This window comes from Cryptomeria japonica, chromosome 11 (genome assembly GCF_030272615.1).
Source record: "Cryptomeria japonica chromosome 11, Sugi_1.0, whole genome shotgun sequence".
Lineage (NCBI taxonomy): Eukaryota > Viridiplantae > Streptophyta > Pinopsida > Cupressales > Cupressaceae > Cryptomeria > Cryptomeria japonica.
The window spans coordinates 591188456-591332634 of NC_081415.1; the positions used below are offsets into that span (position 1 = coordinate 591188456).

The following is a 144179-nucleotide window of genomic DNA, read 5'->3' on the forward strand; positions in this document are numbered from 1 at the left end:
ATACAACTTTCGCCAAGTTTTTACACCTTGTTCAAGGGAGGGTTTTCTTGAAGTTTTCCTTGTTAGTGTAAATAAAGTCATTGTCAAACTAGTTAGCTAATCACCTTTCTAGTTAGTGACCTATTCCACTTGGCTTAAATTTACTTAGGCTTTTTCATGCTTTTGTCTCACCTCATGTGTTTGAGAGGTGCCCTTGCTTTGTGAGACACCTATTACATTTGTATATGACAATTTCTCACACACTTGTCAAGTGATCTTACAAGTGTTCCAGCTTTGGAGAGTTGCTCATAGTTTGAGTCTTACCTTACTATCTCATCTACCTTGCATATATGTGCAAGGTTGATCATTGCATTTTACACTCTTCATTTGTATATAATAGGCATACCATTTTGATCATTTTTGTTCATGTGTGGAAGGTTATCAATTTGCACTCTTGGCTAACTCCAACAATTACATCAATCTTGCACCCACTTTGCCCAAGGATAAAAAAATAAATTGTCTCCTTGCATCCTTGTTATTCTCATCAAAGATGAAAAAAAATTGTCCTTGCATTTGATTGGAGTTCTGGTCGGCTCATTTCGATTCTCCATGTCAAGATTCCTAGTATAATTTATTGAGAGCTATGTTAGTTTTATACACGTCTTCATTGATTTCTTTGTCCATTGAGTCTCCTTGTGCCATTACTTTGGCATGGCAAGCAGAATCCTAAAAGAAAGCTAAGGTGCGAAAAACGCTTCCTTACACTAATCTAGTGGGGGAGATAGTGCAAAAAAAAAATTTATAAATCTTCTATACATAATCAGAAACACATTCACAAGTAGATAATAAGCATGCATAAAGATAAACACAATGAACATGACATATTGTGGGGGAAACCCATTTGGGTGAAAAAATCCACAATCCAAAAGCACAGTACTTTTTATTCCAGTAAACAAACTCTTAGAATATAATGTCATAACTTAGCTTCTTCAACAAGAGTCTACAACAAACAACCCACAATTTAGATTAATTTTGCTAGCATAACGCTTCACCTGCAATACACAATATATGATTAATACTCTCCAAGGCTACCTTTTATAGAGAAATACAACTCAAGAGGAAGCTTCTAGATGAAGTTACAAAATGGGGTTGTGCAAAACATTTGGCCATGTTTTTCGGTAGCCAAAAAGTATGCAAATGACACATGTACACCTCCAAATGACTCCCCATTCAAACCTCCTAAGTTGGGCACCCAAAATTTACTATTTTGTGGTATGACACATGCTCTTACACATCTTACAACCATCATAACTTACAACACTTACAGTTGTAAGAAAATCTGTCATAAATGGCTAATATTATCTTATTCTCTTACAACTCGTCATATTCTAACTTGGGCACCCACCTTCTCCATGCAAAAGGTATCTCCTACACTTGTCCAATATGTCATAGAATCTTACATAGGTTGACAGTTGTCAAGCTCCTCAAAGTGGGATGCCTACCACCACATGTGCAGCATATGTGTCATACAGTCATTGGCAAGTAGGATGCCACCAAGCCTATGGATCCCACTAGATGACTAGACATTTGTAGGCAAATAATAAATAAATAAATCCAAAATCAATGTTAGGATTTGCAAAGGTTGAGACATCTCAATCCCAACATTCTCCCACTTGTCGAAAACCTTTCAAAAAGCCCATAGATCAATTACAAGGAGACGAGAGGCCCATAGAACTGGAAAACCATCTAAACTTCTCTATGCTCATTGGTTTTGTCAATACATCTACAACATTCGTCAAAGTGTCAACCTTCTCCAATTTTACCTTCCCATTCTCTACCATATCTCAACCAAAATGAAATTGAACATCAATATGCTTTGTTCTAGCATGGAAAGTCAGATTCTTTGCTAAGAAAATTGCACTCTGACTGTCACAATAGATAGTAATCAATCCTACATCAAATCCAATATCTGAACACAACTATCTAAGCCAAATGGATTTCTAACAAGCATGAGTAGCTGCCATATACTCTGCTTTTGTCATGGACAAAACGACTACAGCTTATTGCTTACTCATCTAACTAATAGCAACACCATTCATGGTGAAGACATAATCACTAGTGGATCTTTTGTTTTCAATGTCTCCTGCCCAATCTAAAGCCACATATCCACAAATACTCACAAAATGTTGAGGTCCTTGAAAGTACCCCTCAAATATCTGAACACTTGCTTAATTGCATCCTAATGCACTCGTCCAGGATTAGCCATATATCAGCTCATGACTCCCACTGCTTGGGCAATGACTGTTCTTGTACAGACCATAGCATACATGACACTACCAATTGCACTCGCCTATGGTACACTAGCCATGTCCTCCACCTCAAAAGGAGATTTTGGACAATCCTCCACAGATAATTTCATTCCCAATGCAACATGAACTATCATGGATCTACAAGTTGTCATGCTGAAATTCGCATACTTACTTTGGCATAACCAAAGCTTTCTATTAGATCTATCTCTTTTGATCTCCATCCCCAAAATGTACCTAGTTGCACCTAAAGCTTTCATCTCAAACTGTGATGACAATTGAGACTTCAACTCAAAAATCAAATATACATTCCCAAACAATAACACATCATCCACATATAATGTAATAATGAGAATGCAACCATTATCAATTTTGAAGTAAACATAATGATTGGATTTAGACTTCTGAAATCCCAAACTCAACACACAGGTATCAAACTTTTGGTACCACATCCTCAAAGATTGTTTCAAACCATACAAAGACTTTTTCAACTTGCAAACCAAATTTTCTTTACCTTTCACTACGAAATGCTTTGGTTGTGACATATAAATCTCTTCCTCCAAATCACCATGAAGGAATGTTGTCCTCACATCCATTTGCTCAATTTTCCAATCATGAACTATAGCAAGTGATAATAAAAACCGAATGGATGTTAGCTTCGCAACATGAGAGAAAATCTCACCTTAATCTTTTCCCTCAACCAAGGAATACCCCTTCGCGACCAACCGTGCTTTATGCTTCTCAACACTGTCATCGTGGCCTAACTTTTTCTTAAACACCCATTTTCATCCCACAAGCAAAGGTGCTAGATCCCAAATATTGGTCTTCTTCAAAGATGTCATCTCATCATCCATGGCTTCCATCCAAGAATATGCACCACGCATACCCATAGCCTCTCTAATAGTCTTAGGCTCATCAATGCTAGCAATCAAAGAAAAAATACAACTAGAATCTAACAATGAATACCCATATCTATCAGGCTTTCGCCTATCAGTAGACCTCCTCAAGGGTTGAGGTTGAGGTTCTTCATCTTCTTCTGAACTTTCAGCGCTGCGAAAGCTCTCCTCATCATCAGGTCCACCAAGAACTCGTAGTTCTTTTTTTCTCATGGGTAGAAGGAATCTGAACTACCTCTTATTTTGTTTCTCCTCTTCCTCTAGTTGCAGCTCAATAGTGGAAGGTTTCATCTCTCTAAACATAACACTTCTGCTATAGAGAACCTTCTCTGTCATTGGATCCCAAATCTTGTACCATTTTACACTAACACCATAGCCAATAAAGATACACTTCACTATCTTGTTCTCCAACTTAGACCTCTTTTCACTCGGAACATGAGCATAAGCTTCACGACCAAATACTCTAAGATGTCTCATTGAGGGATTCTTTCCTGACCACACCTCCATAAGTGTCTTATCAACAAGTGTTGATGTAGGAGATCTGTTTACCAGATAGCAAGCAGTGGCTATTGCTTCAACCCAAAACGTTTGCTCAAGGATACTCCTAGCTCTCTCCATCAATGTCCCTATAGCATCGTAAATTGTACACCTTTATTAGTGTGTCCAATTTCACACTCTCCTAGCACCTATTTTAGTCTTTCCCTTTCCTCTATGCATTATAGGACCTTCATTGTTTTAAATTAATATTATGGGTCTTATTCCACTATATTACATCATCACACTCTTATTTGGGCTCTTAATTTTAGGTGTTCCCTTTATTATTTTAATCTTGATTTAATCCTAATCTAATCTTAGGTCCTAATTTCAACTCTCAAAGGATATTTCACATATCTACACATCTTAGTTTGTGTCACCGTGCTAGATTTACCATTAGAATCATGATAGCTCACATCCCTAGAAATTGGAAAAAAGTTGGTCAAAACAAGTAGCATACTACCTGGTCCCGAACTTTTTTCCCTGAATTTCGGGAGCTTAATTGAGCAGTCTTATTCTATTCAAATCTAGCTCCGTGCAAAAATATATCAATTCTAAGTCGGCCTAAAGGTGATTTTAATTATGAAATCCCTATATAAGTCATCCCTCTCAATTCATTTTCATAATCTAATCATATGCTAATATTATCATCAATTCAAGAGCAAATTCATTCTTCATCAAGAGCAAATCTGAGTCAAGATATCTTCATATTATGTTTCAATTATGATTGCATGATGTATTTTATGTGATTTATCATGTTATTGCAATCAACACATGGATGACTTATCCTAAAATCATTGCATCGCCTATTGAAGGTATAATCATTTACATTCAAGCATTTTCAGCCTTGCCCCCAAAAGGAAAGATTTTGCAATTTAGTTCAAGTTCAATTTCTATTTCAATTAGGGTTAATTCCAAACTCAGGATTTGACCAAAGGCAAACCCCTATTCACAACACAATTTTCCTTCTTTTGGTGTGCAGGTGACAAATTTGGGAGTTGTGAAGGCAAAAAAGGATGAAGCAAAACAAACAAAATTGGCTTTTGTAGAACTTCCAAAGACCTCTGAGGACTAGGGCGCAACAGGAGGACAAGGGCGAATTTGGAGGACTAGGGCAAGTCCTAGGAATTTTTTTGGTCACTAGTGTACTTAGTATCTCTTGCCATTTCCAAAAAGACCCAACTTGCCTATGTTTGCAGTTGAAGGAACGAGACGCCCTACTACCTAGCCCTGACATTTTTTCCCGAATTTTTAGGTATAGGTTTTTATCCTCTTCTACTTTCCAAATCTCAGTTTACAACTCTGTTTGACTTCTACAACATTTTGTTTTCATCATTTTACTTCAATTTCTCAAATACTTGCCCTAGATTCAATTATACAATTTCAATTGCATTTTCAACTTAAACAAAAAGGGAAATAGGACCTCAATTAGCATTCAACCCTCATCTTAATAGAATTGAGGTTGGATCTATTGAGTTCATCATCTTTTAAATGTAATGTTTGTGAAGGTTAGGTCATTTCCTAGTTTACAAAAGCATAACTTGTGAAACCATAATTTTCCATCCATTACAGTCTCATTCATCCTCTCTACAACTACATTCTATTGAGGGGTGTATGGAGTTATCTTATGCTTTTCAAACCCATGGTCCTTACAGAACCTATCAAAATCGATCGAGCAAAAGTCACCACAATTGTCAGTCCTCAAACACTTAATCTTTCTACTAGCTTGATTCTCAACAAGAGCCTTAAACTCCTTAAACTAACTAAAGACTTCAAATTTAGTGCTAAGAAAATAAACAAATGTCCTTCTACTGTAGTCATCAATGAATGAAACGAAATACATATATTTTGAAATCGAAGGAACATTAATATGACAATGTATCAAGTCCAACAACCCAGAACATTTGTGAGAACTAGAGTATAAACTGAAAATGATTTTGTTTATCATAGATGCATAGTTCACAAAAATCAAACTCAAGATTACAATCATCAAGCCCCTCTACGAGTAATTTATTTTAAGGCTTTTGAGACCCTTCCAACCAATGTGACCAAGTTTTTAGTGCCATAACATTGTCTTCTTTGATAGGAGTTTCATCTCCAAAGCATTGGCACCCTTAGGTACTTAGAAAGCACGAGCATCAGATGTAGAAGCAACAGTTGTTTTCATAGCTCAATCTGATGGTGAGGATGAAGAATCTAGAGTCCACATAAGCATTATTACATTGTACAATGCATGCATCCAACTTATACAAGGTGCCTATTCGAACACCCTTAGCAAGCGCCATAGAACGTCTAGTCATCTTGCAACCACCTTGTGAGAAAACAACATGCATGCACACATCACTCAACTTACTTATAGAGAGTAGATTCCATGCCCAAGATGTGCATTACACCATCGACCCCCTTCTCTTTGTCATCAAGGAATCCAATCTTGAGTCTTCCACAACCAACAACTTTCAAATGAGAGTCATCATCGAGTCACACCTTCCGACCATCATATTCTTCATACTTTGAAAACCAACCTCAATGTGAGGTCATGTGAAAAGATACAAGCGTATCTATCAACCACACATCTTTTGATGCATGTGTTGCTAAGGCTATGACAAATGTTGCACCATCATCTTAAGAGGATTTATCTGAATCTGAATCGGAGGGTCTCTTCTTCTTTTTCTCCTCCTTACATTCTTTACAGAAATGACTGGTTTTACCATAGTTCCAACACTTTGCCTTGGACTTTCCCATAGACTTAGATTTGCCACAAGATTTGGATCTGTCTCTTTCGTCTTTCTTGTCCTTTTTGCCTTTCTCTTTCGATCTACCATGAACCACGAGAGCTTCCTTAGCTAACTCATAAACCTTCCTTCCCATCTCTTTAGAAAGTAACGATGCTACCACCTCATCCATCTTGAACTTGGTGGTTGTACTCCTAATAGCCATAACAAGGTGGATCCATGAGTCAGGCAAAAAACAAAAGCATGCAACGATCCTCCTCGATCTTGTCACCAACAGAACCCAATTGAGCAATGATCATATTATATGCATTGAGATGATCAACAACGGATCCTCCATCTTGAAAGAATGCATCTTTCTCAAAAAAAACTTGTTTACCAAGGATTTAACCTAATATTAAACATCTCCAAGCTACTTCCAAAGATCTTTTGCAATCTTCTCTTCAAGAATACATCTTTCTCAGAAAAAGCTTGTTTACCAGGGTTTAACCTAACAAACATCTACAAGCTTCTTCCAAAGATCTTTTGCAGTCTTCTCTTCATGAACATTCAATAGAACGTAGTCTGCTAAACAAAGCATTATGAGGCCCTTAGCTTTTTGATCCATTGTACCCCAAACATCTTGCATTGTGATCTAAGGTTTTGTTCCAAATATTATAGCATGCAAATCTCTATCCATGAGCATATCTCCCATTTTTAATTTCCAAAGTTCAAAGTTGCTGCCATTAAACTTCTCAATATCAACTTTTGCGGATGTGCTTGGCATCTTCTTCCTGCAACAAGATTTTGAAAATAATCTACAAAAGCTCCCACTTAAACTGAGATTAGTACAGAAAACCCGCTACCCAACAATGGAACCAAAACTGGCCAAGTTCTGATACAAACTGAAAAGAAGCTAAGGTGCAGAAAACGCTTCCCAACTCTAATCTAGTGGGAGAGAGTGCAAATTTTCTTTACAAATCTTCAATTACAAAATCAGAAACACATTCACAAGTAGATAATAAGCATGCATAAAGTTAAACACAATGAATACAAAATGTATCATGGGAAAAACCCTTTCAGGTGGAAAAACCCCAAACTCCAAAAACACAATACTTTGTATTATAGTAAACAAACACTTACAATACAATATCAGCACTTAGCTTCTTCAACAAGAGCCTACAACTAACAACCCACAATTTGGATTAATTCCGGTAGCATAACACTTCACCTACAATAAACAATAAGTAACTAATACTCAACAAGGCTAACTTTTATAGAGAAATACAACTTAAGAGGAAACTTCTTGATGAAGTTACAAGATGGGGTCGTGCAAAGCATTTGGCCCTATTTTTTGGCCACCAAAAAGCATGCAAATGACACATGTACACCTCCAAATTACTTCACATTCAAACCTCCTAAGTTGGGCACCCAAAATTTACTAATTCGAGGTATGACAGATGCTCTTATGCATCCCATCATAACTTACAACACTTACAACTGTAAGAGAATCTGTTATAAATGACTAAATATTATCTTATTCTCTTACAACTCATCATAACCCAAGTTGGGCACCCACCTTCTCCATGCAAAAGGTATCTCCTGCCACTTGTCCAATATGTCATAGAATTTGTCATAGGTTGTTGTCGAGTTCATCAAAATCGGATGCCTTGTTGGAATAGTTATCATTGTTGTCAAAGATAAGATGTTAAAATACATTGTCGGAAAGAGTGTCACTGATGTCAAACGTTCATAATGCAAAGATTGATAGACACAAAAAGAAATGTTATATGTAATCTCCACGAGCATGCTCACATAATGCTTAACTAAGAGTCATTTCCCCTTCAACCAAGTACATACTCTATATGAAGAATATGCAACCTGCCATGAAACTTTTGATACAAAGAGTGTGCAGCAAACTTATTGTGGCATATGAACTATTCATATGCATAATCTATCGTGAGAGATATATGATAATAAAGTATAGGAGTAATTTCAATTCATTCAGAAGTTAAAGATGATGAGAAATGCAGTGTTTAATTGTAAAGGAGACAGACAAATCTGAAAAAATAATCAAGTATGGCGACTTCATGTGTAGTGGTCATTACTTATATACGATGTAATATACTGAAGCAGTACTCTCTCCCCCATATCATGTATCTTCACTAGCATGACATAAAACGGTGTTATAGGATAAAGCAACAAATGTATGCCAAGATTGCCACAATTAGACGAAAGTGCTACATGGTTGGTCCAGCGATTGGCAACAAAGATATTGATCAGCAACTCAAATGACAGAAGCAAAATGGTTACTGAATTATAGCCAAACAAATTGATTGTGATTCTATTAATAAGATATATAGGTAATTTATTAAGATGAATAGACATCAAAATCAATGACTTGATGATATTGGGCAGCGACTAATATAAAGGTGGTGTAAGCTTCATAAGAAACAACAGTAAATAAAAAGGTACATTCCAAGATTGAATGAAATGGCAGCGTTGGAAATTAAAAGACAACAATAACAATTATTAAGGCAAATACACTTGCCATTCTTACTTGGCACTCGTGGGTTGGGCTCTTCAGTTCTCATACTCATTAGCGTGAAGTATAGAGAAGGATGTAGATAGGACGATGATAGCGATCTATTTAAAGAAACATTTCACCAAAAATAGTGACTACATTTCTGGCAACAATCATGTTTAAGAAAAGTATCAAAAGCAACGACTATCAGCAACTATATTAAAAGTCAATGTTAAGATTTCAAGTGGTGCAAGACTAAAACAATCGACTTCCAAAATAGCCGTTGCAGGCATAATACAGACAGTGGAAGAGGAAACTGTAGAGACAGAGAAAGGGCGGCGATCAAGATAGTTTCTTTTAATGCAACAATTAATAATTTCAGATTAAGCCGATCACTCAAGTGATCAATGCAGCGATCTGTTTACAAAGACAACGATGATTCTTTAAAGTAGAATTAAACATGAATTCAGCGATTTCATTAATTCTCAAAGGTAGTGATTATTAATAGTATACAATGACTTGTTATGAAGAGAAGTGGGTTGGTCAAAAGACCACGATGCATGAAAAGTGTACATCACCGGTTTCTAATGACGAGGTATGAATAATTAGTTATGATTGTTAATAATCTTCAAATAGCTGCAGGTTGATAAGAGGAGGTGTCCTTTCAATAATTAAAAGGTATGTCACTTCGATGACATATATACATAAATTGAATGTTAAAGAGAATGTGTGTATGAAACATGTGTGGACTGTGTTGTGTGTGGAACATGTGTGGAATGTTAAAGAGAAGGTTGCAGATAGCTATGAGAAGACTTTAAGCAGAAATAAAGAAAGAGAAATATGAAATGTAATTCTGATTTATTCTAGAAAGAAGTATGTGTAATCTATGAAAAAAATATGAGCAGATTTGTGAAGAAAAATATTGATATACTTAAGTGAAAGAATTAAGAAAGATATTGAGAAGGATTGGATCAGATTTATCAAAGACAAGTGTGTATGACAGTAATCAGAATTGGAAGGAAGATTGATATTTGATTGTGGATCGGATTTGTGTTTAGAGCAGAGTTGTGAAAGGAAGTCATAATCAGACTTGTGAGGAAGGGAGAACAATATCCTCTGTCGAAGAATTCGTAGGTTGGTGCCTATCAAATAAGAGATTGGTATTTCTTGTTGAGTTGGTGCTCAATTGTGGAGTTGGTACTTCCAGTGGGTTGGTGCCTACAAATTCAGAAGTGGGAGTTGGTGCTTCCAGTGGGTTGGTGCTCACAAACAAACTTAGGGGTTGGTACCTACAAACACTGTAAAAGAAGAACTATATAAAAGCATTAATTTGCCATGGTTTTCTCCCATTTGGGTTTTTATGTAAATCATTGTGTTATTGTCTTCTTATGTGCATGATTGTTGAGAGTTAGTGCATAATGCTATCATTATTGATGAAGTTTAAATTGGTAAAATTTATTGTTATACTGATTCACCCCCCCTCTCAGTATAACTATGTACTCTTCATGCCTACCTCCACATGTGCAACATATGTGTCATACAATCATCGCCAAGTAGAATTCCACCAAGCCTATGGGTCCTACTAGATGACTAGATATTTGTAGGCAAATAATAAATAAATAAATGCAAAATCAATGTCGAGTTCAAACTGAGTATTTGTTTTCTTTGATTCTCATGTAGGTATTGTTGATGGTGTATTTTGTACACGACCAAACACAGAATAAAATACCTAAACGTACCTTATCCTCTCTTGAATAAAGCCTCCTAATGCTGAAGATGTCGCGAAAAGGATCAATCGGGATGACTTCAAGGTTCTTTGTTGTAGGATCTCTACGTGTGGATAAGCACCAGTGATCGTTGTATATGCTATTTCTTCAAGGGGTTTTACGTACTTTCAGAGAAAGCTTGTCCACGTTTTCTTTCCAAATGCAGGAACAGGATTTTCCTAACACTAACGGATTTTTCAAAAAATGTCAAAAGATAAGGGTTTCTAAAAAGGAATACTTGAACTAATCCTAAGAATGACTCAATGAAGACTGGACTTGATAAGATTCTACCAATTTCAGTTTCGCCAAGAAATTACAACTCTACTGGAATTGATGCAATTTTCTAAGGGGGTTCAATAGTTTTTCAAATCATCAAGGATATAGATACTATCATGGACATACATATCAATACTTCCAAGAATGATTGAATTCTTAATCAATCTCAAGGTTTCCAGTTGACCACACAAGGCGTCCTTACAATCAGTATGACGCTAGTGGTTTGGAATATGAATCTTATCAAAGATCAAGCACAACACTTCGTCCTCCAAACTTAAAACTTAAATGCTATTTCAACTGAGAGTGATTCAAGAAAATAAACAATCATAAAGATAGCCACAAGTATTGCAATAAAACACCATAACTTCAATATTTTATTGATATCATAACCAAATGGACAACAATTGTTCAAAATTCTTTCTTCACTACTCAATCTTGCTACAACAATAACTTTCTAACTTTCTTCTCTTTAAGCTCTCTCTCTCTTCTCTAATTTTTCTAACTTTTTAAAATGAAATGATTGAGGGTATATATAGCATCCTCAAATACAATGAATGGCCCGGATCAAAAGAAGATCGACGGCTGAGATTTTGACACCTAAACCCTAACTAGGGTTTGTTACAAAAAAGTCCCCATTTAGATAAACATCACTAATCCATAGCCAATAAAGAATTGGCATAAATACCAAGGAGACATAGACCAATAGGAATTAAGCTACCACATCATCCTATAACAACTTTTCATCTAGAATTTTTTTCCCTTTCCTATGCTCTTTCTTAGCATATTCAATGAATCTGGACACAATTCCCTCAATCTCAGCAATGGGAATCTCAAAAAGATTCTTCATTCGTTCTTCCAGGTGAAGGACTTGATCAAAAGCAGCGAGAAGAGTTGTCTCCCATCCAGGTTCAAGTTCTTTGATCTTCTCAATCAGGAACATAGTAGTGTACATTTGATCTCGTTGCTTATCTGTGATGATGTTCTCCTCTTTGCAAAAGATGACCTTGATTCTATCCTCCAACTCTTGGATGTCCACATCTGTCTTGATCTCGATCCGCCTGTCAAGAATGGTACACAACACCTCAAACACCTTGTCTTGAATTGGATGAATGATACCTTCAACTCGGCTGCATCTGGTGTTGACGTCTTCAAAAAGGACCTCCTTCATCTGGAACAGAGTTGACCACTGTAGGAGGTTATGGGTTCCTCCATCCATCTTTTCTTGTGCCAGAATCCGTCTTGGTGTTTCTCTTATCACTTGTAAGACAGGAATGATAACATCTCTAGTGTGAGTGAATGCAGCTACAGTTATCATTAGATTATGGATAATCTCAAGGACCTGGATAGCTCAATGAACTGTCTTCATCATTCTTGTTGCAAATTCAACGGCTACCGTGTGGGATTTATCAATCCAAGAACTCACAAGTTGAACCAAGCTCTTCACCCTTTCTGCCTCACCTACTGATTCAAGAGGGAGTGATTGTAAAGGGGACACTGTTGGATCCTAACGTCTCAAGGTTTGATTAAGATGACTAAAATAGTTCCTCCAAGCACTGACCTCCTTCTCAAGCTTCTTATTCTTTTCCATTTCTTCTTTAAGTTTGTCTTTAAGTGCTTCAAATGAATCAGTTGCTTCTTCCATCGCTTGCTCGGAGGTAAGTGGACCAAGCTCAAATGTTTCTAAGTCATACTCTTCCTCAAGAATCTCATCCTCATATTTGTCCACCACTAGTGTAGCTACCTGCACTTTCCTGGATCCTGTCTCATCTCTAATTACCTTAGACATCTTTGTGGCCTTCTTCTTCTCCATTACCTCATGAGAATTTCCTATAAGGCTTTCCAAGTCAAACACATCTTCTTCCTCTTCAACCACAACTACCCTCGTCAGTCTTTCTTTCAGCCAATCAGGAATGGCAAATCTTGTTTCCCTCGCTTGTATTTTTTTAGGTAGTGGCATATCTTCCCGGAGTGGAGATGTTGCTTCATCATCATTCTTTTCTTCGTGTTGCTCATTAGCACCAACTTGGGGAGATTGACTTGATGAATGCTGAGGTGTCCGTCCTTTCTCTTGTTTATCATTCTGTACCATGGATTCCATAGACTCATCAATTTCATATACTATCTGCCTCTGATCTTCTCCTTGACTTGCTTCCTTTTCATGTCTAGAAGACATGCTTGGTGGGTGATCAGGATTTGCTTTCTGCTTCTTCTTGGAAGGTTCTCTCTTCTCAGGTCCTTCTTTCCCCTTTGAGCCTTTGGAATGAGAAGTATTCTCACTCACACTTGCTTCTCCTTCTTCTGGTCTTGCCTCTAAAGTGAATGTCATAGGTACATTCTGCCCCTTCAACTTTTAATGTTGTACATCCACCCATCTGCGAGTGCAAGATAAAACAGGAGCCATCAAAGCTCTCAAGTCTAAAACCTCGGGCTCATTCCAATCTATCTTCACTTCTTTGTCTTCTTTCTCATAGGACGACTGGAGATATCTACCATTATCCTGGGCTTGATCGGCTACTCTATAAACTTTGCATTTCCTGATGAGATCTAAGGGTAGCCTGGAATGCATCTTTCTTTTGACCTCTAAATCACCTGGGAGATTCATCCAAAAGTCCTCCACCTGAAACTCATGCTTGTACTTTCTACCGACTGTCTCCTCCATATAACCATGAGGGTCAAAATTCTCTCGCGAGGCAAAGGATGTGAATGAGTATAAAGATAATTCCTTCTCTGCATCTTCCGCGGCTTGACTATTAGGACACACCGCAACTGAGTTCCCTAGTATGATGGGCACGGGAATCCCATTTCCATGCTTGTGTCTGGATGCCTTCGCATAAGCTGCCAATCGTCTAGTCACCTCAAGTAGTACTATCCTGTCTGTTGGATATCTTGGCAACATGTAAGGAGGTGAAGGACACCCATGAACTCTGATGTATGTGAACTTTTGAAACTGGATGAACCATGCGCCATACTTCTTCACAAGCTCTTGTGCATCCAGAGACAGTCGATTGTGAATTCCTCCTTGCAATATCCTGGTAATGTTCATCGTGAAGGTGTCATTGACTAACTTGTAATCACTTCTAGGCGGATGATGCAGATGAGCATAAGAATCACAAACTCTTATTTCTCCGGGTCCTCTTCCAATCACTCCTCTGTGAGGGAGCCCTGCATACTCGAAACTCCTGATCAAGGCATATATAACATATGAGCTCATGTGGAATGATTTGGTGGGTCTTAGCCTTCTCAACTGCACGTCCAGACAATTGTTAGTGATTCTGGCCCAATGAAGCATTCCTTTTCCTTGGACTATCACTTGTATGAAGAAGAACATCCACTTTTCGAAGAAGAAGGCTTGAAAAGCACCTGTAACTCGATTGAGCAAAGTTATCAAGTCTCTGTATTCCTCTTGGAAGTCAATCATATGTGGTGTATTGGGAATCTTGTTCAGGTGAGGCCGACTTTTGAGCAACCAATTCTTATTGATGAAGTTAAAACAGGACTCAGGATCATCTTCATAGATCGACCTTGCTCCTTCTAGGCTTTTGTAGATCATGTCTTTATGGTCCGGAAGATGAAGAGCTTCGCTTGTAGCTTCCTCTAAAAGGCAGGCTAAGATGTTCCGGTCTTTGGTTACGATCGTCCTTGATTGTGAGTCATAGTGGCAGGCACACTCGATCATCAACTCATAACACTTGATTGCGGGAGGGAAACCTGCCGCCTTGATGATGCCACTCTCGATTATCTTCCTTGCAATAGGTGATGGCTTGCCAATGTAGGGGACCTCTCGAAACTTCTTCACATTGAAGTTTCCTAAGTTGGTGTCTCTGATATTATTCCACTTGGGACACGATCCTGGTCTCCAATTCGTTGCTCCTCTGATCTTCCTTGATGAGGGCCTGCTGACTGGTAGATCCTCCAGCTTTGGGGGTCGTCATTTGATGCCTACACAAAAATTTTAAATTAGTCTTTAAGCATCATACCTTAAAGTATAGAATTTAAGACCTTTCAAAGGGAATGATTCTAAAACATTAGTTTGAACATGACATGATAAATCCAGAAATTCTAAATTTTCAAATTAATTATGAATGAAAATTGGATTTTCAAGACTTAGACCTTTTTAAAAAATGCTATGAAAATCAAAACAAATCTTGAATAAGAGCTTCAAACAATTTGATTCTTCATACCTTCTCCTTTGAAAGCCTAACTATGAACCTTGAGAAATGAAGAAAGAAGATCAGACTTTGCTGGATAAGGATTGAATTGTGGTCTTCTTTTGGATGAACTACACCTCAATTTAGCCTTCAAAAGAAGTTTGCCTTCCACTAACTTCTCAAAATCTGGAAATTCGCCTTCAAACACCTTCAAGATCTGGAAATTATCCTCCAACTTGCTAAGAAATTCGCCTCCAATCTGCTAGATTTTGCTCCTCCAATCTGCCTCTCAAAATCGCATTTAAAACAATGAATGAATGATTTGCATTTTCAAACAATACTCCTCTCTTATATAGGGCACTCACCCTAATTAACTATGAGGCCGACCTAGTTTTTTAGCAATAAAACAAATAAAATTCCTTTTAGGAAGAGGCCGACTTGCTTGTAAAAGCAAGTAAATGCATTTTGAGCGCTCACCTATATTTTTTAAATTTTAAAATTGATTTTAAGGCCTCCAAGGTGGATTTTATATTTATATTAAGGCTTCAAAAATTAATTAATTCAATTGTAATGGCCTTAATTCATGCGAATTTAATTTAGACTCGCCAAATGTCTTGAATTTGGTTAATTTAGTGAAAATTGAGGAACGGCAAGGTTTGATTAAGGCTTAATGAAGGCTCTTTGCTTCTTAGGCACTGAAATATCCGAAGTGATGAAGGCCTAAATTATTTCAAGACTTGTTTGAATTCTCATCTAAGCTAGCTTGCTTCATGAATCAAAATCTTCACAACCTAGGTTTGCCATCACAATTTTGCATTTTGCCTTCAACTTAGCCTAAACAAGGTGAATAATAGGTTTTTTTAAGAATTTCGCCCTGGACCCTTTGCAAGGGTCAGGAGCGATTTTTCAAATTAAGTCCTGAATACCTTGTTTATCATTTCCAAAAACTCCCAGAGGGCGAGCTTATGCTTGTTTTGACCTAATCAAAGTCTTGCATTTCAAACTTTTATCATTTCACATGAGGAAATTAGGTGAAAATGTAAATTTCGCCCTGGACCCTTTGGAAGGGTCAAGAGCGATTTTTGCTTATTAGGTCAAAATTCACCTTAATTTGATCGTTGACCTCCTCCAAGGCAATCTCCGGGGTTCATTTCTCTCCATCACTGGGTTAGCTCATCAAACTTTGAAGGAAATATTGCATTTTTGGGAATTTTGCTCTGGACACTCTGGAAGGATCAAGAGCAAAATTCTCTCCTGAGCTCAAAATTCTCACTTTTGAATGTCCACAACCTTTTCAAGGTATTCCAAATGGCATCTTTTACTGTAGCCCAGGCTTAGTCTCACTCAAATTTGGAAGAAAAAGGTGAATTTAGGGTTTATCACCCTAGACCCTCTAGAAGGGCTAGGAGCAATTTTTCTTGTTTAGGCTTACTCCTTCATCATTTTGTCTTGAATCCACCCCTCAAGGCTAGGCAATGGTCTTCTTCATTCACTCCATCCAGGCTTGGTTAGTTCCTGCAAGGTAAAATAGGGGATTTTGAGATTTTCTCCCTGGACCCTCTAGAAGGATCAGGAGCGAAAATCCTTCTCTGGCCTAGAATCATCATTTTTGGAACAAACATCCACTCAAAGGTGGTCTCAAGGGCAATTTCTTAGCTTGGTTTAGCCTTGTCTTAGCACAAACTTGAAAGGAATGCACTGGTTTTGGATTTTTCGCTCTGGACCCTTTGGAAGGGTCAGGAGCGATTTTTAGGTTTAAGAGCAATTCCTTCATCCTTTCATCTTCAAATCATTTTCAAGGTATAGAACATCACGCCTCACTCCCATCCAAGTCATGAATAGCAAAATCTTGTCTTGAATTTGCAAGAAAAAAGGAGAATTTGGAAATTTCGCTCTGGACATTCTGGAAGGGTGAGGAGCGAATTTCCCTCTTGGCTTCAAAATTTTCATTCTTAGCAATCCAATTCCATTTCAAGGCAATTCAAAAGTCCTCTCAAACCCATGTCTAAGCTTGGTCTAGTCCAATCTTTGGAAGAAAAGATAGGTTTTAGGATTTTCGCCCTGGACCCTCTGGAAGGGTCAGGACCAAAAATGATGCTCTAGGCTTAATTGCTTCCTCTTGACAATTTCAATCATCTTCAAAAGGCAAAACACACTTCCTCAAACCCACTCAAGCCATAAAAACTAAAAAGTTGCTCTGACCTTGCAAGGAAATAGGTGTTTTTAGGAATTTCGCTCTGGACCCTCTGGACGGGTCAGGAGCGAAGTTCACCATTTGGCTCAATTCCTTCACTTTTCGATGATTTCTTGCAATCTCAATTCACTCCCAAGGGTAATTCTTCCTATGTTTGACCTTATCCCATACTTGGCTTAGCAAAATTTGATATCAAAAGGTGATTTTGAGGAAATTCGCTCTGGACCCTCTGGAAGGGTCAGGAGCGAAATTTGCAATCATGACCAAAAATCTTCATTTTTTCACTTAAAAACTTCTTTGCCAAGTGGGATTTCATGTTTCATCATGTTAGGATTAAGGTTTCATACCCAAGGAAGGCTAAAAAATGTGTTTATAAGGAATTTCGCTCTGGACCCTTTGGAAGGGTCAGGAGCAAAATTGCCTTTCCTGGCCAGAATCCTTCATTTTCTTCACTTTTAAACATGCCCAAGGTGTTCAACATGCTCATTCTTCCTTTCACCATGCCTTTGACACTTCAATTTGACCAAACTGAGCAAGAAATGTCTCCTATAGAGTTTTTCGCCTTGGACCCTCTAGAAGGGTCAGGAGCGAAAATTAGGTTTTAGGCTTATTCCATGATCCTTTCAAGTTGAATTCACCTCTCAAAGGAAGAAAACACTATTACTCTCTCATCCATGCCATAAAAACCAAAACTTGACTTGACTTTGCAAGAAAATAGGTGATTGAAGAATTTTCGCCCTGGACCCTCTGGAAGGGTCAAGAGCGAAAATTCTCCTTTTGGGCAAAATCCTTCATTTTTTCAATTTGGAACTTCTTCAGGAGGCAAAAACAAGCTATTCTTCTTCCATTCATGTCAAAAACTTGACCACCTTCATTGCAAAATAAGAGCCTTTTGGGAATTTCGCCCTGGACCCTTTGGAAGGGTCAAGAGCGAAATTTCCCTTCTTGTCCAAAATTTTTCATTTACAAGCTTCCAAATCCTCAAAGGTATCAAATGGTGTCCAATCTTCATTCCAAGAGACCCTGCACATCACAATTTAACCAAAGTTAGTGAAAAATAAGCTCTAATAAGATTTTCGCCCTGGACCCTCTGGAAGGGTTAGGAGCGAAATCTCCATTCCAGGCCAAATTGCTCAGTCTTCACGTTTCAGGCCATCTCACAAAGCAAAGTTAGATCATTTTCTAGGCTAGGAACAAGATTGCAAGTCTATCAAAAGCAAGAAAATAGTCTTTAGGATGAAATTCGCTCTGGACCCTTTGGAGGGGTCAAGAGCGAAATTCCTCTTTCAGGCATCATCTTGCTCTTCAAAAATCAATCAAATCCCTCTCCAGGCAAGAACACATCAATTCACCTCCAAACGTGCCCTAGAAAGCATCACTTAGTCAAAATGAAGAGAAAAAGAGGTTCACAATGATTTTCGCCCTGGACCCTCTGAAAGGGTTAGGAGCGATTTTGACATTTCCAGGCTAGATGTTACCTTGATTCGCTTCATCCTCCATCAAACTTAATCAAACCAACTCCTTTTCTTCACTAGCTCTACTCAACTAACTTGGACAGGGAAACAAACAGGACCCTGACAAGAAAAACTCTCTTTCTATCTAGACCTGACCTGAGACCTATTCTCCCTGTTCCTTGATCTAAGCAATCTTGACTCTCCTGAAAGGCATGCTTCATTCTGGCAATCTTGAGGCTTCAGGCAGACGACTAACAACCTCCCTAAACAAGACTAGACTTAGCTTGAAAGAAACCCTAAAAAGAGCTTCCAAGGTTTAGCCCTAATCTAGCCAGCCCAGGCAGACCACTCACTCACTCAAAACCCTAAAAGCAGAGAGAAAAACAAGCAAAGAGAAAGCAAAACCTAAGGCAAAAAGAGGGGGTCCCCATTCTAATTGGGGCAATGTGTGAAATGGTCACAACAGGTATGCATATATATTCTTTTTTCATTCAAAATGTAAATAGGGGGGTTGAAATTGTGCTGGAAATACTTGTGCCTTTTCAATCCCTTCAACGTATTGATTGCCACTTCATAGTTTATCCCATTAATTATGAGGATTTCAACAAGAAATTATTGCCTGTATGAAATAGGAAGCACGTTTATTATTTTCATAGTTTTCTGCCACTGTACTGGTGGCCAAAACAGTGATTTTTTGTCTCCGATGAACCTTGGAGTTTTTCAAGCTTTGAGTTTTCAAAGCTTTCTCAACTCCCCCTCCAACCGCTTTCTTCAAATGATAAATTACTATTATTGGAGCTAAGATTGGACATACATAAAAACAATTGCATAAAATTGGCGCACCATGATATAGTTAGTTTGTTATAATAAATGTTGGTTGAGGTGCAAACCTGTCTATTTTAGATACATTATATACAATTTACAAAGATGTCTTATTTTGAAGTTCTTTCATTTTTCAGATTTATTAATGCATGAAAATTTGTGCCATACTGTAATTGAACAGTCATAATGACTATACAGTGGTGGTTGACTTCTATAGGATTATTCCTCATTGGTACTGGGTTCATCCAAACAATCCTTTTGGTGCTACAAATTGTATTTTTATTTTTATGAATTTCCTTTACTAAAGATACTCTCAGATTTGTAAACTTCCACCTCTATTTTCATTCATATTCTTGATAGGAAATTGGAGGCTTAGGACAACCTCTTAAGTATGCTTATCACCAAAAGATTTGCAGATTTGGATCCTCCTTGTTATCCTAGTCATCAGAAAAGAGGGGAAGGATAAGAGCTACATATTAACTAACCTAAATCTAGTTTCATAAGCATTGGGTAGCATTAATCATATGGTTTACAGCCTTAAGAAAAGTTTTGATGAATACCAAATTTTATATCCCAGTTAAGGGTTCCACTAAAAGGATTAACCACAGCATTTCCACATAAAGATGATATTATTTCATAGGGCCCTTGAGTGTAACTGTAAGAATGTCTTGCAAGAAAAAAGACACCAATCCATCACATTATCACTTTTACAGTTGCTTTTTCTAGTAAATTATTTCATAACTCAATCTGTTTGGAAATATAAAGTGCTCTTGAATTCTACAAAAGTAAAACAATGAACTGACTAAACTTTTCCTCTACGACATATTGCAATTAAGAGATGCTAATTAGGAGATACTAAGCACCAAGGATGCTACTATTAAAAGGTGCTAATTAGGGGATACTAAGCATCAAGGAAGTTACTAGACATTGCAAATATTCAGATGTAAAAACTACATGTATTTTGGTCTTTCTGCACAATTTAATGAGACATTTTTATCAGCAATATGACAAATAATATAATTAAGTCTTTAGAGTGCACAAAATTTTGATCACTGTTCATTTTCTGATACCACTTTCAGGGTGCAGAGACTATAAAAGATGTGCCCAACATATTACCAAAGATGTATTGGACTTCATTGGTTTGAGCTCTTGCATCATGAAATCTAGTTATCACATGGGTTTTCCCTTTTCTCTTATGCTATGTTATTGCAATGTCCCCACTTTGAAATATAATTTAATAATAAATAATAATAATAAAATTAAAATATAAGAGTAAAAATAAAAATTAAATTAAAATATAAAAGAATATAATTAAAATTTGATTAAAGTTAATGAATGGTCAAAAGGCATGAAATGATAAGTTGTGACTCCCCCAAATATGAGGTATAAAAGGGAGAGGAGAACTCATTTGAAAGGGGGATAATTTGGGAATCAGAAGTGCAGATCTGATTGTGAAAGGTTGTGTCCCTTTCAAAGGGCAGAAATAATGAAGAGTTGCACTCTTTCAAAGGGTGCTAATGGTGAAAGGGTGTGTCTCTTGCCAAAGGGCATACATGATGAAGAGGTGTGACCTCTCCTTCACATTGAGAGATATAAAGGAAAGGAATCAAAAACATCCAGTGACATCACCATGTATCAGATCAGATCAGAACCGTTATTAAGTTACAGGCAGTAACATCCTTGTTCTTGGTGAGATCAAAATAAGGAGTTGCGATCTCTCATAGAGAGATGGGCATATCTTGTAAGGGTGTAACCCTTCGGAGGGAACATGTATAAAGCTTGAGGATCAATCCAATAGGAAGGGATTACGGCATTCATTTTTGGCCATTTGAATCAGAATCAACAAATCCCAGCAGCAGCGAGTCAAAGACAATATTCATTCCCAGCTGATATACAGATTTATATTTGCTTCATTTCCAGAAGATCAAATCAAGGAGGGTATTTGACACATTCACCATAAGTACTCATTCATAAGCCTTCATTCCAGCCAAAGGAAGATACAGAATTCAGGAGGCACGTGAGCAGATCGAATTCTTCAAGCAAGCAGAGAAACATGACAAGGGAGACAGTAAACATCCATTGATCAGCAAGATATCTGATCAGATCAGAGCTCAGCCCTGGTATTTCAGGAGAAGGATTTCCATTGATCAGCAGGTGTTTACAACTACCAGCAATTGAGGATTGACTTAAAGGTCATTCTTAGTGAATGATAAGATTAGATCAAGGACATTCTCAGTGAATGTGGAGCCTTGATCAGGGACATTCTCAGTGAATGTAGGGATTGGATTAAGGACATTCTTAGTGAATGTTAAGATTCCTAGAAAGGAGTTAAGGAAGAGATTTTATATCTCTGAAGGATTATTCAACAAGGAGCAGAACCAGAAGAGGGGACATTACAGTTATGACTCTATTATAAAACAATATGCAAACAAACATCAAACTAGAGATGAAGGTATGGGGGAGCAGAGCAAAAAGATGTCCAGGCAAACTCCTTAATGCAACATTCCTAAGATCAATAATAAACACTTATACATGCACAAAAACAATAATAGAGAAACAATATTACAGGCTAACAATTACAGGACATTTTGAACATTTAAATAACTGCTAATCTTTTCAGGATTCCTCATTCAATACAAAGTGGCTGTATATCTGGAAAATATAAAATTTTCATCAAGTTCACTAATCCACCCTAGTCATAATAATTAATACAAATTGTATGTGAGATATGATGAAACCAATGCAATATTAGCAACTTACAGTTCAGTGTGTCTTGTTTCAATAGGGGCTTGACTTCCCTTGTCCCTATACTTGTCAAAATACACTTCTGCAATTGCAGTATGTAGAGCTGCTCCAACAGGAAGTACAGCTTCATCCAAAAAGAAGAATGGAGAATGTACCGAATGAGTTGAACCTATATCTTGGTTTCTTATACCAACACTAAACATTACACCCGGTATAATCTGTTGATAGAATGAAAAGTCTTCACCTGCCATTATTTGTGGTGCAGTCTTTACATTGCTTAAACCAAGCAAGGTTGCACCAACTTCTTTTACATGATTGTGCAAAATTTCGTCATTATCCACAGCGGGGTACATGGGCACATGTTCAAAATAATCTACAAAAGCGTTGCATCTGTGTACAACAGCTTGGCTTTCGATTACCTACAAGCAATCCGCAAGAAGTTTTATTTCCTGAACCAAGGCAAAAAATTTCAATTGTTGACTTTCAATGGATGATGAGAAGAGTAGGAACTGACCTCTCTGACTCTTTTCTTAAGATTAGTGAGTCCTTTAGTAGTCAAGCTTCGCAAGGATCCTCCAATTTTGGCTTTATGAGGTATAACATTATGTCCCTCTCCACCATTAATAAACCCAATTGAGATAACCTTATTTACAGACAATTGAATGAGCTTTCCTCTTTCCTTAATGTGGTAAAGAAAGCATCTATTTATGCAGAAAAAATACCAACCTAGCAATATAGAATGCTGCATAGCTGATTAAAAACATGTTGTGCTTATTGCTTATGAAGATGAACTTACAAATACCCCATGTTAGTTTTCTAGGAATTAATGACATTGGAGTTGCTGGTAAAGTTGGTATTCTCTTAAATCTTATCTGTCTTATGAATGCTTTCTTACCAAGAGTTGTGCTATAGTTCCAAGAAAGAATTAATTGCTACCAAACAAAGTTTTTAGAAAAAATTTATGAATCAACAACCTTACCAAATTCTGGATTGTGTGTTATTGTGGAGGCATCGGATTATATTTGAGGATTTACTCGTGGTTTGTAACAGTTACCTCAAAGTAAGTCATGCTGCAGCAGAATGCCCAAGCAACAAACACTCACGGCCTGTTTGGAGAAAAAAAGATCACGCAATTCCTTCTCAACTTCCTGTTAAAGAGGTTAGCAGGACCACTCAGAAGAGTTACTATAGGAGGTCTGTCAGGAGAAAGAAATAGCAGATGGAGGTGTTGAGGAATCCCAATTGCTCCCGGCCCTTCAAATGTTATGCACTATGCAGGGTTCACCCAGTTCAAGTAAAGAAAGGAGGAGGATGGAATAGAGAGAGACGCTTAGCCCTTTGCTCCTTTGTGCCTCAAGGGAGGCTATTAAAGCTGGGAGTCCAGCCAAGAAAGAAACTTGTTGTACGGATCAAACTTGAATGGACACTGATACAGATACAGATACAGCCGTTTTTTAAGACCCCCAATATGGATACAGCTGGATATGACATTCATAAAAAAATACACACATATATTTAACACAATTCTAAGTTTAATTAGAGGAGATTTTCATTACTTTAAAAGCAATATAGACACATAATTGCTACATTAATAATTATAAGTTGATATAACAATTTACACTATAAAAAAAAATATACAAACCAAGATCTATAATTAAATTAACAATATTGTCAATAAAATAAAATAAAACAAAATCTAAATATAAATTTAAAAACTTACATCTAAATATATTAAAAATTTAAGATTTAAATATAAAGAACTAAACAAAAAATAATAATCTAAACTTGATAAATATAAAAAATTCACTTTCAACATTAATTTTTTAAATCTTAATTAAAAATTAAAAACTATAGCCATATAGGTAAGTATAAATTAAAATACTATTAAATTTTTTATTTAAATATTAATATTTAATAAAGATAACATTTAAATATGTATTAATAATTTTTATTTATATTTAAAAAATAGTTTTTAAAAAATTCTAATGTTTAAACAACATAATATAAATATAAAATTATAAACAAATATATTTTTTAAATTTGTAAAAATTAAAACACAAAAAAATAGTAGAGTTGGGTTGGAAGAAGACACAGAAAAATGGGTTGCTGAAATAGAAAAACATTTCATTTGTCTTTCTCATTTGTTGCAAGTTTTATACATATCAAAAAATATTTTAAAAATCATATGATTGAAGTTTTTAAAATTTAGGAAGATATATGTCAATTTTTTAAAAAATTGGATCACACAATATCTGGCATAGTTAGAAAATTAGAGTTTTATGGGCCCGCATGGGTATGATATCCAACCTGTATTCGTGTTGTATCATACCCATATCCATATCGGATACGGGGATACACACACCTAGGAAGTGGTGGGAATGTATCTAGCTACTTTGGTAAGGATCCATTGGAAGGGGTTGTTCAATGATCCTTGGTACATTTTGGTTTCAAACCACCTTGATATGATAGGTTTTCATTGGTCCATGGGCTATATGCCCTTTGTTTCTTGAGTTTAGCCCCTTAGGTAGTGGTATTAATGGCTCGCTGAAATTTTGTAGTCCTTTTGCTGCTTGTCCCATGTTGCTTCTCCTTGATATCAGTTGCACTTCATTGACCCATCTTTCTTGCTTTGTATAGAAGGGTTAGGGCCCTCTCAAAAGCCCTGACTTTTACACTCGATCAAAAAAACAAACTTCCCAAATGCTGATCCACATATACAAGCAATATTTGCATACTAAAAGTACTAATATAAGAAAAACCAAGTACTAAATTCATAGCAAGAAAAGAACAACAAACTATTGCATGAACGAATTTTAGCTTATAGACTTATATCCCTTGCTATTGACTCTCATTGGTTATGATTAAACAGCTGTGAAGATCTTAAAGTTTGTCGAAGGCTTTCCTCTTGCAAGCAAAATCTATATTTTATGACCTAACATTGTTGGTAATACAAATTGATTGATTCTCTAGAATTCAAAAACATACATACACACATGCACACATACATACATACATATATACATACATACATATCCATACATATATATACGCATACTATCGCCTTTGCCTTTGTCAGACATGTTTTCCTTGAGGCTTTCTTGCCAGAAATTTCAAAAGTTTCATAACCTTTGTTGGCCCTGACTAAGTTATCAAAATTCCACTAAATCTAGACAAAGTCATTCCGCACTTTTAACATCTTTTCTTTTATCTTGGCTTTCTTCATTGATTTCACAACCATCATTGGGACCCGACAAGGTACTCACACCTTGTCAAGTCCCAACAAAGTTTCAAAGACAAAACCATAGAACGACGCTTAAGGAGAAAAAGACTTAAAAACTTTGAAGTGCAAGGTTTTAACAGCCTTAAGACATATTTGGAAACCTTATCAGAGATTGACGGGGTTGTGAGAATCTTGTCGATTCCCAATGATGGTCCTCTCCGAAGAGAGGGACGAAACGAAAGCTGAGTCAGATCCTGAACAAAATTTATGTGTTGTATAAATAATCAAGAAAGCCAGGATTAAAAAAAGATGTTAAGTGCAGAATGAGTATTGGGATTTAATGGAGTTTTAATAATGTAGTTAGGGGCCAACAAAGGTTATGAAACTTTTCAAGTTCCACCAAGAAAATGATGAGCACGCGATTATACTAAGAGCGGAGGGGAGGATAGGGGGCGAAACAATATAATACAATTCTTTACTTTTTCAAACTTAATACCATAAGCATATCGATTGCACAATATCATTCACATAAGATACAACAATTACACAACACGAGAAGACAAGATCTAGATTGAAAGCCTTGCGAGAGAAAACCACGGCAAAATATTTGCTTATATAAGCTTGTCTTACAAACTTCCTAGGCATCAACCTATAAGACACACCAATCCCGTTAATTCGTAGGCACCCACCCACAGCTCAGCACCAAGTTAGCAAGAGACGCCAATCCCTCCTTTAGGAAGCACCAACTTCCGAATTCTTCAATGGATGATCATGAAACTGTCTTCACAAAATCTCTAAGTAGATATACTTTCCTTCACAAATCTGCTTGTAGGTGATCCAACTGTTATCATACAAATGCTCTTCTTCACAAATCTACTTGATGATTATGCAATGCATTCCTCCACAAATCTGAATGCAATGCTTTCACATATATTTCTGCCATAGACTCCTCTTTTAAGTCTCGCATATACTCTTCTTTACAAACCTTCTATAGATCTCTTCTTTAAAAAAATTATTTATAAATCTGCTATATATCCTCTTTTAAATCTGCAAAAACACCTCTTTTAGATCTGCCATAAATCTGTCTTTTATAATCTTCTTATAAATCTCCTCACAATCTGCTCATAACTACTTTATGAATCTGCTCACAAATCCTCCATAAATCTGCTCGAGTATGTCTCATAAATCTGCTCCAATATGCTTAAAAACAAATCTGAAATACTCTTCATATTTCTCTACTTTAGGACTGCTCTAGATCTGCTCTTATTCAAATTAAATTCATTTGATTGCTTATTGTTTCACCCTCTTCGATGTATATCTTACATAATGCCCCTTCATCCAAGAGCCCCTCTGGAGAGGTCGATCCAAAAAGAAAATAATAATATTTATTTAATTTAAATCTTCCTTGCAAACTGGGCACCAACTATGGGTCAGCCAACATGATATAGATTTAAATGAACCTTTGTCTAGGTCGGCCAACATTGATGAAGATTTCAATGAATTTTTGTCTAGGTCAGTCCATAATTTAATTTATTGTAATTCCTTTATAATAAATTGACAAGACTAGGAGGTTTCACCATTTAGAAAAGTGGCCTAATTAATATTATTTTAATCTCCCATAAGAAATAAAGACTTTGCTGCAATAGCTCCTAGTTGATCAGCATGTGCATAGAAAGAATACTATTTCATGGGTCCGCCCATTAATGATCTGATTTTTGCATTTTGTCTGATCCAATCTGCACTTATGTCTTCTCAAATGATGCTATAATGTCTGCTCCAAATCAAATATAAAGTTTGCACAAGGTCTGCTATGAAATATTTGACATCAATGACAATAATCCTCTCGCCTTTGACATCAATAATAAAATGTCCAACAATCTCCCCCTTTGTCATTGATGTCAACCTCACGCAAAGATAACCTATAAATATGGTATAATGTTTTGCATGTCTCTAACTCTCCCGCTTTGACATCAATGGCAAAGGGATGTTCAAGTACTATCACAAAGAGAACTCCCCCTATCTGCAATACTTCCTCTTGACATCAACATCATTTTCATTTTTCAACAACTCTCCCCTTCCTGAAATCAATGTTAATGAGATGCATATTACCTTTATATAGAATATGCATCAACTGATCTAACTTTGAATTGTCTTCTCCACGGAAATTGTAAGATATTGCAATCGTTTGCTCGCCCGAATGCATGCTTCTCCCTCACCTCAAATTTGTGCATGAAGTGCATTTTGCACAATCATAGATTCTTACTTCTCAAAATCATGCTCTTGCTTCCTTCTCCATACTTTTGTAAACTTTCCCTTTTGTTTGTTCTGTTGATACATAATAGCTTCGGTAAGATAAATGATCGAATGGGAGATAAATGAAGTCTCCCATTCAATCATCTATCTCATCGATCAATAAATTCAGATCTCACTGATTATTCCTTTATCTATAATTGCTCTCCTTATTCTGTTACAGCATTTATCAATTACGTTACTCATGCAAACTGATTGAGTGCAAACTATTAAACTAATAAACCGATAATGATCGGGTCTTATTTTAACCCTCCCAATTCATTATCGGGTTACCACTTTAATAGCCACCGAATTTACAATGATCAGGCTTAATGCATTCCACCGACTAACTAATGTTATTTGGGTAAATTAATTGATAACCGACTAACTAATGTTATCGGGTTTAAACCGATTAATAGTGCCACCGATTACCATCGGATTAGTTTTATTTATTACCGAAATGATATCAGTTCATTTGCATATGTGATGACACCAATTAAGCAATCGGTTATGGAGGGACACGACCAAGGGGTATCTTGGTCGGTCATGTCCAAAGGACATGATCGATCAAGGTACCACTTGATCGGTCCCCTCCATGATATATATACACCAATAAAATGTTGTGGAGAGAACATAGAAAACATTAATGCTGTCTCTCCACCTGCAACAAAGAAAAGAAATCAGATTTATTATATTGTGAAATAACTTATGCTTGAAAGGAAAATTACTTTGAATATAACTTGCACCTTGAATTGAAAATTGAAATACATTTACATGGTATCAGAGCTATAGTTAAATCGAACCTGAGGCTATTCAATTTTGTGGAAAATTCAAGACAAGCATATATCCAACATCACATTTCTCCAAATGGCCAGCACTATTAGATTCAAAGATAGACTCGGAGGAGGCGATGGCTTTTCAACATGGAAGTTCAGAATTAAGATGATTCTAAGAGAAAATAAAGTTGAATCATTTGTAAAAGCTGAAACTACAGAACCTGAGACTGAACTTGACAAAGCAACTTGGATAGAGGGAAATGAAAAAGCCATCAAAATCATAGTTGATGGGGTGAGGGATAATATTACGCCCATCATAAGGAAACATGAAACAGCCTACAACATGTTCAAAGCACTTGAAGATGCATTTGAGATATCCAATGCAAGTAGAACCTTGGCTTTAAAGAGAGAAATAAATCATATAGCTATGATCAAAGGGGAGTCAGTCAATGCCTACTTCATGCGGATATCAGCCCTAAGGGATGAGCTAGCAACCCTTGGATATGAGATCCAAAGCAAAGAATTAACACTCATTGCTCTAGATGGGTTGCCTAGTATATGGGAAACATTCGTCCAAGGCATTAGTGCAAGGGCTAAATTTCAAAAGTTTGAAAGGTTAAGGGTAGACTGTCTCCAAGAAGAATCAAGGTTAAATAAGAAAGGGATCAAACAAAAGAATATAGATGAAGATCTTCAAGTCCTAAATACAAACTCTAATAAGAAAAGCAAGCAGAAACAATTTAAGAAGAGGAAAGGTCGTCATGGAAAGAACACCTCCAAGAAGGATCTTTCACATATTCAATGTTACAGGTGTGACAAATTCGGACACTATTGCCAAATGTTTGGAAAGAACCAAACAACAAGCCACATTTGCCAAAGCAGGAAAATCTAAAAGGGAAGACGACTCTGAGAAGTATGTACTCTACTTAGCACTTACAAACCAAACATCAAACAAAGTAAACTCCTAGGTGATCGATAGTGGCTCATCCAGACACATTACAGGGTTTAGAGAAGTGCTAGACTCCATGATAGAGGAGAATGATGAGGAAGTGACTATCGGAGATGACTCCATACATCCAATTAGAGGAGTTGGAACTTGCACCATCAAGCTGAAGTTAGGCATATCATTGCAACTTAAAGAAGTACTATATGTCCCGGGCATCAAGAGAAATCTAGTCTCTATATCAGCACTAGAGGATAATGGGTATAGAGTGACCTTCATGGACAACAAAGTGTTGGCTTGGCCAAGGAATTCATCTATCAAGAAAGCTAAAACCATTGGTCAAAGACAAGGCTACTTGTATGAGTTGTGCACAGAGCCCAACCTAGCCCTAATCCATGAAGCTACAGATGTTAATGAAATTTGGCATAGAAGACTAGGTCACCTGAATTTTAGAGCTTTGTCATCAATGAGAAACCTTGTCACAGGTCTACCTAAGTTAAAGCAATATCATTCAAGGGCATGCAAGGGATGTGCCCTAGGTAAAAATACTAAGGGTGTTTTTCAAAATAGTACTAGGAAAACAAGCAAAGTTTTAGAGTTAGTTCATTCTGATGTTTGTGGACCTATGTCCGTACCTTCTTTAGGGGGATTTTTGTATTATGTAATATTTGTTGATGACTACTCTAGGAAAACTTGGATCTACTTTCTGAAATGTAAAGAATCAGAAGAGATCCTTAATAGGTTTAAGGAATTTAAATCACTCACAGAAAATTACTCAGGAAATAAAATTAAAACCTTAAGAACTGACAATGGGGGGGAATGCACCTCAGATTTGTTTAAGTATTTTTGTAAAAATACTGGGATTAAGAGGGAGCTTACTATACCTTATAACCCTCAAAAAAATGGGGTAGCTAAGAGGAAAAATAGGACAATTGTAGAAGCTGTCAAAGCCATGATTCTTGATCAGAATCTAAATACCAATCTTTGGGCAGAAGCAACCAGCACTGCTGTATATATACAAAATAGATGTCCTCACTCTCATCTTGAAGATAAAACCTCTGACGAAGTCTTTACCAAAACAAAGCCAGATATCAGCCACCTTAGGATATTTGGGTACCCTGTCTATATTCATGTACCTAAGGAGAAAATATTAAAATTAGAGCCTTCTAGAAAAAGGGGAATACTTGTAGGATATATTGAAACCTCCAAGGCCTACAGAATCTATATACCTGGTCAGAGGAATATTGAACTGAGTAGGGATGTAATCTTTGAAGAAGACTTAGCCTTCAAAAGAGCCCAAAGCTCAATAGAACTTGAAGCCTATATCCCTACCCCTAGCATAGATGAAGACCCTGCTCCTGAGCTTCAGAGGGAGAATCTTGAAGAAAATGAAGATGAAACTCAAAACTCACCTAGAGAAAATCTCAAGAAAAGACCACTATGGGCCACCAAAACTGTAGAAGAAGCTCAAAAGTATGTTGCTCCTTCAAGAACCTTCAAAGAAAGCAAAAGGCCTAACAAATTCATTAGCTATGTTGCCCTTATGAATGATCTTTCAAAAGCTGAACCTAACAGTGTAAACATTAAATATGGAAGGATGCCATGTCTGAGGAATATCAGTCCATAATGAAGAATGATGTTTGGGAAATTGTTTCCAGGCCAACTAGAAAATCTGTTGTTTCTTCCAAATGGCTTTTTAAGATCAAACATGTTGCAGATGGCAGTATTGAAAAACACAAGGCCAGATTTGTAGCCAGAGGGTTCTTTCAAAAGGAAGGAATTGATTATGAAGAAACATTTGCACCTGTAGCCAGATACACCTCAGTAAGAGCCGTCTTAGCCATTGCAGCAGCAAAGGGATGCAAAGTTCATCAGATGGATGTTAAGACAGCATTCCTTAATGGTGAGATCTCAGAAGAAGTATACCTAGAGCAACTTGAAGGGTTTGAGATTCATGATGCAGAGTCTCATGTGTGTAGACTCAAGAAAGCTCTCTATGGGCTTAAACAGGCTCCCAAGGCCTGGTATGAAAGAATTGATACTTATCTCTCAAAACTAGGCTTCTCTAAGAATGATGTAGATCCTAATCTCTATTATAAGCAAAACAAAGGTGATATGCTAGTATTGATTTTATATGTTGATGATTTATTAATCACAGGAGAAGATCACTTTATAGATCAATGCACGAAAGATCTTTCTAAAGAATTTGACTTGAAGGACTTGGGACTCCTTCATTACTTCTTAGGCTTGGAAGTATGGCAAAATTCTGATAGCATTATACTAAACCAAGGAAAGTATACCTTGGACATTTTGAAGAGATTTGGAATGATAAACTGCAAACCCATGACCTCTCCAATGGAAAAATAATCTTCATAAACTTAAGGAAGCAGCAGGAGAGCCACAACCCACTGATCCTACTCACTACAGGCAAATAATTGGGTCTCTGATCTATCTGGTAAATACAAGACCAGATATCTGTTATGCAGTTAATGCTTTGAGTCAGTTTATGTGTGAGCCAAAGGAGATACACCTAATAGCAATAAAACACATTATGAAATATCTGCAAGGTACTCTAAACCTTGGTCTCAAATATGAGAGAGTTGATCTAGATCTACACGGATTCACAGACTCAGATTGGGCTGGAAGTGTGACTGACATGAAAAGCACCTCAGGATGATGTTTCAGTTTAGGTTCAGACATGATATCTTGGATCAGCAGAAAGCAGTCTTCAATAGCACAGAGTTCCACTACGGCCGAATACATTGCAGCTTCCATGGCTGCTCGAGAAGTAGTATAGCTCAAGAAGTTGCTTGTAGGATTATTCAATGAACCAATGAAACCTACTGTTATCCATTGTGACAACCAGAGCTGCATAAAACTTTCAGTAAATCCGGTGTTCCATGACAGATCCAAGCACATTGAGATTCCATACCATTATGTGCGAGATATGGTAGATAGGAATGTGATTCAGTTGGAATATATTTGTACAAGAGATCAGACAGCAAATATTCTTACCAAACCACTTTCCAGAGTAAAGGTTGAACACTTCAGAAAAGGCTTGGGTATGATAGAAAGGTAATTTGCTTTGTAATCTGTACTTATATATCAATAAGATGTTTAATGTGTAAACTTCTTTGTCGTGTTAGGACTTTTATGGGTTCAACCCCCTGTGTTCATTTCTAGGAGGTGACAATCTCTCAGATAATGAACACTTGTATATAGACATTATAAGGTGACGATCTTATAATGATCAAACCAATTATCATGTGTGATTTCTGATATGTCATGGATGTGCCATGATTATGATTGTGGTAAAACATTTGGAAAGATGTTAGTGCACATACCACAATGTGGATCAGTTGAGAATTTAATTATTCTCATGTGTTAATCCTTAGTATTGCTTGTTTTGCAATACTAATATCACGTGCTTAGGTGATATCATATCATCACAAAGTGATGAATTTCTTGTATCACGTGTTTAGGTGATACTCCATGTCATGTGCTTAGGTGATATGGTTACTTGTATCATATGTTTTGATGATACTTCATGTCATGTGTTCAGATGATATGAATCCTTGGAGAATGAGATTATAAACTATATAAGGAATACTGGTCATCAAGAAAATGTGATGCTAGACACTTTGTCTGTTATTCATCTTCCCAAGCTAAGAGGGACTGTTGATACATAATGGCTTCGGTAAGATAAATGATTGAATGGGAGATAAATGAAGTCTCCCATTCAATCATCTATCTCATCAATAAATAAATTCAGATCTCACTGATTATAACTTTATCTATAATTGCTCTCCTTATTCTGTTACAGCATTTATCAATTATGTTACTCATGCAAATTGATTGAGTGCAAACTATTAAACCGATAAACCGATAATGATCAGGTCTTATTCTAACCCTCCCGATTCATTATCGGGTTACCACTTTAATAGCCACCGAATTTACAATGATCGGGCTTAATGCATTCCACCAACTAACTAATGTTATCGGGGTAAATTAATTGATAACCGACTAACTAATGTTATCGGGTTTAAACCGATTAATAGTGCCACCGATTACCATCAGATTAGTTATATTAATAACCGAAATGATATCAGTTCATTGCATATGTGATGACACCGATTAAGCAATCGGTTATGGAGGGACACGACCAAGGGGTATCTTGGTCGGTCATGTCCAAAGGACATGATCGATCAAGGTACCACTTGATCGGTCCCCTCCATGATATATATACACCAATAAAATGTTGTGGAGAGAACATAGAAAACATTAATGCTCTCTCTCCACATGCAACAAAGAAAAGAAATCAGATTTATTATATTGTGAAATAACGTATACTTGAAAGGAAAATTACTTTGAATATAACTTGCACCTTGAATTGAAAATTGAAATACATTTACATGTTCATGGTATACTTCTTGCTAGCCCTGGATTGAAAATAAAAATGAAAGAATGGCAAACTGGAAATTGTATTATTTGTTCCTTGTAATCAAAACCTCGTACATCAGGAATAAAACAAGGAGATAAAGAGAAGAATCAGCAATAAACAGTTATAAACTGGTATACAAAACTGCCCAACAGAAAACTAATAAAAACCTAAACTAATATTTATTTATGAACCCGATGATTAGACATAACATCCCCCCCATAATCTGAAAGGGTTAAGCCAAGCATTCCATAGAACTTCTCAAACTTTTCTTTACCCAATACCTTGGTAAGAATATTGGCTAGTTGATCTGCAATAGGACAATATTTGAGGTATATAGTACCACCTTTCACATGATGCCGAATCAAATGAAACTTCATGTTAATGTGTTTGGTGTGATCATGAAAGACTAGATTTTTAGCCATTTTGATAGTAGATTGATTGTCAACAAAGAGTGGTGTTGAAGAAACTTGTGGTGCCTGCAAGTTTGCAAGAATACTGTGAAGCCATAAGATTTCCCGAGTTGCTTCAGAGGTTGCCATATATTCAGCTTCAAAAGAAGAGAGGGCTAGGAATGGTTGCTTTTTAGATTTCAATGAAATGACAACAGACGCAAGATGCATTAGAAAACCAGATGTAGATTTACCATCTTCCAAATCACCTGCATAATCTGAATCGAAATAACCAAGCAAACAAAATTGTTTTGTCTTGGAGTACTGGAGCCCATAGTTTTGAGTACTTTGTAGATATCGAAGAACTCATTTGGCTATGTTGTGACATTTTCACACATCGCCCCATTGCAAATGGGGACCCCCACTTTTTCGCTTGTTAGGGTTGATGTTTTGCTTAGGTTGCCTTGGTTTAGCAGTAGTTTCCTACTAAAATCCAGTTAAAGTGTTGAAAGTCCCTATGGAAATAAAATTTCCACTAAGCAAAATGGCAAAATATGATAAGTTTCAGACTTTACAGTGTGAAAATCATCACAGTCCCGATGGAAGACGTTTTTCCCCCATGAAATTAAGGCATAAAAGTCAGTTGTCCCGATGGAAGGCATTTTTCCAATGAGTTTTGAAGGCATAAATGGACTTTGTCCCAATGGAGCATGATTTTCTGCTGCGTTTTGAGTAAAAAGAAGTGATTTTATGATGAAAATGGTCTCTATCCCGATGAGGTGCATTTTTCCCCTCATGGATAGTGTTTTTTGGGATAATCCCGATGCATTTGGATTCTCCACTAAGGTTGTCCCAATGGAGGTCGTTTTTCCACTCAAGGTGAATGAAGTGTCCCAATGACCCATGTTTTTCCACCAAGCTAGTATTTTATAATATTTATCCCACATTCATTTTGGAGTGGAACAAAATGGGGTAAGAATAAATAAACATGCAAGGACTTGAACAAGTTTATGTGTCCCGATGGAGGTCGATTCTCCACTCAGGATAAAATGATAGAAAATTATCAAATTTATTTGTCCAAATGGGGTTCGGTTTTCCCTTGGAGGATATTCTGATGGAATTTGACAAGTTTTAATGGGATTTTGGGTTTCGATGAAGGGTGAATTTCCACCAGGGGGTATTTTTACATGAAAGGATCAAATTTATTTGTCCAGATGGTCATCGATTTTCCCTTGGAGTGAATTTGGGGATGCAAATGAATTAAGTGATGGAATTAATTTGTCCAGATGAGGGTCGATTTTCCCCTCAAGGTTATAATGTGCAAATTCGGTGAATTTAAATGAAAATTATTTGTCCCAATGAGGTTTGAATTTCTCCAAGTGGCTGAAGATTGAATTCAAGTGAGAGTTTCAAAGTTAATGCGTCCCAATGAAGATCGATTCTCCCCTACCACATATATTTAATGATCAAGCAAATGAAAATGTGCAAAGTGTTGAATCCCAATGCATATCAATTTTCCCTTGTGTCTGGTAAAGAGAAAATTTTAATCCTACATTGGTTGTGTGGTGACTTTTCAAGGTAAAAACATGAATAAAGACACAGCCCAGCCCCTTATATTTTATTATAAAATGACTGAAGGTGCTGAAGGAGCTGATTTAAAGTTCACCATTGCTGGAGTAAGGGGCAATTTTATCCAAGGCATCATTTGCCTCATGGTTGAAGGTTGTTGAGCTGAAAAGAGAGCCACCATGGCTGATAGAAGACTGAAACAACATTTCCAGCCATCATTTATTTGCAAACTTTGTTCCGAGCTCTCATCCTTGTCCCAAGTCGTGGTCATTCCCAATTATCTAGGACCAAAGTCGCATCAAAACACCAAGGGTGTCATCATTGGAGGAGATTGTGAGCATTATAGGGGAGTGACATTTCTGGTCCAGGTTTGAAAGATCATCTCCAGCTATCATTCTCAAACCAAAGACATTTTGCCCAACCATTATCTAAGCCAAAACATGTTCTTTTCAGTCAATTGAGGACGAATTGCACTGAATGTTGGTGTGGTGCCATGATTGACATTGTTCCCAGCCATTGAAGTTGCAGGGGTATATTTAGACTTCCATCAGAACTGGAACATCATAAAGACACTGAAATTATTCATTTTCAGATCTTAGAGGGCATATTCAAACTTGGTGCTCAGAAAAGCAAATCTGAGACAACTTTCCAGCACCTAAATCAACCATTTCCAAGGGTGTCCTCAAACTTTATATTCTTAAATCAAACCTAAGATTGCATCAAACACGCCATTTTTTGAGTTTACAAGGGTGTCTTCAAACTTATTTATTGCAATTAGAATTATCCTAAGTCTGAAAATCAGGTTTTCTGAGGACAAATTTTCCAAATTTTGATCAGATCCTTTGTATTTTCTAGAATTATGTTACATAGTTCCAATTTTTTGATTGAAATCAGAACCAAAGTTAGTTCTGGAAAATTAACAATCAACTTACCCATCAGGAATGAGGACAAAGTGAGGAACATTAGAGTGTCCTGATGGAGTTGAAATTTTCACTCCATCAAATGGTGATCAAATCAACACAAAAATTTCAAGGACAATGAGTCCCGATGAGGGTCGGATTTCCACTTGAGGGCAGAATTTGCAAAGAGAGTGAAGGGGAATATGCCAAATGCTTTGTCCCTATACCTATCGATTCTCCACCAAGGGACAAATCAATTCAAATGAAGATCAATGACAAAGTAGTCCCTATAGGCATCAAATTTCCACCAAGTGAAGAAATGGACCAAGATAATGTGGATGTTTTAGGAACCAATCTGTCCTTATGATGATCGATCTTCCACCAAGGTTGAAATAAAGTTTATCACATTGGTGTTTGATTCAATGTTTGTTTGTTTTGCAGGCTTGCTACAAAGAGGGGAAGCCCAATGATCAAGGCTTGAGATGAAAGAGGATGCAGCTTGCAGGGATACCAGGGGCACAATACTTCGAAGCAACGAATGATGACAAATCAACTCCAAGATGACATGCAAGTGAAATGCAATGTGAATGAGGAAGATCAACATTTCAAGGATTGGACAGGGATTTCAAGATAGAGATTTCAAAGGCTAGGATGCGGACTAGATCAAACACGAAGAAGACTTCACCTTATGGTGAACAAATGATATAAGGCAAGTTCAAAACATAAGTACGAGGGATTTCAAGAGCTACATCAAGAATTCTCAAGGTCCAAGAACATTAAGGAAAAATAGTTCAAGGAATTCCCTAACATAAGGATGAAATGCAAAGTATCACAAGAAATTCCAAACATCATGAAGAATGTTCAAGGCAAATTGATTAAGTCTACAAGGCAAACTGAGATGGCATTCCTGTCACCATTCGTTTAATCAAAGGGGTACCAAGTCAACATTCATTCAAGGATGTGATAAGTGACACATGGTGCTACATCAAATATTGTTTATCTTACCTACCGTCATCTCTCATTGGCCAATGTAATGGTGGTTGTAACAAACCCTAATTAGGGTTTCTATCTTTCAATCTTGGCCATTGATCTTGGATAAATCTGAGCCATTCATTGTAATGAGAAGTATATATAAGGCTCAGTGCTCTCATTTGTAAAGGTTAATAGTTAGCAATAGAAGAGTAGAAGACAATTAGTAGTTAGATCATTAGAAGTTAAAGTAGAGTAGATTAGGACAAGAAGAAATTGTTGCTAAGGCTTGTAAATGAATACTCTTTTCAATGAAGATATGGTGAAATGTGTTGTTCAACAAGTTGCATGGTTTCCAATTCTCATTTGCTTTAATGTTGATTAGATGAATGAAAGGAATTGTGAGTGATTAATGGTGAAATTCGTTTATCCATACCACCAGCTTCTTGCTAATTGTAAGTTTGCCTTGTTTGGTCAACTAGAATTGGAATTGAACTTAACTTCAATTATTGCTCATTCATTGGTATGCATTGTCTTGATGGTATTGATGTTGATGGTAGTATTAAGAACATCTATAAATTTACCTTAGAAGATTGCACTAGCTTTGTGGAGTTGTTCGTTGGTGGTGAAGCAGAGCTTAGTTGAGTTTTACCCAATCATTCATTGTCCCTCACATTCCTAGGAGTAGATAGTGGCGATCCCACAATGCTGGGTTACACTTTTTGGTACATCTTGACTTTTGCTGAATTCATACATTTTTTAGAAAACATAATGATTTAAGCATTGAAAGGTCCCATTTGAAGTAACTAATTGAAAGAATTAGATCAAAGCCTCTGAGATCAAAATCCGTTGGATAGAACCTCTCTACTCTTAAATCATACCTACAATGGAGTCTCCTTTGCACCTATCAAAATGTTGGTAAAAAATAACTTTTACATTAGCTTTTGGTGGGGGTCAAATGAATTCATTTAAAACTTTTGTTTTTTTAAGTATGTAAGTCCTTATTATAAGCTTTCCATATAGTATAATTTTTAAAATATTTAATTTCATTAATATATTTATGTTTTATTTCTTATTAACATAGATTTTTCATCGAACATAAAGGATTGTGTTCCACACATGTGGAAATTTTGAAAAATAAAGAATAAAAATTACAAAAAATATATTTTCCATAGGTATTAATATCTTCATTTCAACACAAAAAGAAGATGTTAATTCAAATGCATACACAAAAAGTTATGCATTACAGAATACACCTTTGTCCAAATTACAATTACTTCAAAAATTAACTAAAAAATATATATGTAACAAAAAACTATGGAAAATTATCCATCCGCTAGATATTGGTGTGACAAATCTATATTTTAAAAATTAGAGTTTCCTTCTTGCTATAAAAACTGTTATGCATTACCAAATAAATGTCACTTTTGAAAAATGCTGATCACTGTAAATATTAAGTTATTAAAAGTTACATAACAATATGACAACTCATTTTTAATTATTTTTAAAAAAAAATATTTCAATTTATATGAAAAATCTCATAAATCAGTGGTTTACTTCATCTTCAAATTCTTAATGGTTTAGCTGCTATAAGTGTTACAAAATAAAGATTTGGTGCGAAATGTTGCTTTCAGTGTCAAGTTTGGCCTAAAAGTGTAACCCAACATTATGGGATCACCCTTAGTCTTAGGAGAGAAAGCATCACAAGATTGCAATATCAAATGATCAAGTTCCAACATTATTCAAACATCCAAGTATTCAACATAAGTCCCCTTGTGATTCCAGCAATATCACATTAACCATTGAGTTTATCCACAAGTCAAGACCTGACATTTTGGAACCTTGGAGTCTTCCAATTGATCACATAGTTTAGCATTTGGGAAGATTTCATTCAAGAGAGGATAAAATACCTTGGTATTTTATTCTGTGTTCGATTGTGCATAAAAAACACATCAACAGGCTGCTAACCAATAAGATTCTCTAGGCTGTTGCATGAATCTGGAAAGAAATGCAACAACAAATGAAATATCTAGACGAGCCATGGTAGCATAAATCAAACTGCCAACAAGTTTCCTGTAGGTAGTTGCATCAACCAATGCTAAAGAATCTATTGATGGGAGTGTAAGATTTTGCTCCATAGGAGTACTAAGAGGTTTGCAATCAGCCATGCCAAACTTATTTAAAAGTTCACCAATATATTTTTATTGGGTGATGAAGATAGAATGAAGTTTTTGAATCACCTCAACACCCAAATAGTAATGAAGATGGCCCAAATCAAACATATCAAATCTTTGCTTCAATTGTTCTTTCACATTTTGAATATTATCCTCATTATTACCAGTGATAAACAAATCATCTACATAAAACAACTAGATAGACAACAATGCTATCAACCATTGTAATAAAAAGAGTTGCAAGAAATGACTTGTCAAGGCTAAACTCTGCCATGAAATGGCATGGAAAAATGTGAAGTCTGCCATGCTATAAATTCAAAACGTCCAAATAATGTTGAAGTCTGCCATGGGAAAAACAAAGAAAATGTCCAACCATTGATGAAGTCCACCATAAATTGGCTGGCCAAAGCTAAAGACCGCCCAGGATTGGCTTGCAAATAGCAAAGTTCGCCATGCCATGTATGGCAAATGGCATAGAAAGTATGAAGCCCGCCTTGACACTTTTTGAAGGGGTAGAAAGTTTGCCATTGATGCAGGAGCATCCCCGGTTTTTGGCAATCTTGCATCAACCAAAAAATATTTCCTTTTTATTTTGCTTTCTGTTTTGCAGTTTCAGCATTTCATTCTGCATTTTCTGGAATTGGCTCACCGAATCTTGAGGAGTTGGATTTTGCTTGAAGACTTGATCATCTACCTTATTCCCAAACTGCGGAGCATTTGGATCATTTTCCGGCAAGTTATCGCTACTGGTTTCTGAGACAGTTTTCTGGTACGGGTTGGTCCTATATGCATTTGTAATCTACCGGGATCTACCGGATCCCTTTCGTAGCTTGCGGAGCCCTAAGCGTTGATTTCGATGTTCCTTGGCGTGTGGTCGACCTTCCCTTTGATCTACATTTCATCCTTTGGATTTTCCGGAGGAATTTCTTTGGCAGAAGCCGACGTTGTTTTTACATGTTAGGTCTTGTTCTTCGGCATTTGATCCCTTTTTGGGCCGACCGATGCCCTTGGATCATATAAATCATTGTAATTGAGCATTAGAATGTAGATAAGTAGAGATAAGTTAAGATATAGAACATAGAAGATCTATCTTAAGATTTGAGGTCTCGGTTGTGACCTGTTCTATAATTAAGCATGTTTTAGCAGGCCAGTGGGCCGGTTTCTGTAACCCGGTTGCTACCAGTTGATTGTAAATAGTTTTCATGACATAATCATTCAATTCTGCATTGCCTCCATCATATCCTTGTGTTTCCGTTGTGTTTACTCTTGCTGACCGGGTTGATCTCTTTGAGGTCCCTCCCAATCGGTGACTGCACCAACCATGAAAAGAGAGAAATTGACATGGCATGAAATACCTAAATTCGCCATGAATTAAGTTTTGCTAGGGTTTGAGGAAAATTTCACTCAACACTTAGAATTAGTTTTCAAAGATTTATCCAACACAGAGAGAAATTTCGTAAACACGTGAAGAATCTAAAAAATTCCTTGCCAACACATGGATGAGATGAGGACAAAGTGTGAAGTGGTGCCAAGAGCAAAATTAGAAACTTTCTTTGAAAGTCTTTTGAGAGGATTAAGTTGCCAATTCAAGGAGGATGAGAAGAGGACTAGGTTCTATGAATCTATGAAAGAATGTAAAGATGCCAAAAAGATCGAACTTCTCAAACTTATATCAATTTCAACTTATCAACGGAGAGTGAAGCTAGCGGATTCAACTTTGAATCGAAGACTGAGGGAGAATCGGAAGGGACTAGCAAAAAAGGGAGGAATAAGGCTAAGAGGGAAAGGATTGTGGTGGACTCAGACATGTCGGAGTCTGATACTGAATCTTTAGAGAAAAAATTTGTTAAAACAAAGAAAGGGAAAGCCACTGGAAAGCAGACTCAGAAGAAGAACACTAAAAAGGGTAACACCAGAGACATCAGCCACATTCTGGTGGATTCTGAAGAGGATGCTAATGAAAACAAGAAGGTTGAGGATAAGGATAAAGAAGGGGAGGTTGACCCGGTAATGGGCAACAATGAGGTTTTGAATACCACAAGTCTGCAGAAGGAGGACAAAGGGGATAAAAGTGATATTGGTGACAATGATACCATAAAAGCTTTCTGTGAGACCATTGCTACCATGGTGAAGGATATCAACAGTCTGAAGACTGATACGAAGGCTATAGCAAGAGTTACTGTTGGTGATAAGCCCCTGGTGGAACATGTTAAAGAACTGGTTGTTGTTCTGCATAATGCGGAAGCTATTGAATGTATGGTGGGTAAAATTATAACTACAGAAAACAAGGTTAATAAGATGGGCAACACCAAGGAAATGGAAAATAAAATGAACAATTTGAGCAGCAGAGTCGATAAGCTGGAACTCAATGTTAAGAAGATAGCCGACCAAAATTTTCAGATCCTCAAAGCTTCGGTAGATAACATGAACATCCTTATCAACAGGTTTGAGAATAAGGTTAAGAAGGATGGTGATAAAGAGCAGCCGAACAAGAAGGGTCATGACATGAGGATTAGAGCTAACACAAAGATCAAGTGCGACATCAAAGGTTGTGAGCTGGAGGAATTAAAGACCTCGGCGAACAACATGAAACAAATGGTTGTTCATGCTGAGGAAATCATGAAAAGCATTTAGCTCTCTGTCTCTGTTTTTGCAGGGTTCCTTGGTCCTCTCTTTTTGTTGTCACTGTGCTTTCCTTTTGTTGTCTGTTTCTGGTTTTTATAGGTTATGTTATGTTAAGTAAGCTGATCCTTTACGGTGGGATCTTTTTGTCTTTTTGAAGTGACCAGGCACTTTTCTTTCTAGTAGTTTTGTTCTCCTGGCTTGTACAAGGTTCGGGTACCTTTCAAATACCTTCTTTTACTTAATCAAAACTTATCAATTTCAACTTGTCATTTTCATTCTCATTCTTTCTCAAGTTTGAAAGTTGAAAAGAACTCTCTCTCCCAAGTTCAATGAGGGAAGATTTTCGAACACAAGAAGTGGATTTTTTGAAGCAAGAAAAGGAATTTCTGAAGTCCAACCCAAGTGATGGTATTTGTCAAGAGGAAACAAAAACAATAAAATAAAAAATGGCTAAGTGTGGAATTTTCCACAAAAAAAGAATCAAATTTTGACTGTTGGAAAGGAAACAGGAAGAATGAAGAGGAATAAGGAGGAAAAGTAAAGAGGAAATGAATTAAATCCTTGTCCAAGGATGGAGTCTGTCCTACTTAGCAAAAGCCAAATTCAGAATTGAAGGCAAATCCATAGGCAAAGTTCGTCCGAGCATGGAGATGGCCAAAATTTGGCTAGGTGTTGAAAGGTCTGCATGAAGGTGTTACAAAATGAAATTGAATAGCCAAAATTTGGCTAGTATGGGAAATACCTCACAGAGAAGATTTCAATTTCCTCCATTGTGGCGAAGGCATAGAGGTATTCTTCTCCAAATTCAGGGCACTTGAAAGAATTTCAAGGCATCAAGAAAGAAAAGTCCTCAAACTTGGTGAAAATATAGGGAAAAAATTTTGGACTTCTTGGGGGATTTCATCTACAATCCCAAACCTATCGAAGCAATCAGGGCAACTTCTTCAAGGATTTCATCTCGTGAGGAATTGGAGACAAGCTCCCAATTAGAATCAGATGGAAACAAGAGGAGTATTCCAAACAAATTCCCATACTTAGACAATTTCTTGACACAAATTGGAGAATTCAGAGAGGAAATCCAAAGGAATAACATCAATCCAGTTCAAGTACAAGGAATTTCAAAACAATCGGGAAAGAAAATTTTAATAACTTCAACTCCAGACATCTGCTCCAAGGGAAGACTTCCAGACCTCAAAGATTCAAATGCAAGTGAGAAGAAGAGATCAAAATCTCGAAAGGAATCCAAGATCAAAGCTAGGAAGAAGCAAGCGCAAAGGACGGAGTCGTCGGCAAGGAAAGATATTCTAAGGCAAGCACATGGAAAAAGAACAAAGTGACCAAGGAGGACATCCAACACGCTAAGGTGGCACCTCATCATCTTCCAACCAATTAAATTGTTCCAAGTCAACATGTCCAGGTTCGATGAACTTAACTTATCCACAAAAGCTTCTAGAAGGCACACTCCACAATGCAACAACCTTCTATTGGTTTATATTTAGCAAGAAGGACAAGTGCCCCCAAATGTATTGTTTTCATTGGTCGAGGGGTAGTTAGTTGTAACAAACCCTAATTAGGGTTTTATTTTGTAATCTCGGTCGATTTGAAATCAATCCTGGCCATTGAATTGTAATTGAGGAGCCTATAAATTGAGCTCGCCCATCATTTGTAAAACATGGGAGCATGTTGCAAAACATGTTGCGATAAGCAAATTGATGTTTACGACTGCCAAAATAATAAGTAATGTATTATTCAAATTGATGGTGATTACTTCTATTATTTGGAGTTTGCGTGGTTCTTATCCCTCATCATAGTTCCATGTATGTTAGATGAATGCAAGATCTAATAAGTATTGATTTATGGTAAATCTTCCACTCATACTTTTGATGAACAAATGATTTTTGTTCATTGTGTAAAGTTAGCCTGAGCTTACTTTGTGGATGCTTAACTTTTGTCTAGATGAATATTGTTCGATTTGATGGTAGTTATTCATGACGTGAAAATCATAAGTACATTCCTTGAAGATTGCACCCACTTTGCATAATTGTCCTTGCGTGGCGAAGCAAAGCGTGGTTATTGGTTTCACCTAGTCAATACCGTCTCTTGAATTCTTAGGAATAGTTTAGAACTTCTAAACCCTTATCTCCTTTTCAATTTCTTTAAGTCTATGATCCAAGACCCAAACGATTGAGCTTCATTGTCTAAACCTTCATTGTGAATTGAACAAGCCAAGCATAAGTCCCTTTGTGTACTACTAGCATATCACAACGCCCATTGAGCTTATCCAGACGTCAAGACCTAACAAAAGAAACCTTGGAATCGCCATATGATCTTCTCGCAATCTTAGCATACGTGGTGATTTTGTTCAAGAGAGGATAGAGTGTCTTTGGACATTTTATTCTGTGTTTAGTGGATAATAAAATGCACACCAACACTACTATTGTGAGCTAGAGTTAATTTTAATTTTATTAAATTAAACAAGATATATTACAATGTCCCCTTATCAAACCAAAGTCAATCCAATGCACTTAAGCCTATTATTTTCATATTTTTGGTAAGCTTATAATTAAGGTAACAGAATTATATTTCAAAATAATAACTTAAGTTTATCCTAGTAACTTTAGGATATAACATTTTAAAGCACAACTTATAAGCTGTTTTAATAAATTGTATCATTAGGGAAGTGGGCCTAGGCCTATTCCTAGACTTCAAGTTAGTCCAATCCAATCCAAGGACAAAACCCCTTGTGGCTGAAAGGTCCAAGGAAAGAAAAACCCTTGAGGTCTTATTGAAATTGGGAATGAAAACTCTTAGATTCTCAATGGGTGATTCTGGCTCAGGGATTATATTGGTGCCGATTACAAAGGTTTACATATTTTAAGAGTCAACATATGAGTCAACAATAAAATTTACAATAAAAATATTAGTACCAATCAACATATGCATCAAATGCCAATGTTACTAACAAAGTTATTTTAAAATCAGGAAAGCAAAACTACAACAGTAAAGTGACATACCTGGCTGTCAAGAGGATCTGTTTCTCGGGAAATGAGTTCCTGCAAACTCAAAATAATATAACATGAAGTAACAATTGGATCTATATTCATGTGTGGAAATGCTGCATGTCCACCTTTACCATCTATTGTTGCTTCAAACCTACATACAGCGGCAAAAAATGGGCCTGCCCTTGAAGAAATAGTGCCAGTTGTCAACGTATTATCAACATGCATTCCAAAAATAGCCTCAGCATCTGCAAGTGTACCTTCATTGGTCATAAGAGCTGCACCTGCTCCCCCTTCTTCTGCAGGTTGGAATATGAGTCTCACAGTACCCTTCAATGTCAGAAAACAATCATTAGAAAGATAAAGCCTGAAAAATAGTGGTAGTAGGAATAAAGAACAAAGTCATAACAAACAAATCAAATAGGAAATCAGTAATCACATCCCAGATATTCACAAACAAGTGTATATTATAATTAGCAATGTTCTATAGATCAGTTTAGTTGAGAATGTGCAATTCTTAATAACCATCCATTTTACCAAGCATGGCGTTTGCAACCAGAATATTATCATAAGGTTCTCAAGATGGGCATAGGGATAGATCACTAAGACATGGAAGAATTGATACTATCTCCTTTATCAGAAACTAACAAGAGAGAAGTATATCATTGAATATATAAAGTTTAGTGGCTTAAAAATGGAATAACATGGGGATGCATACCCAGGATTGGTATACTGTCCTCGATGTCTAAAACATCTCAGGGACAGGGGTATTGTGAAAAGTAATGACACTGAGAATGATTGCCCAGATATTCAACATTGACAATGAAGTGAAAGTCTCCTTAAATAAGAGTTACAAACAATTTATCCAATAAGGATAAGATTGAAAACCAAGAAAAGCAGATGACAACTAAAAGAATAAAGGATATTCCTAAAGTCTATCATAATAACTTAATTGACCATTATAACTAAATATTACAATATTATTCTACTAAGGAGGATGAGGATGAAAAGTCCCTTTGCCATTTCCCCTAGCTCCTAAATTTATTAGGACATCTCCAATCTTTTCTACGTGTTCCAATTAGCTGATGTCCAGGGAGGTGTAGGACATTCCTCAACCATCTCAGGGATGTCTGGACATCCCCAACTGTCAAGATGTGTGTGTGTGTGTGTGTACACACACATATATATATGTATATATGTACATATATATGTTTTTACATATCTATGCGTATATGCGTATATATTCTATATTACGCAAGTAATTGGTAAAAAATTGAATGTATATTAACAATGATTAAACGCTCAATAAATAGGATTACAAAGAATTACAAGATGTAAATGTTATTGCAATTTCCAATTTAATAAACAAGTTATATGCTAGATGGTGTATTTCAGATTTTGGTATTATTACTATGACAATAATATTATCATCTTTCTTATCTGCAGGTATGGAGGATGAACATGTATCAATTTCAATGTAATCCCTTTTCTTTTGAATGATGTATATATAGCAAGGCAGTCACGATCAAGTGGCACCTTGATCGGACATGTCTTTTGGACATGTCCGACCAAGATGTCACTTGGTCGTGACTGTCTACCGATTCACTCGGTGTTTATGCTAACTAATCGGTGCCAATGTAAATGATAACAGGTCGATATAAACACGCCCGATAATGAATCGGTGTCAAAGCAAATAATAACAGATTGATATAAACACACCCGATAATGAATCGGTGTCAAAGCAAACAAGCCCGATAACAAATAGCATTATATATGCTATCGGGTTACTAGCCCGATAGCATTTAGATCGACGCGTAACCCGATAGCATTTAGATCGATGCTTAACTAAGTTAAGCACGTCGTCGATCTAATCCAATATCAATATCATAATCAAGATCAATGTTACAGTCTGATAAACATATTCAGTTCACAAAGCATAAATCAGATAATCTAATAGCATAGATGAGTAAACCAAAACAGAATAGAGGAGATTAACGAGTTAGGAAAGTCTTATCTTGCAGAAGCTACTAATGCATTAACACTCCTTCTTAGCTTTGCAAGATAGATAAAGTAACCTGCATCACATTTCTTTTTCCATAATGTCAGTCTCCAAGAATATATATCATCTATACATATGATATGAAGTATCATCAGGACATAATATACAAATATAAAACATCACTCATAGAGTATCACCTAACCATGTGATATAAAAGATTCATCATTTCATTATGACAAGATATCACCTAAACACGTGATATCAGTATTGCCTAAACACGCAATACTAAGGATAAACATATGAGGATGGTTAGATTCTCATCTTATCCTGGTTGTGATATGTGCACAAACATTTTATACAAATGTTTTATCACAACACCATCATGGCACATCCATGACATACCAGAGATCCAACATGATAACTGGTTTAGAGAATCATAAGATCGTCACCTTATGATGTCTACATACAAGTGTTCATAATCTGAGAGATCGTCACCACTTAGATATGAACACAGGGGGTGAAATTCAGAATGTCTCAACATAACAAAAGAAGTTTACACACTAAACATCTTATTTACAAAGCAGATTACCTTTCTATCATACCTAAACCTTTTCTGAAGTGATCAACCTTCACTCTGGAAAGTGGTTTGGTTAGAATATCTGCAGTCTAATCTCCTATACTAACATTTTCCAATTTGATCACATTTTTGTCCACCATGTCTCGTACATAATGATATGGAATCTCAATATGCTTAGATCTGTCATGAAATACTGGATTTATAGAAAGCTTTATGCAGCTCTAGTTGCCACAGTGGATGACAGTGGGTTTCATGGGTTCACCAAATAGTCCCACAAGCAACTTCCTAAGCCATACTGCCTCTCGAGCAGCCATGGAAGCTGCAATATACTCAGCCTTGGTGGAACTTTGTGCTACAGAAGATTGTTTTCTGCTGATCCAAGAAATCATAGCTAATCCTAAACTGAAGCAACACCTTGAAGTGCTTTTCCTGTCAGTCACACTCCCAACCCAATCTGAGTCTGTAAATCCATGTAGGTCTAGATCGACTTTCTCATATTTGAGACCAAGGTTTAGAGTACCTTGTAAGTATCTCATAATGTGTTTCACTGCAATCAAGTGGATTTCCTTAGGCTCACACATAAACTGACTTAAGGCATTGACTGCATAATAGATATCTGGCCTTGTATTCACCAGATACATCAGAGACCCAATCATCTGTCTGTAGAGAGTAGGGTCAGTGGATTGTGACTCTGCTGATGCTTCCTTAAGTTTATGTAAATTTGTTTCCATGGGAGAGGTCATAGGTCTACAGTTATGCATTCTGAATCTCTTCAAGATGTCCAAGGTATACTTTCCCTGGTTTAGTATAATATTTTCAGAATTTTGCCATATCTCCAAACCTAGGAAGTAATGAAGGAGTCCCAAGTCTTTCATATCAAATTCTTTAGATAAATCTTTCTTACATTGATTTATGAGGTGATCTTCTCATGTGATTAATAAGTCATCAACATATAGAATCAATATTAACATATCACCTTTATTTTGTTTGTAGTAGAGATTTGGATCTGCATCATTTTTAGAGAAGCCTAGTTTAGAGAGATAGGTGTCAATTCTTTCATACTAGGCCCTGGGAGCCTATTTAAGCCCATAGAGAGCTTTCCGGAGTCTGCACACATGAGACTCTACACCCTGAATTTCAAATCCTTCAGGTTGCTCTAGGTAGACTTCTTCTGAGATCTCACCATTAAGAAATGTTGTTTTAACATCCATCAGGTGCACCTTCCACCCCTTTGATGCTGCAATGGCTAGTACTGTTCTTACTGAGGTATATCTGGCCATAGGTGCAAAGGTTTCTTCATAGTCTATTTCTTCCCTTTGAGAGAACCCTCTAGCTACAAATCTGGCCTTGTGCTTTTCAATACTGCCATCTGGAGCATGTTTGATTTTAAAAAGCCATTTTGATGAAACAACTGATTTCTTAGTAGGCCTAGGAACGATCTCCCAAACATCATTCTTCATAATGGACTGATACTCTTCAGACATGGCATCCTTCCATACTTGATGTTTAAGTGCATCTGATACATTGTTTGGTTCAGCTTTAGAGAGATCATTCATAAGAGCAACATAGCTAGTGAATTTATTAGGTCTTTTGCTTTCCCTAAAGGTTCCTGAAGGAGCAGCAAACTTCTGAGCTTCTGCTACAGTCTTGGTGGCCCATAGAGGTCTTTTCTTGAGGTTTTCTCTAGGTAGGATTGGAGTTTCACCTATAATTTCCTCAAGATTCTCCCTCTGAAGCTCAGGAGTAGGATCTTCTTCTATGTTTGGAGTAGGGATATAGATTTCAGGCTCTATTGTACTTAGGGCTCTTTCGAAGGTTAAATCTTCTTCAAAGATTACATCCCTACTAAGTTCAATATTTCTCTGACCATGTATATATATTCTATAGGCCTTGGATGTTTCACTATATCCTACAAGTATTCCTCTTTTTCCATAAGGTTCTAGTTTTAGTCTTTTCTCTTTAGGTACATGTATATAGACATGGACCAGCTAGGACTCGAACCTAGGACCTTCCATACGCTACTGGAGTGCTCTACCACTGAGCTACTGGCCCTTCTTGGACCAGTCCATCGTCAGTCTGGGTGTGGCTTATTTCCAACACCAACACCCCCCCTTAAGCCACACCTCTCGTGTGCTTGGGGCTCCTAGCTTGGACTTGGCTCTGATACCATGGATGAATGTACTCCATCCACTAGGCAACCCATCTAGAGCAATGAGTGTTAACTCTTTGCTTTGATCTCGTAATCCAGAGTTGCTAGTTCTTCTCTTAAAATTGATATCCGCATAAAGTAGGCATTGATTGTCTCCCCCTTGTTCATGGTGATATGATTTATTTCTCGTTTTAATGCCAGAGTTCGACTTGCCTTTGATATCTCAAATGTGCTTTCAAGTGCTTTGAACATTTTATAGGTTGTCTGATGTTTTCTTATGATGGGCATTATGTTGTTTCTTACCCCATCAACTATTATTTTTATGGCCTTTTCATTTCCCTCAATCCATGCTGTTTTGTCAGGTTCATTTTCAGGTTGGTCATTTTTAGTTTGAACAAATAAATCCACTTTGTTCTCTTTTAAGATCATCTGGATTCTAAACTTCCAGGCTAAAAAATCATCGCCACCTCCGAGTCTGTCTTCGAATCTGATAGCGCTGGCCATTGGAGAAATGTGATGTAGTATATAACCTTGTTCTTAAATTATTCACAAAACTGAATAGCCTCAAGTTCGATCAACGTGGCTCTCATACCATGTAAATGTTATTGCAATTTCCAATTTAATGAACAAGTTATATGCTAGATGGTGTATTTCAGATTTTGGTATTATTACTATGACAATAATATTATCATCTTTCTTATCTGCAGGTATGGAGGATGAACATGTATCAATTTCAATGTCATCCCTTTTCTTTTGAATGATGTATATATAGCAAGGCAGTCACGATCAAGTGGCACCTTGATCGGACATGTCTTTTGGACATGTCTGACCAAGATGTCACTTGGTCATGACTGTCTACCGATTCACTCGATGTTTATGCTAACTAATCGGTGCCAATGTAAATGATAACAGATCGATATAAACAGACCCGATAATGAATCGGTGTCAAAGCAAATGATAACAAATCGATATAAACACACCCAATAATGAATCGGTGTCAAAGCAAACAAGCCTGATAACAAATAGCATTATATATGCAATCGGGTTAATACCCCGATAGTATATTAATGCCGATTCATAAATGACTCGACATAAATATGTTGTCGGGTTACTAGCCCGATAGCATTTAGATCGACGTTGACATATGTTAAGTAGGTCGTCGATCTAATCCAATATCAATATCATAATCAAGATCAATGTTACAGTCTGATAAACATATTCAGTTCGGAAAGCATAAATAAGATAATCTAATAGCATACATGAGTAAACCAAAACATAATAGAGGAGATTAACGAGTTAGGAAAGTCTTATCTTGCAAAAGCTACTAATGCATTAACACAAGAGGGAAAGTTTCTAAAAAGAAATTGCCAATAAGAACGAGCAAGATCTTATTAAAATATTTACACTAGGTTTACAATATTGAGCATTAATAATAAAATAATAAAGTATTATTCTAATACCCTCCCTTAATGCTCGATCTATCAACTACACCAATAGACCCCCTGAATTTTACAAACTTATATGGACTGACGGGTTTGATGAAAACATCTGCTGACTGCTCCGAGGTAGGAACATACAGCAACTGAATAGATCCGTCTTCAACCAACTGCCAAATGTAGTGACACTGAAGTTCTATATGTTTGGTTCTTTCATGGAAGACTGGATTCTTGGCAAGTTTGAGAACTCCCTGATTGTTCGAAAACAAGGGAGTCGGACTTGCTTGAGATATTTGCATATCTCCACGCATTCGGCAAAGCCAAACTGCCTCACAAGCTGCCTTAACAGCTCCTCTATACTCTGCTTCTATCGAAGAGAGAGCCACTGCCTGCTGCTTCTTACCAGTCCAGGTGACTGCACCAGAGCCCAAACTGAACACATATCCAGAGGTTGATTTCTTGTCATCAACTCAACCTGCCCAATCTGAATCTGTGAACCCACTGAGTCTAGGATCATCACTCCTAGTGTAAAGAAGTCCATAATCCGAGGTGCCTTTCACATAGCACAGGACACGCTTCGCTGCTACCCAATGATCAGCCCTGGGGGCCGTCATGAAGTGTGAGATGTAGCTCACTGCAAAACTGAGGTCAGGTCTACTAGCAGTGAGATAGATGAGACTGCCCACTAGTTGCCTGAATTGTGTTTCATCTACAAAAGGAGAATCAAACTTGGCTGACAATTTCAGACCAGTCTCCATAGGTGTGGAAGCAGGTTTGCAATCCTGCATTCAAAACCTGTCAAGCAAGCTTCTAGCATACTTAGACTGAGAAAGGAAGATGCTGCTATCAGTCTGCCAAACCTCAACACCCAAACAATAAAGAAGAATTCCTAAATCTGTCATACCAAAAGTGCTGCACAAATCCTATTTGATTTCTGAAACCAAATGTGCTTAATTCCCAATAATGATCAAGTCATCCACATAGACAACAAGAAAGAGAATATCATTACCAGAGTGTTTGATATACAAATTACTGTCTGAAGAACTACGCTGAAAGCCATGAGCAACCAAGTACTGATCAATTTTTATGTACCATGCTCGAGTAGCCTGTTTAAGTCCATACAGTGCTTTCCGGAGTCTACACACTTGCGGTTCTGAACCGACAACCTTGAAACTAGGAGGTTGCATCATGTAGACTTCTTCTTGCAATTCACCATTGAGGAAGGCACTTTTCACGTCCATCTGATGGACTTTCCAACCATACTGAGCTGCAATAGTACTCATCTTGGCAGTAGGAGCAAAAGTCTCCTCATAGTCAATGCCTTCTCGCTGTGTGAATCCTCGAGCAACTAATCTGCCTTATATTTATCTAAGGTACCATCTGCATGATACTTGACCTTATATACCCATTTACAGCTAATGGGTTTCTTCTCTGGAGGAAGATCTGAAAGAACCCAGGTGTGATTCTTCTAAAGACTTCGGAACTCAGCATCCATTGCCTGTTCCCACTCTGGAATCCCTTTGGCCTCTACATATGTTTGAGGCGCATAGATACTATGGATGTTAGCCATAAGAGCAAAATTAACTGTGTTTTGTTGTTTGCCCTTATTTCTGGAAGCTCTACCCTCAATGAGCTCATCAGGACGAAGAGCACTGATGGTCTTAGGCCACCATTTAGGCCGAAGAGTAGATGTGCCAACATCAGGAGCAGGAGTAATAACTAGAAGAGGAAGCGGATCAGGATCAGGAGGAGGAGGAAGATGAGCATCTTCCAGAGGAAACTCAGGTAGTGCATCATCAAATACAGAATTTGCATCATCCCTCCTATCAGGTGAACCAAATGGAAGACAGATACCTAAGTCAGAAGCCTTCAAAGGCTGACCCTCAAAATGCTGTTGAGATGAGGAAAGCTGAAATGGTCCTCGTTCTTCATCAAAGACAACATCACGACTGAAGATAAGACGATCAGAATCTACATCAATCAGTTGGTAAGCCTTATGGTTGTCACTGTACCCTGTAAACATGAGCTTCTGACTCTTGGAATCCAACTTAGCACGCTTGGCATCGGAAATCCACACATAAGCTAAAGAGCTAAAAACTTTCAAAATGGTTGATCCTAGGTTTGCAACCAGACCATGCTTCCTCTGGAGTCTTATTTTTAACAGCATGAGTGGGTGACCTATTAAGAAGATAGACTGTTGTGAACACTGCTTCTGCACAATATTTCTTAGGAACGTTTCTATGTTCCATCATAGACCTAGCCATTTCTGTAATGGTGCGGTTACGACGTTCTACAACGTCGTTTTGCTGAGGGGTGTATGGTGTGGTTAACTGACGTTTTATGCCATGTGTATCACAGAAAGTAGAGAAAGCAGAAGAACAAAACTCCCCCCCATTATCAGACCTAAGAGTAATAATAGAAGAACTAGACTCTTTTTCTACTAAAGCCTTAAATATCTGAAATACAGTAAACACATCTGATTTTTGCTTCAGGAAATACACCCACATTTTACGACTGAAATCATCAACAAAAAGCAAGAAATACCTGCACCCAGTAACAGAAGTAGTATTCATAGGACCACATACATCAGCGTGGACCAACTGCAGTACCTTAGAGGCTCACCATGAGTCACCAATCTTGAACGGTGTCCGGTGCTGCTTCACAGCCTGGCAAGCTTCACAAACGCGATGATTCTAAGTCTGAATATCAGGTAGACCATGTACTAAGTCTTCTCGAACAAGTTGTGCAAGATAATGAATGTTCAGGTGACCATATCGCTGATGCCAGAGACTGCTGATAGATGAAGATTTAGCTGTGAAGGCATGCTCAAGAGAATCACCTGTATTCCCAAGTATATATAGACCATGATCCTCAATGCCAACAGCTACAATAGTGCTAGATGCACGATCAACAATCGAGCACTTATGTGTACTGAAAATGACATCCAGCTGAGGAGAATGTTGCATAATCTGACTGACAGAAAGGAGGTTAAGTTCCATACCAGGAACATAGTACACATTGAGGAATATGAGATTCCTCCCTCCAGACTGTATCTGAACGCTGCCCTTGCCGACAACAGTGTACTCTTCACCACCTCCAAAAATAACTGAATCAGTGTAGGGGGAGAACTCAACAAACCAATCACGCCTGTGAGTGAAATGACGAGAAGCACCAGAATCAATGTACCAAGCAAAAGACTTCACATGATCTGCAGGTCTTTTAGCCATCAAGGCATAAAAGGCAGACTCTTTCTGCTCTGTGTGCTCAGCAACTTTGGCTTTAGGCTGAGACCATCCCTGCTTCAGCTGCTCAGAAGCCAATCTGGTACGGCAATCTTTGATCATATGACCAAATTTGTGACAATAATTGCATTGCACCTTCTTTTTCTTGGAACCATCCTAAGACTAAGAAGAGCCCTTTTGCTGAAAGGACTAGGATGACTGGGATTTGCCATTATCCTTGTGAAAGGATTTGGCAGCAAAGGCATGTTCTGAGGAGGCTAAAGTAGCACCGCTACCAAACTGTTGTTTCTAACGATCCTGCTGCAGAAGTTTGGTGCATAACTCTGGAAATTTCAAATCAACATTAATAGAAGTAATGTTGAGAGTCTCTATAAACTGCTCATACGGTTTTGGTAGACTTTTCCGAGTAATGACTACCATATCCTCTTCCTCCATTTACCAACCAATAGCTTCGAGCTAATCTCAAATGTCCTTAATCTTTGTAAGATGCTCCTGTAAGGACATGTGTTCCTCCATCATAATGGAGAACAGCTGATTCTTCAGAAAAAAGGCTCGACTCTTGTCGGATGTCTCATGCAACTCCTTCAGATGCTTCCAGATTTCTGTAGCTGACTTGCCGGAAGGAATCTGAGGTAGCTAGTCATCTGTAATAGAGAGCTTGAGAAGCATAAGAGCTTCTCGATTACGGTCATTAAACTTGTCCTGGTCAGCTCCAGGTGTTTGAGGACGGGACTCTGTGCCCAAAACAAGATTATCCAGGCAGAGATATTCAAAAATAGTAAGCATGCGCTGCTTCCAAGTGTTATAATTTTTCCCATTAAATCGCTGACTGCCTTCCAACATCAACTTGGTCAATGACGCCATCTTGCACGTTTCCCAATGCACAGAAAACGAAAAAAAATTGAGAAGAGGTGTTGGCACGTAATTCAAAAACTTCAAATCCCAATGCAGAAACAGAGGCAGATGCAAGTACAAACTTCAAAAAAAGTACGGCTGGCACGAATTTCAAGAAAAATATTTCGGCAGACCCAGAAAAATCCAAAGACAAACCAAAAAGCCTTGCAAAAAAACCCAGAAAGAATCTGTTGTTGGAATCTGGATCCACTGGCTCGAAAATCAAGGCACCCAAAAAATTCTGACGACGACCCAGTTGAGATCTCGAAAAACCCACCAAGAAGCTGCAATCGGAAAAAAATCGACTTGATCTGAAGGGTAAAAACCCTAATCGAAAATGCAGATTTCCATCCAAAAATGGCAGAAAAAAATTTGCAGGCGGGAAAAAAATCGCGTCAGCCAAAAAACGCAGGTTGCTAAAGATGGCGACCAGAGGAAAGGTCATCACGCAGAGGTTTGAAGACGCGAAATACAAGAATAAAGACCGCGAGAGGAGAGAAAAAAGAACATGAAATTCGTCACAACACAGCAGGTCGGGCAGACAGAGAAGAATATCGTGATTTTTCAAACACCCTCAATATTCCACACAGATAAAAACTGATTTCCAGAAATCTAAAAAAAAATTCTTTCGAAATTCTTTACTAGAAACAAATCCCCCAGAAAATTTAAAAATCCCGCTCTGATACCATATTACGCAAGTAATTGGTAAAAAATTGAATGTATATTAACAATGAGCAAACGCTCAATAAATAGGATTACAAAGAATTACAAGAGGGCAAGATTCTAAAAACAAACTGCCAATAAGAACGAGCAAGATCTTATTAAGATATTTACACTAAGTTTACAATATTGAGCATTAATAATAAAATAATAAAGTATTATTCTGATATTCTATACATGTATATATGTACATATATGCATATATACATACATATACATATATGTATATATACACATATACGTATACACATACATATATGAATATATACACATACGTATACACATACATATATGAATATATACACATATACGTATACACATACACATATACATAAATGTATATACCCTGATGCCCTCCTATGGAAATATCTATAAAATCAAAATTACACATTCCATGTATGTTACAACTTATAGCTAGCATCCCAATTTTTGCATCGGATTTATTTCTTTTGAAAAAAGAATAGTATTGAAACTAGAACTATTATGAATTTACGAGCTTACAAAATGTGCAAGGCTGCTCTTAGACACCAATCCTTCATCAATAAAGCTATGTGTGGCCCCATTGTCTATAAGAACAATGATGCACTGCCACAACAAGTTTCCATGAACTTTGAGAGTATGCCAAGGTGTTGTTGTTGGTTCCTCCCCTCACTATTTCAGGTTCACTCTCTTCTTCTCTGGTTATTGGCTTTAGCTCTTCTATGTTAGGCTCATCATCGAAGGCAACCTCAATATAATATGGATTTGTCCCTTCCCCATCTTAGCAATTGAAGCACAATGACTTACTTTTCAATTCATTTATGGAATCCTTTGTTTAGAGCAGTAGATGTCTACCCTTCTTTTCTAAAATTACCTTTTGTAGCGTCCTAAAATTGTACCCCTATACAATTTTGACCGCATTTGGGTCTTTGCCTTAGTGTTTGCACTCCTAGGCCTAACTGGGACCTGATTTTGCTCATATCACTCAAGTATGACTGCATGTTTTATTTTTGCATCAACTAGGCACCTTGTCCTAGCCCTGAATTGGGGTAGGACCAAAGTGTCACGCGAGACCAGGGCGCCACGCTTTGGTCCTCCCTAATTGGGCCCCTTTTAAAACCCATTTTGCTATTTCAAGTTTGAGTGGGAATACCAGCCCCGTGTCGGCTCCTGTTGGAAAATTAGCAATTTTTTTGACGGGCAAGAATAAAAGGAGCCTTTCCCCTCTCATTTGGATATACAAGGGCATAATATACACACACACACAAGCATTCATTCAAGCATTCAAGCAGTTGAGCAAGTAAGCAGTCTTCCTTCAAGCCTTGGAGCAGCAACAATGTCAACATTCAAGCATTGAAGTGGAGATTTACATCCTATTTTATCAAAGACTCCATGAAACCCTAATCCCGTGTGGAGACAAACAAAACTTCACAAGGAGGTATAACATTTGGTTTTCAGTCATTATTCAGCATCTCCCTCAAAAGGACAAATCTTCATTTACAACAATTCAATTATCATTTATCTCTATTTTATGGTTAATTCCAAAACCAGGGTTTGACTTAGGCAAGCCCCTATTCCCAACCTATTTCCCTTTCTCTGTGCGGGAAACAAGTATGGAGTTGTAATCTTCAGACTTGGCATTATTTGCAGAGATGAAGCAACCCCTTTTGGTGTATGAAAAGTTTGGAGGACCAAGGCAAATTTTGCTACGGTCCCAACATTTTTGGAGCTTTTTCGGGGATTAAGTCCGAATCTGCTTATATTTCTCAAATCCAGGTGTGTGTCTCAGTTCCGCATTTGTAGCTCACTGTTTTCGTGTTTTTACCTTCATTTTCAGCACTTTACCCTAGTTTCAGCAATTTAACTCACAAAAGAGGGTAAACAAATCCACCCCTTGAATCCAATCAGTATTTTCAATCCTTATCATTGCTGGTTTGTGACTAAATCTATTGGATTCAACCCTCTTTTGAATGTAATAGGTCACTAAGCAAAAATTAGCAGTTTTCATCTTTCTTGTGGTGGAAACCCTAATTTTTCACCCATTACACCTTTGTTTTTTATTGAAAGGAGGTCCTCTAGGAATGAATTTGTTCCTTGGCACTAAAGATTATAGATCAAAGCCCTTCATGATTACATCCTAAAGTGTTATTGGATAAAAGGTTCTCACTAAGCTCTGGAGAGGTTCAACTAACCCTTCGATGAAAAAAACTGTGTTGATGCATGTTTCGTGACACTCGCCAACACAAAATAAAATACCAAGTATTATATCCTCTCTTGAACAAGGAAACCTCATATGCTAAACAATGTGATCAAATAAGGCAACCCCAAGGTCTACAATGTAAACAATGTGACTTTATGATGGATAGACTGAGTGAAAATATGTGATTTGCTGGAAATCACAAAGGGACTTACGCTTTGCTGGAATTGGAATACTCAACTGACTTGAACTTCAAATAAAAGATAAAAGGAAAAGGTTTTAGAGAAATCTAAGTTGGCACCTAACAATGAACGAAATGATTGTTGACTTAGTGAAACCAAACCAAGCTTTGCTTCGCTCTGAGGAAACAACTACACAAAGATGGTGCAATCTCCAAAAGGTACGCAAATGATTTTAATATCAATTATTCACATCAACACCATGAACAATGAGTATAGAGCGATTGAAATTAAGCTTTTAATATGAGTTCAAACTAACCATACACTGCAATTTCCAATCAACAAATTCCAAATGGTATGAACATATAGGCTTCACCATTAATCAACAATAAGATCTTGCATTCAACTAATCAACTCCATGTAAAGAACTCTAAAACTTGAGAAGTAGAAACCATGCAACATGTTGAAACTCACACAAAGATCCACCATATCTTCAATGGAAATCATGTATTTATTTCAACATAGTATTGGCAACAATCTATAGTCTCCTCCTATTGCTACTTCTACTTGCTACTACTCTATTAACCTTTACAAATGAGAAGAACAAGCCTTATATAGACTTTTTGATTACAAATGAAGAGTCCAAATTGATTTGAAATCAATGACCAAGATACTTAAGGGAAACCCTAAAGTAAGGTAGTTATAACAACCACCACTTTACATTTAATATTACCCAATGAGAAAATTACAAATTTGTGAGTTCATATCCTTTTGAGGAAAAGGACCAATGATAATTAATATATAGCCCCAATGGCAATTTTCAAGGAATAAATGATGACACGTCATTCAATGCACCCACATGTCCACTTGTCCTCTTTGTGGGATGAGCCAGGTTCAATGAATCTGGACAAATTAACCTTAAATTATTTGATTGGTTGATGATGAACAAGTGCCACCTTAGCTTGCACATCTTGTAAACTTTCTCCTTCATCACAAAGAAGTCTTTGCATCCCTAACAATATCTCTTGATACTCAACATTATCCGGTCTTTTGAGTGATTGTGATGCTTCATATTCCCAAATTGCATCATCTCCATGAATGCTCTTCATCTTCATTGCAATCCTTCCTCTTCACATTTTGGTGAGCATGTCCTCGATGTTCATTTTGGAATTCTTCTCCTTGAACGATATCTTGCCTTGATCATGTTCGGAATCCTTGGGCTTCATTGTGCATTTCATCTTCACCTCCATAGTAATCCTTCATGATGTATTGGATATCATCTTCATCTTCTTGTAGGGTTCTTCTTTATTAAAAATTAAGTTCATCCTCTTTCGCATTTCATCCTCATCATTCGCCATCTTCTTCTTGATATGTCGGATGTTCTTGACCTTGATCTTGGTTTTCCAAGGAAAATCCAAGGTCGGTGTAGAATCTTCCTAGCTATCCTCTTGAATGTCTTGATATCTTTCTCATGTTGTGAAGTCAGTCTCCTTGTTTCATACGCTTCCTTTGAACTTCAACAACTCGAGCTAGTCCTCTTTCATGTAGTTGAATCCTTTCTCATGGTCTTGATTCCATGCAATCATACCTGAAAGATATTAAATACCTTGGATCAAGATTATAGATGAAACCCTAAGTAAGCAAAATGCAAGAAATCCATGCTAAAATGAGAGTGCAAGACCTTGCATTATTAAATCATATTGAAGAACCTAAGAGATGTTGAAAGACAATACTGTAAAATGGATTATAGCCTAAAACAACATCAATAATTCACAAAAATCATTTCACAAAACCCTTCAAAAATCTGAAAATGATCCTTAATCTTCAATTTATGGATATGATGTCTCAAATCTTGAAATGTTGGTGCTTGAAAATTCTGGAAATACATGATTTCAGGTTTGATTTACCCTCATATCCACTGGAATTCATCTGCTTGTGACTAAATTCACCTTGTGATCTGATTGACTTTGCCTCCTTTAGGACTTGGGCCTGATTTTTCTTGAAAAAAGTCCTTTAATTTGCTGGCCTCTAGGTCTGGTTTTGCTTCATTTTGATTGGAATTCGCACTGTATCTCTGCTCCTTAGGTCTGCCTTCAATGCATAAATTCGCTCATAAGCCTGATATGATGGATCTCCTCCTTAATTTGTTTTGGATGTGTTTTTTGGATTGTGGAAATGAAGCCTTCTTATCCATACATATAAACACCTCTCACTTGGCGTTACAATTCATGATGAAGGCCAACCTATGCAAAAAAATCATTTGCAATTTGTAATTTCTTCACCCTTATCAGGTCAGCTAGCTTCATTTTGCATGTTTCACCTTTAAAATTTCAAATTTATTTCTTTATCTAAGTCGGCTGTCTTTGTTTGAATTGAAGTTGAATGGTATATATAAGGTGAAGTGCTCACCTTGGAATTCACACCTCAAGCCCTCATCTCCAATTGGAAATTCAACTTAGGTCTGCACCTTTGGCAAGATTCTACCCTTCATGCAGATTTAAGGTCGGAATTTTAGGTTGTTCTTGCACTCTTGAACAGAATTTTGAGTTGTGAATTTGAAGTGTGCAAGCACAAACCTAGGAATTCTTTCTTTCACCCTATCTCAAGTTCAGAATTCCACACTTTACTCTTTCATTTCTCTTCTCCTTTAAGTCTGCCTTCATCATAACTTCATTCCCTTCACATGTTTTGATCACTTGGCAAGCCGACCTAGGTAAGAATATGTGTGCATTACAATTTTGAACCAAGTCAACCAGCCTCACTTGTTCCACTCTAGGCATAGGGATACCATATAAATGAGAACCCCCAATCGAAGATTTCAAGACATCAAGAACAACAATCCTCTCTTAATTTCAGAGATCTTGGGTAGTGAAGAACAGAACTCAACCCTATTTCAGAATTTTCAGGTGGTATGGAACAGAACTCCTACACTAATTCAGAATTTCCAAGTGGTGAAGAACTGAATTTCCATCAATTTTGGAATTTTGGTTCAAGTGATCAAGAACAGGATTTGCATTCTAAGTGTTCATTTGTTTGACACCTAAAAATTTCACACAAAGGGGTATTGAATAGAATTTTAGAGGAATGAAGAACTCTTCAAAGCAAAAATCTAAGTTGTTCAAAGACAAAATATCCCCCCCTTGCTGAAATTCCAAGGGTGAATGCACTCAGGAATGCACTCAGGAATCCTTCCCCTTGGGCAGAAATTCCATGTGTGAAGGAACAAAACACTCATTGTAGGGCGGAATTTTCATCTGTGTAAGAACAAAGCACCCAAGTGCTGAGTGGTGATTTGCCCAGTGCAAGAACTCAAGGACACCATGCAAGTGGAAAATTAGACTGTGAAAGAACTCGTAATGTCCCCACTTTGAAATACAATTTAATGGTAAATGATAATAATTAAATTTAAATTAATATATAAAGAATATAATTAGATATAATTAAGTTAATGAATGGTCAAAGATCTGAAATGAAAAGTTGTGACTCCCTCAAACATGAGATATAAAAGGGAGAAGAGAACCTCATTTGAGGGAGATAATTTGGGGGAATCAGAGGGGCAGATCTAATTTAAATAAAAAGTGCAGATCTGATTGTGAAAAGAAGTGTCCCTTTCAAAGGGGCAGAAATAATTAAGAGTTGCACTCGTTCAAAGGGTGCTGATGGTGAAAGGGTGTGCCTCTTGCCAAAGGGCATACATGATGAAGAGGTGTGACCCCTCCCTCACATTGAGAGATATAAAGGAAAGGAATCCAAGCATCTAGTGAGATCACCATCAATCAGATTAGATCAGGAACTGTTATTAAGTTACAGGCAGTGACATATTTGTTCTTGGTTGGAGATATGCTTAATATGTATGCTTAATATATGAAGCCTGATAATGTTTTTATGCAGAATTCAGTAGTAATATTAATATAGACTACAATATGTATGACAGTCATACTTAATTTCATATATATCCATAACACATGAATCAGTTGGAGAGAAATAGACTGCGCTCAGAATTATATCAATGTCACAGGCAGATCAGACTTAAAGACATAGACCTTCAGAAAGCCACACCGAAACTGACTGATTGCTTATAATAGCATCTGGGTATGATTACCAGTGAATTCCTTATGCAGATAGAAAACACATACAAATAGATTAATATGCAGATATATATATAGAAGGATGATCTACACTTTGATCTGAATGAGAAAAGAATTAAAAGGGAGAATACTTTAGCAGAACAGAAGACAATAAAGGGACCAGCAAATTGTTTTCCCTTAAAGAAGATAAAGGCGCCCTCTCTCTAATCCTTCATTATCAATTGAGAATAGTAATCTAGGGCAAGATTTAGGGCAATCCCAAAAGGGGACATTACAAGTGGTATCAGAGCATGATCTTGCCAGCCTGTAGGGTAAGGATAAATCGATTATGCATTCTAATCAATGAGAAGGGATATATTAACTAAGTCCAAAATATGGCAACAACTAAATGACAATGGCAAGACAATATGAGATTGTTAAACATACGTGTATTTTGCGAAGACGACAATCAAGTATATAATATATACACTAGATTAAGCGAGAATATTATGGAGATCTAAGGTGAAGTATATGACGAGTTGGTAACAGACTTTTGAGAAAAGATTGTGGATACTTTATGACAATCTTATGATTAGATTATGGAAAACTTTATAGCAGATCTGTGGAAGAGATTTATTGTGAATTATGGAATAATAATTGGCCCAAGAGATGGTTTCGGTCCTGATTGGACACTCCTGCTTCTTGTGGATAAAGTGAATGCTGATGTGTAGCTAGGTCAGATCCTTCTAGGGCCAACCTAGTACACTTGATGGCTAAATGGCCTGTCGGCCTTAGCCATATTGTTGATTCATTTTTTATATTCAAACCCTTGTTTGGGTCTGGCCCTAATTGGGCTTCTCATGTAACTTGTAATTGTATTGGGCAAGACCTATATGTAACTTGTAATTAATAGGTCTGATCCTATTCTTGGTGCCAAAACAATAAGGCTGACTTGAGGCCTATTGGGAGGCATTAATACATATATATATGAGTTGATTTGTAATCATTCAATATTATTCACAATCAGCGAAATACTTCTGCATATTGATCAGCTATCTACTCCAGATATTCAAGCCTTGAGGTCAGTGAATTCACTTGGATAATCCTCCAAGATCAGCAAACTCCTGTTTAGGATTGGTGGACATCATACAAGGTTGGTGAATTATCATAAAAGATTGGTGAACATCATATGAGGCTGGCGAACTTTGTTTAGGGCTGGCGAACTTGTCTACTGTGACAGCAAATTCACCTAGGGCTCTTCAAGGTCTGTGAATTCATCTACAGCTGGCGAATTCTCTTACAAAGACAGCAAACTACACCTAAGGTCTAGCGAACTCAGTCTCAAGGGCAGCGAACCTGTAGATCACCTTCAGATCTTGCATATAGTCTACAGTAGACTCTTCAGATAAGTTTGTTAAAAGTTAAGTTCAGTTTATTGCTTCATGTGTGAAGCTAATTGTAAATGTAATACTGATTTCTGAGTGAATACAATTAAGGATCTGTTGTTGGGTTTTTCACCTCCAAGAGGGAGGTTTTCCCAAGGTACTGCTGTGTAATGTGTGTTTCATTTATTGTTTTCTGCTTACTGTTACCAGTCTGATCATAAAATTAACAGTGAATTGGCCCAAGAGATGATTCTGGTCCTAGTTGGACGCTCTTGCCTCTTGTAGATAAAGTGAATTGGCCCAAGAGATGGTTCTGGTCCTAAGTGGACACTCCTACCTCTTGTGGATTGGTTACTCTGAGAAATGGTTCTGGTCATGGTTGGACGCTCCTGCCTCTTGTGGCTAAAATGATAGATTAATTGACTCAAGGGATGGATCTGGTCCTACTTGGACGTTCCCACCTTTTGTGCACTAAGTAAACTATGTCTACATGTGTATGCTTGTATCTGAATATATCCATGTGTCTACTTTGTGTATACTTCGTGTTTTCAAGTGTATGCTCCGTGTTTTATGTGTATACTGTGTGTTGGCCATATCTACTACATGAATATTTATGATTACTGATTTCTATCATTGTGAATTCTATTTTTTGTTGACCTACAAAGATGAGTTTATTCAGGAAAAAATATTGCGATTAAGGTCTTACATATGTGTCATGCTTCTAATCCTCTTCTCAATGAATGAGGATCTTTGTTTGTCTCAAGGAAACAACCAAACACAGTTCTTACAATTACAATTGATGAGAGAGAACTTGTCTTAAGATTACAAATCTTCAGGGGTTAATTAGGAATCCTTGCATTGGGAAAATTTAGTTAAATTGATCATTGCTTGAGGACAAGCAATCTTGAGTGGGGAGGGCTGTAAAGTCCCCAATTTGAAATACAATTTAATAGTAAATAATAATAAAATTATAATTGAAATATATTAGAATATAATTAGATATAATTAAATTAATGAATGGTCAAAGACATGAAATGAAAAGTTGTGACTCCCTCAAACATGAGATATAAAAGGGAGAAGAGAACCTCATTTGAGGGGGATAATTTGGGGGAATCAGAGGGGCAGATCTAATTTAAATAAAAGTGCAGATCTGATTGTGAAAAGTTGTGTCCCTTTCAAAGGGGCAGAAATAATTAAGAGTTGCACTCTTTCAAAGGGTGTTGATGGTGAAAGGGTGTGCCTCTTGCCAAAGGGCATACATGATGAAGAGGTGTGACCCCTCCCTCACATTGAGAGATATAAAGGAAAGGAATCCAAGCATCCAATGAGATCACCATCGATCAGATTAGATCAAAACTGTTATTAAGTTACAAGCAGTAAAATCTTTGTTCTTGGTTGGAAATGTGCTTAATGTGTATGCTTAATATATGAAGCCTGATAATGTTCTTATGCAGAATTCAGTAGTGATATTAATATAGACTACAATATGTATGACAGTCCTACTTAATTTCATATATATCCATAACACATGAATCGGTTGGAGAGAAATAGACAATGCTCAGAATTACATCAATGTCACAAGCGGATCAGACTTAAAGACATAGACCTTCAGAAAGCCACACCGAAACTAACAGATTGCTTATAACAGCATCTGGGTATGATTACCAGCGAATTCCTTATGCAGATAGAAAACACATACAAATAGATTAATATGCAGATATATACAGAAGTTTGATCTACACTCTGATCTGAATAAGAAAAGAATTAAAAGGAAGAATACTTTAGCAAAACAGAAGACAATAAAGGGACTGGCAAACTGTTTTCCCTTAAAGAAGATAAAGGCACCCTCTCTCTAACCCTCCATTATCAATTGAGAATAGTAATCTAGGGCAAGATTTAGAGCAATCCCAAAAGGGGACATTACAAAATTCAAGAACCCAATGCCTACTGGAACTTTCACCTGTGCACAATTTCATGAATGGTTTGAGCAAAGATTTCAATTCAAAATTAAAGCATAAGACCTTTCACCCAACTTGGAACTCTTCATCATTCCTTGACATTTTCTTATACCTTTTCTTGACAACTCTTCTTGACAATTTTTGACAACATTTTGCACTCCTACTCAACCTATGCAAGAATTCATGAATGGTTTGTGCAAAGATTTCAATTCATAATTATAGCATAAGACCTTTCACCCAGCTTGGAACTCTTCATCATTCCTTGACCTTTCCTTACAGCTTTTCTTGACAACTTTTCTATGCCTTGCACTCCTACTCAACCTAAAGATCCCATTCATTGACCTTAGACTCAAAGAATTTCCTGACTTGATCTATCTAATTCCAAGGACAAGGTTTGCACTCTAACTCGTTTCAAGGATTGGTCAATGAACTTTCCCGGACTAACAAGACATTACTACCTCCACCCTAAGGGCTAGAAGATCAAAAACTACTGCGAAGCTAAGGACAACTAACCTAAGAAGCGAAGAAGGTGGTCCCCATTTGCAATGGAGTGTGTGTGTTTTCAACACAACACTATGATTCTCCTATCTAGAACATCTTGTACAGTGACTCCTAACACTCACGTGGTCTTCTACTGATCTATAATGTTTCAATTGGGCTAGCTCTCTAAAATTAATTTTTGGATCCTTCCTTTTCAATCTATTCGATAAATTGTTTCGAAACTCTTCTAAGGTGGTGTAGCATCATAAATTGTAATCGGTCCAATTTACACCTCATGTTTGTGCTATTACTTTAGTGTGTCCTATCTCCATCCCCTCTCTAGGTCCAGTTTGACCCTATTCTCCAACTTTGATGTCATAAACACCCTTTGGTGGGTCCTATCATGGGATACCCTGTTGGCATTACAGTAAGAAAGATTGTTGGTATTTCAATATCAGGAGATTGTTGATATTCAATAAGAATATTGAGAAGGTTGCTGAAGATTATTGATATAACTGAAGAAGGATGATAACTATCTTTATAACATTATTTTGTCATTGATGTCAAGATTTTGATTATCTGATTCAGTATGATGTTGCCATATCTTGAGAAGATTGATTAGAAGAGAATTAAGATGTCGGTAAAAGACATAGAAAGAATGTGATGAATAAAGAGGAGGAATAAGTTATTCAATGGGCAACTATTACCGAGTTAGACAATGATGAGATCATGATGTTTAGATTGTTTTGATATCCTACATATGTTGTTGATTGTAAGGTTAATACTATACTATGTCACCGAGCAAAGAACCTAGTCGGTAAACCCTAAGGTTATCGATATCGGTTAATGAAGGTGAAATGTCTACCGAGTAAAGTTTAGTATTTACCGAGTTGCGACCGAGTTATGACAGTGTGCATGGGATGGATAAAAGCATTATTTAATGAAGGACAATGATTAGCTGGAGATGTATAAATGATTGGTATGCCATACATGAAGTTTGTTAAGGATCTATGGCAAAGGAAAATCGGCAGGAAGATCTACAGCGCAGATTGAACCGCAATAACCTTAGGCAAGCTCCAAGAAGGGAATGCAAGTCCCTAGGTAAGGTAAAACGTTTTCAGATCGGAAGGATACATTGAACCTAGTCAAGTTTGAAGATCTGATGGCTAAGATTTATCATGGGAAATGTGATCAAGGAGATTTAGCGGTTAGCAATTGTTTATAAATAAGGAATTGTTAATAAACAATGTATGCGAGCAAGTGTATGCACAGGGATGCTACATAGTGATTACCGAGCACAGAAGCTTGAAGACCTGTTTGAATAATAGAGTAGAGAGCCCAGCAAAGGGACAAGATAAGTCCTATGACTAGATTGTTTTGAGCAAATAAGAATCTGCTTTAGCATTTTAGATGTGAAGTTGCAGATAGATTTTTATTACTGTTATTTTGTAAGTGACAGAAAATCTCTTAACCAAGTGGACTTAACAGTCTTATATGTAAACCCTCTAGCAAGGTAACATTCTAAATGAGCGTTTGAAATCCTTTGACAAGGTCACTTCTAACAAAGTGAAGAACCTAACAGATCTGAGGGAAATCCCTTAACCAAGTCACATCTAGCAATGTGTTTGTAATCTTTAACAGGATTTGCTTTTAACCGAGCATACTCTAGAAGAGTATATTTCTTAGTAGGTCCGAAATCCCACAGTGGTTTTTCCCTATTTGGGTTTTCACGTTAAATCTGGTGTTATGAGTGTTATTATGATTATGTGTTCATAAGTTTGCATGTTTAGCAGTTTTTGGTTAAGTTGCTGAAGTATAAGTTACCGAGGTTGAATCTGTTGATTTTATGTAAGTTTAAGTTTGTATGATTCACCCCCCCCCCCCTCATCTTGTTAGCTATTGGCATCTGTACTTTACATTAAGTATCAAAACTAACATACCCTCCCCCCTAGCTATTTATTTTGGTCATGTTTGTAGAAGGACCAGGGCATGGACCAGGGCGCCCGAAAACACCATGGTCCCCCTCAAACGAGCCCCAATTTGAAATGGGGTAGGTTCTATATCTCCCCGATGACATTTGATTCTCGGGGCTACACATGATCGTTGGAAGTCGGCCTAATCAGTAATTTACCTAGGGAACCCTATATAAAGACATCCTATCTATTCATTTTGATATCCACAAGCTACCTAAAGTATTCGTGCATTCGTGAAACATTCATCATCAAGCATCTTCGGAGATTCAAGGCTACATATTCATCATTCAAGCACCGTGGAGCAAAGTTACATCAATCTTCATGCAAGCATGTGTGTGTGATCAGAGTTTTTCAAGTCCATATGTTTGTCATGCCATTACATTCAACATTTGTGATTACATTCAAAGAGCATTGCATCATCATCAACAATTGCAGATCTGAGGTATATCTCCTTAACAGATATTTCAGTATTTGCATTATTTCATTCAAGGTTAATTCCTGAACCGGGGTTTGACTTAAGCAAACCCCTATCCCCAACATCTCTCCCTTTTTTTTTGTGCAGAAAACAGGTACAGAAGCTGTACTCGAGAATTCTGACAGTGTCAACAATGACAAACAAGTTTAGCTTTCGACGACAGAAAATTCAAAGGACCAAAGCGGATCTGTGCTACCTAGTCCAGAAAAATCAGGCCGAACTTCTAGGCACAGGTTCTAAACATCTTGTTTTGCCCAGATCTCAGTTGTCGGCTCCATGTGACATTTGTAGCTTACTATTTATGTCAAATTACCTCAATTATCCCTCATTTTACCATAATTTCGCAATTACATTCCAAATTCAACTAAGAAAGGAGACTCTCACAACACAAAATTTGTAAATCTGATCAGTATCTCAACCCCTTTTCTAATCAAATTGTGGCTAGATCTATTGGATTTACCCCCTTCTTTCAATGTATGGTTAATTTGGTTAGTTAGTGGTTTTATTTGTCGAAACCCTAATTCCAAATTTACACCATTGCATTTTGGTGAACCCGACTCTTTGCATGCTTATTTCTGATTTGTGGTCTCAAATCTGATTTGTAGGCATTTGAAATATAAATTTTGCACTCATAGATCATAAAAAAATTAATTTAGTGGTTAATTTCATTAAAAAATTAATTTATTTTGCTAATTTTGGCTTGTGGGTTGCATAATTTTTCACTTCTATTTTCAGATCTGATTTTAGGCAATCATAATGGAATTTACTAACTCTGATTTGTTTGCCATTCCACATATGATAGCATTGCTTTTTAGTTACATTTATCACAATTATGTGTTGGATAATGGCTTCTTTCATTTTACATTGCATCTTTCCATTCATAGTACTCTTGCATATTGCATATTTAGGGTTTCAAAAATATTTCCTACTTGAAAATCATATTTGAAAGCTTTTATCCATGTTATATGTTGTTTCATGGTGATATTTTTAAAAACATGCAGTACATGTGTAGGCAAGTTGAACATTGAAGAGTAATTGTTAACCATCCTCTGCGGGCAATGTAAGATGGTAGAAAAGATCCTCTCCACCCTCTGCGGGCAATGTAAGGTGGATCCAGTCTATGCTTGTGTGCGAGCTGGAAGATTATATTATGTAGTTTCATTCTTTGCTTGTGTGCAAGGTGGAAGATTATGATTATGATTCTCCTCCCTAATTAAGAGGGAGTGTTGTTTGTAATTAGGGATGGCGGATTCCAATTGCCTTAGGCAACATTGGAATCCGCCTAAGGGTCTGGTCCCTCCTTTAGCGTGTAGGGCTGGGCCCTATACCTCTCGGCACATCTTAAAGAACCCCACACTACTCCATGCCACATGCAAAGGTCCAACCCTATATACAACACATTTCGGATTAAAGAGAAAATAATATAAATTAAAGTATAAGCCGACATACATGGACAATGCATCATATAAATAAAGATACTTCTCACCTCAATTACCCACATTCAGTTTTCATTTTTCATGCGAAATACATGTACTTGCCAATGCGAATTTATAAGGAGCAAAATTACATCTGCAGTTAAAAGTGAATTACCTCTGTCATATCAGCGAACTACATCTGCTAGATGAGGTGCGAAACTCATCAATGAAGAGAGCGAATTAAGGAATGAGGTTGTTGTCCATCAAAGAGCAGACTTCTGATACAAAGATTGCAGACCTAGGGTTTGGACCTGATTACTGTCAAGGTGTAACAATTTGATGCTTGTGAAAGTGCAGTCTTGAGTGCAATCACCCTCAAGTACATGAGATAAGTGTTGTAACCTTCATATGAATTCAATCCATAATCAGATCTGAGGATCTGTTATGGCTGGGTTTTTCCTCCTAGGAGGTTTTCCTAGGGTAATTGTGTCTTGTACTTATTTTGTTCTTTTCTTGGTTATGCTTAAATTTGGAAAACTATAAACTATTCATTTAATCAATTTAGTTAGTAATTAAATTCTGATTTTCTGAGTTTACATTAATCTGAAAATGTTAAAATCAACATGGTATCAGAGCTATAGGCTAGATCAACTCTCAATTTTCAGAATTTAGTACTCCTTTATTTCCAGATTGCTGTCTCATTTACAGGTTAGGTTAATGGGGCTGAAAGTTGAAGATAGGCTTGATGAAAATGTCAATTTTGCTGCATGGCACGTTCGAATCATGTTGGCTCTAGAAGAAGATCTTCTCCACTTCATAGAAGCGAAAGAACTAACTGAACCTACAGATGCTACTGAGCTAAAACAATTCAAGAAGGATGTTGTCAAGGCCAGAAAACTCCTCATTGATTCAGTTAAAGACCACCTTGTCACCTCCATTGCCTCATTTACTACTGCAAGGGAAATGTTCAGTCATCTACAAGGTACATATGAAATTAACAATCTCAGTAGGGCAATTACTTTAAGACAACAACTACTTAATATCAAAATGTCAAAAGAAGATTCTGTTGTTTCTTATTTTATGAGAATTTCATAACTAAAGAATTAGCTAGGTACAATTGGTCATAACATGGAAGATAAGGACCTTGTCATGATTGCCCTAAATGATTTACCACACTCATGGGAGTCATTTATTCAAACCATAAGTGGTAGAACTGAGTTACCTACCCTTGATCGCCTTAAGAATGATTGCATCCAAGAAGAGTCTCGCCTTATCACAAGAGGGCAAACCAAAAGTCCTCATGTAGATGATCATCACATACTTGCAGCCCAATGCAAGAAAGGTGGAAATTCGAAAAAGCCTTATCCAAAGAAAAATAGGGAATTCAGACCATCTAGTTCTCAGCACTTTTGGAAGAAACCAAGAGATACCTCTCGTGTTCGATGTTTCAGATGTGACAAATTTGGTCACTATGCTAAAGAATGTCAGAATGACTCTACTCAAAGAGAAGTCAACCTAAATGAAGTCTCAGAACAAAATGATGACTTCTTATTCATCTCTGCTCTGTCTAGCAGCATACCTACAGATAGTAATACATGGTTGATTGACAGTGGTGCTTCCAGACACATCACAGGCTACCATGATCATCTTTTAGACTTAGTAGAAAAGGATATCAGCCTTCACATGGTAATTGGTGATGATGCTCGCTATTCGGTAAGAGGTTCTGGCACTACTTCTTTAAATTTAAACTCTGGTATTTCACTGCACCTTAGTGACATCTTGTTTGTTCCTGGAATTAAAAGAAACTTAATTTCCATTTCTGCTCTAGAAGATAAAGGTTATCAAATTGCATTTTCTGAGGGAAAAGTGTTGGCTTGGCCTACGAAATCTAGTTTTAAATCTGCTCATGTAATTGGTAATAGATATGATAGTCTTTATAAGCTCTCTACTAACCCTGTTCAAGCCCTCATTAATGAGGCTCCCGAATCCTGTGAGCTATGGCATAGAAGACTTTGACACTTACACTATCAAGCACTTCCCTCTCTTGAAAAGTTAGTCAAAGGTATGCCTAAACTCAGTAAAATTCATGATAAAACTTGCCAAGGTTGTGTTATAGGTAAAAATGTTAAAAGTCTTTTTCATAAAAATGAAAATAGAGCTAAAGATAAAGTAGAACTTGTTCGCTCTGATTTATGTGGTCCTATGTCTATAGCATCTCCTAGTGGATTTATTTATTACGTAATCTTCATAGATGATTTCTCTAGGAAAACTTGGATCTACTTCTTGAAATCTAAAGAATCTGATGAAGTCTTAAGTAAATTTAAAGAGTTTAAATCATTAACTGAAAACTCCTCTGGTAAAAGAATTAAATGTTTAAGATCTGACAATGGAGGTGAGTACACCTCCGGTAGCTTTTATGATTTTTGTGTTGAATCAGAAATTAAGAGGGAGTTTTGTGTTCCCTACAATCCTCAGCAAAACGGAGTTGTTGAAAGGAAGAATAGAACTATTGTTGAGGCTGCAAAGGCTATGATTCATGATCAAGATTTGCAGACCTTCCTATGGGCTGAGGCTTCTAGAACAACAGTATATATCTAGAATAGATGTCCACACCGTGTTCTAAAGAACATGACCCCTGAAGAAGCCTTCACAGGATCCAAACCAGACATCAGTCACCTCAGAATCTTTGGAAGTCTCGTTTATGTTCATGTGCCCAAGAAAAAGCAAACCAAGTTGGAACCCTCCGGGAAGAAAGGCATGCTAGTCGGATACAATAAATCCTCCAAGGCATTCAGGATATATATCCCTGGTCAAAGGTATGTTGAGGTAAGTAGGGATGTTACCTTTGAAGAAGATATTGTTTTTAAGAAATCAAAAGGTTCTTCTGTTATTGATGAAGCTAATGACAATCAAGACATGAATGTTGATACTAACCCTGAGATTCAGAGGGAGCCTATTGAACCTCCACCTCAAGAAGAACATGATGATCCTCCAGAGCCCATGAATCCCACTGAAATTCCTAGTGACATTGTTGTTACCAAAAAGAGGCCACTTTGGGTAAGAAACACCATTCAAGAAGCCGAAAGATTTGCTGCTCCCAGTGGCACCTTTCGTGAAATCAAGAGACCTCAAGTATTCTCCAACTACGTTGCATTGATGAACAATCTCATTGAATTTGAACCTTGCAATGTTGAAGAAGCCTTGAACCATCATGCCTGGAAGCTTGCTATGGATGAAGAGTATCAGTCAATCATCAAGAATGATGTTTGGGATATTGTGCCCAGACCCAAAGGTAAATTTGTTGTTTCCTCTAAATGGTTATTTAAAATTAAACATAATGCTGATGGTAGTATTGAAAAGTATAAGGCTAGATTTGTAGCTCGTGGTTTTTCTCAAAAGGAAGGCATAAACTATGAAGAAACATTTGCTCCTGTTGCTAGATATACTTCTATTAGAACTATAATAGCTATTGCTGCTGCTAGAGGTTGGAAGCTACATCAAATGGATGCTAAGACTGCCCTCCTTAATGGTGTCATTGAGGAAGAGGTCTATATTGAACAACCTGAGGGTTATGAGATTCAGGATAGAATAACTCATGTGTGCAAGTTGAAGAAAGCTCTATATGGCCTCAAATAGGCTCCTCGTGCTTGGTATGAAAAAATTGATAAATACTTGTTACGTCAAGGTTTTTGTAAAAATGATGCTGACTCTAACATCTACTTTAAGTTATCCAATAATGAAATGCTAATTCTAGTTCTGTATGTGGATGATTTATTTCTTACTAGTAAAGATGAACTTATCATTAGATGTAAGAAAGAACTAGCTTCAGAATTTGTAATGAAAGACTTATAGGTCTAATGCATTATTTTCTAGGTCTAGAAATATGGCAAAGATCTAATGAAATTTTTCTAAGTCAAGGAAAGTACACTATTGATATTTTGAAAAGATTTAGAATGATGGATTGTAAACCTATGTCTACTCCTATGGAATCTAACTTAAAGAAGTTAAGTGTTTCTGCAGCTAACTCTGATTTTGCAGATCCATTAGAGTACAGGCAGTTGATTGGATCACTGATGTATCTAGTTAACACTAGACCAGACATATGTTTTGCAGTGAATGCTCTCAGCCAGTTTATGAGCATGCCCAAACATGTTCATCTTGTTGCAGCCAAGCACATCCTAAGATACTTGCGAGGCACAGTTGGTTATGGGTTGAAGTATCCACTTAACACTTCAATAACCTTGGAAGGTTATTCAGATGCAGATTGGGTTGGAAGCGTCAAAGATAGGAAAAGCACTTCCGATATTTGTTTCAGCCTAGGATCCGCAGTGATCTCTTGGGCATGCAGAAAACAATCCTCAGTAGCACTAAGTACTGTTGAAGCTGAGTATATTGCAGCAAGTGTAACTTCTAGAGAAGTAGTGTGGCTTCATAAGCTTCTTGCTGAGTTGTTTGGTCAGCCTTGGGATCCTACAACTATTCATTGTGATAATCAGAGTTGTATCAAAATGTCTATCAATCCAGTGTTTCATGACAGGTCAAAACATGTGGAAACTCATTATCACTTCATTCGAGACATGGTGCAAAGAGGCGCCATTCAGCTGAAGTATGTCAGCACTGATGAGCAAGTTGCAGATATGCTTACCAAGCCTCTGTCCAAAGTGAAGTTTGTGTACTTCAGGGACAGACTTGGTGTTGTGGAAAATGAAACCCTGATTGAGAGGGAGTCTCAACCTCAGTGATACATTGTGTTGTATCAAAACCACCCTCTACGGGCAATGTAAGGTGGTATTGTAATCTTCTTAGGAAGAAGAGTAATTGTTAACCATCCTCTGCGGGCAATGTAAGATGGTATTGTAACCTTTTCAGGGAGAAGAGTAATTGTTAACCATCCTCTACGGGCAATGTAAGATGGTATTGTAATCTTCTCAGGGAGAAGAGTAATTGTTAACCATCCTCTGTGGGCAATGTAAGATGGTAGAAAAGATCCTCTCCACCCTCTACAGACAATGTAAGGTGGATCCAGTCTATGCTTGTGTGCGAGCTGGAAGATTATATTATGTAGTTTCATTCTTTGCTTGTGTGCAAGATGGAAGATTATGATTATGATTCTCCTCCGTAATTAAGAGGGAGTGTTGTTTGTAATTAGGGATGGCGGATTCCAATTGCCTTAGGCAACATTGGAATCCGCCTAAGGGTCCGGTCCCTCCTTTAGCGTGTAGGGTTGGGCCCTATACCTCTCGACACATCTTAAAGAACCCCACTCTACTCCACGCCACATGCAAAGGTCCAACCCTATATACAATACATTTCGGATTAAAGGGAAAATAATATAAATTAAAGTATAAGCCAACATACATGGACAATGCATCATATAAATAAAGATACTTCTCACCTCAATTACACACATTCAGTTTTCATTTTTCATGCGAAATACATGTGCCTGCCAATGCGAATTTATAAGGAGCAAAATTACATCTGCAGTTAAAAGCGAATTACCTCTGTCATATCAGCAAACTACATCTGATAGATGAGGTGCGAAACTCATCAATGAAGAGAGTGAATTAAGGAATAAGGTTGTTGTCCATCAAAGAGCAGACTTCTGATACAAAGATTGCAGACCTAGGGTTTGGACCTGATTACTGTCAAGGTGTAACCATTTGATGCTTGTGAAAGTGCAATCTTGAGTGCAATCACCCTCAAGTACATGAGATAAGTGTTGTAACCTTCATATGAATTCAATCCATAATCAGATCTGAGGATCTTTTCTGGTTGGGTTTTTCCTCCTAGGAGGTTTTCCCAGGGTAATTGTGTCTTGTACTTATTTTGTTCTTTTCTTGGTTATGCTTAAATCTGGAAAACTATAAACTATTCATTTAATCAATTTAGTTAGTAATTAAATTCTGATTTTCTGAGTTTACATTAATCTGAAAGTGTTAAAATCAACAGTTTCATGATAATATTTTTAAAAACATGCATTACATGTGTAGATCACATAAAGGCTTTTGTAGACAATGATAATCCTAGAAATGACATCAAAAAAGCTAATACTTGTACCTCTCCTATGGTATCTAATGTGAATGGGGAAAAAGTCAATACTCCTATCAATAATATCTCTAATGGACGACAAGCATTGAAGAGCAACATGACACCATCCTCTTCTCATAGGCATACCCTAGTGCAAGGGGGGCGAGATCAAAATGTTGGTTTATCAATCCCTTTAGATCCTCCTTATTCTCCTAGAGGTTATCTTAGTCATCAAAGTATTTGTAGGGAACATGATGTTATGCATTGTATTCATGACCTATCTCCTTATATAACATTAAGAAAAGATGAAGCCCTAGATGATAAGGACCTTCCTTCCCAACCTATCAAAGAGGATATGAATGATGATAAAAAGGAGAACATTCCTACAAAGGATATTCCTTCTTCATCTAATTCTCCCTTTGATCTTTCCATGTGCCCTTACACTACAAATTTTAAAGAGATTCATGATAATAGTCCTCCTTCACAATTAAAAAGTTCTTATAGTAGCGATTATAACATAATCTCAAAACAAGGTTATAGTGGACAAGGACTTGGAAAATATGAACAAGGAATTAAAGTCCCTATAAACCCTCCTTCACAAGCTAGTACAGAAGGTCTAGCACATCCTCATCATTCACCTATGGATGATCTCCTTAGGGTGCAAAGGTTTAAGGAATATCTTGCATGGCATAGAAATTATCACCCATCTAAAGGTGCTTCTTCCTCATATAATCCTTTTTGCTCATATCATCAAACCCACGATCACCATGCCAATGATTGTCCTTGTTTTCAAAAGGGACTACAAGAACTTATTGATAATGGCACTATCAAAATAACAGAAGACAATCCACCTCCTTCTAACAACCCTTGTCCTACATCTCAAGAACCAAGACCTACTCCTATTGATGATCAAGAGAAATTAGCTACAAGAATCTTTTGGAGATTGAAGTATGATAAGAATGTTGTTTTTCCCTTTCTTAAACCTAATCAAAATTATAAGAATAGGGAAGACGATAAGCATTGTCTTTTTCATTGTGGTTATTCTCATTCTCTTGGAAATTTTAAGGCCTTTAAAGCATTTGTTCAAAACCAATATGATCAAGCTCGCATAGCTCTTACAACTGATCTTGCACTTTTTCTTGGTGGAGAAGAGGTAGTACCTTAGCAATCCATTCACCCTATCATATTGCTCCTCACCATATGGCACTGGTAGTTAACTTCATTGGGGGCTCTTTGTCATAAGTGGTGATGCTTTTTCAATAATAATCATCTTGGGGCAGCTGTTAAAACTTGTTAAAACTTGAACCAAAATATAGAAAAACTGAGATCAAAAAATAAAGAATGAAACGCAAATACACAAGCCCTTATCCTGGGAAAACCCTCCACCTGAGGGTGAAAAACCCAGCCCACTCAAAATGAACTTTATTATATCTCAGAAAAGAATACAACTGATGATAGTCTTAGATTACTATCAATCACAATAATATGAGTTTGATTCTCTACAAAATCAATCATAAGAATGAACTCAAATGATACATCTCGCATACAATCAAAAATAACTTTCATTAGACCGAAAACTCTGGATGCAAAAGGAACACATAATATCTCTAATCTGATAGACACAATCACACTAATTTGATAAATGAGAGAAGCCGATCATGAATCTATTGAAACTGCCAAAGAAGAGAGCACGAGACAAGGAAGAATAATCACTATAACATATCAGGATTTCCAATGAAGAGGCACATGAACGGAGAGGGAAAGGCACAGACAATTACAACTGCACCGACAGCCTCATATACACCGACAGCCACATGAACTAACAACCACATCACCTTCACCAACAGTCGTAGCAACATGAAGAGTCACCGACAGCAAACAAGGCAAGAAAAGAAGGGAAGCTAATGAACTGATACCAGAAGAAATAAATAAGGAACATTGCATTGATGATCTCTATCGCAGCTATATCTTCAACACTACCTCTTAGCAAGAGAGAGATCTTCATTATGTCAACATATGACAAGTACACATTACTGCAACTCAAAAGATGTAAACAAAAAAACCATCACAGATTTTATTCAATAAAGTTGTTATCTTAGTATAACAATATTCATCATAGCTACTCCTAGAGGATGAATAAAACCAAAAAATAAAAATCATAAAGTCATACACATGACTTCCACCATAGCTACTCCCAAAGGGTGGATCAAGGGATTTCACCTCGAACTTCTCTCTCAGAGAAGAACTCATTAATCAAGGGATTTCACCTCGAACTTCTCTCGCAGAGAACTCATTAACCAGGGGATTTCACCTCGAATTTCTCTTGCAGAGAAGAACTCATTAAACACTTGAGTTCAACTGCTTTTCGCTAAACCATGTCTCTCAAGTAATGATATTTAATTTCCACATGTTTGCTTCTATCATGAAATACTGGATTAACTGAAAGTTTCACACAGCTTTGATTATCACACATAATCACAGTAGGTTCCAAAGGTTGTCCAAACAAGCCTGCAAGTAATTTCCGAAGCCACACAGCTTCTCTTGCAGCCACACAAGCTGCAACATATTCTGCTTCAATTGTACTTTGTGCAACACAAGATTGTTTCTTGCTGCACCAAGAAATCATAGCTGAACCTAGGCTAAAACAACAACCTGAAGTGTTTTTTTTGTCCAACACACAGCCTGCCCAATCTGAATCAAAAAATCCCAGCAAGTTCAGCTCTACACACGAAGAAAATTTTAAGCCAAGTCCAATTGTACCACGTACATATCTCAATATATGTTTGGCTGTCACAAGGTGAATATGTCTTGGTTCACACATGAACTGACTCAAGGTAGTAACTGCATAGCATATATCAGGCCTTGTGTTAACCAAGTACATTAAAGAGCCAATTAATTGTCTATACATAGTAGGCTCAACTAAATCTGAAGTAGCTGCATCATCATGTAATTTCTTCAGATTTACTTCCATAGAAGTCACCATAGACTTACACTCTAACATGTCAAATCTTTTCAAAATATCAACTGCATACTTACCTTGACTCAATATGATTTCATTTGGTTTTTGCCATACCTCAAGTCCAAGGAAATAATGTAACAAACCAAAATCTTTCATTTCAAATTCTGAAGCTAAATCCTTCTTACATTTGTCAATGAGATCATGATTACCAGTGAGGAATAAATCATCAACATATAGTACTAAAATCAGCACCTTATCATCACATACCTTGAAGTAATAAGTTTGGATCAGCATCATTTTTAAGAAAACCCAAGCTCAAAAGATAGTGGTCTATCCTTTCATACCAAGCACGAGGGACTTGTTTAAGACCATATAAGGCCTTTTTCAGCCTACATACATGAGAGTTTCTATTGTGAATAATAAAGCCCTCTGGCTGCTCAATGTAAACCTCCTCTTCAATTTTACCATTCAAGAAGATTGTTTTCACATCCATTTGATAAAGTTTCCAACCCTTAACAGCTGCAACAGCTACGATAATCCTAATAGAAGTGTAACGTGCTACAAGTGCAAAGGTTTCTTCGAAATCTATACCTTCCTTTTGGGAAAAACCTTTGGCTACAAATCTAGCCTTGTACTTTTCTATACTCCTATCAGCTGCATGTTTGATTTTGAACAACCACTTAGAAGAAAACATTGATTTGTTTTTAGGCCTTGGAACAATGTCCCATACATCATTTTTCATAATAGATTGATATTCCTCTATCACGGCATCCTTCCACACTTGCTGATTTAAAGCCTCTTCAACATCTGAAGGCTCGGATGCTAAGATATGACTCATCAAATATACATAGTCAGCAAACTTGTGAGGTCTTTTACTTTCTCTGAAAGTACTACGAGGGGCTGCATATTTTTCAGCATCTTCCATAGTGTGTCTAGCCCACAAAGGTCTTTTCTTATTAGCTAAACTATTACTAGGACCTGCTGATGTAACTATAGAGTCAACTGGATCAATTGGATCAGCTGAATCAACAGGATCTTCTAAATTTGTAAACTCCCTCTAAATGTCAGAAGATGGATTCGGATCAGCCGTATCTAAATCTTGAGGATGCTCAAAATCTTCTTTATCAGATTCTATGTTAGATTCTTTGAATTTCATGCAAGCTACATCTTCATCAAAAGAAACATCCCTGCTGATCTCAATCTGTTTTTGTCCTGGAATGTAGATTCTATATGCTTTTGAAGATTCACTATAACCAACAAAGATGTCTTTCTTGCCTGAAGGTTCTAATTTAGATCTTTTCTCTTTAGGAACATGAATATAAACAAGGCATCCAAAGATTTTGAAATAACTTACATCTAGTTTGACACCTGTAAAAGCTTCTTCTGGAATCAAGTTGTTTAGAATCTGATGAGGACCACGACTCTGAATGTGAACTGATGTCCAAAGAAATGTTTGAAGACTTTGGTCATGAATCATAGCCTTTGTTGCTTCAACAATTGTCCTGTTCTTTCTTTCAGCCACACCGTTTTGTTGAGGATTATAAGGGACACAGAACTCCCTCTTAATCCCAGCTTCAACACAAAAGTTATGAAAAACACTAGAAACATATTCTCCTTCATTATCAGATCTAAGAATTTTTATTTTCTTGCTAGATAGATTTTCAACTAGAGCTTTGAACTCTTTAAATCTAGACAGCACTTCATCAGACTCTTTAGACTTAAGAAAGTAAATCCAGCACTTACGTGAAAAATCTTCAATAAAGGTGACATGATACCAAAAACCACTAAGAGAAGCAATTGACATAGGTCCACATAAATTAGAACGAATTAATTATAGAGCATTCTTTGCCCTACATTCACTACTATGAAAGGTGCTCTTAATGTTCTTACCTAGAGCACACCCCTTACAAACACTTTCATGATTTTGATTCAGCTTAGGAAGACCAATGACAACCTTTTCCATTGAAGACAAAGTTTTGAAATTTAAATGACCAAATCTTTTATGCCACGGCTCACTTGAACTTGAAGAATCATGAGCTAAGACTTGAATAGGATGAGCTGAAAGCTTGTAAAGACTATCATGACGAACACCAATAACATGAGCTGATTGAATACTAGAGTTCTTCTTCCATGCAAGTATTTTTCCATCAGCAAAAGCAACATGATAACCTTTGTCTTCTAATGCAGAAATAGAAATCAGATTCCTCTTAATACCAGGAACAAATAGGACATCACTTAAATGAAGAGGAATACCAGAGTTCAACTGAAAAGAAGTATAACCAGCACCCTTCACAGAATAGCAAGCATCATCACCAATGATAACTTGAAGATGAGAGTCTTTTTCTTTCAAGTTTGAAAGGTGCTCACGAAAACCAGTGATATGACAAGATGCTCGACTATCCATCAACCATGTATCACTGTTAGTAGGAACATTACTAGAAAGTGCAGAAATAAATAAGAATCCTTCAAAATTTTCACTTGACTCTCTTTGAGTAGAAGGATTCTCAACATTTGCAGCAGCTGCTTGAGGCTTAGATTTTGATACACAATCTCTGGCAAAGTGACCAAATTTGTCACACCTAAAACACTGAATTCTAGAAAGGTCCTTCCATTTTTTCTTGGCATCAGGGGCTGACTCAAAATTCTTGTCTCTAAATCTTTTGAAGTTACCTTTCTTTCCTTTCCCCTTAGATGCATGGGTGATAGGGAGGATCTCACAAAAGAGTTGCACTTTGATTTGCAGGTTAGAAAGAGGTGTCATAGTGGGCTTCCATGCTTGTTTGCACCCTGCTCTCCTCTTGAATCAATCCCAACATCTAAACTCTTTTGGAAAGCTCTCTATCAACTAGTTTGTTCCAACTACTCAAGTTCATGGCTAGAACTCACTAGGGTAAGTCCAACCATCAAGTTGTCAAAATCTTTAACCTTCACTTGCAGAGGACTAGGAGGATGCTGAGATGGTGTAACAACTCCTACCATGTGGTTTTGTGGCTTGTTTCCCTCCATTTCTTCATCGCTTTCATAAATTCCTATTTTCTAGGCCTAGTAGCCCTAAGAGCCCCTTTTAGCCCTACCTTCTCGGTTTTTGCCCAATTACTCAAAAAGCTTCCAAAGGACCTCCTAAGAGCTTTAGTGATCCGAATACCCTTTTGGACATTCTTTGAGGTTGAGGGGGTTAGATTGTCTGGTACGTCCGTACAAGTACGGACCCCAAAATGGTTTTTTTTAAGGGTTTAAGGTTTAAGAGTGTTCTCCAATAGGGTTTATTGATCTCCACACCATGTCACACCTCCATACTCTCTCTGAGACTCTGCTAGACAACCATCTTCCATGCCAAACACTTGGCCCAATCTCATTTGTTCATCCCTGCAAGCAATAATGCAAATAACAGTCAAGTTCCCTAGCCGAGCTACGACAGAGCTCACCTAGGGATTGATAGCAAATTGCTCCAATGCAACTTCCAAGGCACTAAAATGAATATTCACACTGTACACAGGCTCCATGACTTGAATCCCAAAGGCAATTGAGAAAACACAATGGGATTTCAAGTAGGAGCCATTGCTAGGGTCTTAATCCCTTTGTTCAGGCCGAGAGCAGTGCAAACAAGAAAAATTTTAAACACAACACTAAACCTGCAGAATGAAGGAGTACAATCACTTCCAAAGCACCACAACAATGAATACTAAATCACCATGAAAGAATAGTACCAAGATCAATCCATCTAGTACGGACTGCTATAAGCAAATTACAAGTTTGCAAAATCTAGAAATTGCCTCAAATTCTTATTCAAAAATGTGCTCTTTTGATCTTCCAACCCCTTTACAATGATTGAAAAAGCATTATATATGCCTATTTACTGACAACCAACCTTCCATCGGTTCCTTAACCACCGATTTGATCATTTTACAAAAATTGCTCCAAAAGTTGCAAAAAATTGTCAAGCAATAATGACAACTTTTGCTCCACCATGCATTTTTGAAACTTACACATTTTTACTCACTCTAAACCCCCTAGGATGGTTCCTTAACATCAAACCAACATGTTCAAAAGCCTTATGAGACCTTATAAGGAGTTTTATCCTATTTTGCAAAATGATGTCATTTTTGGCTTACAAAGGCACATTGGCCAAAACTGAGAAAACAAGCTAACACTAGAGACAAACAAACTACAAATACCCCTAAAACACACTTGTGGACCTACCACCAGTCCTTTATTCACTCATTGATCCCATTGAGGATCATTCACTCCAAAATTGTGAAAATTTATCAAGAAATCCAGGTGCTCCTGCACCAATGGGCAACAAGCACATGATCATCTTCATGATGAGATTTGCGACCATAACCTCTTGCTTCTTGTCTGCATTCTTCCTGAATGCAATATGCCCTCAACCTATAAAATTTAGGAAGATCATCTCTTCCACTAATGCCTTGAATGAAGGATTCCCAGGAGATGGGAAGTCCATTCATAGCTAACATAACCAAGTCTTTATCAACAAAAGTATCTCCAATTGCACTGAACTGATCTTTTAACTCAGAATCTTCATGAAATAAGAAGTAACAGATTCTCCTCTAGACATTTTCACATGCAGCAATTGACACCTCAGGGCTAAAGCTCTGATGGTATTGTTGAATTCATAAAAATCCTTTAGAGTCTGAAACATTTCCTTAGCTGAATCCAACTTAGAGATGATAGGCACCAAATGATACTTAACAAAATCAATCAGAATTTTCTTAGCCATGGTCTTATTCTTTCTCCATTGAATGTTCTCTGCATCAACAGAAGGTTCTTCTACATCTTTTGAGACATAGTCAAGGAGATCATTCTCTTCTAGAGTGATCAGAATTCTAAATTTCCAAGAAGAGAAATTTGACGAACCATCTAGTCTATTTTCCACTTTCAATCTGTTCACCATAATGAATGACTTAGGCAAACAACTGAAAGAAATAAAGAACTTAAAAATTCTGGTTCTGGATCGATCTTCGAGACCCGCTCTGATACCATGTTAAAACTTGAACTAGAATATAGAAAAAATGAGAACAAAAAATAAAGAATGAAACACAAATACACAAGCCCTTATCTTGGGAAAACCCTCCACCTGAGAGTGAAAAACCCAGCCCACTCAAAATGAACTTTATTATATCTCAGAAAAGAATACAACTGATGATAGTCTCAAATTACTATCAATCACAATAATATGAGTTTGATTCCCTACAAATCAATCGTAAGAATGAACTCAAATGATAAATCTCGCATACAATCAAAAAAAAAATTCATATGACAGAAAACTCTGGATGCAGAAGGAACACATAATATCTCTGATCTGACAGACACAATCACACTAATTTGATGAATGAGAGAAGCCGATCATGAATCTATCGAATCTGCCAAAGAAAAGAGCATGAGACAAGGAAGAATAATCAATATAACATATCGAGATTTCCAATGAAGAGGCACACGAAGGGAGAGGTAAAGGCACGGACGGTTACATATGCATCAACAGCCACATCACCTTCACCGACAGCCGTAGCAACATGAAGAGTCGCCAACAGCAAACAAGGCAAGAAAAGAACGGAGAAGAAATAAATAAGGAACATTGCATTGATGATCTCTATTGCAGCTATATCTTCAACAGCAGCAACATGGCTCTTCCTTGTCTCCTCGCTTGGGGGGCAAAGACAATATATATTTAATTCTCCCTTTCTCTCTAAATATTACCTCTTCTTTTGTATTACATTTTTCATAACATGATGTCCTTTCTTGCGTAGAATTATCCTTCATGCGAGTACATGTGTGTTCCTTAGGTAGGACCTAATTCCTTGCTTGAAACGGTACGTCTCTTATGAATATATCTTTCCTTGGAGGTTGTGTAATCATTCTCATTGTCTCCACGCTTAAGGGGCATTGATCTTTCTCTTATCCTTTCTAAGGATCCACTTTTCCTTTATTGGTTGGTGTTTGCTTATGATACGATGTTTTTCCTTGTGTGAAGCTGTTTGTTTGCTCAAGGATTTTCTCTTATGCAAGAGATGTGTAACCTTGACTACAACCTCTTCTTCACTTGGCAATGTATATCTATTTTAAACAAACCCTTCACTTTAGGTCAAAAGTGGGTCATCCTTCATCAAGAATCCCTTTCACTTAGCAATAGGGTGAAGGTATGCATTCTCGTTTTCCTTCTTCTCTTTTGGTCGATGATGACATTTTTTATCAAGAACTCCTCTTGGAGGTAGATTCTTTTGAGTAAAGATTTGTTCTCCTCCAAGGATTTCCTTTACACTTGTTGCAAAATATCTCTTTTCAACTATCTTGTCCTTGCTTATAAGAGTAATGCCTCTTTAGCTTGGATTGATGAACATTGTTGCCTAAAAGGATATCTCCTTGGTGTTGAAGGTGTGTATCCTTGTTTCTAGCTTCCTTAAGACATCAACATAGGACTATGTTGACATCTTAAGGGGGGCATAGCATATCACCCTCTTTGTACTATATTTTTTCATGTCTTATACGAGGTGTTTAGACTTGAAACCAAACAAAGAAAGTTTTATACGAGATGCTTCATGCCCGAAACCGGACACAACATTTTTTATGTCTTATATGGGGTACACATTCTCAAAACTAGACAAAACAAAGTCTTATACAAGATGTTCTCGAAACCAGGCATATATTTGTCTTATACGAGGTGTTCAGACTCGAAACCAGACAAAACAAAGTCTTATACGAAATGCTTCATGCCCGAAACCAGACACATTTGCATTTTTATTTCATGTCTTATACAGGTTGTTGCATGCTCAAAACCAAACAAAACAAAGTCTTATACGAGATGCTTAATTCTTGAAACCAGAAAGCAGCATATGCAGCAGGATGAGTGGAACTAGCAAAACACAGCTAGACTATTCCAACTCTCCTCCCCAACATGGATAACCTAGCATAACACAGGTTGCTAGCTCGTGGCATCCATGTCGTCTTTTCTTTTCTCCATGAGCTCATAGCTTTGCTATTTGTGGATAATAGTTCATCATTTGATGCATGCTCTTGCTCTTTTTATGTGATCGCTTGTGTTCTTGTGATAGCATTCCAAGAATGATATTAATGGTTAAGACATTTTGATTAGCAAGATCTCTTCGACTAGTTGACTTGGAGCCTTTTTGTGTTGTGTGTTTTTTTGGCTTTGTTTGTCTTTTGTCTTTGTTTGTTTGCCTTTTTATCTTTGTCTTGGTGTGTCCTTGCATAAGATTGTGTGAGTTAAGATCCTAAGATTGGGGGCTTGGTTCCTCGAAATTAGTGATGTCTTATGTAATGTCCCATAATTAGTTATACTCTAAATTATCTTAAATTTTCCCAAATCTGAAATGGGTAATTTAGTTTTAAGGGAGTACCTTTGTATACTATTTTCTTGCAACACAAAATTAGAGAACATATATGAAGTAATACTTATAAGTTGAAACATAGGCTAATGAATTAGATCGAATGATATAAATTTTTAATGTATTGATTACCATTAGCATTATATTTGTTAGATAAAATCAGATTATAGGTTAGTTGCCATTCTTTATTATCCAATTTCTCAATGCACTAGGGTAGGCGGGTTGGATAGGGTGTCCAAGAGACCCTCCACCCTAGGCCCAAGAGCAGATGCTACATCCCTCTTAGCTCCATGTGGCAGGTGTTAAGCATCCATCATGGAGTGGCGTACCCAGTGAGGTGTCCTATCGTCATTCCCCCTCATCACAACCACCTTCCCTCTTAAGCCCAAGAGCAGATGCTACGCCCCTCTTGGCTCCATCTAGCAAGTGTTAGGCATCCACTATGGAGTAGCGTACTTCAAAGAGAGTACCTCATATACAATGAACCAATTGTGATATTCTAATGAAGTTATATTTATTATTCAATTCAACCCATTATGATAATTAATTGTACTTGAAATAGTCATTACAATTCTCTTACATTCTGTTACATTAGTGTCTCATGCTTTCTGTTAATACTACTTTGTATCAGAATTGTTCATTTTCTGTCATGGCTACTTCTCACCATATTAGCACTGTACGAATTTACAGTATTATAATTTATACAAACTGAATTTGACTTGCTTTATTCTTTATGGATTTATTAACAAATATATGTACATGCATTGTGTCTAACAGTGATATTGTGTGTAGTTATTACAATGCTGTTTGAATTATTATATATTGTTTGCCTTTTCAATTTTATATCACACTAATGGTCATCAATTTGATTAAGATTGTCCACAATGATTTATATTCATTAACGTACATATTGAATTTTGATATATACATAAGATGCTGACTATTATATTTAATATTAACTCAGAAAACGTACCTGTCACTGCTCCTTACTTTTTTCTTCCTGTCTTACTGGCAATCTGAATAGTCTTCTTCTATCTTTTCTATCCTTGCTACTACCTGTAACTTAATAACAGTTCTGATCTGATCCAATCCATGGTGATGTTGCCAGATGCTTTGATCCCTTTCCTTTATATCTCTCAATGTGAGGGAGAGGTCACACCTATTCACCATGCATGCCCTTTGGCAAGAGACACACCCTGTCACCATTAGCACCTTTTGAAAGAATGCAACTCTTCATTATTTCTGCCCTTTGAAAAGGACATGACCTTTCACAATCAAGTTTGCACTTCTTATTTAAATCAGATGTGCACTTCTCATTTTCAAATTATCCCCCCCTCAAATGAGGTTCTCTTCTCCCTTTTATATCTCATTGTCGAGGGAGTCACTACTTTTCCTTCCAGGTCTTTGGACCATTCATTAACTTAATTAAATTTTAATTGATTATATTTAATTATATTCTTTTATATTTTAATTTAATTTTTAATATTTAAATTTTATTATTATTATTTATTATTAAATTCTATTTTAAAGTGGGAACATTACATCTTATCTCTTTGTGATCTTGCTCCTAATTGCTCTTCTCTATTATAATAATAATTTATTATTTTATTATTAATGCTCAATATTGTAAACTTAGTGTAAATATCTTAATAAGATCTTGCTCGATCATATTGGCAGTTTCTTTTTAGAAACTTGCCTTCTTGTAATTCTTTGTAATCCTATTTATTGAGTGTTTGCTCATTGTTAATATTACATTCAATTTTTTACCAATTACTTGTGTAATATGGTATCAAAGCCTGAATAAAGAATTTGTGAATTCTTTTTGGAGATTTTTCGGGCCTCTTGGTTTTGCTGCAGATTTTTGAAAGAAAAAAATTTGTTTTCAAAAGTCTTTTTTTTAAATCTTCTATTTTTTGAGGTTGTTAAGGACTGTGTTCATGCCGTGTAACGGGATTCTTCCTGTTTGCATCTGTCTAGCGAAGGTTTTCGGCATTTTTCAGCACAGTACAGACCCGCCATTTTTTTCTGCAACCTGCAACTTGGTCAAACCCGCGTTTTTTGACTTTCGGCCAGGGTTTTGACCATCCAGATGCAGTCGAAATTTTTTTCTGAGCACAGATTCATGGTGGGTTTTTCGAGATCTCAACTCGGTCGTTGTCAGAATTTTTTGGGTGCCTCGATTTTCGAGCCAGCAGATCCAAATTCCGACAGCAGATTCTTTCTGGGTTTTTCACAAGGATTTTTGGGTTGTCTTTGGATTTTTCTGGGTCAGCCGGAATTTTTTCTTGAAATTCGTGTTTGTCGTACTTCATTTTTTTTTAAAGTCTATACCTGCATATACCTCTGTTTCTGCATTGGGATTCGAATTTTTTGAATTCCATGCCAACGCCTCGTTTTTCATTTTTCGTACATTGGGAAACGTGTAAGATGGCATCATTGACCAACTTGATGTTGGAAGGCAGTCAGCAATTTAATGGGAAAAATTATAACACCTGGAAGCAGCGCAAGCTAATTATTTTTTAATATCGCCGCCTAGATAATCTTGTTTTGGGCACGGAGTCCCGTCCTCAAACACCTGGAGCTAACCAGGACAAGTTTGATGACCGCAATCGAGAAGCTGTTATGCTTCTCAAGCTCTCTGTTACAGATGACCAACTACCTCAGATTCCTTCCGGCAAGTCAGCTGCAAAAATTTGGAAGCATCTAAAGGAGTTGCATGAGACATCCAACAAGAGACAAGCCTTTTTCTGAAGAATCGGTTGTTCTCCATAACGATGGATGAACGCGTGACCTTACAAGAGCATATTACAAAGATTAAGGACATTCGAGATCAGCTCGAAGCTATTGGTCGGCAAATGGAGGAAGAGGATAAGGTAGTCATTACTCTGAAAAGTCTACCAAAACCGTATGAGCACTTTATAGAGACTCTCAACATTACTTCTACTAATGTTGATCTGAAGTTTCCAAAGTTATGCACCAAACTTCTGCAGCAGGATCATTGGAAACAACAATTTGGTAGCGGTGCTACTTCAGCCTCCTCAAAACATGCCTTTGTTGCCAAATCCTTTCACAAGGATAAAGGCAAATCCCAGTCATCCCAATCCTTTCAACAAAAGGGCTCTTCTCGGTCTCAGGATGGTTTCAAGAAAAAGAAGGTGCAATGAAATTACTGTCACAAATTTGGTCATATGATCAAAGATTGTCGTACCAGATTGGCTTCCGAGCAATGGAAGCAGGGAGGGTCTCAGCCTAAAGCCAATGTTGCTGAGCATACAGAGCAGAAAGAGTCTGCCTTTTATGCCATCATGGCTAAAAGACCTGTAGATCATGTGAAGTCTTTTGCCCAGTACATTGGTTCTGGTGCTTCTCGTCATTTCACTCATAGGCGTGACTAGTTTGTTGAGTTCTCTCCCTACACTGACTCAATTATTTTTGGAGGTGGTGAAGAGTACACTGTTATCGGCAAGGGCAGCGTTCAAATACAGTCTGGAGGGAGGAATCTCATATTCCTCAATGTGTACTATGTTAATGGTATGGAACATAACCTCCTTTATGTCAGTCAGATTATGCGGCATTCTCCTTAGCTGGATGTCATTCTCAATACACATAAGTGCTCGATTGTTGATCGTGCTTCTAGCACTACTGTAGCTGTTGGCATTGAGGATCATGGTCTATATAGACTTGTGGATACAGGTGATTCTCTTGAACATGCCTTCGCAGCTAAATCTTCATCTATCAGCAGTCTCTGGCATCAGCGATATGGTCACCTGAACATTCATTATCTTGCACAGCTTGTTCGGGAAGACTTAGTACATGGTCGACCTGATATTCAGACTCAGAATCATCGCATTTGTGATGCTTGCAAGGCTGGGAAGCAGCACCGGACACTGTTCAAGGATGGTGACTCATGGCGAGCCTCTAAGGTACTGCAGCCGGTCCACGCTGATGTATGTGGTCTTATGAATACTACTTTAATTACTGGGTGCAAGTATTTCTTGCTTTTTGTTGATGATTTCAGTCGTAAAATGTGGGTGTATTTCCTTATCCAAAAATCAGATGTGTTTAATGTATTTCAGAAATTTAAGGCCTTAGTAGAAAAAGAGTCTAGTTCTTCTATTATTACTCTTAGGTCTATTAATAGGGGGGATTTTTGTTCTTTTTGCTTTATCTACTTTATGTGATACACATGGCATAAAATGTCAATTAACCACACCATACACCCCTCAGCAAAACAGCGTTGTAGAACGTCGTAACCGCACCATTACAGAAATGGCTAGGTCTATGATGGAACATAGAAACGTTCCTAAGAAATATTGGGCAGAAGCAGTGTTCACAGCAGTCTATCTTCTTAATAGGTCACCCACTCATGCTGTTAAAAATAAGACTCCTGAGGAAGCATGGTCTGGTCGCAAACCTAGGATCAGCCATTTGAAAGTTTTTGGCTCTTTAGCTTATGTGTGGATTCCTGATGCCAAGCGCACTAAGTTGGATTCCAAGAGTCAGAAGCTCATGTTTACAGGGTACAGTGACAACCATAAGGCTTACCGACTGATTGATGTAGATTCTGATCGTCTTATCTTCGGTCGTGATGTTGTCTTTGATGAAGAACGAGGACCATTTCAGCTTTCCTCATCTCAACAGCATTATGAGGATCAGCCTTTGAAGGCTTCTGACTTAGGTATCTGTCTTCCATTTGGTTCACCTGATAGGAGGGATGATGCAGATTCTGTATTTGATGATGCACTACCTGAGTTTCCTCTGGAAGATGCTCATCTTCCTCCTCCTCCTGATCCTGATCCGCTTCCTCTTCCAGTTATTCCTCCTGCTCCTGATGTTGGCACATCTACTCTTCGGCCTAAATGGTGGGCTAAGACCATCAGTGCTCTTCGTCCTGATGAGCTCATTGAGGGTAGAGCTTCCAGAAATAAGGGCAAACAGCAAAACACAGTTAATTTTGCTCTTATGGCTAACATCCATAGTATCTATGAGCCTCAAACATATGTAGAGGCCAAAGGGATTCCATAGTGGGAACAGGCAATGGATGCTGAGTTCCAAAGTCTTCAGAAGAATCACACCTGGGTTCTTTCAGATCTTCCTCCAGGGAAGAAACCCATTAGTTGTAAATGGGTATATAAGGTCAAGTATCATGCAGATGGTACCTTAGATAAATATAAGGCAAAATTAGTTGCTCGAGGATTCACACAACGAGAAGGCATTGACTATGAGGAGACTTTTGCTCCTACTGCCAAGATGAGTACTATTCGTCTTCTTCCCGCCATTGCAGCTCAGTATGGTTAGAAAGTCCATCAAATGGACGTGAAGAGTGCCTTCCTCAATGGTGAATTGCAGGAAGAAGTCTACATGACGCAGCCTCCTGGTTTCAAGGTTGTCGATTCAGAACTGCAAGTGTGTAGACTCCGAAAAGCACTATATGGACTTAAATAGGCTCCTCGAGCATGGTACATAAAAATTGATCAGTACTTGGTTGCTCATGGCTTTCAGCGTAGTCCTTCAAACAGTAATCTGTATATCAAACACTCTGGTAATGATATTCTCTTTCTTGTTGTCTATGTGGATGACTTGATCATTACTGGGAATTCAGCAAATTTGATTTCAGAAATCAAACAGGATTTGTGCAGCACTTTTGATATGACAGATTTAAGACTTCTTCATTATTGTTTGGGTGTTGAGGTTTGGCAGACTGATAGCAGCATCTTCCTTTCTCAGTCTAAGTATGCCAGAAGCTTGCTTGACAGGTTTCGAATGCAGGATTGCAAACCTGCTTCCACACCTATGAAGACTGGTCTAAAATTGTTAGCCAAGTCTGATTCTCCTCTTGTAGATGAAACACAATTCAGGCAACTAGTGGGCAATCTCATCTATCTCACTGCCACTAGACCTGACCTCAATTTTGCAGTGAGCTACATCTCACGCTTCATGACGGCCCCCAGGGCTGATCATTGGGTAGCAGCGAAGCGTGTCCTACGCTATGTGAAAGGCACCTCGGATTATGGACTTCTTACACTAGGAGTGATGATCCTAGACTCAGTGGGTTCACAGATTCAGATTGAGCAGGCTCAGTTGATGACAGGAAATCAACCTCTGGATATGTGTTCAGTTTGGGATCTGGTGCAGTCACCTGGACTAGTAAGAAGCAGCAGGCAGTGGCTCTCTCTTTGACAGAAGCAGAGTATAGAGGAGCTGTTAAGGCAGCTTGTGAGGCAGTTTGGCTTCGTCGAATGCTTAGAGATATGCAAATATCTCAAGCAGGTCCGACTCCCTTGTTTTCGGACAATCAAGGAGTTCTCAAACTTGCCAAGAATCCAGTCTTCCATGAGAGAACCAAACATATAGAACTTCATTGTCACTACATTCGGCAGTTGGTTGAAGACGGATCCATTCAGTTGTTGTATGTTGCTACCTCGGAGCAGTCAGCAGATATTTTCACCAAACCCCTCAGTCTAGATAAGTTTGTAAAATTCAGGGGGTCTATTGGTGTAGTTGATAGATTGAGCATTAAGGGAGGGTATTAGAATAATACTTTATTATTTTATTATTAATGCTCAATATTGTAAACTTAGTGTAAATATCTTAATAAGATCTTGCTCGATCTTATTGGCAGTTTCTTTTTAGAAACTTGCCTTCTTGTGATTCTTTGTAATCCTATTTATTGAGCGTTTGCTCATTGTTAATATTACATTCAATTTTTTACCAATTACTTGCGTAATACTCTCTCTCATCTTTCTACTTTATCACGAGTATTTGCATAGGCTCATACTCCCATTAAAGTGAGAGCTAAATATAGCGTCATAAATTGTAACCGGTCCAATTTACACCTCGTGTTTGTGCTCCTACTTTATCATGTCCTATCTCCATCCTCTTTCTTGGTCTGTTTTGACCCTATTCTCCAACTTTGATCTCATGAACACCCTGTGGTGGTTCCTATCATGGGATACCCTCCCCCCTAGCTATTTATTTTGTTCATGTTTGTAGAAGGACCAAGGCACCCCAAAATGCCCTAGTCCCTCTCAAACGGGCCCCAATTGTAAATGGGGCAGGTTTATAATCTCTCCGATGACATTTGATTCCCGAAGCTACACATGACTGTTGGAGGTCCGCTTAATTGATAATTTACCTAGGGAACCCTATATAAAGACATCCTATCGATTCATTTTGATATCCATATGCTACTTAAAGTATTTGTCCATCCATGAAACATTCATCATCAAGCATCTTTAGAGATTCAAGGCTACATATTCATCATTCAAGCATTGTGGAGCAAACTTACATCAATCTTCATGCAAGCATGTGTGTGATTAGGGTTTTTCATGTCCATGTGCTTGTCATGCCATTACAAACAACATTTGTGATTACATTCAAAGAGCATTGCATCATCATCAACAATTGCAGACCTAAGATATATCTCCTTAACAATTATTTCAGTATTTGCATTATTTCATTCAAGGTTAATTCATAAACCAGGGTTTGACCTAGGTAAACCCCTATCCCCAACATCTCTCCATTTCTTTCTGTGTACAAGAAACAAGTGTGGGAGCTATATTCAGGTATTTCGACAATGTCAACAGTAATGAACAAGTTCAGCTTTCAACAATGGAAAATTTGAGGGGCTAGAGCGGATTATGCTACCTGGTCCCGAAAAATCAGGCCGAACTTCGAAGAACAAGTTCTAAACATCTTAGTTTGCCTAGATCTCAATTGGTGGCTCCATGGAACATCTGTAGCTTACTGTTTCTATCAAATTACCTCAATTATCCCGCATTTTAACCTAATTTCACAATTACATTCCAAATTCAACTAAGAAAGAAGGAGACTCTCACAACACAAAATTGGTAAATCTGATCAGTATTCTTAGCCCCTTTTCTAATCAACTTGTAGCTAGATCTATTGGATTTACCTCCTTTCAATGTATGGTTAATTTGGTTAGTTAGTGGTTTTATTTGTATAACCTCTAATTCCAAATTTATACCATTACAGGTGGTGATAGAGTTGTGACCTTGGATGATTATTCTGTGATACCACCATTAATGAGCCACCCCTTCTAGATGAAAAGTGGTAAATTTGATAGCCCCATCTTCGATCATTGGGTTCAACAAAAAATAGGGGTCAATATTTTGCAACCATGCTCGAGCTGAACTTTTGTTGGCAGGATTACTACTCTTTCTCTTTTTCTCTTTCCAAATAGCAGAGATCTCTGGCACTATATAGATGAACTCACCCTACAAGGTACCTGCACCGTAGTCATATGCTTTCCTAATTATTATGGATAATTATGACTGATTTTTTTTTAAACATAAAACTCATACCAGCAAGGGTTTGCAAGCAACCAATAATCAATATTAAATCAAGAACAGTCTAGAAATTATGCAAACTGTCACAGCCAATATCAGATCAGGTTTGGTAAAAATAAAATATATATTAGGGGTAGAATAGATGCAAACTGTCACAGCCAATATCAGATCAGGTTTGGTAAAAATAAAATATATATTAGGGGTAGAATAGTGCAGAAATTATGAGCTATTAGATTAACCCAGTTTGTAGGTGCTTAATAATTTATTTTTATCGTTTAATGTTGGGCTGCGATTACGGGTTTATGATGTTGAGATTGCAGTTTTATTGACACTTTGGTATTGTATACGCGTGATTTTGCTACTGGGTAGTGTTTTGGCCCTGTTTTTGTTTGAACTAGCAGCTTTACACCATATTGTATTTATGATTAATGAAAGCCACTTAAACCAAAAAAAGAAATGGTACTAACCTTGAGCTTGTCCTTCCGTTGGTGGAGCAATTTGGCAGCTCCAAGAAGCATTGTAACATGGGCATCATGCCCGCATGCATGCATTTTTCCTGCAATTTTGCTCTTGTGCTCCCATTCCACTTGCTCCTTTAAATACACCAGATATGGCGCTTATCAAATAATAGAAATAACGAAAACCTTACAAACATAAACATAATTGGCGCTGTCATGAAAATATGTAAGCACGGATGTGAATGTATATACTTGCAGAGGTAGGGCATCCATGTCTGCCCTGAGAGCAACAACGGGAGGCAATCCAGAACCAATCTGGGCCACCACACCAGTCTTTGCATATGGCCATTTATATGATACCCCCATTCTATCGAGCTCACTTCTGATAAGGGCACTTGTGTTATATTCCTCAAACATTAGTTCTGGGTACTCGTGAATTCTTCTCCTTATTGACTTCAACCATTCCATATCATTATTAGCAGCATCCATGAGCTCCCTGGCATAGATATCTATAGGTGTGACACTATCCCCATATACAGAAACCAGGGAAACCAAAACAAAGCCTGCAATTACGATGATGAATGAATGGGAGACCGCCATGGTTGGTAAATGATATTTTTCTTCCGAGATTCCCGACTATGTAATCACTATCCCTGGTTATACCGAATGAGTCTATTGGGCTCCCAAAACGACAGCGTGTTAGTCGTGCGGCCAAATGTTTTATAGCATTATATCTATATTTTAAAAATTTTAGGTAAAATATATAGAGATATCTATTTTATTTAGATAGGGATTAATGTAGAAAAAATTCACACTTCTTTCATCATTAATGCAACATGCTTATAAAAAAAGATATGTATTTGAATCATTAATTTTTTTACATTGAGAGAAAATTTTGTATCAAATATTAACCTTTCAAAAAGCTTCAAACCAAAATGAAAATAAAAATAGGCCATCAAGGAAATAACAAAATGTGGATGCAACCTAAATTTAAGTTGGAATTTCAATGGTTAGGAGACAATGTCTAATTACTATTTTTTACAAAAATGTGTTTTAAATCACAATAATAATAAAAGAAGTTAAAAAATCATCCCCAAAAACCCATGCAAACAATATTTTAATAGAAAAATAGTTTGAAAATGAAAGTTTAATAATTTTTTAAAATTACATTGTAAGAATTTTTTTATTTAATATTATTTATAGAATAATTTATTTAAACAATAAATGTTTAGAATTTAAATAGTCAATAAGAAATTTGCACATTAGGAATTCTTAGATAAAATTTTCTAGTAAAGTACAAAGAAAAAACTTTTCACATTTTCATTTAGTGGTCACATTAATAAAAGTTTTGTTGTACAATTTAAGTTGTTTTCATGTTATAATTCTCATGAGATTCAAATTTAAATAGATTAAAATTCATTTACAAACTTAATCAAACGTTATGAGAAGCGATGAGCGAGAAGGAGAGTAGAGGTAGGGTTTCAAACAGTGAAGGGGTTACAGAGGAGGATGTAGACGAGGACGATGATGGGGATGCAATGCTTGCAATTCATGATTGGAGCTTCGAGGTGCCTTATTCTCGAAGAATTCTACAACTTTTTGTCATGTCTCCCTAGTGGAAGGCATTGTTTTTGGCCTTTTTTGTGTCCTCTATTTCTACCATAGGTAGATCTTGCTCTTAGACTGGTAGATCAAATAGTGAGTTCTCTAGTAAGGGCATAGACAGAGTGTTTTGGGGCGTTGAGTTGGTTGTGGCTTGTTTGGGTGTTTGTGATAGGATTTTTCTTGTTTTTCCCCTGCTTTTAACCACTCTTGGTGATATATCTCCTAACCCTTTCATTGTTGTGGCAGTCGAGTTGTCCGTGACGAGTTTCTTAACAACTATGCTCATGTTTGTGCTCCTAGCATGGTTCTTAGACGAAGACTTGAAGAGGGCTTTTCAGGGGTCTCTACATCCTCTACGCTCTTTGGTGGTATGGGGGATTTAAAATCCATAGTCTTTTTTTACGTTGGGAGTGTTGTGGGTGCTCCACTTGGCTCCAAGTTGAGGGCTCTCATTCCTTCCTTGGTTCCCATACGATTCTGGGTATGTTATGCATGGTGGTGTGTTGCTCATTTTATTGAAGGCTAGAGTGTGGTTTGGTACCCCCCAGCGTTTGGTTAGCAGAGCCTGGGCTCCTTTCTTTTTTGGGGTGGTCTCTAAGTCCCTCCCTCTTCTTGTTGGGGTGAGTGGTGCTACGAAGCTTTTTTCTGCCCCTTATCTAGAGTTTGCTTCTTGAGGGCTCTTGCTATGGTGTTGTTTTTTTTAATCAAGGGGTAAAAACTTTATTAATTCTCCAACAATAACATTACAAATACAATCCAAAGCCCTAGGCTCCAAAAGCAAAGCTCATCATTACCCAGCCCCATAACCATTCATCTCCTCCACCAAGATCCTCTCAAACTCCTAGTGAAAGTCAGGAGAAAGGTTCCCCCACCCCTCCACCTTCCAGTTACCATCCTTCTTAGAGGCCCACTTAGCCAGGCAGTCAACGTCCTTATTCCACTGACGTGGAATGTGGACAAATATCACAAGTTCCATCCTCAAACTAATCTGCAATATATGTTGAACAACCAAAGCAAGCTGTCGATTCACACCAATCACCTTCTTAACAATTAGCATATTGAAAATAATCTGGGAATCCGATTCATAGATAACCTTATGCCACCCCGGGGCAAAAGCCTGTACAAGGGAATGAAGAATAGCAAGACCCTCCATAAAATTATTAGCATTATGTCCTTGATAAATAGAAAAGAAGAACATAGCCTTACCCGTCCAATCTCTTCCTACTCCACCAACCCTGCAGGACTAGGATTACCTCGCGATGAACCATCAGTATTGATCTTCAAAATATCTTCAGGGGGAGGCATCCATTTACCCTCCCTTTGAACCTTCTTCTTAGCCCTTCTACCTCTTTTAACACACGCAAAAGATGGAGACAAACCCTTAAGGCCCAATCTTTCCACAATATCAACATCCTCTCTATTCAAAGGAAACATCACCTCACACTTTGCTTCCACTATCTCTTGAATCATGCCCATAATTATGTACCAAACTTGGGAGACAACAAGGCTTTCTCCCCGAAAAATTCTTCTATTTCTCTCTAGCCAAATTTGCCACAAAATGAAAGTAGGTCCAATACTCCATACAATCTTAAGGAAAGGAACCAAGGTAGGAGGCTTACCCCATCTGCTCCAAAAAGTCCACTAGGGATGAGACATGGACACAAGGATGTTTCCATACACTCCACCATGAATGCCAAAGCTGAGAAGAGAAATGGCACCTGAAAAACAAATGTGGAGATTCCTCCTCACTAGTACCACATAGAACACACTTAGAAGGACCTTGAAAACCATGCTTCTGAATATTATCCTAGGTTAAACATCTGTTCAAGGCAAGCGTCCACATAAATCAATTGCACTTAGCCCAAGAAAACTTATTCCAGACATATTTCCACCACTGAACCTCATCCTCGATCAATCGTTGAGATAGACTTTTCTGGTACCCACTAGCAACCGTAAAAGTGCCCTTAGGATTTGGGATCCAAGCTAGAGTATCTTTCTCCTTGAGGGAGTTACAATTCCTACTAATTAAAATACCATATAGCTCATCGCATTCCTCCTGCAAACCAACTACAGGCCAGTCTCTAGGATCCTTCCACTTTTCCATCTCCAACAGCCTATCTTGATAATAAGACTTGAAATCACTAACTCTAGACCAACTAGCCTCCTGGAAATGTCAACATAAATTTGTCAAATTGGGGTACTATGAGATAATGGGAGGAAAGCCATCCCAAGAATCAGATAAGAAAAGAGCCTCCTCCCCCTTTTTCCAAATCTAGAATAGGCCTTCCTTAACTAGAGCAACTCCCTTCTTAAGCGTATTCCATATCACGGACCCCTTCCCAGCCACAGGGTATCTAGGGATGTCTTCCTTCGGTACCCTTGGAAGATACTTATGTGCAAGAATCTTGGGCCAAAATTGGTCCTGTTCCACACACCATCTCCAGTATAGATTTGCAGCCAATGCCTGCCCAGATAGAGTAGCCTACCTTAAACCAAATCCCCCCAGTTGCTTCGGACTACACAATGTTTCCCATTTAACAAGTCTCCACTTTGAGCCCAACAAATTACCAGCCTACAAGAATTTCCTTGCCAAAGCATCTAAATCCTTAACAAAGCCCGTAGGAGCCACCTGGATCAGACATCTATAAGTGGGGAGAGCCTGAACCACCGACTTGAGTAACTGAATTCACCCAGTAAAAGACAACCACATGTGAATCCATAGATTCACCTTCTGGCAAAACTTATCGATGATGTACTGCCAAGAGTCTCGAGGGAGATTCCCCACAGAGATAGGAATACCCAGGTATTTCATGGGAAGCAAACCAATTTGGAACTTCAGAATCTGTGCAATCGTCAACTGAATAGGGCCAAGTGTGTTGAAAAAGAAGATGGAAGATTTATCCTCATTAATTAACTAACCAGATGCTGCAAGATAGATATCCAAAACCTTGCGCATATTCATAGCTTCTCTTATCTTAGCCAATCCATCAGAGCAGTGTTGTCCACAAACTTGAGGTGTGACTGCGGAGCCACACCATCTCCCCATCTCCATCCATGGATAAGACCTCTCTCCATGCTCTTCATCGTCAGTATTCCTAGTCCTTCAACAAGAAAAATGAAGAGGTAAGGGGAAAGGGGGTCCCCTTGCCTCAGACCCCCAGAGGCACTAAAGAGCTCAGTGGGCTCACCATTAATCAAAACAGAGAAAGAGGTTGAAGTCACACAACTCAAAACCCAAAGGATCCACTCCTCATCAAAACCAAAGGCTCCAAGAACTTTCCTGATAAAGGACCATCACACTCTATCATAAGCCTTTACCATATCCAGCTTGATAAACATGGCTTTTTCCTTGGAAGTTGCCATATAATGAATAGTTTATGTAGCAATGACCACCCCATCAATAATTTGTACCTCCACAAAACCACTCTACTCTTCTGAAATTAGATACTTCGGTCATTTTTTCAACCTCTCAGCTATCTTCTTAGAGATGATTTTGTAAACGATATTGCATAGAGAAATAGGATGAAGCTAACTTAACCGATCAACACCTTTGCACTTGGGAATAAGCACAAGGAAAGTGGAGTTCAACGCATGGAGAATCTATTTGTTCCTTTGGGACTCCCGAACCACCTCCATTAAGTCCATCTTGATTATATCCCAGAATTCCTGGAAAAATTCAATGGGGAAGCCATCAGGGCCCGAGCCTTTCCCTTTCTTCATTTGAAAAACAACTCTCTCCAATTCCTCTAGAGAGATAGGACCCATAACATGCTCATTCATCTCCCTAGTAACCAAAGAAAGTATGCAAGAGAGGACTTGGGCATCCTCCATTGAACCCCCTTGAGAATCTTCCCTAAACAGGGAAGCAAAGTACTGAACCATCTCTCAAGCCATCTCTAGCAGCGAAGCCACCTAATCACCCCTATCGTTGACAAGAAAAGGGATAAAATTGTCATGACATCTGGTTTTCATTGACTGAAAGAAGAAAGCAGTATTTTTATCACCTTCTTGCAACCATTCGATCCTTGCCCTTTGCTTCTAGTAAATTTCCTCACATAGCTCACATTCCTCCAAATTTTTCACTACTTTAGCATCCTCTCTATTGAGGGCCTCAAACAAACCAAACTCTCTTATTTGTCTAGTAATACCATCCAGCTCTTCTTGGGTGACCGCTTTAGCCTGGAAGATATTGCTAGAACATTGACAATTCCAACGTTAAAGTTGGTACTTCACATATTGCAACTGCTTGGCGAAGGTGAACATCGGAGTGCCAAAGGCAGGTCTTCCCCTCCTCCACCACTCCACCACATAGTCATATAGAGATGGGTCCCGCAACCACATAAGCTAAAACTTGAAAGAGGGAGATCAAGAGATTCAAGCAGAGTAGGCAAAGAGTTAAATCGACCAGTGATCTGACTCCCTCCAATCTAAGATCTCAGTATAGGTAGACCAACCACCACCAACCCAGAAGTAGGAAACCAAAAAATGATCAAGCCTCTCTGCAATGCAATCATCCCCAATCCTCTAATTATTCCATCTAAACTAGCCATTTCTAGGCTTAATGTCCACCAGATGTAAAGATGAAATGCCATCACGCATCGGCAAGGCCGACTACTCCAGCCACATAGCTCCCCCTCTCTTATCAGCCAACTCCAAGATGGTATTAAAATCACCGCCATAATCCAAGGGTGGTAGGGTGTCGCACTACGAATATATGTGATATGAGACCACAAAATATGCTTACCCTATAAGTCTGTAGGCGCATAAATATTGGAGAAAAGAATAGATTCCCCTGTCTCAGGACTGGCTACAATCATTGACGGGGAATATTTAGATGACATCCACCAAAGAGGGCGAACCTTGGCCGGGTTCCATAAACAGTCCACCCCCCACCCACCCACACCCCCCCCCCCTCGACGAACCAATAGCCCCAATACACTGGCAATCTCCTCTCCCCCGTAGTTTAGGAAGCAGTCCAATCATACCATCCACTGATAATTTTGTCTCTTGTAGGAAAAGGAACATCCGGCGAATGCCTTCTTACCATATCACTAAAAAAATTTTGTCGAGGGTCGTTGTTCAAGCCCCTAACGTTCCAAGAGAGCACTATCATTTTGGAAGATTCTAAAAAATGAGAATCCAAAGTCTTAACACCGACCTTGACTCAACCAATTTTCCCCCCATCAATTTTATCTTCTCCAAATCCTTCTTTCTGCCTGACTTAGGTCCTTTGTCAATTGACCCTTTTGATGTCCTTCTGATGAATACCCAACTAGAGAGAAGTCTTGCTGCTCTTCGTCACATCAGACCCTACTTTTAAAATTGAAAGGGGATTACCCCCCTCATCCATAGTCACTTCCACAATAGGATTCCCTTTCTCCTATGACTCATGTTGAGAATCCATTTCCATTTGCAATGCACTACCAATCTATGGGTTCTAAGAAGCATCTGGAATAACCCCCTCCTGACCTATTGCCAGAGTATTTTGTTCCAAACTCATCAATCCCGGAATAACTTCTTGTTGAATAAGATCATCTAGGGCTTCAAATCCGTTGAAGGTATCTTCTTCCAATCTCTCCTTCAAGGTTCTCTTTTGACCCATGTTCTTGTTACGAGCCTTGATAAGAACAAAGTCATCAGCCCCTTCAACACCTCGAAACTGAGGGGCCTTACCTTTGTCAAACCTTGATGGATTTCGAGGTTGCACAGAAGGTTGATGCTCACCAGGTTTTGATCTTGGACATATTCTCTGTAAATGGCCATATTCATGACATAACCGACATCTAAAAGGAAGGGTTTCATAGTCTAATTGTTGCACCCAAGAATAAGACCCAACACAAATATCCATGGAATCTGGCAATGGATTACTTAAATCAATTTCAACACATATGCGAGCAAAATTCATTACTTTTTTTATCCGAGTTTGTTGAGAAGCCCCAACCGGTTTCCCCAATAGTGAGGCCACCATATGCAAAATGTCCTCCGCCAGCACTCAACTGGGAATCTGGGGAGCTGAACCCAAACCGACATACGATTTGGAAGCTCCTATGAGGGGTTGAAGCCATCATGCCATGGTTTCATAAACAATCCATTCTGGTTATGAAAGTAGGGACCACCTTCAAAAACCTTATTACGATCTGCCATGCAGCTAAAGGTAACCATGAAGTAGTTATTTGCCAACAGCATAATATCCATCTCTCCCTCTGGCACCCAAATTCGTTGAGCCCAAATTTCCAAAAATTACAACGAAACCCTCATTCCCTAAAACTTACACAATAAAGAATGTTGTGAATAATAAGTTACCTCCTCGACAATCCATTCTGGTTGAATGACTAGCCTCAGTCTCTCCTTTGAACGTTCCAGACAACCATTAACTTTTGGAATACGAGAATTGCCAAGCGGTCCAAGCCCATCACCCCCTACATCAGGAGAAAATAAGTTGTTATTAAAAACTGTCATTGCTTGTGAAAGCGTCTTGGTTCCAAACGCTGCACGAAAAATCCATACCCTTTGCAGTACCCGAAGGTTCTACAGTGGTCGCTTGAGTGGCTATGCTTAGAACTTGCAAGCAAGCCAAATCTCTAATCCAAAGTGGGGAAGAACCCCGCACAACACCTGCACCCAAACCACCCAAAAAGTAATCCCCAAACACAACCTCCACTCAAAAAGAAACCACGAAAGGAGAATGAAATCCAACACCCAAACACTGCACCCAAGCCTGCCCCAGGGACCTCCAAAAGCCACACTCGGCCAGGGAATAGGCCATCCAACAGCCTACTAGCAGACAAACCCGCCCGCATAGCACATCGCTATGGTGTTATTTTGGGCAACTAGTCTTATTTAAGATTCTTTAGAGGATGACCATTTTGAGGATTTCATTGTGCTCTTCATTGCCAACGACCCTATTAAGGTTTATCTTGTGATAGAGTGGGTTTATACGATATCCTTTTTCCCCATTCCTTTTGAAGTGGATCATTTGGTGGGTTTCATGGCTTCTGCATCTATTAAGGTGGTTTTAGAGGTGATGTCTGCCAAGCTTCCCACTCTAAGTGGGGGTCTTGTCTTTTTGGAAGGGCAAAGTGAAACTATTGTCACGAGGTCTCTGGGTGCCTTGCAAAACTAGATGCTTTTGGGTTCTTTGTGCCCCCCTTCCCTATCTAAGAATGCCTCTAGTTAGGGTGGATCTACAGGTAAAAGGTTTTTGGGAGCCTTCCAAAACCCATTGGTTATTGTTTCTTCCTTTGGCTACTTCTTTCTCAATCCAAAGTGTTATTGTTAGAAGTTTGTGGGGTTCCTTTCAAGGCCCTTTGTTCTAGTTAGTTATTTATTGGGCTTCTTATTCATTGGTTGTATTATTTCTATCCCAAGGTGTCTTTGGTTTTAGGTTCTAGGATCCTTTTGAAAACCCACATGTTCTATTCGAGATGACTTAGTTGTCTCTCACCGATTCGTTGCTTCGGTCAAAATTTTCTTGTCCTTGAAAAGTGTTTGTCTTTCTTAATTTTTGGTAGTCTCACTATTTGTGATATCCCTCTCTTCTGCCTATTGGTTGTTATGTAAGGGTTTGAGCCCTCTCCTGATTTACCTAATTAGAACATAATCAAATGTTAAAATTTTGATGTAAGTCGAAATAATGTCAATTAAAAGTCATTTACAAAAAGACATACATGTAAAAATTAATTGCAATGTCGATGTAAAATCAAACCTTCTTATAAAACTAATCATGATGAAGAATACCATTTTAAATCTCTTAAAATCAATAATAATTTTGTATACTATAGTTTATTTTAAAAATATTTTTAATAAAATATAAAGAAAGTTATTTTCCCCTTTTTATTTAATTCTCATCATCAAAGAAGTTGGATTCTTCAATTTTTAGTTGTTGGTAGGTTATAAAATTTTGATATAGTAAAAAGTATCATCATTTATAGACACATGCATATATATATAATAGAATTGACTAGTCTATCAATACTAAAATTAGTTAGTCATAAAATCAAATCTTTTTATAACTATATCATGATCAATACAATCTATATGTTAATACAATATAAATTATATAATATTTTTAAACAAAATTTCACTTTCATATTCGGTACCGACCAAAAACAAAGCTGCAATCTTCCCTTTAGGGGCCACATTCACTTTCATATTTGGTCTCGACCAAAAACAAAGTTGAAAGCTTCCATTTAGGGGACACATTCTTAACATAATAATAATCCTCAACATTCTTCTCCACTACATTGTTTCCCATCTAATATTACTAGATTAAACCCTGAAAAACAAAGTTATCCCATACATAGTGAGATCACCAAATCAGCCAAACAAAAATCAAAATTGTTATATTATTTCAATAAGAGGCAAAAATGAGTGAAACAAATAACACCTGATTTGCAGTGAGATGAATAACACCTATAGTTGCATGATAAACAACCAAAACGTTAGTATTTTTGTTAAATTTTCTCAATAACAATTAAAAAAATCCATAGCTACCTCTACAAGTAGTTTTCATCACAAGTATTTAATTTTCTGTAGAGTCATAAAATTGTGACCCTAGAAATTTACGACTATATTAGGGTCCTCGTGCATGCAAACTCGAATCCTCTAGCCTGATTGGAGACCAGAGAGTGCTCGACTTGTGAAAATTGCTTCTTCCTTGGCCTCTGAATCACTAAGTCCACACTCTACCCTGGAGATAGGAGTAGGACAGGGGCATGGCCCCCCTTGGATAGGGGCGTGGCACCCCTGTCCCTGCCCTATTTTGGGGTAGGACCTTTCTAGTGCAAGCATCATGGGTTGTGCAGTGAGCTGGAAATCTCCCTGATGTCGACCTGTGACGAAATTCAAATCATTCAAACATGCATTTAAGAGGCATTCGTCCTCTCATTTGCACAAGTTGGATAAGTTGAAGCTCAATAAGTGGGAGAGATTCAAGTTGCATAAGTGATCAAGCATTCAAGCATTCTTTTCCAACATTGAGCATTCTCAAGTCTCCCTTCAAGGCTAGGTGTTGCATTCAAGTCAAGGATTCAACCATTGAAGAGGAGATCCCTTTCAATATTCAATTCCACACAAGCATTTCTATCAACATTTCTACTACAACCTCCCTTGAGGTAATTTACAATTCAGTCTTCCATTTACATCTACTTGCAAGTACTTTCCTTCATTACTTGGTTAATTTCAAAAGGGGGGTTTGACTTAAAGGCAAACCCCCAATCCCAACACATTTCCCTCTCTTTTCCTATGTGTAGGTTGCAGGTGCACAACTGTACTTTCGGATTCGGGCTTCATTTGCAGAGGCGAAAAAACCCTTTTCGTTTCGCGGATTTTTCGGAGGACCCTGTACATTCCCGCCACAGTCCGGACAACTTTTCGTCAAATTTGCAGGGCGACTTCATCTCGACATTTTATTGCCAAATCTAGGTGCACATCTTCATGCAATATTCAAATCTCAAGTTATAATCAATTCTTTGTCACTTTTACACTACATAATTCAATCAATTCCTTTTCAAAACAAACAAAAGGGAATAAAGGGATCATCATAACATCCTTAATTCATTTAGAATTCAATCTATCATCTTTGTGTGGAGATTTGGATCTAGTGAATTACCCTTTATCTCTCTAATGTAATGGTGAAAAGTGCTTGAAGGATAATCAATAGTGAAACTCTCATCTCTCTCTAAGGGAAATGGTTAGTTTTCCTATTGACTTATCACAATTCATTTTTCCACCATCATATTTTGGTGAACCCGACGTCTTGCATGCTATCCTTTGAACAAAATTGCATATTTTTCATTTAAAAGTTTCAACTTTCTGCAAACTCAGTGGTTAATTCATTAAAAACCCTATTTTTAAATTTAAAAATAAACTTGTGATTTGTAAAAATTGCTTGTGTTTGTCTTAGATCTGAAAATTGTTGTGTTTGTCAAATTCAATTTCCTCATTGTCTTGTTCAATTTGCAATTAAAATTTACAAGATTAAGAGGTTACTTGTTAAAACCCTAATTTTCAAAATCATATTGAACTTGTGCAAAAATTGGATTTCAACTTAATTTTAAGATTTCTAATTATTCTCATATTTGTCTTCAATCCCACAATTCAAAATTTTCAATTTCCCCCTTTTTCCCAAAATTAAAATTTCAAAATTAAGTGGTTTGGTCATCAAACCCTAATTTTTATAATTAATTGGATTTTGTGTGAATTTCAAATCAATTTCAGTTACATTCAGATTCTTAAACATTTTCCAAAGTGTCCCTATCCATTAGGTTTGACCCTTTTCAAAATTGCACTCCAATTCCTCTTTTTCTCCAAAACCCTAATAGGGACCTATTTTCACCTTTGTGCCTTCATTTCGCCCATCTAGAGATCGTAAAATTTGTCAATTTTTTGGGGTTAGCTTTAAAATCATCATAATATCCATCCCTGAAAATTTTGAAAAAAGTTGGTCGAACCATGTGCATTCTTGGCACGGTCCTCGGCTTTTTTCCTGAAATTTTGGGAGACTGTTATGACTGTATTTATTAGCCTAAATCTGAAAGATTGGCTGATTATATCGATTTTTGAACCCTCTAGAATCAGAAATACCTTCAAAATTCAACATTTCAACTTTCAAGAATTTTTTTAAAATTAAGAGGTTAATTATCGTCTGCCCTGGTTTTAAAAATTCTAATTTTAAAAATAAGTGGTATTCCCTTGGCCCTAATTTTAAAATTCCAATTTCCTTTTATTTTTGGAAATTATGTCATCCTCTTCTTCCAACAAAGTTCAAATTGTGTAATCATTATTTCCTTACATTTTGTATTACTCAATTTTGTAAGATTTGTTCCACAATTCAAAATTCAAATTTTCCTTCTAGTGCATGAGTTTTACCACTATTAGTCCTACCTATTATATCCTCGTTAGATGAAGCATTAGAATTAAGGCTTCCCATGGTTTAATTACCGAGGAGATGGAGCCTAATTTGGGTGACTTCTTTAACGAGGATCATGCTAATTATTCCCATCATAATCATGTGCCCACTGATGGATCTCATGATGAAGAAGAGGGCTTTAACTAGGGTTTCTTTAAATCAACTTTCCACATTGGACAATCAATTTGATAGCTTTCAACAATAGATGTCCCGAGAATACCCTAATACTAAAGCTCTTCCATTAATTGAAGGTCTTAAGCGCACGCTTCAAAGTGATAAGAATGGAAGTGATATATTGCGTGGCATTGCACATATTGTTGATTCTAATGGCATGCCTATCAAGAGTTGTGCCAAAACCCTAGGTTACTCACAACCTTCAACACAAGTCAATTCCTCTATTCCTTTGACCAATCCTATGACTAGTATTCCTACTTTTACATCTAACATCTTGGCTACTTCAACTCAAAATGTCATTCCTACAACCATAGGTCATGGTGGCAATCCCTCTTCTTCATTTAATCATCCATCATTACCTATGTCTTCTACAGGTTTTCCTACTATTCCTCAACAAATCAGTGTGACACAAGGGGGCAATTCCTTCAACAATTTATTCCTCCTTTAAGTGTCCCTTTTCCTACCCAATCATCACCAATGCCTACTTATCATAGTGTCCCACCACCTTATTCTCAGTCCATGCCTTCTTTCAACAACATAACACCACCTTCTCAATCACCTATGTCTAACATCAATTCTTCCACCGAAATGACAATCAACAATCTTGCCCAAATTGTGTCTTCCTTACAACAACAAATTGTTTCCATGAGTCAATCCAAGTTTAGTGTGCCCACCTTTGATGTTGCGAGCCCACTTTCTCTTGATATTGTTAAAGTCGTGCTACCTAAACATGTTGAGATCCCTCAATTTGGAACTCTATAATGGAAAATGTGATCCTCTTATGCATGTCAAAACATTTCAAACCTTGTGTATTGATTTTGCTTATGATCAATGATTGCTTGCGAAAATGTTTACAAGAACACTAAGAGATAAGGCCTTACAATGGTATTGCTCTCTGCCTTATTCTATCACTTCATTTCAACAACTATCAAATGCTTTCATCCAACAATTTCAAAACAACATTGGTCCTAAAATCACTTTGACTGATTTAATGCATTGTAAACGAGGTGTTGAGTCAAATGGAGAAAACCACTCCTATGGCTCCAAGTGATAAGGGGGAGAGTGTTCAACAACCGTTTGTGAAGTTCAAACCAACAAAAATCTTCATCAAGTTCAATGATACAATCAACGACAACCATGTGAATGCTACAATAGGTGTGCCTCCTATTTATAATATTTTCCAAAGAGAAAGACAGTTTACTCCTTTGAATGTATCTTTGCATAGTATTATGTCTCAGTTATTACATAGAAATGTTATCAAACTTCCTCCTATACAAAAAATTTGATCCTTCCAAACTTGCATCTCCTCGTTTTGAAAACAATTCCTTTTGCCAATTTCATCGTCAACCCAGTCATGGTACTGAGAAATGTTTTACATTGAAACATAAGATTCAAGACTTGATTGATAATATTACTATATCTGTGGCAGGTGTGAATGATAAAGGGAATAAATCAGTTGCTCCTCCTAATCAAAATCTTAATATTTTCACTAATCCCTTGTCATCTCATACCTCTAATGTTATTGAGATTGCGCCTAGTTCTCTCTCTTCTGAAACACTCATTTGTATGGCTCCAAACTTGGTTAACATGGTAGAAACACAAGATTTGCCTAAGGATCCTTGTATTACATTTGACCCTAGTGAGACCATTAGAGTACCTGATGGCCCTTTATACATAGTTGCAAAGGTTAAGGATATCCCTTGTCGTGGTGCCCTGATTGATCCCTCTTGCATGGTTAATGTCATAACTGAAGAGTATTTTTTCACTTTACGATTGCATAAACCATTATATGATGCTTCTAATGTAGTTGTGAAGTTATTTGATGGCTTCTCTTGTCCTACCATTGGTTCTATCACCCTTCCTGTTGAAGTCCATGCTAAATCCATAGATGTTGACTTTATTATCATACCTTCCTCTGAGCAATTTCGTGTGAAGTTGGGCTATCCTTGGCTATCTTCGATGAAGGCTATTGCTTCTCCAACCCACAAGTGTCTTAAATTTTCTCATAATGGAGAAATCATAACTGTGAACCATAGCTTATTTCGTCCATCCGAAAGAAGCCCTGGTGTTCCTATTGATCTCTTTTTGCCTAAATAATTGCAATCTCTTCCATCAAGGAGAAATGCTCTTTTTCAATCCTATCTAACACGGAACACTAGCTCAATAAAGACTACTCTGAAATTTTGGCAAGGGAAGAGACTTATTGGAGGTAGAAATCGAGAGAAACTCGGCTTAAAGAGGGTGATCGGAATACAAAAAAAATTCACAACTCTGTCAAGGCTCAAAGATCATATAATTTTTTTCCTCAATCTCTAATTAGGAAGGACGGCTATTGGATGATCTCAAGGACATCAATAATGAAGCAATGAGATATTTTTCTAGGCTGCTCACGGAATCGAGACATGATGTAAGTGTGGAAGATGAAGTATTGGGGGTCATTCCTAACTATGTGTCATAAATGTAGAACAAGATGTTGATGGAATCGGTTTTGATGGAAGAGGTGAGAATTTCTCTTTTTTCAATGGGAGGATAGAAAGATCTTGGTCTGGATAGCTTTTCGGCTATCTTTTTTCAGAAGCTATGGGATATCTTTACTGATGAGATCAAGGAAGTAGTTGAAGAATCATGTTGTAGTCACATAAATATGTCCATTTAATTAAATGAATATTTACTATTTATTTGATTAATAAACCTTCAATAATCAATTAATTAAATTAATATTTAATTAATTCATCCTCAACCATTCTCCTATTAATTAAATAAATTATTCAATTTATTTTCAATTAATTCATTAAACCACACCTCTAAATCAATTAAATGAATAAATCATATTTATTTAATTTAACCCCCTTTCATCTATTAAACAAATAATAAAATATTTATTTAAATCACTAAACTACCCCCCCCCCCAACCCACTTGCATTCTCCTACAAATGCAAATTGCAACCACAATTGAAATAAATTAATTTTATTTTAATTAAAATCCTATTTTCCCTCATCCACCAAACCCACTTGCAATCCTAAATCCCCTTCTAGATCCTTCTAACCACTTTCTAATCATTCCTAATTAGCCTAGTCCATCTCCTAAATATTGTCACATTTCTAAGCAACTTGAAGTCTCTTCTCAAAGCCTTCAAAGTCTTTGAAAAGCATTTAATGTTTTATGTGTTCAACAAGCTAACCCCTAAAGTCTTTCAAACCACTGATGGCTCTTACATGACCATTAATGGCTCTTACATAACCATTTATGGTTAACTCAACTCACCCACATGGTTAGAGACTTTACCTCTAACTCAACCCTTATTTGACTCATGGGTCTCTTCAAGCATTTATTGCTTTGACCATGGTTATCCTCACTAACTCTTGCACAAGAGTTTATCCATTGGATAAAGACATTATTTATTGGATAATGGCTTTATTCATTCAACTCAACATTAACCTTACCTCCCAAGTTAACCTTCAAGTCATGTCAAGCATTTAATGCTTATTCCCTCCCCTCTCAACCCATCTCTTGTTGACATTTGTCATCCTGGGATTGGATTGAAAGTCCTCACATGGATCATAAACCCCTCAATCTTGACCCTTGATGAGATTACTCAATCTCAACCCTCCATTGCTCCATTTTACCTATAAATAGAGCTCATTTCCTTATTTTCAAATCCTCAAGCCTCAAGCATTCTCAAGCACATCGATAATCCTGAAATCTTGTATGCATCTAATTTATAGTGAAATTTAGAGAGCATTTAGCATAATAATCTACATTTCTCTTTTTGGCTAAAATTGACATTAGATAATTAGATAATATCTCATTTTAGTTTGTTCACATTTGCATTCTCATAAGCTTTCATTCTACAATCTTGAACCTCCATAAGATATCCAGAATAGTGCAAAAAGCTACTGAGAGCTACACTCATTTGGGAACTTGGAGAGGAGAGCAACAAGGGAGGAGTAGCTAAAAACATGGTGGAGGGCGTTTGGAGATGTCTTATTGCATTTCTTAGATTTTTTAAGCTTTCTATTTTGTGTTTTGCATCTCTCTTGATATGCTTGCTTGGGATAATATTTGATTTGTGATTTCTAACACTAACACTTGGTTCGTTGCTTGTGTGTTTGTGTTTGCCTTAACAATATCCTAACAATCCTTTTTGCAGAGCATCACACGCAGTTGTAGCTTTATGTTGAGGGACCTAAATAATACTTTCATTGCTCTGATTCTGAAAAAGGAGGAAATTTGCACCTTTGAAGATTTCAAACCAATTTCCTTGCGTAATACGGTGTATAAGATAATAGCAAAGGTGATGGAAAATAGACTAAAAAAAGTTTTGAACTCAATTATTTATGAGGAGCAGAGTGACTTCTTTCCACATAGGTCTATTGTGGAAGGGATCATTGTGGCCCATGAAACAATCCATTCGATTTGTTGTGCTCAAACAGATCGAATGATGGTCAAATTGGACATTAGGAAAGCTTATGATGAGGTAAATCATAGTTTTTTTTATTGAAGGTGCTTTCTTCTTTTGGTTTTTGTAGAGAGTGGGTTGCTTGGGTTGAATGTTGCATCAATTGCCCAAGATTCTCTATTCTGGTTAATGGAAGTCCTCAAGGCTTGTTTGAATCAGATAAAGGGATTAGACAGGGAGACCCTCTATCCCCATTTCTTTTCATCATTATGGCTGAGGTGCTAGGGAGATTGATTTTGAAAAAGAAAAGGGATGGAGTTTGGAGAGAAATTAAAGTGGCTCAGGGTTTGGGTCCTATTTCTCATCTATAGTTTGTAGATGATACTCTTTTAATGGGGGAATCATCCTTTAGGGAGGTGAAAGTGATGAAGGCTACAATTGATTTGTACTGTAGACACTCAAAATTGTCATGTCTAATTAAATAAATATTTTATTTATTTAATTATCTAAGCCTAATTCTTCTATTAATTAAATAAATTTTTATTTATTTAATTAATTCATTTATCCTCTTCTAGCCTTATTTCTCATTTAAATAAATACATTTATTTATTTAAATTATCCCTTTCCTAAATTAAATAAATATCTTATTTATTTAATTGTCCTACTTCTTCTATTAATTAAATAAATCTTTATTTATTTAATTAATTCATTATCTTTTTCTACACATGACACATGTCATTCATCTCTTAATTCCTACACTACCTACCTCTTTCATTATTTTGGTATTTCTTTTACCCACCCTCTAATCCTAGCCGACCTCTCTTTTTACACCTCTCAATCTTAACCCTCCATTTCATATTGTGTCTTCTATTTAAGAAGATGCTTTCTTCATTGTCAAACCCTAATGGCTAATGAGATATGCCTAACTACTTGATCAATTGACTACACTACAATTCCACTTGCAACCACATTCCGTTCTTTGTTGAGCTCTTGTGCATACAAAAATCTGAGAGCAAGCATATCAAGCAAGATCAATGGAGATAGGAAGAATGGAGATCAAAACCCTATTGGACATGTGATGGTATAATCTTTATGATTTTGAGTTATTTGCATTGTCTTAGGTTATCTTCATATGTTATGGTGGATCTTTGTTCATTGTTAGGCTAGGGTTTGGTGGTTGAATCCATTTTAGTCTTTCAATATTGTTATTATTGTTATCCATTTTCACCATAAACATTTTGGCACGCCCGGTGGGACTCGTGTCCCTTTGCATTTAACATTTTTGTTGCAGATTCTGCATTTTTGAAGTTGCAGATTGGATGATTTCGACGACATTTTAGGTTTTTTCCGCGTCTGCGACTATTCGGATCGCGTTTTTGTATTTCAGAGGCGTCTGCGATATCTTGGATCGCGTCTGTGTTTCTGTCATTTTTTATTTTTGCAGGTTTCCTAAAGTCGCGTCTGTGATTCCTAATCGCGTCTGTGCATCATATTATCGCGTCTGTAGCCGGAAGAAGCGTCTGTGTTCTGTGATCGCGTTTGTGAATCACAGAAACGCGTCTGTGTCGGACAGACGCGTCTGTGTCTGGTATAACAGCGTCTGTGCATTCTGTTTTGCAAATTTTTTCAAGTTTTTTTTTTTTTTTTTGATTCGGGTTTTCGGATTTTGTACTTAGGGTTTCAGATCTGGTTTATTTTCGGCTAACCTTTGCAGATCTAGCTAACCTGGTTTGTGCAGCTTGCTTTGGAGGCAAATACGTTTTTGTTGAAGGCCCCTTTTCACAAAGTCTTTTTGGGTTTTCTAAAATTTACCTAACTTGTGTGCTTGCAGGAAGGGGTTATCATTTGAAACAATCCAAACTACTAACAATTTTGTTGCAGGGCCTTAGCTAGGGTTTTGTAATTTTTATTGTGTGCCTTGTTTTCATAGCTTAGCAAACACTTCAATTGGTGCACTAAAATTGAATCATTGTCTTTTGTGTCTTGAGCAATAGGCTCTTTTTGTTTATTCTTTAGAGGGCCTGTCTTCCCGTGTGGTCATTAGGACTACTAGTGAGAAGAGAACGACCCAAGTGGTAGCGAGGAAAACCCACCTCATCCGAACCACTATAATCAAATGTATTCATGGTGAAAACTATGGATAACGTGTGCTGATTAGTTCATACCGACACTATGTCTCCCCATAAACCCGTTTGATCAAATTTATTTGATCATTTGTAGGGCATAACCCCTACCGGCTGGGAGCCTTCTGTATTTACAGAGCTGAAAGTGCCGCATGTATGGCCACACGAGCGGATGCCCTTACTAGCACCTCTTTGTTTTAGATGCCCAAATCCTTCTAGTTGTTGGGGCAGGAGGTCGGACCTCTGGTAGCGGCCCACACACATACGGTTCCTAGTAGAGATACAAAGTTCGCCATGGGGAGTTTTCATGGGGACTGATGCTTGGCTGACCCGAGAAGTGAGTGCCGAGGGTGGAGCCAGTGAGGTCAAGCATCTAAGTATCCGCTCTGAATAGCGTAGCCTCGGGGGTAAAACCCCATGTGGGATCAACAACTATTGTCTTGGCCAGCCATAAGAATTGTGCTTGACTTATGTTAAACATTCAAACACTCAAAAACAAAACAGCAAAACATTGTGTCTTTTGTGTCTTCAAGTGTATGCAAAAACTTTTTACATCAAACAACACACTTTCTTGGAGTTATTTTGGAGTCTAAACACTAGCAAACATTGAGTCATCAACACTGTGTCCTCTTGTCACGAAAAACAGTCGAACAATCAGATTTGGTCACAACAAAACAACTTCACAGATAGGAAAGATTGCACGAAGGTTACAGAAACGCGTCTGTGTCTGTTAAAACCGCGTCTGTGTCGGATAAACGCGTCTGTGAAGTACATAATAGCGTCTGTGTTTTTATCAGCGTCTGGGTCGAATAGAGACACGTCTGTGTCTGGGAATCGCGTCTGTGAAGTATACAGGCGCGTCTGTGTCCACAATTGCAAAAACTGTTACAGCCCCAGCAAACATCAACAGGAAAATCTCAGAATCACGTCTGCGTTAACACAGAGTAGCGTCTGTGTCTTAAAACCGCGTCTGTGAAGTATACAGAGGCGTCTGTGTTAGGATTTGAAAATTTTAACAGTCAAACAAACAAAAGAAATCAGTTTCGGCATACTTGAGCTTCCTAGGTTGTCTCTTCAGATTTCATCTAGCATTCAGCCTGTCCTTGGGTCTCACATAGTCCATCATTGCTTCACATCTCATTTTACATTCATACTTGTCTAAACTTGAGTCAAAAGGTCACTTGCTTGTCCTCATCATACTTTGTCAACACACTACATACAACTACACTTTGCTAAGTGGTCCCTCATCAAGGTTTCTTACCTTTGGGTCTCATTTGGTCTTACTTAGAGTCAAGGTCAGCTTACCTCATCAAGAGAAACTATCCTCTCTTTGGAAGTCACACCTACTCTACTACTTACATACTTGGTCTTACACTTTGGACATTGCAAGTACACTCAAGATTCATTTACGCTCCATACAACTCTTGGTCTTCCATACTCTTTTCATTTTTCGTCTAATCTCTCACATATTGCCAAACATCTAGTTCATGGTTGAAACCCGCCTTCAAAAATCTAGGAGAATAGTCAAAGAAGCTCAAGAATCCGTAAACATGAGTTCTTATGAGTATGACAATGATGTCTTCTACAATCCTGAGCACACTACATTACCAGACATGAATGTTTATAGACACAATCCAAATATGGAAAGCGCAAACGCTATAAACAACAATGCTACACACAATGACACAGTTGACAATTCTTCAATACTATCAGCAGACATACAAGAATCTATAATGGATCCTCAATTCAATAGATTGGTTGAAGAGATAATGAGGAGAGATCGTCAATATTTCCTAAACATGATGGCACAAAGTGGAACCAAAATACCACATGATTTTGACTTATCTCAACTTATGGAAAGTAGACCTTCACAACAAACTCAACCTAATAGTGGAGGACCAAATAATATGATGCCGGAGTCACCATCAGTTTTGCTTCAGAAACCAGCAATCCCATATACACAAGCTCAAATGTATGATACTTACATTCAAAGACCATTATGGAGGCCCTATGCTCCAACACATGCTCAAGATATGGGTCAACCAAGACAAATGGATACACAAGGACATCCTCAAAATTTTGACACAAGGAGACCTCATGCCAAAATTGGGGGCAACACAATGGAAAATGAAAGGCCTATTGAATATGGTTTATATACACCAAACAGATATGGGGTCCCTCAGCAAGAAATTATGCCAAGTGCTCCATACATGTCGCAACAATATAGACCTCCATATGGACATGTTTACGATCAGTATCATCCATACATGCAACAAGCTCCTCCTCAAATGGGTGTTTCAAACATGGGATATGCTACAAGAAATCCATCTCCTCCCAAAAATAATTTGGAGCAACAAATTAGAGATCTACAAAAGAAAGTGGAAGACATGGGCACATCAAAACCCACATATACTATGAGAGATATATGCCCTTATCCCTTTGATAAGAGCATTCCAATGCCTCCGTTTCCTCCGCATTTTGTAACACCAAAATTCGACAAATATAGAGGGAGAGGAGACCCCAAGGCACACATAAGACAATTCTTCACAGCTTGCATTGAGGTAGCGGCAGAAGAAACATACTTGATGAGGTTGTTCCCACAGAGTTTAGGTGATCAAGCGATGGAATGGTTTTCTCAATTACCTCCCGGTATTAAGTCATGGGGCGACTTGGCAGAAGCATTCATTCAGCATTTTTCTTACAACATTGAAACAGATGTCTCAGTTACTACCTTGTGCAACACGAAACAAAAGGAAGGAGAATCTTTCGCAACATTTTTACAGAGATGGAGAAACTTAGCTAGCAGATGCTCTTGCGAAATTCCACAGAAACAAATGGTGGAGATGTTCACACAAAATGTTAACAAGGCTATTGGTTATGATCTCAGAAAAGCTTGTTTGTCTACATTCAAGGATGTCATTGAAAAGGGCCTAGCAACAGAAAGAGTCTTAATTGAACAAGGAGTTATCAAACTATTCAAAGAAAACAAAGAGGACTTCAAAGGAAAGGACAAACCAAAATTTTGGAACAAGAACAAGAACACGGTTAATGATGGTGTTGTTGATGCCAATACAGTGAGACCAAAGTTCGTCTTTTCTGGATCAAGTTCTACCAACAATCAAGTGAACAATCAAACGGCTGCTAAACCACGAAGGAAGTACACTCCATTGGGAGAACCACTTGAATCAGTATTCAAAAAGCTTGTAGCAAACAAAGTGATCACAGTCCCAGATTTTCCTCCATATGAACCAAAGGTAAAACCGAATTGGTGGAATGATGATGAGTTTTGTGAGTTTCATAAGAGCAAGGGTCACAAGACAGTTAATTGCCATCGATTGAAAAACATTGTACAAGATCTCATTGACAGAGGAGATATAGAGATTGAGGGACATTCATCTAACCAAGAGCATGAGGTGTTTAAGGAACCATTCCCAAAACATGACAAGGGAAAAGGCAAAGTCACAGATGATCAAGCCAATTACACTAGAGCATCTTACAATTATGATTCCACTATTAATCACATCTCAATGGACAATCATATTTCTACCATTACTATCAAAAATAAAAATCCTGAGAATTCTTCTCAAAGACCCAAAATTGTCCTAAAAGGTGTGGGATCTTCGTCTACAGCTACCTCTGAATGTCATGTTACAACCCGTTGAGGTAAGATCACATTGCCAGGATGCTCTACTAAGAATACCAATTCTTCATCTACCAAGCCTGAGTACGATCTTGTAGAACAACTAGGGAAAACACCCGCACTCATATCTATTCTTGAGCTTCTACGTATATCTCCAGCACATAAAGCTGTCCTTGATAAAACCTTGAGAGATACTGTTGTCCCTACTGATCTGAACGTGGACCAGTTTCAAGCCATGGTGGGATACCTATCTGTTCCACACTCCCTCACATTCACAGAAGCCGATGACGCCTCCATAAGTCAGCCTCATAATGCACCTCTACATATTGAAGCCTTCATACATAAACACCGAATAAAACGAGTCCTGATAGATGGAGGAGCAGGTCTCAATATTTGTACATTGAGCACCATCAGACAATTGGGATATTCTGACAAAGCTGTAAATTCTACAAACCAAATCACTATTAAGGCTTATGATGATGAAGAGCGTTCGTCCAAGGGCACGGTCATCTTACCATTAAGAATAGGGCCAGTCACAAAGGATGTGGTTTGTCAAGTCCTGGATCTAGACCTCACGTATAACATATTGCTAGGACGTCCGTGGATTCATGAAATGAGGGCAGTCCCATCAACATACCACCAATGCATTAAGTTTCCTCATAATGGAGTCGAGGTAACGGTCAATGGTGATCCAAATCCATTCATATATTGCAATAACTTGAGATCACATACTGAGACTATCATTCCCAGCAATCGTGAGGCTACTCCTTCTTCAGCATATATTGATCCTGAGTCATTAAAGCCCTCGACATCCAAACAAGGTGAACTTAGAGCCAAGTTTCAAGACAAAGGCATGGGAGAATACACTCTGAATCAAACAATGTTCTTACGACAAGTCATGACCTCTCCCAAGGAATATGGGAGGCCACATCCTAATAAGCAAATCTCCATCATGCTACTCAAATGGGATCCTACCGTCTTTCAAAAATGGGGCGAACTAGAGGAAGAAAATTTATATAAGATGCTATATAAGGACGCTGAAGAGGATACACATGATCAAATTATAATACCCTGTGAGAACTATGGCAAAGGTTTCAAAATTTTGCAAAGATTCGGGTATGATGGAAAGAGTCCTCTCGGACTACGCAAAGAAGGTGTCATGGAGCCTTTACAACCTGAGCTAACTACAAGAAGGGAACGCTCCAAGGGGCTAGGTTTTCTAAATCCCAAGATTCAAAACAAAAGAACAAAACAGATATGGCGAGTCAAAGTGGCTGAAGTTCAACAAGAAGATGACTATTCTACAGATTCCAACGAATGGGAATGGGGTTCAGACAAATCCTCCAGCGACTATGAGCTCAACGAGACATTTAGAGAGCCCGAGGAACCTACAAAGGAGGAGGAGTTTTACAAGAAATTCAGAGTTGGTCAAGAACCAACCCATAAGGATCCCGCACAAGCTTCGTTTCAAGGCCCTAGGTCAAGATCACATAGGATGAGGACACCTGTCCCTGAGGGTGCTACTAGTGATGATAATTTGGACTCACTCACGATCGAAACTGATGAGGAGAGTGCCATTGACGACCTCGATGACTATCTTGACATACCTGAATATAACCACATCTTCACTATTAGCCTTGCGAACTCTGAAAACACTAAAGACCTTCCCCTCGTTCACCCCCAACTCATTGACTGGGATCAGGATGGACCAGCACAGCTTGATACATTTCAAAATGACGAAGCTATTGTCGATTATCTTGGCATTCGCGATGATCTTCCTCTTGGAGACCATAAAGCAGGATACGCCATAGAGCTTAATAACATGGCATACTTTGGTGAGGGTGTCGGGCCTTCTAGTCGCAAAAATGTGAAAATAAAAACAAAACAAGGGTCTTATGGCGAAAACCACACTGTGGCGCTATCTGACTCTAAAAAAGTAAAAAGAAAGGACGTATCTGAAGGTGAAAACCTCTCTGAGGCGCCCGAAGATGGAAGGCTTGACATTCTCCCAGCATCATACGAGGAAAAATCATCCATGTTGGTAGAGGAGACTATAAAGACAAACATTGGTACAACAGAGGTTCCACATAACATATTTTTGGCTCAATCATTGACAGAGGCTGAGAAAGCAAGGTTCATAAGCTTCTTTAAGGAACGACAAGTCAACTTCGCATGGTCTTATGCTGATATGCCTGGACTAGACCCCGATTTAGTAATGCATCATTTAACAGTCAAACCGGGGGCAAAACCAGTAAAACAGAAATTGAGGAAAATGCATCCACAAGTGGCATTATTAGTCAAGGCAGAGCTGGAGAAATTACTGGATGTTGGATTCATACGCCCAATTGATTATCCTGAATGGATTTCCAACTTAGTACCTGTTAGCAAACCAGATCGCAGCATCCGAATATGTACAGACTTCAGGGATATCAACAAGGCTTGTCCGAAGGACGATTTCCCATTACCAAACATTGATTTAATTGTTGATCTCACAGCCGGCCATGAGATGTTATCCTTAATGGACGGATTTTCTGGATATAATCAAATCAGGATAGCACCCGAAGATCAACATAAAACATCATTTACTTGTCCATGGGGAACCTTCTGCTGGAATGTCATGCCCTTTGGGCTGAAAAATGCAGGTGCCACATATCAACGAGCTATGACTACTATCTTCCATGATCTCATGCATGTAACGGTGGAAGATTATGTTGACGACCTTTTGGTTAAATCAATAGACAGAAATACACACTTGGACATACTTTCAGTTGCTTTTGATAGGCTGGAAAAATACAAGGTAAGATTAAACCCAAAGAAATGTGTCTTTGGAGTAACCTCCGGGAAGCTCCTAGGATTCATTGTGTCTAAAAGAGGAATAGAAGCTGATCCAGCAAAAGTCAAGGCTATCTTGGACATGCCGCCACCCAAGAATATCAGTCAACTTCGGTCTTTACAAGGGAGACTCCAGTCCATACGAAGATTCATAGCACAACTTGCAGATAAGTGTAACCCTTTCCAGCACCTGCTACACAAAAACATCAAGTTCAAATGGGATGAGAACTGTCAACAGGCTTTTCAGGTGCTCAAGGACTATCTTTTGAACCCGCCAGTTTTGATGCCACCAATTCCAGATCAACCATTGCTACTTTACATATCAGCTACTCCAACAGCACTGGGGGCACTCCTAGCACAGCAAATACCTGACGGCAAGGAAAAAGCAGTCTACTATATCAGTCGCACATTGGTGGGATATGAGCTGAACTACACACCTATTGAGCATGCATGTCTCGCTGTGGTCTTTGCTTCACAAAAATTACGACATTATATGCTTACTCACAAGACTAAGTTGATTGCCAGAATTGATCCACTAAAATATCTTCTCAACAAAGCTACACTTACTGGGCGACTGGCCAAGTGGGTAATGATTTTGAGTGAATTCGACATTGAATACGTGGACAGAAAAGCTATAAAAGGACAAGCCATCGCAGATCAACTGGCAGATGCTCCCATGATAGATGATGTTCCTCTACAGTCAGAATTTCCAGATGAGTCCATTCTAACGATATCACCTGCAAAGCCATGGCAACTATACTTTGACGGCTCATACACACAGCATGGGGCAGGAGCGGGTATACTCTTTATAACTCCTCAAGGCGATTCTATACCAAAGTCATACCGCTTATCATTTCCTTACACCAACAATATAGCGGAATACGAGGCATTAACAACTGGGCTAAGAATTGCAGTTCAGTGGAAGATCCAAGAACTTCGTGTTTTTGGGGATTCTCAACTTGTCATCCGTCAAGCAACTGATGATTATCAAACAAAAGATGAAAAGCTAATGCCTTACAAACAACTGGTAGATGATCTGAAACAGCACTTTGCAAAGATAGAGTTTGAGCAGATACCAAGAGAACAAAATCGTGCTGCTGATGCCATGGCTACAATTGCTTCGCTCATTGATCTACCGCAAAATGAGACTTGCTATGAGTTCCTGGTTGACAACCTGCTGATTCCGTCATATGAGATCACTCCTACGGAAATGATATGTGTTGTTGGTTCTGAATCCCAGTTATATGGTTCCATATTCACATACCTTCGCGACAATATCTTACCTCCCGATCTATCGAACAACCAACGCCGCACTTTCATTCGCCAATCCTCCCGATACGTTATCCTAGTTGATATCCTATACCGACGAGGTCTAGATGGCACCCTTCTTAGATGTTTAGAGAGTGACGAAGCTCAGATTGCATTACGAGAAGTGCACGAAGGGATATGTGGTCCGCATACTAGTGGTCCTACCTTGGCCAAGAAACTCATCAGGACTGGATACTACTGGCCTACTATGGAAAAAGATGCATATCAGTTTGTCAAGAAGTGTAAGCAGTGTCAAATTCATGGAGACCTTATACATGCACCAGCACAAGAACTACAGCCACTTGCATCTCCTTGGCCCTTTTGTCAGTGGGGACTCGATCTCATAGGCAAGATTCACCCTCCTTCTTCCAATGGACATAAATTCATTATCACAGCCACAGAGTATTTCACAAAGTGGATTGAAGTCGTGCCTCTCACACAAGTTACTGGGAAACAAATTGCTACCTTCATCTTGAACTACATCATTTGCCGATACGGGATTCCTACTTCCATTATCACCGATAACGGGCGTCCTTTCAAGAACCAGGATGTTCGTGAACTCTGTGAGCGCTTCCATATCTCTCACCGTTTCTCCACACCATACTACCCCCAAGGTAATGGCCAAGCTGAGGCGTCTAACAAAACAATTCTCAAAATCCTTAAAAAGACAGTCGACGACGCTGGCCGTAACTGGCATGTCCAACTCAATCCCGCACTTTGGGCCTATCGTACCAGTGTCCGCACACCTACAGGAGCTACACCCTACTCACTTGTCTACGGCGCTGAAGCCATCTTGCCCATTGAGGTCGAGCTACCTTCTTTACGGGTCTCCTTGAGAAACATAATCAACGATGAAGACTATAGGGTCTCCCGCTTACAAGAACTAGAACTGCTGGAGGAACGACGACACACTGCTTTTAATCATCTCAAGGCTTACCAACAACGAATGAGTCACAGTTACAATCACAAGGTCAAGCCTCGCACATTTGAGGTAGGTGACTTAGTCCTCAGAGAGAACCCCAAAAATCAGCAAGACAGAGATAAGAAGGGCAAGTTCGAACCAAATTGGCTTGGTCCTTACATCATCACAGCAGCATATGGATCTGGGGCATATCAGCTCTCAACTACAGAAGGTGAATCCTTGGAGGATCCTATCAATAGCATGCACCTTCGCAGGTTCTACACATAAGCTCTTTTGAATATCTTAATGCAAAAATACAAAAAATCAAAAAAGTTCAAAAATACAAAAAAATTATAAAACAAAAAAATCGTTACTTGGTGAAAACCTGGCAAACAGGCGCCTTGTGACACAAAAAAATTGAAAAATCGAAAAAAGTAAAGAGAAATAATTTCGTCCAACGGTGAAAACCACTTCGGTGGCGCCCTGGGCAAGTACCATGGTGAAAACTGGGTCACCAGCGCCATGCGTAGGGACTTTGCTCCTCTCTCCTTCAGGATTCTCTTTCATCCTTTCACTTTGCACACACTCACAACCTATTCACTCACAATAAACTTACCCATTCCCATCATGGCTTGTTATTGATCTACCTAAGATTGGTTAGCCATCCATAACCCTCCCTTTTCACTCCCTTTCCATCCATAATAAATCGGCTCCTATCTGTGACTAAGGCAATTCCTACGTCTAGTGATGGGTGTGGAACTAAGAGCATCACATGTTTCAAAGAGTATAGTTTTTGCCAGCTTCCTTCAAGTCTATCCACACACAATCCGCAATAAAGCAGCATTTGCATCACAGATCCGCAATAAAGTTCCATCTTCTCCACAATAAAGTATCAGTTTCATGGATTCAGTCAGTTTCAAAGGAGACACAGCAGCAACAATGGGCTTCAACAAAATCAAATCTTTCAACAGACTCAAACAACATATGGTTCAGTGCTATCTATCCTTTTTGTGAAAGTAAACATTGTGACCACAATCAAAATTTGACTTATACAAGTGACAAGAGACACTAAACTTGAGGACTACAGTGGATGTTGGTGTCGAGTCTTGGTTTTCTTTTGATTTTATCTTTTTGGTGACATGTCTTTTAGCTTTTCCAGGATGTCTTTGACTAGAGATTCTATCTCCAGGATGTCTTTGACTAGAAAGGCGAGGATAGGGTATCGTCACCTATTTGCATTTGCTGTCTGTGGATTGTCTTTTAGTAATGCTATGACTTGTCCAAGGATATGAGGATACTGTGAGTCTAGTATGAACTGGGGCATTCCTTGTTTGTGACTGTCTTATCTCCATGCAAACAGGTACAATGACTTTCTGAGCCGAACAAATGCCTCAATTGTCATAACCTATTCTGCCATAATAAAGCTCAATGATGATAACGCACAAGAAGCTCTTTCACGTTCATATCTTCTGTCTTCCATCCCCCTTTCTTGATTGACTTCCATTGTCCTTCTCGAGTCCGCGTAGCCCGCTATCACATGACTGAGTATAATGACACACCAAAAACATTTGCATTTCATATAGTTACACCTACATCACCACATATAAGCATTTCATACATACATATAGATATCACAATTGCATCACATCCTGCATCACTTGCATTATCATATTCATTTGCATTACATACATTCACATTTGCATCATGCATCACATATACAACATAAAAGAACAAAAATATATTGCATTGCATCATATAAGCATCCATATCATAAAACATGTATCACATAAGAACATCTCATTACATAAGGTACACATGCATATAGCTGCTGCAAAAATGGATTATCTCTCATATATAATCAAAAAGTGTCATGATACAATGATGTCAAAAGAATCATATGGCTACAAAAGAATCACCCGTAGGTGTCTACAATACAACAATGATACATATACTGATACAATGGGAGCCCACTATAGCTATGAGGAACTCCCTCCCTCGGAGCCGCCTCGCCTCGACGGAGTCTGAGCTATAGAAGGACCCGCCCCAGGATCCCCCTGTCTCTCTGGTGGTGGTGGAGGCCCCATGACCCCACCGCTGGATGCCTGTCTCCTGCGACTCCCTCCCGTAGCCGTCGCTGTGCGCGACGATCTATGGAAGCTCCTAGCCCGCTGATCTGCTGGCACGACTGCATAGTATAGATCCCTCCAGTAGGCGATCTCCTCTCCGGCTCGCAGAACATATGCGTAGCCTGCCCCTGCATCCTCCGCTGCCCGCCTACCTGCTCTTAGAGCTGTCTCGGCCTCTGTGTATCTCTGGATGGCCTGATCCCTCTCCCGCTCTGTGTCTCGGACCCTGATCCTGAGGTGGTTCCTCTCCCAAATCCTCAATCTCATCTGCCTGGCCCTGGCAGATCTCCCGCAGCCTCAACACCTCATCCTCCTCAGAGTCTCCGCTCTCCGCCTCCGCCTATGGCTCCTCCCCTACAGGTGCCTGTCCCTCAACCTCTGCCTGCACCTGTCCCTATGCCTGTATAGGTACCTGTGGCTGCACCTGTCTCTGTCCCTCTGCCTGTATCTGTCTCGGTCCCTGTCTAGGACCCTGTGCTGCTGGCACCTATAGGGGCAGTCCACCCCGTCCTCTCACCACCGGAGCTGCTCTCTCCTGTCCTCCCTCCCTCTGAGGTGCTACCCGCCTCTCTCCCACCACTCCCCTCCGCCTCCGCCGGCCCCTACCTCCATCCCCTCCTCCATCATCATCATCTCCTCCACCCTTTCCATCCAGTGGCTCTGCCGGATCTGTCAATCTGGGAAATGGATGCTCTGCCCAATACGCAGAGTACTCTGCGTCCATCCCTGCATCATCTACCTCTGGCCACATGTCCCATGGCATCGGCATCATCTCCGCTAGCTGCGTCACCGCCTGATCATATGATAGCAGTGGGCCAAACTGCACCTGATCTCTGACCGTACGGGCATACATGCCCGAGCCCCGTGGCATCCGCTGGATCCGCCCAAACTGCCTGCACACCCTATCAACAAGCTGTCTCTCCAGAATATAGGGCGTCCACCCAATCAGATACCTGCTCCTAAAAACATAGGGTAGCTCCAGTGCGTCGTCCTCCCACTCCTCGCACCCCAGGTATGGCCTCCAGATGACCATGTCTATATCATCAATGACTCGCCTCCAATGCTCCAATCTCCCAATCCGAGGCTGGGATGTGATCATGTCATACAGGTGCACGAAACTCTGTCCTTGTCCTCTGCCTCTGAAATGAATGGGCCGTGTGATGGGAAGGTGCTCATATGCCCACACCTGCAAGAGAGTCACGCCGCAGCCCAAACCCACTGATCCGTGGTACACAAACTGATGCAGCTCATAATACAAATGTGCCAAGACACATGGCCCCCATGCATACCTAGTGTGCTCTGCCATCAGCGTCTCCAATGCCCCTCCCCAGCCCACTGCCAATCCTCGTGTGGCCCTGTCTGGACACAAATACCCACTGATGACTCCCCCAATAACTGCCGGCAATGCTAAACCTGTGGCAGTCATGGTATCCCAGGCTACATGACCTGTTCACATCTCCAACCCGGGATCCTGGAAAACTCATCTCAATGCCTCCCTGTCACCGTCACGGTCGTAAGGAATCAGCTCTCCATCAATAGGAACATGCAGAATCCTGTATACATCCTCTAATGTCACTGTCATCTCACCCATCGGTAGGTGAAACGTGCACGTCTCCGAGTGCCATCTCTCGGCCAACGCAGTCAGCAACCCCATGTTGGCCCGAAACTCGGGCACATAGAGCATATGTGTGAGACCCATCTCCTCAATGGAAATCATGTCCTGAATCGACAACTCTGGTCGCAGTCTCTGAGTCGACGAGAATCTCTCCCGTGACTCTAACATCGGCAAATGCTCCTGCAGTCACACAATCAATCTTGTCAGTTATCGTGGCATTCACTGTTTATCACAAAATGCTACTTGCTACCTAAATGCATCTGGTTATCTATCCTAGTGACACTCACTGTTCATCACAAAGTGTTGCTATTTATCCTAGTAGTGCTCCCTGTTCATCACAAAGTACTACGTGTATGACATTCCCTGTTCATCACAAAGTGTCACTCACATTCGCACTCCCTGTTCATCACAAAGTGCTGCCTATCTTGGTGCTCCCTGTTCATCACAAAGTGCCTGGATCTATCCTAATCTTTCTAGAGGACCTGCTTGAGTGTATCCTCTCAGCAGCTTATCCAATCGACAGCGTATGTTCATCACAGAACTGCCGATTTGACCTAAAAGACTACAACCATGCATTTAAACACACAAACGCACTTTTACAACATACACGCGCTTTTAACTCATCAATGCGCTTATAGACTGCACAAACGCCCTTCTGCAACACAGACGCATTTTATGAACACAAACGTGCCTATGCCAGACACAAACGCGACCAGGGAACACAGACGTCCCTACATTACATAAACGCTTTTATAAAACACAGACGCTGCTACATTTCACAAACGCGTCCGCATTCAACACAAACGCGGTTCCAGGCACAGACGCGCCTGGACCCGACACAGACGCGCCTGGACCCGACACAGACGCGCCTGTTGGACACAGATGCGCCTGGCGCTGACACAGACGCGGTTGCGCGTTTTTGCACTTTTTAAATATCCTATTCCTAGCGCATTTATTGCTTCTAAACATGCATTTATGACAAAACTCGAAATGCGTGAAAGTACGAGGAGGTTTTCGGGTACTTACCGGCTCTCCTGCATCGGCTGGTCGCTGGAATCGGCAGACACGGTCGAATCTATGAATGAATGCCATCGCTGCTGACTGCTGCTGCTCTTTTCTCGCTCTGCACTGTGATCTTCTAAGGGTGTGGATGACAATGAGGATGTCTTTTGCCCGTGGTCTATCTTATAGCCTAGCCTAGCCCTCGTCTTCATTTCCCGAATCAGTCTTCCTTATCCCGTGACTTTGTCACTTTATCTGATCATTCCATTCTGGCCTTTCTTTCTTATCGAGAGATTGTCTGCACTCTTTCCAGACTTTTTCATCCAATCTCTCGAGGGGGCATATAATTCCCATCTTGGGGTAACTCTGTATCAGTTCATCTTATTTTCTTTGAAACAACGCGACAAGCCGCATTGTCTCAAAGAGGGGCAAAATGTAGACACTCAAAATTGTCATGTCTAATTAAATAAATATTTTATTTATTTAATTATCTAAGCCTAATTCTTCTATTAATTAAATAATTTTTTATTTATTTAATTAATTCATTTATCCTCTTCTAGCCTTATTCCTCATTTAAATAAATACATTTATTTATTTAAATTATCCCTTTCCTAAATTAAATAAATATCTTATTTATTTAATTGTCCTACTTCTTCTATTAATTAAATAAATCTTTATTTATTTAATTAATTCATTATCTTTTTCTACACATGACACATGTCATTCATCTCTTAATTCCTACACTACCTACCTCTTTCATTATTTTGGTATTTCTTTTACCCACCCTCTAATCCTAGCCGACCTCTCTTTTTACACCTCTCAATCTTAACCCTCCATTTCATATTGTGTCTTCTATTTAAGAAGATGCTTTCTTCATTGTCAAACCCTAATGGCTAATGAGATATGCCTAACTACTTGATCAATTGACTACACTACAATTCCACTTGCAACCACATTCCGTTCTTTGTTGAGCTCTTGTGCATACAAAAATCTGAGAGCAAGCATATCAAACAAGATCAATGGAGATAGGAAGAATGGAGATCAAAACCCTATTGGACATGTGATGGTATAATCTTTATGATTTTGAGTTATTTGCATTGTCTTAGGTTATCTTCATATGTTATGGTGGATCTTTGTTCATTGTTAGGCTAGGGTTTGGTGGTTGAATCCATTTTAGTCTTTCAATATTGTTATTATTGTTATCCATTTTCACCATAAACATGTACAATAAGGCTTCGAGTCAATGTGTTAATTGGAGGAAGTCCGAGATTTTGTTTTTCAATACCCCTATTAAGAAACAAATGGAAATTGGGAGAATCTTGAGAAGGAAGACAAGCTCTCTACTAGGTAAATATTTGGGCACTCCCTTGTTTGGGGGAGCATGTAAATCGAGTCTCTATAAGGAACTTGTAGATGTTCAGCTTAGGAGAATGGACAGATGGAAGAGCCGGTGGCTATCTTCAGCTGGTAGGATTTTAATGTTTAAATCTATCATTTTTGCAATTCCAATTTTTTCTATGATGTGTTTGAAGATTCCTCCGAAGGTGGTTAAGGTGATTAGCCAAAAGATGGGAAATTTTTTTCTGGAATGGTGCTAAAGAACAAGATAAGATTCCATTGTTAGCTTGGGATAAAATTTGTAGAGCAAATAAGGTGGGTGGTGCAAGCTTGTGAGATTGGCATATCGTGAATAAGGCAATGGGAGCAAAGCTTGTGTGGAGTATCTATAAAAAATCGAATTAGTTATGGGTTAAGATTTCAAAAGCAAAATATTTGGATTCAAATGAGGATCATTATATCTTCATCATTTGAAAACCAACTAGGGGTTCAATGATTTGTAACTTTATCTTGGCTTATCGAAGTATAATCACAAATCATATATCTTGGTATATAGGGGATGGGTCCATGACAAAATTTTGGGATGACTCATGGGATGGAAACGAGGCTTTGATGGAGAGGGGTAATATTATAGATTTGAAGGTCTTATTCTGTCAGAAATGGGGAAGTAGAGTCAGGGATTATGTGGAAGTTGTTCAGGGAGCCTTTGGGGAAGAATGGACTTGAAAATCATTGGATGGAGAAGACCTTATCCAATGATGGCCATTTTTTGTAGTAGGAAAATTCACTTATCCTCAAATAGAGACAATGTTGTTTGGTGCGGATCGTCCAATGGAGAATATTTAGTTAAGATTGGTTATCAAATCCTTGATATAAGGGAGGGAGAGGAATGTTGGCCTACTTGTCTATGTTGGGGTAATGAATGTCTACCAAAAGCTAGTACCTTTGCTTGGTTGGCCATTAGGGGAAGGTTTTTAACAGGTGAAAGGAGGAAAAATTTGGGCTTTTTGGAGCCTACGAGGTGTGTAATGTGTAGGAAAACTGAAGAGAATGTTGACCACTTGCTACTTCATTGTGATGTAGCCTATAAATGTTGGTCGATGACTCACCAAAAACTGGGTTGGCATGGCCCCTTTCCTGAGACACTGAAATAACTTTTTTCTGGATGGCCAAGGGGGCATAGAGGGTCGTTCTTATCTTTCGTTTGGGAAGTATGCCCACCGTTTGTGGTATGAGAGATTTGGAAAGAAAAAAATAGGAGAATGTTTTAGGATAAACATGAATCATTAGAGAGGCTTTGTCTTCACATCAATCATTTAATTGAAGAAATTCTAGGTGTGGTTGCATCACAAAAAATGTGTTCCAATTTTGTTATTTCAGTCAATGATGAATACATTCAAAGGATGTGGCCGAGTATAAATCTCAGGCCCGTGCATGTGCTTTATTGGGTGAAACTGAATGTTGCTAGATTAGAGAAGGATGTTTGACGTAAGCTAGAGGAAGGTTGGGTTAAAATAAATTTTGTTGGGGCTTCAAAGGGGAATCTCGGTCCTTCAGAAATCGGATTTATGGGACAATATTGGAGAGGGAATGTGTTGGCTGTTGGATCTCAATGAATTGATGATGGAACAAACAATGTAGTAGAGGTGCTGTCGACTTTAAATGCAATCCGATTTGGCAAGAGACTGGGCTTCTCCAATTTATACTTGGAAGGGGATTCATTAATCATTGTGAATGCTATTATTTCGGGTGCTACTCAGGTGTGGCATTTACAAAAAGTGATATCAACTATTAGAAGTGACTTGGCATTAGTACAATGATATCAAATTGGCTATGTAAGGCGCTCAACGAATGAGGTGGCAAACGCCCTATCAAAATGGGCAGTTGGTTTTGAAGTGATTGGGGAAGTACGATTCAAAAAAATTCGTGACATTCCCTTTGATGATTAATTGAGATTGACATCGGGTTCAATTATAAGGACATTAATGAGTAGTAAAGATGGCAATTATTTGATGTGACTTGGCATGTGGGAGTGGTAATAAATTAGCATTCTAGGAGTGGCAGTGTCATTCTTAGAGTTCCTAAATCTTGGGTGGTGGAGCCATCATGGAGGCAAATTTTCTCTTAATTACTTTCAGAACCCAAGTAGCTTTCTTTGGGTTGGTGACACAACAGAGAATGCAACAACTTTTCAAATTGGGATACGGCGAATTCATAAGGTTGATGGAGTTGTTATTTGGGGAGTTGTTTTTGGAGGCAAAGCACAGGTACCAGACGAATATGGATATCATCACCATGGTGGTTGCTTGGGGTTTGGAATTAGGGGATACTACAAGCACTATGCAATGGGTTATGCGGTCTATCATTGATGACGACTAGTTGGTGGGTTTAAACTTTGTGCTCGAATGGGCAGTTCCTCATGCAAGCTTTGATGTTAGTGAGGGTTTTGAGGACCCTGCGATGGCAGAATTGAACAAGCTCATCCCTTTTATGTGGTGGCTGACTGGTTTCAACCGACATGAACGGCATGCAAAGATCCTCATTGCGTCAGATTCATTGAAGAATCTCCTTAGATAGAGGGAGGCACTGGGAGGCGGTGAGTTGGTGTTTGCGGATGAAGCGAGTGGTGGAAATGGTGGGAGGTGGAAGAGGAAGCGACAAGGAAGGAAGCCAAGGAAATAGTGAGCGATGGGAGGTGTGGGGGAGGACACAACATTGTATTTTTTGTCTATTCTCCTCCATCTAGCATTAAAAATTTTCCTTTTTGTTTACATTACAATGCATGTAAGTTTGTTTGGGCCTCTTTATTTTTGAGAATGTATAGGGTTTTTTGTTATGGGGGTCACATCTGTGACATTTTTGTTGTGGGCCAAGTTTTGTTTCAAGGGTAATGGCAGATGGGTGTTGGCATTTGAACCAGGACTTTTTGTTGTGATTTTCTATTGCATACTATGTATAGGTTTTTTGGTTTAGGCGGGGTAGTAAATTGGTTGTTTCTCTAAATTTTCCTTTCACAGAGCCACCATATTTTCAATGTTTTTGGTGTTATGGTTAAGGGGTTAAGGATGGACAATTGATAATGGCTCACTGCCATAGTTGGTGGTATCCAGGATCTTCTTGCTCAATATCACAATGGTGTTGTATATGCTAGTTGGCAGGGTAACCGGGAAACTTTGGCTCTGTAATTTTTTTTGCTCCTACAAAGGTCGTATGATGTCAAGTTGTAATCATATTACTATACTTTTTGATATAATATTAATAAAATATACCTTATTACCAATCAATCAATCAATAAATAAATATATATGTATGTATGTATGTATGTATGTATATACATGTATATATGTGCATACACACATATATGTATGTACACATACATATACATACATATATATACATGTATATACACATGTATATATACATGTGTATAAATGTATGTATGTAACATACATATACATGTATATACACATGTATGTATGTAACATACATATACATGTATATACACATGTGTATATATGTGTGTGTATATATGTATGTATATATATACACACATGTATATATACATGTGTATATACATGTATAAATATGTATGTATGTATATGTATGTATGTATATACATATACATATGTATATGTATGTACATATACGTATACATATACACATGTATGTATATATATGTATGTATATGTATGTATGTATATACATATGCATATACATATGCATATACATATACATATACATACATATTGTGTATGTATGTATATGTATATGTATATGCATATGTATATGCATATGTATATGTATACATACATATACATACATATACATGTATGTATATGTTAGAGTTGTCATGTATTAGCTAATAACTACTCTAATTATTAAATACACATTATCCCTTTAGGGTTGCACAACTTTAAGGTTGCATAATCTCCTTTGATAAGGATTGTATTGTATTTCTTTTTTCATTCCCTCTCTAAATGATAATCTTTTTCTTCAGAGACATTATTGTTTTTTTGCTTTCATTCTTATCTTGTGATAGGTGTTTTGCTTGTAGGCGTTCTTGGGATCTGTGAAGTTGTATTTCTCAATGTCTTCGTGGTATCAGAGCTTTCATCTGCTGCTACTTGTTCCTGATTTTTTAGAAGATTTTTTGGAGGCTAGGGTTTCAAGATTTTTAGAGTTGTTTATTTGAATCTAGGGAGTTTCTTTGTTTCTGGGCATTTTGGGCTCAAACAAACCTTGCTGTTGAGCTCAGAACACCCAAAAACCCCCATTTTCATATAAAATTTGTCCAGTTTGGACAACTTTGGCCTTTAGAATTTTTTTGGGGTTTTTTGCCCTTTTTGGGCATGCATTTCGAGAAAAATAAAATAAAAAATAATTATTTTTGGGCAGTTTAACGGTGTGCCTAGGCTGACGTGATCTCCAAACCTACTATGGTCACAGAAACCACCGTTGTTGGTGATTTATTCACCGTCGTGGCCAACAGCAACGGTAACCGTCGGCGATGATCGCTACCACCTACATCCACCGACACCGCCGACCGACCCGCCACCGCCACCCGACAGACCTGCCACCTCTGTTGACAACTCTACCCAATCACCACTAGACCCTTCTTGAAAGCCTTTTTTGATAGGGGGGTCATTTTTTTGCCATAACTTGGGCAAATGGAATCAGATTTTGGCAAACGAATAGGGGCCGAAAATCTCTCTTTGAGCTCTTTTCAGATCTGGAAGTGAGGTTGAAATTTTTTTCATTTTGTACCTAGTTTTTTTAGAGCTCTTTTTTGCACTCTGGGAGCCATAACTTGGCCAAATGGACTCCTTTTTCGACAAACAAATAGTCGTTAGAAAGGTCTTGGAGAGACCTATTCAGATTTGTGGTTCTTTGTTCCAGAATTTTTACTAGGTACACAAGATATTGTCTGAAGCAATTTTTTTTGCTCTTGTTTTTCTTTCTGGCTCTCAGATTGTACTAGGGTTTGTTTTTTCATCTTGTGGGGGTGTTATTTTTTACTTTTTGTAATTTACTTCAGAAAATATAGAACACCTAAAACTCACAAAACCCCCCCTTCTGCATCCTCTGTCTAGTCTGAAAGATCACTTAATTAAAAAAACATAAGAGCAGGTACATGTAGAGGTACATATGGCAGATTCTTCAATTGAGCTTCTTACATCTCAGAACCATCACCTCTGGAAAACTCGTATGACAAGGCTTCTCAAATCAAGAGGGTTGTGGTCCTGTTTGGATGAGGCTCAACCTCAGTTGCAACGTCCTTTTGAGATTCTTCAGCAAATGAATAAGATGGATGAGGCTATGGGTGTCATCTCCTTACATGTTTCAGACAACTTGCTTTTTCACCTTGATGGTTTTCTCACTCCTCGGGCTATGTGGTCCAAGTTTGCTGATCTTTTTGGTACCATCAATGAGTTCAGAGCATTACAAATTGAAGCAGAACTCTATTCTTTGTTACCTGAGTCCTTTCCTCACATTAAGGACTTTCTGAATAAGTTTAAAATCACCAGATCTATCCTACACAGTTGTGGTAAAAATAAGACAGACACAAAGTGTATCTACTTGATTCTCTCTACACTTCGAGGTCCCTATCAAATATTTGATTCTACAGTTTATTCTACTATGGATGCCTTGTGTGCATGCTTCACCATGCCTACATTTGATGTGTTCTATGATTGCTTGACTCATGAGCAGGCTCACCTATCTCAGTTGGACACTCTCACAAGATCAAAGAACAAAGTGTTGGTTGCACAAACATCTAAAGAGAACAAGAAGCAGAAATCGAAGCCTAAGAAGGATTCAACTGGCAGTGAGAGTCCCTCCAAGCTACCACCTAAGTCTGATTCTAAATCGAAGTCCTATCCCAAACAGGAGAAATATTCTAAGTTTGGCAAGTCTTCTTCCAAGACTAAGGTGAAATCAACTAAACTTTGCAGTTTTTATGGCAAGGAAGGACATCCAGTTTCCCAATGTTGGAAACGATTAGAGGCTTTAGAGGAAGCCATGCATCAACATCATATTTCTCCTCCTCAACCTCCTTCTTCCTCTTCTACAAGGAAAGGACATGCTCTTTCTGCACGAGCTATTACTTCTGCATCCACTTGGATTATTGATTCAGGGGCTTCTCAACACATGACACACTCACAAAAGATTGTTACCTCGCTTGCTCACAGTGATACTTTACAGATTGCAATTGGTGACTTAGCACAACTTTCAGTTTCAAATTCAACTACTGTTCCCTTGATAGGTGGTTGTATTCAGGATGTTCTTTTGGTTCCCGATATTTTGACAAACCTCCTTTGTTTATCAGATTTATCATTATGGCTCTGGTAAAATAGTTGAGTTCTCACCACATGATGTGTTTATTAGAGAGCTCCATGTTCTTGATTTGGTTGTGGCTACTGGTAGTGTTGATCTTGATTCTCGGTTATACAGGTTTGATGGCTTTGAGAGTCCAGATGGTTCAGGTGTTTCTCTTGTAGCACATGCAGATTCAATGAGCAGACTTTGGCATGAGTGTTTTGGCCATGTCAATTATAGATACTTACAACATATGAGCACACATGCACTTGTGATTGGGCTCTCTCAGATATCCTGTACTGATGGTGTATGTTGAGGTTGTGCACTTGGAAAACATCACCAAGATCCCTTTCCTATAGGTAGAGCCACATGTGCTAAGGCACCCTTGGATTTGGTACACAATGATCTTATGTCATTTCTGACTCCATCTTTTTCAGGGGCCAAGTATGTGTTCACATTCATTGATGCCAACTCCAAACGTACATGGGTGTACTTTCTTAAGTACAAGTATGATGTCTTTGATTCATTTTGAGTCTTTAAAACATTTGTAGAGAAGCAATATGGTCTTTCTATTTGGAGGATACACAAAGATAATAAGAGAGAGTATGTGAATAAGACTTTTATAGATTTATGCACAGAGCATGGTTTGCAGCATCATTTATCAATTCCTCACACTCCTCAACAGAATGGTGTTGCTGAGAAAAAGAACATAACACTAAGGGAGATGGCCAATTGTATGCTTCAATCATGTTCTATGTAGCCTGCTTTTTGGGCGGAGGCAGCTAATTGTGCCACTTATATTCAGAATCAGATGCATCATAAGGCATTGCGCTAGATGACTCCTAAGGAGGCTTGGTCCCATGTCAAGCCTGATGTTTCATCATTATGAGTTTTTGGTAGTGAGGCTTGGGCATTTATTCCAGATGCTTAGAGGAAAGCCATGGAGAGGAAGAGCCAACCACTCAAATTTGTTGGCTACTGTGAGGATGTTAAGGTATATAGGTTGTTTGATCCTAATTCTCGAGAGGTCTTGTTTATGTCCAGTTTGATAAGCTCCTTCCTCAGATGGATTCTCCATCACCAGCTTCTCCCTCACTGCCTCCTCCTCCCTCTTCATCTTTTGAGGATTCCTTATTCCTTGAGGATGATGCAGATGATGGTCCGTCATCTCCACCACCACCACCACCCATAGCTCAGCCTTTGCCCAGGTGGGCCCAGTTTATAGTTGATGTCGTTGGTTCTATGGCAGGCGATCCTTCAAATTCCTATCGTACTCATGCACAAACATATGGTTCTAGTCTTCTGAGTCGTGCCATTTCGGATGATCCTCATAAATTTTCAGAGCTGATCGGTCACCCAGAGTGTGATAGGGCCAGAGTGGGATAGGGCCATGGATGAGGAGTATTCTTCTTTGATGAAGAATCATACTTGGGATCTTTGTACTCTTTTGAAAGGAAGAAAGTTGGTTCGATGCAAGTGGGTGTACCGTACCAAGTATGTTGTAGACGGTTCTATTAATAAGTATAAGGCTCGTCTTGTTGCGAAGGGGTTTTCTTAGGTGGTGGGCATTGATTACTTTGAGACCTTTGCTCCTGTCGCCAAGATGAATTCTATTTGCTTTGTACTTTCGCTTGCAACTTCATAGGGATGGATAGTTTTTTCAGATGGATGTGAAGAGTGCCTTCTTACATGGAGACCTTCACGAGGAGATCTACGTGGAGTAGCCTCAAGGATTTGTGTAGGATTCTTTTTTGGTTTGCAAACTTTAGCATTCATTATATGGTCTCAAACAAGCCCCTTGGGCCTGGTATGAGAAGATGGACTCTTTCTTGCTCTCCACACTCTTCACACGTTGTCATTCCGATCCCACAGTTTATATTCAACGTCAAGGGGATGATATAGTTATTCTTGTGCTATATGTTGATGATCTCATCATTATAGGTGGCTCGTCTTCCTTGATTCGGGATATTCAGAGAGCTTTGATGGAGTAGTTTGAGATGACAGATCTTGGACTTCTGCACTATTTTTGGGGCCTATAGGTTATTTAGTCTTCCGATGGGATTTTTCATACTTCAACAAAAGTATGCTCTTGGTATGCTTCACAGATTTGACATGCTTGCTTGCAAGCTTGCACCCACACCATTTCAATTAGGTGTTGTTTTGTTTGCCACTTGTTCTACACCTTCGTGGATCCTACCTTATATAGGCAGTTGGTTGGCATTTTGTTGTATCTGACACATATACGCCCAAATCTTTCCTTTGCGGTTGGTCTTGTCTCTAGGTTCTCCCATGATCCCCATGAGAGCCATTGGCGAGCTGCCATACGTATTTGAGGTACATTCGGGGCACTACATAGTTTGGCATTCACTGATCCCCTCACATTGTTGGCTTCACTAACTTAGATTGGGTTGGTGATGCTCATGATCATAAGTCTACTTTTGACTTTGTTTTTTTCCTTAGTTCTGACCCTATCACATGGTCTTGCAAGAAGTAGCCTGATATTGCATTATCATCTACAGAGGCTGAGTACCGAGCAACGATGTTAGCTAGTCAAGAGGTTTTAGGGCTCTGATAGTTGATGATTGAGTTTGGGTTCCCTCCTGATAGTCCCACTATTCTTTAGTGTGACAATCAGAGTGCCACTCACATTTACTGCAACCTAGTGGAGCATCAAAGGACTAAACACATTGAGCTTCACATGCACTTCATTAGACACTTGATTCAGGATGACTTTCTCATCTTGGAGTACATTCCTACAAAGGAGCAGGTTGCTGACATCTTGGCTAAACCTTTTGCATCTCCGCACTACCTTCAATTGCGCTCTATGCTTGGGGTGAAGGAAGTTGTCCTTGGGGAGTCTCATTGAGGCCTTCCTTCCTTCATGTTTTTTTTAGGATGCTTTTTCCATCTCTTTTTGGAGTAGAGTTTTTTCCCACATGGTTTTCTCTATTTCTCCAGTTTATAGAGATTTCCAAAATTTGCCTTCATCATGCAGTTGCATTTGCTTCATGCATTTAGTTTTTAGCTATTCCCTAAGTTCATCTTAAGGGGGGTGTTAGAGTTATCATGTATTAGTTAATAATTATTTATTTAATTATTAGTCTATTATCCTCTACACTTAAGCTAAACTTAGGCATTTAATAATATTGTAGATATTTAATAATTATACACATTATCCCTTTAGGGTTTCTTTAGGGTTGCATAATCTCCTTTTATAAGGATTGTATTGTATTTCTTTTTTCATTTTCTCTTTGAATGATAATCTTTTTCTTCAAAGCCATTATTGTTTTTTTTTCCTCCTTTCTTCTCTTGTGATAAGCATTTTGCTTGCAAGTGTTCTTGAGATCTCTGAAGTTGTATTTCTCAACTTCAATATATATATATATATATATATATATATATATATATATATATATATATATATATATATATATATATATATATATATATATATATATATATATATATATATATATGTATATGTATACATATATATGTATATATATATACATACATATATATGTATATATATATATGTATGTGTATATACGTGTATATACACATATATATATGTTCGTATACATGTATATATGTATACATACTGTAGACACCTAAAACTTACACAACTAATTATGTATATATGTATATGTATGTATGTATATGTATATGTATATGTATATATATGTATGTATATGTATATGTATGTATGTATATGTATATATATGTATATGTGTATATACATGTATATACACATATATGTATATATGTGTGTATACATGTATATACACATATATGTATATATGTGTGTATACATGTATATACACATATATACATGTATATATGTATACATACTGTAGACACCTAAAACTTGCACAACTAATTAATCATCATTCATTCGCCTATTAATTAGACTAAGGTTTAATTAACATCCCTATTCCTCCAATAAACCTATTAATCAAATAAAATATTTGATTAAAATCTTTTTCTTCTAGCTTAACCTATTAATTAAACTAAGGTTTGATTAAGTACCCTTTAGACATTTAATTGAATAATTCTTATTTATTTATTTAAAACCCCCTTTTTCCCTTTTAATTGAATTTACATATGATAAAATCTCTTTGCATTTAAATAAATCATTATTTATTTGTGAATAGTTCCCCCACTTGCAAAATCCTACAAATGCAAGTTGCACCCCTTTTGGCTAAAATAAATCTCTTATTTTATCTAAAAATGCCTATTTCCCTCCACTTGCATTCTCCTACATTTTCCATTAGCATGCTAATATTCTTCTAGAACCCCTCATTATCCTAATTAATCCAAAGCCTAGCCAATGTTAGTAATTATTCAAATTAAAAATACTACACATCTACCCAAACCCACATGTGACTCCACATGTGACTCACAAGTCACTTCACATGTCCACATCACATTTGACCAAGGGGTTCTCACACATGTGTAAGGATGCTCTTCCCCATAGAGCCACCCTACTCTTTTCCCTTTTGGTTTGTGTGTCATAAACTTTCTTCCACTAGCCCTTACACCTTTCCACAAGTGTTTCCACTTGTCACCTCTTGGAATTCCCAAGGTTGCTCACACATGTGTGAGCACATCTTCCCCTTTTCCCTAGGATACTTGTTCTTCCCAAGATGTGCTCACACATGTGAGACCACGCTTATCCTTCCCCCCCTCCTCTCCTTGTGACACTTGTCACAATGCTAAGCCTTCAAACCTGGGACCACATTCCCTTTCAATCTCAACCCTTGATCAATATTCAATCTTGACCGTCAGTTTTCAAGCCTCCAACTATATAGATTGAGCCTCTATCCATCAATCAAGGAGAAACTTTTTATCATAGCCTTATAATGCCTTTTTTTATTCAGGATCCATCATCTTGTGCATCAAACTTATAGTCATTTTGCAAGTTATCAAGGAGCTCAATTTGTCATCTTCAAGCACTTAGATCATCTTAGTTGCATGCTAGTTTAGCTTTCATCATGTTGATAGTATTTGTAAACGTATAAAAAATGACCATATTCCTAAATGAATATTTTATGTTCATTTCTCTATTTAATTAAATCCAATTTAATTAAATTATCCACATTCCTCTATTTTATTAAGTAAATTACTCAATTTATTTAAATAAAATCGACTATACCCATTTAATGAATAAATCATTTTATTCAATTAAAACCCCCCTATCCACTTTTAAATAAATTCAAATTTAATTAAATAGTTATCCTAAATTGAATAAATCTAATTTATTTAATTGCAACCAAATTGAATTAAATCATTTAATTCAATTAAATCCTATTATCCCTCCATCCACTTGCATTCTCCTACATCTCCCACTTGCCTTCCTAAACCCCTTTCTAATCCCTTCTAGACTTTTCTAAATCACTTCTAATTAGCCTAACCCATCTTCTAAACTTTGTCACATCCCTAAGCAAGGGGAGGTCACTTCTCAAACCCTCAAAGTCTTTGATAACCATTAAAGGCTTCAAACCTTCAACCACTTAAATCCTCAAAGTCTTTGATAACCATTAAAGGCTTCAAGCCTTCAACCACTTAATTCCCCAAAGTCTTCAATAACCATTAATGGTTAACTCAAACCCTCTTGCATGGTTAAAGAATTTGTTTTAACTCAACCTTCACCCAACCCAAAGGTCTCATCAGGCCTTTAATGCTTTGACCATGATTATCTCTTAATCATTTGCACAAAGGTTTATCCTTGGATTAACTCTTAATCCATTGGGTAAGCCTAACTTAGGCTTGACCCTTACCTTCTAGATAACCCTAAGGTCTTCTCAGGCATTTAATGTCTCCAACCCCTTCTCTCAACCCAATCTTATGTTGACACTTGTCACCATTTCATTGGTGCAGATTGCAAACATGGATCCCCAACTTTCAAACTCAACCCTTGATCAACTCTTTCAATCCTGACCATCCATTGCCCTGTTTTTGCTATAAATAGAGCTCTCATTCCTCCATTTTGAATCATCAATCCTCCAAATTTGTAGTATCATACCTATGCTCAAATACATTCAAGCTTTCATATCATTTTTATGCTCATCGTTTTAGCCTCTCTTTTAATTAGAAATTAGTCTAAATATGCATGTTTAGAATACTTTCTTTATCATTTTAGCTCAATCATATACTAATATATCATGTTAGGATAGTATTTATAGTAACCTTGTCATCTTATAATCTAGTTTATTGCATTTTAAGATCATGCATAGCTTAGGATGCATTTCATTCTAGAATTTATCAAAACATCCCTCGTTCTTGCATTTGCCATTCCTAAACCATTTTGCTCAGTGATCTGAGAGCAAAAACATTGGTTTGAGGGACATTGTGAGATAGAGAACCATGGGACCCACCTTGGGAAGCTGAGTAATACTACGTTACTCCATAGCTTGCACCAAGAAGTCCTCTGTGTGTGTGTGGACAAGTCTTTGACAATATTTTCACATATTGAGTTTTATCAACCCGCTTTTCCCACATACAGTATCATGTTAATCCCATTTTCATGCTAGCTTAATTCATAGCTATTGTATATCAATTTCATAGCAATCTCCATGTTAGTTTAATTAGCACACCTAAGCTTTCAATTTGGAATTAATCTTAATCTCATATCTTGCATTCCATCTTGCATTTCATCTTTTCATATCATTTGATCATCTAGCTAGGATCTTAGTTGCATTTGTTTTGATCTTGACATATCCTTCAATCTCGTTCTTTAGGTTGACATCTAAAAGATCAAGTGCTCTTCCAAGTGAGAGCCACCTTAAATCTTGAAGATCCATGGAGATAGAGGAACATGAGACGCGCTTGGGGTTCTTGATTTTGAAGCTAGCTTAATTTAGTTTCTATTTTGATTTCTAACTCTAACATAATGTTTCATGTGTGTGTTTGATGTTATTTGATTCTCTCTCGCAGATTCCACACTTTTTAGCACACACATACATATATCTATATATTTATATGTATATACATATACATATACATATACATATACATATACATACCTTGCTCTGTGATACGATGGCACAAGTGGATGTAAATGGAATCTTATCTGAGACATTTGTCCTTCAGAGATCCATATGGAAAGCATGTCCTCTAGCACTTGCATTATTTGTAACTGCATTTGATGTTATTCTCTATCTACTAAGAGAGTATGAATTCATCCCTAGAATTAGGGGTATAACACTCCTTGATAAAAAATATCTGCTAAATATCTGATTTGCAGATGATGTTGCTATTTTTGTGGAGCTTGAAGAAAATAATGTTGTAATCCTAGTTTAGAAACGTGAATTCTTCTACTTGGCCTTTGGGGCAAGAGTGTCTAATGCCAAGTCCATCATGTTGAGATGGATTGAAGTACCTTCAACATGGTTCAATAAGGTTGACTTTCAGTGGCGTAGTCCCAATAAACAAGTTAAATATCTAGGGATCCCATTTGCTATTAGCTCCAACCTAAAAGAAATGTGGCTATGTATTAAATTCATAATGAAACATATTTGGGTCTATCTACCAAATCTCCCATTATACATTTGGTTTGATTCTTGCTTTTAATCTATTGGAAACTCTTTTAGTGATTTTCTAGTATAGATACATATACACCTCACACTATTTTTGCTTACATCCTTGTGGATATGGATATTTTGAGAGATCTTCTAGCTGATATCACCTTCAAGGTTGTTGACTGCTGTTGGTTACAATATTTGGATTATGGAGGTTTTCCTTTCCATTGTCAAAGATGTTTTGAAACAAGACACATGGCTAACAATTGTTCTAGGCTCAATATTAAAGCCGATTATTAAAGTTCTTGGTGGGTCCACACTCTTCTACAACATGATATAGTGGACACTCCTCCAGAGCACTCTTGGAAGGTGCTAAATCCTCTACACACCTTCTCTGGTAATGTAAGTCCCTTCCTTGTAGGTGTCAAATAAGCATAATGAGAGCAACGTAAAAACAAAAAACATGGATGCTTCTATCTAGACTTTA

The 144179-nt window shown here is 37.9% G+C and overlaps 1 protein-coding gene across 1 annotated transcript; it reads right to left on the reverse strand.

Moving 5' to 3' along the window:
* Positions 1-22208: 22208 nt before the first annotated feature.
* On the reverse strand, positions 22209-96615 carry LOC131076320 (IAA-amino acid hydrolase ILR1-like 5). The gene is made up of 5 exons (XM_058013450.2): positions 96137-96615; positions 95894-96019; positions 45661-45975; positions 22867-22995; positions 22209-22771 (listed from the first exon to the last, which is right to left on the reverse strand). Exons 1-5 carry the CDS (start codon positions 96482-96484, stop codon positions 22364-22366), a joined length of 1326 nt encoding a protein of 441 aa, XP_057869433.2. The 5' UTR covers positions 96485-96615; the 3' UTR covers positions 22209-22363.
* Between the last annotated feature and the right edge of the window lie 47564 nt (positions 96616-144179).

What these genes read in the sequence shown, in the direction of transcription:
- LOC131076320 (XM_058013450.2), bottom strand. Translation starts at nt 96,484, where the DNA reads ATGGCGGTCTCCCATTCATTCATCATCGTAATTGCAGGCTTTGTTTTG. An exon ending in CAGATCCTCTTGACAGCCAG is followed by an intron (nt 22,996 to 45,660) that starts GTATGTCACTTT and finishes TCTGTAAATAAG; the next exon opens with GTTATCTCAATTGGGTTTAT. An exon ending in TTAAGAAAAGAGTCAGAGAG is followed by an intron (nt 22,772 to 22,866) that starts GTCAGTTCCTAC and finishes GATTGCTTGTAG; the next exon opens with GTAATCGAAAGCCAAGCTGT.